General features: G+C 43.0%; 1 protein-coding gene across 5 annotated transcripts; it reads right to left on the reverse strand.

Annotated features, from left to right (window-relative positions):
* Positions 1-66,589: 66,589 nt before the first annotated feature.
* Positions 66,590-112,758, reverse strand: LOC140716759 (transmembrane protein 107-like). Of its 5 annotated transcripts, none has more exons than XM_073029592.1 (6): positions 112,702-112,758; positions 111,749-111,866; positions 94,068-94,135; positions 81,746-81,846; positions 76,515-76,611; positions 66,590-69,243 (listed from the first exon to the last, which is right to left on the reverse strand). In XM_073029592.1, exons 2-6 carry the CDS (start codon positions 111,833-111,835, stop codon positions 69,153-69,155), a joined length of 444 nt encoding a protein of 147 aa, XP_072885693.1. In that variant the 5' UTR covers positions 111,836-111,866; positions 112,702-112,758; the 3' UTR covers positions 66,590-69,152. The 5 variants fall into 5 exon arrangements, with proteins under 5 accessions (XP_072885693.1, XP_072885692.1, XP_072885691.1 ...); XM_073029591.1 differs by having other exon boundaries at positions 112,681-112,748; XM_073029590.1 differs by having other exon boundaries at positions 112,579-112,711.
* Between the last annotated feature and the right edge of the window lie 1,377 nt (positions 112,759-114,135).

A 114,135-nucleotide genomic window follows, 5' to 3' on the forward strand; every position in this document is an offset into this window, starting at 1 on the left:
TCAGGAGGAAGATTTTGGAAAGATGCAAAAATAACTGGGTTATTGCCATGAGTGACTTCAACTTCCCCTAATATTCATTGGCACCTCCTTAGTGCTAAAGGTTTAGAGGGATTGGAATTTGTTGGGTGTATTCAGGAAAGATTACTGACACAATATGTGTACAGGCTGATTACAGAAGAGGCCATACCACATCTGGTATTGGAAAATAAGCTGATCGGGTGTCAGATTGTAATAAGAGATGTAGTCAGTCAGTCAATGCACAATGGAAATGTGGAGGTTGTGTATGGAACACCTGAATGGGGTTCCGGATAGGATTGAGGCAGGGAAAGGGTGGTAGGGTGAAGGAACCATGGTTGATACATCTAGTAAAGAGGAAGAAAGAAGCTTATTTAAGGTTTAGGAAGCTAGGAGCAGACAGGGCTCTAGAGAGTTAAAAGGTAGCCAGGAAGGAGTTTAAGAATGGACACAAGTGGTATAATGCCAGGATTTTCTGGATGGTCTTTTGTTCTACCACAGCCTCCAGTGTGCCCAGTTTGACTCCTATAACAGAGCCAGCCTTTCTAATCAGTTTATTGAGCCTGTTGGCATCACCCATGTTGATGCCATTGCCCCAGCACACCACCCCATTCTGGTAACAACAGACTGGTAGAACTTCTTGCCATTAACCTCCAATTCTACCTCCAAATTCAACCTCCAAAATGAATTACTTCACACCTTTCCAGGTTAAACTTACTAACCCAACCTTCTACTTCCTCAACCTATTAACTTATAAAAATCACAAAGAGCAGGAGTTCCGGAACAGACCCCTGAAGGGCTCTACTACGGGTATTTAAAACTGCCTGTGCATCACCAGTGCCAGCCTATCCACCATCAAGGGCATTATTTTCAGAAAAATGCTGGAAAAAGCCCAGCAATATTCTGAAGAATCCCACCTGCTTATGGACTGTCTGTCCCACTCTGATCAGTGAAGAGACAATGCAGCATCCAAGCCAGGACCATTGGACTCAAAAACAGTACTTCTCCCAAGCTCATCAGGCTGATCAACACTTCCACCTATTAACCAACCCCACCACCACCAGCACCTGGGATGACTGACCTCCAACCAGTAGAACATCTACCCTTGAAGCCCATTGACTTCAGTTTCATTGGATGTCTTGATGTCAAGAATTATCACACTCTGCAATTCAGCTCTTTTATCTGTGTTTGAGCCAAGGCTTTAATAAGGCCTAATGGTGTGGTGCAGGCTGATCGGGACTGGGACTGTGATATGACTGGAGGCTGTACTTCTTTGATGACGTGTGTTAGTGATAGCGATCCAGGGGGTACACTTGTCTGCCCACTTCACTTCATTTTGCATTCACCCAACTTTGCAGGAAATTATAGGACATTTACTAGTTTATATTCGGCTTCTCTTTAAATTTTTCAATTCATCTTACAGTTTTGATTTGGGGAGAAATGTTGCAGTGTTTTGTGGCTCCTTGTGTTGCTGTTCTCCACGCTCCCAATTATCACACCAGTCTTTAGCTGATTGACAGCAGAATGTTGATTTTCTGTAATTCAGCCTTGACTTTACTCACTGTGCGGTTGTCAATGACCCTGTTGTGATGACACAGATCAAATGGGATAGAGACAACTGGCTTCACCATCCGCTGTCCTGCAGTACCGTGGGGCCCTGGGATTGCTGGGATTATGTTGTATCGATTAATGGTTCCTGCAAACACAAACAAAAATCCAAACCATTACTGAACAGCAGTGATTATTAGTCCAGAAAAATAACAATATGGTGGTATCTCCATGTGGACTCCTCTCTCCCTGACCATCTCCACCTCTCCTCCTAGGACACATGCCGTAAACCTTTTTCTATCAAGTTTTTGTTCATTTGCCCTCAATTATTCCTCAGCAACAATGGTTTTCTGATAATATTTGTATTTGTGTTTGGAGTCATGGAGCGACAACATAGAAATTGGACTTTCAGCTAAACCATGCCCTCTCACCTGAAATCTCGGCGCCCCCCCCCCCTCGATTTAGACTCCACTGTGCTAGGAAAAGGATTGTGTACATCTGCCATATCCATGCCACTCATAATTTTATAAGGCTCCTTATCAGCCTCCTTCACTCCAAGGAAAACAGTCTGAGGCTTTCAAGAGGGATGACCCCGTACAATGCAAGAAAGCTAAGTATGATCTCTATAAAGCACTCAGAGATTCCAAATGAGAATATGAGAGCAAGTTAAAGGCTCAATTCAGTCAGGCTAATGCCAAGTGGTTGTGGCAGGGACTGAAAACCATCAAAGGCTGTAAGCCAAAAATAACAATGACACGCCTCTACACAATGCACTCAACATCTTCTACACCCATTTAGATCAGGCAAACTTCCACCAAGGGGCATCCGACTTCCCTCACGGACTCTGTCCCTTACACATCAGTGATTGAAATAAAACCTGCTTTCGCGAGGATAGACTCTCAGAAAGCAGCAGGCCCAGATGGAGTAAATGGACAGGTTCTGAAATCCTGCCCAATCAACTCGCAATTGTCTTCACTGACATCTTTGACTTCTCACTTCGACAGGCTACTATCCATATCTCTTTCAAGGAAACTTCCATCATTTCCAGTACAAGAATAGTAAAGTATCCTGACCAGTAGCTTCTACATTGACCATAATGTAGTGCTTTGAGGGATTGGTAATGGCCTGCATCAGCGCCTGCTTCCCAGACCATCGAGACCCTATAAAATAAAGGCAGGAAAGATAGGTCTGCTCTAACTCAAACTACAAGTTTAGAGATGATGCCACTGTCGTGGGCCATACCTTAAATAACGACAAGTCAGAATAGAGAAAGAAGCTGAGTAATATGGCGGTATGACAGCAAATGTTCCCTCAATGTTAGCAAAACAAAAGAGCTTCAGGAAGAGGGGTGAGGGTGTTGTGCATACTGCTGTTGACATCACCAATACCCTGTCCTGGTCCAACAACATTGATGGACCAACACTTGACCAGGGGCCAACACACCTACTTCCTTAGGATGCTAAAGAAATCCAGTGTTACCCATTGACCCTCACCAATTGTTTTATAGATACACCTCAGAAAGAGTCCTAGACCCAGAGGCATCACTGGGTGGTGTGGCAACTGCTCTCCCTGTGACTGTAAGAAACTGCAGAGAGTTGTGGGCACAACTCAGGTCACAGAAAGCAGCCTCCCCTCCATGAATGCTGTCTACACCTTGCTGCCTCAGTGAAGTAGCCAGCATAATCAAAGACCCAACCACCCGAGACGTGCTCTCTTCTTCCCCCTCACACTGGGCAAAAGATACAAAACCCTGAAAACATGTACCACCAGGATCGAGAACAGCTTCTATCCTGCTGTTATAAGAGTCTTGAACTGTCCTTAGTATAATAAGATGGACTCTTGAACTTACAATCTATCTTGTTATACAGTGTGCACATCATCGTCTGCCTGCACCACACTCTCTCTGTAACTGCAAAGCTTTATTCTTCATTCTGTTGTTTTTCCCTCGTACTACCTCGATGTACTGACGTGTGGAAAGATCTGTATGGATGGCATGCAAAACAATATTTTACACTGTACATGTGACAATAATGAACCACTTTATCAGTCTAGGTTCACAGAGGACACCATCTCACTTGCATTACATTCAGCTCCAGATCACCTTGACAATAAGATGCCAGGATATTATTTATTGGTGCCGATCAGTTTAAGATGGCACAACAGAACGTGTTCGACAGCTTCTGGTAGTCAAAAAGATAAGAAATCCAACTAAAAACATCACTAAAAATACCTTTCCTCTGGTAAAATTGTGTTAAATTATCACCGCAAACAGTGAAGGGACAAGGATGGCGAGGCGAGTTCAGGGGCTGTGCTGAGATGGTGTGCTGCAGAATCGTTGTAGATGGAGTTTCTGATGCCCGTATAGCTGGCCTGAGTGCATCAAAAGGAGAAGTCAGAGGAGATTCGGTGCCCATACAATTGGCTTGGGTATGAGGTTGAATCGCTCTGGATGCTGAGCTGATCGGAAGAGCTTGACAGTGGCTTCAGGCTGAGCAATGGTATCTGGGCCATGAGCGAGTCACAAGGCGACGTGGTCTAGGCCCGGTACCTGGGTCCTAGTGCGAGGTACAATACGCTGTTTAGACAAGATAAACAATGGACCAGATCTGTGGCAAGAGTCGATTTCACTCACTCTCCGGAACCTTTTGCTGTTCCGTCATTGGGGCAATTTAAATGCCAGCCCAGATAGACTGAAAAGACAGGGTGGCAGGATCCAAGGTGAGAGCCATTCTCCACGATGGTCACTCCTCTCTTTAAGCAAGCAAATCTCAAGGTTGTATAATTTTATACATTCTTTGATAATAAATGAATCCTGATCACAACTCAACCTTCAACACTATAATACCAAATAAGTTCATCGCTAAGCTCTTGAATTTTGGACGTCTCCTCCATCTGCTTCGTGACTTCCTGATCAGTAGGCCTCAGTCAGCTCAAATTGGTCACAATGTTTCATCCACCCTGATCCTTGTGTGCCTGCTCCCCTGCTCTCCTCCCTGTATGCTCATGACCATTTGCCATGTGCAGCACCAACTCGATGACACCACTGTTATAGGCTGGATCAGCAACAACAGGAAAGAGATTGAGAACCTTGTGTCCTGGTGTCAGACAATGACCTGGGTAACCATGTCACCAGCAACTTCTCCTAGTCCCTCCATACCGACGAGTGATCAAGAAAGCACATCACTGTGCGTTCTTTCTTAGCTATCTAAGCAGATTCAGCTTTTCCATGAGGATTCTCTCTAATGTCTATTTCTGTGCAATAGAAAGTACCCTGGTGGGTTACCTCTCAGTCTGGTATGGAAACTGTTCTGCTCTGAACCATTGGAATGTGCAGAGAGTGGTGAACACTGCCCAGCTATTGAAGGCTTGACATTTACTTCCATCCGGCCTGTTTTTCCAGTGCATTCCAGACAAGGATGTCTGCTTCCCTGGCCATTCCCTTTTCTCTCTTCTACCTTCCGGCAGGGGTGTATGGGTTGGTTTGGTCCTGACTAAATATCAGGAAATGCCAAAAGTGAATATATAGCTTCTCCTACCCAAGACAACTCTGCCTTCACATAGGACTTAGGTCCGGGTGCGCCCTGTCTCGCTAAAGAAGCTCTGTCTATGGTGAGTGTTTGGTACCAAAAAAATAACCAGACTAATGGTGGTGGTGTCACCTAAAATCACCGAAGTCTCCGGCAGCAGGGAGATGGATTCCAAGCTTTGGTGGAGGATTGTCTTTGTACAACAACAGCAAAGGTTGGGCGACGTCTAGTGCACGATCCCCAATTGGGACACCAGTAGAGGTCAAATGCTCCAGTTAGATGAGCACTGCAGCAACAGAAGGCAACGGCAAATGACTGTTGAAATTTCTGCCTAGTCAATCGTGGAAAGAAACAAAAGAAGGAAAGCAGACAACAGCGTGAATGAGGTTGATTCTAATCAACAGAACAACACCTCGTTCGGTAGGGGTAGTCGTGTGCTGCAGGTGACACCAGACCGTCATCCAGGGACTGTAAGCAATAGGGAAAGGCTCAGGGTTGCAACATGGAACATCCGTACACTTTACCAGAAAGGGAAGTTGGACAACACATTAAATGAAATGAAAAGGTTGGAAGCTGATATCTTAGGCCTGTCGGAAATTAGATGGACCAACAGTGGCAAATTCACTAAGAATAGTTCTCTGATATTGTATTCTGGAGATCAACAGCATATGTATGCAGTTGGAATTATTTTAAACAAATAAGTACCAAAATGTCTTATAGGATATTGAGCAATATCTGACCTGCTGCTTTTAGTTAAATTAAGGGGTAACCCTTTTAACATTATCATAATCCATGCCTATGCACCAACAAATGTTGCAGATGAAGAGGATATCAGCAAGTTTTATGAAGATCTCGACAGTGCTTATGAGCAATGTAAATCTCAGGATATAAAACTAGTCATGGGAAAGTTTAACTCCAAAGCTGGACAGGAAAGGGTTGATAACACTACAGGACCTTTTGGATTAGGGGAGAAAAATGAAAATGGAGAAAGGTTTACTGATTGGTGTGTCAGAAACAACCAAGTGATCACCAATACTTGGTATAAAAACCATCCACGTTGATTGTGTACTTGGATTAGCCCTGTAGATAGAACAAGGAAGCAAATAGATTTCATTGTCATCAATGAATGCTTTAGAAATAATATCACAAATTCTAAAGCCTACCCAGGAGCGGACTGTGGTTCAGATCACCATTGAGTAATAGCTACCATCAAAACTAAATTAAAGAAACTGAAATGTGTAAAAAAGAGAAAGTATATGTTGGGAGAATTTAAAAATGATAGCATACTTAAGCAACAATTCAAAACAGCTGTGGAAGAACACCTCAACAAAAACAAAACAACACCTATTTGGGACAGATTTAAATATGCTATACAGCAATCAGCAGGGGAGATAATCCCAGTACAAGAAATCCAACACACCAACAAGGGGTGGATAACCCAAGAAATTCTAGATCTGATGGAACAAAGAAGGTTAGTGAAGAATAATGAACTGCAATACAGAGAGCTAGACAGACAGACCAGACAATTGTGCAATATTGCAAAGGAAGAATGGCTGAATCAAAAATGCCATGAAGTAGAACGCCATATTAACAACAGTAAAGAAATGCACAAGAAAATTAAGGAAATTACTGGAATTAAGAAAACCTCCTCTACAGGATGCATAAGATCAGCAGATGGATCCAGATGAAGTATGTGAGAGATATAGAACAGCTTTTTGAAGATAATAGAGGGGAACCCCCTGTGGTGAACTACATATACCTGTCTGGACATGCCCCCCCCCCCCCCGCTGACTGCTCCTGTGGCTCCTCCCACGGACCCCGGTATAAAGGCGATTGGAGGCACAGACCCTTCCTCAGTCTCCAGGATGTTGTGTGGTGCTCGCTTGCTGCTTGTGCTTTCTTCCAGCCAATAAAAGCCTCCCTTAACCCATGCCTCTGAGAGTTATTGATGGTGCATCAATCCCAGATATTAAACATCCCAATTCTGGCCCACCTATTACCGAAGAAGAAATAACTAACGTAATGAAAAGCATGAAACATAGTAAAGCCACTGGACCTTATGAAATTTCAGTGGAAATGATACAAGCCCTAGAAGATCTGGGCATAGGTATTCTTTTTGAACTGTTTAATGGCATTTATGAGACTGGTGTATTGCCTGACAATCTCTTGAAATCAGTGTTTATAACGCTGCCAAAAATTCCTGGAACTATTGACTACGAAAATTATAGAACTATCAGTCTTATGAGTCACATAATAAAGATTTTGTTGAAAATTGTTCTGAGTCAAATTAAAAACAAATTAAGGCCAGAAACTTCTAAACTGCAATATGGGTTTATTGAGGATAGAGGAACTAGGAACACAATTTTCATACTAAGAATGCTTTCAGAAAGGGCAATTGAATATCAAGATAATGTCTTTTTATGTTTTATTGATTTCACTAAAGCATTCGACAAAGTGCATCATGAAAAATTATTTCAAATTCTTGCTAAACTAAACATTGATGGAAGGGACCAACAACTGCTTCAAAATTTATATTGGAATCAAGCAGCGGCAGTAAAAATTTATGATAATATAAGCAGTTGGACTAAAATTCAAAGAGGAGTTAGAAGGGGATGTGTTGTGTCACCAGTATTATTTAATATCTAAAGTGAAATGATTCTCAGAGAAATAGAAGACCTGGATGGGATAAAAATTGGACGTGTTAACATCAACAATATAAGATATGTAGACGATAGCACCCTAATAGCAAGTGCTGCAGAAGACCTCCAAATCCTCCTAGACAAAGTAGTACAAACAAGTGCAGATTTTGGTCTGACCATCAACTGTAAAAAAACCAAATGTATGGTAATATCAAAACAGCAGGATACTTCCAACTGCCAAATGTATATCGATAACCAAGAGATTGAACAAAAGACCAGCTTTAATTACCTTGGTAGCTTTATATCACAAGATTCTAAAAGTAAAGTAGAAATAAGAAGTATTGCCATTGCCAAAACCAGCTTCCAAAGAATGAAACCCATTTTTACTAACAGACACATTTCTATGACAACAAGGCTTAGGCTACTAAAATGTTACATCTGGTCAATCTTGCTGTGTGCTTCCAAAACATGGACTATAACACCAGAACTGCAAAGAAACTTAGAAGCAACGGAAATGTGGTTTCTTAGAAGAATACTGAAAATATCATATAGAGATAGGGTAACTAATGAGACAGTACTCCAACATGCCCATACAAAAAGATCTTTAATGAGAACATTAAATAAGAGGAAACTTAATTTCCTGGGCCATGTCATCAGAAGGGGAGAAACAGAATGCCTTACATTACAAGGCCGTATGCCTGGAAACGTGGAAGAGGAAAGCAAAGAAGAAAATATATGGACACTGTGAAAGAACTAAAAGATCTAAATGTGTGGGATATCATCGATGCTGCAAGGGATCATTTAATGTGGAGAGCCATGATCGCACAAGCGTGTAACGCGCAAGGCACATGAAGAGGAGAAGACGAAGATACAGGTGTCTGGAGTACCAGACTCAAAAGCACTTCGGGGCTCAGACTTCAGGCTTTAAAACCAATGATATCCCTTTGATATAAATCACATCCGTTTCCGTGGTGCTTCCACATTCTCGGGCTCTTAACTTCAACTCTCTTGGTTATTCTGTTATTGTCACTTAAGCACTTCTTTTTCCACTACTTCACATTACATTGCCATCGTTCCACCATTTTGTTGCTTTGTGCTTGTCACTGTATTTATTGTTTACTCTGTAAGCTTCACAGGAGCAATCTATTTCTTTACAGGCTGATATACATGACAAACTACTCTGAAACTGGACATGGGATGAGTGTAGGATTAGTGGAAATGGGTGCTTGATGGATGGCACAGACTTGATGGGCCAAAAGGCCTATTTCCATGCTATGAGGCTCCATGATTCTATTAAGTTTCCTATTACCATTGCTATGCCTGAGCCATAGTGCCATTGACCTGGCTATCACTGTTGTGCCCTGATAGGACATGCCCCCCACAAAAGTATCCAAAGGGATAGGATTGCTGCTAAAGGGAATGGCACTGTTAAGGAGCTGCAAATGGAGTTGGAAGCAGTCCAGGTCATCCAACTCACATCTACTGTGATGAAGTGCCTTGAGAGGCTGGTCACGACCAGAATCAACTGCTGCCTAAGCAGGGACCTGGATCCACTGCAATTTGCCAATTGCCACAATAGGTCTGGAGCAGATGAAATCTCACTGGCTCTCCACTCAGCCTGGAGCAGCTGGACAATAGCAATATCTATTTGCTGTTTATTGACTACAGCTCAGTGTTCAACACAATCATACTCTCAGCTCTAATCAACAAGCTCCAAAACCTGGGCCTCTGTACCTTCCTCTTCAGGAGACCACAGTCAGTGTGGATCAGCAATAACATCTCCACCTCACTGACAATTAACACCGGAGCACCTCAGGGGTGTGTGCTTTACCCACTGCTCTACTCTCTCTACACCCATGACTGTGTGGCTAGACACAGCTCAAATCACATATATAAATATGCCGATGACACGAGAATTTCAAATGGGGACGAGGAAGCTTACAGGAATGAGATAGACCAAATAATTGATTGTGGACTTCAGGAAAGGGAAGTCGAGAAAACACACACCTGTCCTCATCAAAGGATCAACGGTGGAAAGGGTGAACAATTTCAAGTTCCTGAGTGTCAACATCTCTGAATATCTATCTTGGGCCCAGCATATTGATGTAATTACTAAAAAGGCATGACAGTGGCTATATTTCATTAGGGGTTTGAGGAGATTTGGTACGTCACCAAAGACCCGAGCAAATTTCTACAGAGGCACAGTGCAGAGAACTGGTTACATCTCCATGTGCTATGCAGGAATCACTGCACCAGATTGGAAAAAGCTGCAGAAAGTTACAAACACAGCCAGCTTCTGTTGACATTTCTGTAGCGCTGGGTTTTTATGGGAGGGGTTGCTTGCTCCATGTCCAACACTCCTGCTTTCGCAGTCAGGCTTGGGACCGTCCATGGTGGAATTACATGTTTTGTTGCTATCTTTTTACAATACTTATTTAATTCTATTTTATATATATTATATATTTCTTATTGTTGTTTTTATTATGTATTACAATGTACTGCTGCCACAAAACAACACATTTCATGACATATGCCAGTGATATTAAACCTGATTCTGATTCAAGATGCTGAGGCTATTGAAGACAAAAATTTCAGTGAGGGAGTCACAACTGAGGTGCAGACTGCAGGTAAAAGTTGATGACTAGGACTTCCGGTAAGATGGCGATTGTTTAGCTGCTCCGAACTTTTGTTCCGTTACTGTCGCTATCTTTGCACTAACTGTCTCCATTTTTTAAACCTTAGTTAGGAATTTTTTCGGTATCTCTTACTTGCCTGTGAACATATCTAACTTACAATGTCTAGCAAGAGTTCTAAATCCGGGAGAAAGGAAGCTATCGCTCCCTCAGACGAGACCCTGGTTGCGCTCGGAAAGCTCTGAGACGAAATTTTAAAGGAATTTAAAACCGCTTTCAAACAGTTGGAAGACAAACTGGATCGGATCAACGATAAAGTGGACAAGCATGCCGAACACCTATCTCGCATCGATTCGACTTCTGAAGATTTAGAAAGTCGTGTTCGATATTTGGAGACTCTCTGTTACAGCTTAGAGGAAAAATCTAACAAACTTCTTTCCAAAATGGTGGATCTCGAAAATCACAGCAGACGCTGCAATCTCAGAATTCTTGGATTGCCAGAGGTGACTGAACAGGGATCAACCGTGAAGTTTTTCGCCAAGCTTCTCTGTGAGATATTCGGGAAAGATTTGCTTCCGAACCCGCCCGAGCTCGAACGGGCACACAGAGTCTACGTTCCCCCCGGAATTCTGGGCTCCCGTCCGCGACCAGTAATCCTGTGTTTCCATCAATACCAGGTAAAACACAGTCTGATTGTAGAGGCACGTCGCAGGGGGTCTTTTCCTTTCCAGGATACAACCATTCGCTTTGTGGAAGATTTTGCATCCCAGACCTTAAAGATGCGCGCTGAGTTTAAAGGCGCAATGAAAGTGCTTTTTGATCGTGGTTTTAAACCCTCTCTTCGCAATCCTGCCGATCTACGAATCAAGCTTAATACCGGAAAATACAAGTGGTTCAAATCAGTGAAGGAAGCTGAAGCATTTGTGGCAAGTCTTCCGGCTATCCAGTCATCTTCGGAACCTGATCGGACCTCCTAAAATGGTGGATAAGTACTCCTCGTAGTAAAATTACTTTTTCTGGACTCAGACTTCACTTGAATCACTCAGACATTATTCATTGAAACTCTAAGGGCTGTTGACAATCTCTCCCGGGATTTGGTGTGTATGTAATCTATTTTTATTCTTGTATAACTTTATCTACAGAGTTCTACAACTGACTCTAACTTGTTTTGGAGGTTAGAAGTCTTTAGTGAAGGCCTCCCTGTTTGTTGGTTCACAGTTTAATTGCTGATTTATTTTTCCTTTTTAAAATATTTATTTATTTTATCTTTTTTTCTTTTCTTCACCCCTTTTTTTCTAATCTCTGAATTTTTTTCTCTCCTCTCTGTAAATGGTTGATAAATACTCATCTTGAATTTATAATTTTCCCCTTCCTCTCCCTTTTTTTTCCCTTTCTCTTACTTTATTCTTCTACAATTTTTTGCGGGTAGGTTAGTTTTGGTTTTCTTCCAATTTTCTCTGTATTAAGTTTTATATTTCTGCAGAAGGTGTTCTAATCTGTAGTTATGTTTTCTAGTGCATAAACTAGTTACTATTTGCTATAGTATTTATATGGAACTGTTGTTAATGACACAGATCTGGAAGTTGTATTTGGGTTAATTTTTTTGGTAGAGCTAGCTACTTGTTTTGGTAGCCGTCTAGTTTTGGGTTGTGTGGATGGGGTGGATTTTCCAGTTCCAACATCACTCACTGTATTTATTGTTTCTCTTTATTGCTCAGGACATGTTTATATTTTGACCTTACGAATCTATGTTTACATCTCTGCTCCCAGACTGCTACTGTACTGCTTGACTTTTTATATGCCTGCTGCCTTTTATGCATTAGTAATTGATAATGGCTAGTGCACTTAAATTCATGAGCTGGAATGTAAAGGGATTGAATCACCCTGTTAAAAGGAGGAAGGTATTCTCACATATCAAACAACTCAAAGCTGACATTGCTTTCCTTCAAGAAACTCATATTCATTGTTTTGATAACTCCTGGCTTCTGTCAAAGTGGGCGGGTCAGCATTTTCATTCATCCTTTGCTGCTAAAGCTAGGGGAGTCTCCATTCTTATTAACTCAAATATTCCTTTTGAACTCCATAATAAAATATCTGATACAAATGGCCGTTTTATTATTGTTTCTGGTAAACTATATAACACTAAAGTTGCACTAGCAAACCTGTATGCCCCCAACTTTGATGATGTTAACTTTTTTGAACGGTTTTTTTCCTCACTACCAGACTTAAACTCATACTCTCTTATACTGGGTGGTGACTTCAACTGTTGGTTGGATCCTAAACTGGATCGATCGTCCTCTGTTACCAGATCACCTACTAAATCTGCTTTAGCTATCCAATCGTTTCTCTCTAATTTTAGTATCTCTGATATATGGCGTTTCCTCCATCCTACGGAGAGAGATTATTCTTTTTTCTCACATGTTCACCATACCTTCACTAGAATTGACTATTTCTTACTCGATAACCAACTTATCCCATTTGCCCACTCTTGTGACTATCAGAGTATACTGATTTCTGACCATGCCCCAATTACCCTCTCTCTGAACTTTCCTGGTCTCCCTCAGAGGAATAAACACTGGCGGTTTGATTCAACTTTATTATCGGATGATGATTTTGTAAAATTTATTAAGGATCAGATAACCTTTTATGTTAACACTAATACATCACCTGAAGTGCCATCCCAGATTGTCTGGGATACCATGAAAGCATATCTGAGGAGGTCAAATAATCTCTTACACAGCAAATCTCAACAGAAGATCCCGTGCAGATCGATCAGACCTCATTAACCAGATTAAAGATTTGGATCAAATATATGCCCAAACTAAGAACCCTGAATCATACAAGAAGCGCGTTGAACTCCAAACTAAATTTAACCTTCTGTCCACTCAACCTGTCGAACGCCAACTTCTCGAAAGCAAGAGTCGCTTTTACATTCATGGGGATAAGTTTGGTAAATTCCTAGCCAATCAGCTGAGGCGTTCCAAAGCCAAACAACATATTACAAAGATCCGGAAGGAGAACGGAGACTTTACATCGGATCATTTAGAAATTAATGACGCATTTTAAATTTTTTATTCTCGGCTTTATTCCTCCGAATCTCTGAATGACAATATCTCTGTTGATCAATTTTTACAGAATCTGAATATCCCCTCACTTTCATCTGATTTCAAAGCCAAACTCAATGTGCCTATATCATCAGAAGAAATATCTTTTGCAATTTCTGCACTGTCCTCAGGGAAATCTCCTGGACCTGATGGGTTCCCTGTAGAATTTTATAAATCATTCTCTTCACTTCTTTCTCCTCAGTTACTTTCAGTATTATCTGACTCGTTTAATTACGGCAAATTGCCACCCTCTTTCAATGAGGCATCTATTATTCTTCTTTTTAAAAAGGGCAAAGACCCAACAGAGTGTTCCTCGTACAGGCCGATCTCTCTGCTCAATGTTGATGTAAAGATCTTAGCTAAAATGTTGGCTCATAGATTAGAAACCGTTATTCCCTCCATTATCTCTGATGACCAAACAGGCTTTATTAAAAACCATCTCCCTTTTTTTAACATTCGGCGTCTATTTAATATTTTATACTCAGCTCCAACTGGGACTCCTGAATGTGTTATTTCCCTCGATGCGGAGAAAGCATTTGATCGTATAGAGTGGAACTACCTTTTTGCAGTCTTAGAAAAATTTGACCTCGGCCAAAGTTTCATCTCTTGGATCCAATTGCTGTACCTGTGTCCTACTGCTTCTGTTTTAACTAATTTTCAGAAATCCCAAGTATTTAATCTCAAACGTGGCACCCGTCAGGGATGCCCCTTAAGTCCCCTTCTCTTTGATTTGGCTATAGAACCTCTGGCGATAGCATTTCGAAACTGTCCTGAATTGACCGGGATTTGGAGAGGGGGTGTTGAGCATAAAGTTTCTCTCTATGCTGATGACTTATTACTCTTTCTCTCAAATCCGTCTACATCCTTACCTCTAATGTTTTCACTTCTTGACCAGTTTAGCCAGATCTCTGGCTATAAACTTAATTTACATAAGAGTGAACTTTTCCCAATTAATAAAGAAGCACAAGAACTAATATTTCGTGATCTCCCTTTTAAAGTAGTCCATAATCAATTTACTTATCTTGGAATTACAGTCACAAGGAAGTTTAAAGATCTCTTTCGTGAAAACTTTGTCAATCTTTCATATGCTATAAAACAGAGTCTGGTACAATGGTCACCTCTATCTATGTCTTTGGTAGGTCGTATTAATATTGTTAAAATGTATGTTCTCCCCAGATTTTTATACTTATTTCAATCTATTCCAATTTTTATTCCTAAATCTTTTTTTGATTCCTTAGACTCTATTATTTTGTCATATCTGTGGCAGAATAAGCACTCTAGAATTAATAAAATCCACCTCCAAAAATCTAAAAAAGAGGGTGGCATGGCTTTACCTAACTTTCGCTTATATTACTGGGCAGCTAATGTACGTTGTGCTGCCTTCTGGTCTTTCTTCCACGGCCAACCCGAGTGCCCTAACTGGGTGGCAATGGAGTTGAGCTCCACTAAAGAATTATCTATATCTGCACTTCTTGGCTCTGCACTCCCTAGTAGTCTGCCCAGATCAATAGCTAATCCTCTTGTTAGACACACTTTGCGTATATGGGCTCAGTTCAGGAAATGCTATGGTTTCCAGGGGTTTTCCGTTTCTAGCCCTGTCGCACATAATCACCTTTTTTTACCTACTACGTACGATTCAGCATTCCATGTTTGATACAGGAAGGGCATTAGACATTTTGAAGATCTCTTCATTGATAATCGCTTCGCTTCTTTTCAGCAGCTCTCTGTTAAGTTCAACCTGCCTAATGCTCACTTTTTCAGATATCTCCAAATCCGACACTTTATTGCTCCTTTAATTCCTAACTTTCCTGAAATGCCTGCGAAAAATGCTATGGACCTATTTCTTTCCATTAATCCACTAGGTAAAGTTTTAATATCAATTATCCGAGATAAACTAGCAGTCTTATGACGGGCCCCTGTGGATAAAATCAAATTGGCCTGGGAGCAGGATTTAAATATCTCCTTATCCGAGGAGAGCTGGGACTCAGTTCTCAAATCGGTTAACTCAACCTCTCTTTGTGCTCGCCATTGCCTTTTACAGTTTAAGATTGTTCATAGAGCCCATATGTCTAAATCTAAACTATCTCGATTCTACCCTGGCATTAGTCCGCTCTGTGATAAATGTAAGAGGGGCGTGGCCTCTCTCATCCATATGTACTGGCTCTGTCCTAGCTTGGAGAAATTCTGGAAAGATGTCTTCACCACATTATCAGGTATTCTGAATCAGCACCTAGAACCAAACCCCTTAATTGCTCTGTTCAGTTTTTGGGGCGAGACAGATTTATGTCTGGGTCCGACCAAATGCCGAATACTACCCTTTGCCTCTCTCCTGGCTAGACGCTTGATCCTCCTTAGATGGAGAGATGTTGCCCCGCCCACTCATGCGCAATGGTTTAACGACATTATGGCCTGCTTGGACCTCAAAAAAATTCATTATTCAGTTCTTAATTCGGATCTAAAGTTCCATAAGGTCTGGGGACCTTTTATCGAGTACTTTCATAACCTTCCTCTTGACTAGGGTTTTTTTTTTCTTTTTCTTTCTTCTTTTCGGTCCCTGGCTTTCAGCTCCCTTTTTTTTCTGGTAGTAGGCATTATTATCCTCTGTTGCTAAGTGTATTCACAGTCTGGGAGTTTGACTGTCCTGACCTATACTCTTTATATTGTGTGGTGGTCGGTCTGGAGTTGTTGTTTTTTTTCTTGTGTTGTGGGGCTTGAGGAGGACACTAAGCTTACTTGTCTTTAATTTAGGTGCTTTTTTGTTAAATTCTCTTCCTTTGTAGCATATTGTTATTGTATGCTTAATTTTGCACTGTATCAATGCTCCTCATTGGGATTTGGGGTTTTTAATTTGTAAAATGTTTTGAAAAACTAATAAAAAAAATTTTTTTTTAAAGTTGGTGACTATCAGGAACGGTAGAAAGGGTGGCTAGCTAGTCTCCTAAAAGACAGGTATACTGTTTTGGATACTGTTGGGGGCTGTTCATTCAGGAGTAAGCACCAAAGTACTCAGGTCTGTGACACCTGGACCAATTTTGAGGCTCAGTTGGCATCAAGGCGGACAGGATTATAGTGATAGGGGACTCTATAGTTGTGGGGGGGGGGGGGTGATGGCAAAAAGCAAGTTCCATGGCCACAGGAGAGACTCCAAGTTGGTGTCAGGGTCAAGGACATCTCTGAGTGGCTGCAGAACACCTCCAAGGTCGAGGGTAAGCAGCCAGAGGTCGTGGTGAACATTGGCACAAATAACATACTGTAGAAAGAGAAAGGTTTCAGATTCTGCAGCGTGAATATAGGGAGTATGAGAAGAGATTAAGTGGCAGGATTTCAAGGTTAGTGATCTCTAGATTATTCCCAGTGCCATGAGCTAGTGAAAGCAAAAATAGGACGATATGGCAGATGAATGTATGGCTGAAGAGTTGGTGCATGGGCAGAGATTTGGTTTTATGGACCATTAGGATGTCTCGAAACATTCAAAAGCTTCTACAGATATACTATGGAGAGCATTCTGACTGGCTACATCACCGTCTGCTATGGGAGAGAGGCTACTGCACAGGATTGAAATAAGTTGTAAAGTTAGTCAGCTCCATCATTGGCACTAGCCTCCATAGTATTCAAGACATCTTCATGGAGCAGTGCTTCAGAAAGCCGGCTTCCATCATTAACGACCCCCACAACCCAGTACATGTCCTCTTCTCATTGCTACCAACAGGAAGGAGGTACAGAAACCTGAAGGCACTCACTCAGTGATTCAGCTTCTTTCCCTCTGCTATTTGATTTCTGAATGGACATTGAACCCATGAGCACTACCTCACCACTTTTTTTTATTTCTGTTTTTGCACTACTTATCTTAATTTAACTATTTAATATACATTTATATATACTTATTGTAATTCAGTTTTTACTATGTATTGCATTGTACTACTGCCACAAAGTTATCAAGTTTCATGACATATGCCAGTAATATTAAACTTGATTCTGATTCTTGGACAGAGATGACCTGTGCAAGAGGGATGGGTTACACCTGAGAGCAGATTTGCTACTGCTACTAGGGAGGTTTGAAACTTGATTTGCAGGGGATGGCATCCAGAGAAGCAATGAGGCTGGATGTTGAGACAGAATTTAGTGACAGTAATGACAAGACAGGCAACAGACATGGCAGGGAGTGAGGGAAGACCGGGCCAGTTTTAAATTAGTTATGGAAAGAGGCAGAACTGGTCTCTTGCTCTTCAAAACTCGACGAGCAGATCGCGTTTCGGTATCTCCAGGAGCGGCTTAGAAGATGTGCACCTTCAGGGTGCGGCCTTCTGCAGCCCTATGAATGACCCAATTACTTGCCAATGTCACCGACTGAAGCACTGTGAGAGATTGAAACATTGAGACAACAGGCACAGCTGTCATTTCCACCCCCCCACCCCCCCCGACGGTGAGAGAGAGTCTGCTGTTTCTGGTTGGGGGAACTTAAAATAAGTGATGCTGCAGACTGTAACATTGAACAGTTTGCTGTTGGCCTCTTCTCTCACTTTTGCAGAAGCCATATCTCTCTCATTCCCTCATTAGCGAGAGAGAGGCCATGTTGAGATGTCAAGGTTTTTCGAGGAACAGTAGTTTTTGATGGACTATGGATCACAGCCTTTGGGGCCTTGCTATTGCTTGCGTGGTGGGTGCTGCGGGGGCCAATGTTTTTTGCTGGAACGAGTGGGGGGTGGATGGAGGGTTGATGCTTTGCTGCTGCTTCTGTGTGGGAGGGGCAAGTGGGGCTTTGGGGTTCTAACATTTTCTGTCATTCATTCTTTGAGGTTTTTTCTCTCTGTTTTGTGGATGTCTGTGAAGAGTAAGGATTTCAGGTTGACATCTGAACCTTGAGGACAAATTCACCTTCAGATCCAAACATCGTTGAGGCATTAAGTTCAAGATTCTACAAGTTACATTGCAGCTTTATAAAACTCTAGTTAGGCCACATTTGGAGTATAACATTCAGTTTTGGTTGCCCCATTACAGGAAGGATGCAGAGGCTCTGGGGAGGGTGCAGAAGACATTCACTGAGATGCTGCCTGGGTTGGAGAGCATGAGCTATAAGGAGAGGCTGGATAAACTTAGGCTGTTTCCTTCTGGATAAAGGGACCTGATACAAGTTTAAAAGGTGATGAGAGGCATAGAAAGAGTAGACAGCTGGTATTTTTTCCTGGGTTTGCAATGTCTAGTACTAAGTGGGGACAAGTTCAAAGGAGATATGCAGGTCACGTTTATTACACAGAGAATGATGGGGGATTGGAGTGCACTGCCTCTAGAGGTGGTGGAGGCAGATACAATAGAGACATCTGGGGGCTCTTAGATAGGTACAGGAGCGTGCAGAGAATGGAGAAATGTAGATGTATGGACATTGTGCTTGGCAGAAAAGGTTAGTTTGGTTGTGCATTTAATGATTTGCTTGGCACATTGTGGGCTGATAGGCTTGTTCTATGTTCTATGACAGAACCTGACTAAAGTAGACTAGCAGGTGGTCTTCAATGGGTAAGTGAGTGTCATAGAGTCACACCACATGGAAACAGGCCCTTTGACCCAATGTGTCCATGCCGACATTGTTACCCAGCAAGCTAGTCCCATCTGCCTGAATTTGACCCATAGCCCTATAAACACCTTTTATCCCTGTATAGTACTTATCTGGAATAGCTTTGAAACTTTAATAATGTGCCTGCCAAAACCACTGTTTCTGGCAGCTCATTCAAAATATGCACAACCCTTTGCATGAAGAAGGAGCTGCCCCTGATGCCCCTTCTCTTGCCTTTGGTCATAAGTCAATGGCCTCGTTTTTAGCAACACCTCCCTGGGAAGAAAAAGACGACGTGCTTTCACGCAGTCTATGCCCCTCATGATCTATCAGGTCACCCCTCAATCTCCAATGTTCTAAGGAATAAAAGTCCTAGTCTATGCATCCACTCCTTGTAACTCTGGTCCTCAAGTCCAGGAAACATCCTAGTAAATCTTTTCATCACTTTTTCTAGTTTAGCAACATCTTTCCTAATGTCTAATACTCGAGGGCAGGTATTTAATGTGATAGGAGATATGCAGGGCAAGCTTTTTGTACAGAGAGTGAGGGATGCCCTGAATGTGCTGCTAGGATGGTGGTGGAGGCAGATATGATAGAGGAGCTTAACAGCCTCTCAAGCACTTGAGCATGCAGGGAATGTAATGTCATGTACAGATAGAAGGGATTAGGTGATAGAAAGAGACACCTGCATGGTATGTCGTCTCCCAGGTGCTAGAGTTAAGGGACATCTCAGACTGGGTCCACAACATTCTGAAAGAGGAGGGTGAACAGCTGGAAGTCGTGGTACATATTTGTACCAACAACATAGGTAGGTAAAGAGAGGAGATCCTGAAGAGAGAATATAGGGAATTAGGTATAAAGCTGAAAAGCAGGACCTCCAGGATAATAATTTCTTGATTGCTGCCTGTTCCACATGCCAATGAGGGCAAGAAAAGGATGGTTTAGCAGATGAATGTGTGGCTGAAGAATTGGCACAGCGGGCAGATGGCTGGATCATTGGGGTCTCTTCTGGGGAAGATATGACCTGTACAAAAAGTGCAGGTTACACCTGAACCCAAGGGGACCAATATAATTGTGGGCAGGTTTGCTATAAACTGTTGGGCAGGGGTTTAAACTAACTTGGCAGGTGGGTGGGAAGCAGAATGACAGGGCTGAGGATGGGACAGTCAGTATACAAGTTTCCTGCAGTGTGTAGTGAGACAGCGAGGAAGGACAGGCAGATGATTGGGAAATTTTCAGTCAATAGGATGAGTTAAAGTGAAAAAGGGGACCAAAATCAAAAAGGGTGATGAATACAGGACTGATGCTGTCGTAATTGAATGCCCACAATATAGGGAATAAGGTAGATGATCTTGTAGCGTAGTTAGAGATTGGCAGTATGACTGAGGGGATCACTGAGTCGTGGCTGAAGGAAGATTATAGTTGGGAGTTTAACACCCAAGGATACACATTAGATCAAAAGGACAGGAAGGTAGGCAGAGGGGATGAGGTGGTTCTGTTGGTAAAAAATGAAATAAAAAGTGAAATAAAATGACCTAGGATCAGAAGATGTAGAATCCTTGTACATAGAGTTCAGAAACTACAAGAGTAAATTAACCCTGATGGGAGTAACTGCATATACAGACCTCCAGTAGTACACAGGATGTGGGCTGCAAGTTACAATGGGAGATAGGAAAGGCATGTGTAAAGGCAATGTTGCGATAGTCATGGGGGATTTCAACAGGGAGGCAGATTGGAAAAATCAGGTTGGTGGTGGATCCCAATAGAGGAAATATGTAGAATGTCTACAAGATGGGTATTTTAGAGCAGCTTGTGGTGAGTCCTCTAGGGGAAAGGCAATTCTGGTTTGTGTGTTGTGTAATGAACCATATTTGATAGGAAGCTTAAGGTAAAGGAACCCTCAGGAGACAGTCATCATATGATATAATTCACCTTGTAGTTTGAGAAGGAAAAGATAAAATCAAATGTATCAGTATTACAGTGTAGTAAAGGGGTTTACAGAGGCACAAGAGAGGAGCTGGACAAAGTAGATTGGAAAGGGACATTAGTGGGGATGATAGCAGAGTAGTAATGGCTGGTATTTATGGGGGAAGTTCAGAAGGCACAGGAACAATACAATCCAAAGACGAAAAAGTACTCTAAAGTGAGGATGAGGCAAGTGTGGCTGACAAGGGAAGTCAAAAAAAGCATAAAAGCAAAATAAAGGGGATATATTATAGCAAAAATTAGTGGGAAGGCAGGGGATTGGGAAGCTTTTAAAAGCCAACAGAAGGCAACTAAAAAGGCAATAAAGAGAGAAAAAAATGAAATATGAAGGTAAGCTAGCCAATAAAATGAAAGAGGATACCAACTTTTTTTTCAGATATCTAAAGGGTAAAAGAGAGATGAGAGTAGATATTGGACCACTGGAAACTGATGCTGGAGAGGTAGTAATGGAGACAAAGAAATGGCAGACAAACTTAACAAGTATTTTGCATATGAATCTTCACTGTGGAAGACATTAGCAGCATGCCAGAAATGCAAAAATGTCAGGGAGCAGTTGCTTTTACGAGGGAGAAGGTGCTTGGGAAGCTAAAATGCATGAAGGTAGATAAGTCACCTGCACCAGATGGACGACACCCCAGGATTCTGAAAGAGGAGGCTGAAGAGATTCTGGAGGCATTAGTAATGATCTTTCAGGAATCACTAGACTCTGGAATGGTTCTAGAGGACTGGAAAATTGGAAATATTACTCCACTCTTTAAGAAGGGAGGAAGGCAGAAGAAAGGAAATTAAAGGCTGACTTCAGTGGTTGGAAAGAAGCTGGAGTCTATTATTAAGGATGATGTTTCAGGGTATTTGGAGGCACATAATAAAATAGTCAGCATAGTTTTCTAAAGGGGAAACCTTGCCTGACAAATCTGTTGGAATTCTTTGAAGAAATGACAGGCAGTATGGACAAAGGAAAGCCAGTGGATGTTGCTTATTTGGATTTTCAGAAGGCCTTTGTCAAGGCGCCACACATGAGGGTGCTTCACAAGGTAAGAGCCCATAGTATTACAGGAAAGATACAAGTATGGATAGAAGATTGGCTGACTGGCAAGAATAAAGAGGGCCTATTCTGGTTGGCTGCCAGAGACTAGTGGTGTTCTGCCAAGGTCGTTATCAGAACCACTTCTTTTCTTGTTATATGCCAATGATTTGGATGAAGGAATTGATGGCTTTGTGGCCGGGTTTTCAGACAATATGAAGATAGGTGGAGGTGCAATTAGTGTTGAGGAAGCAGGGTGTCTGCTGAAGGACAAAATGGGAGAATGGGGAAAGAAGAATCAGATGGAATATAGTTAGGGAAGTATATAGTCATGCACTTTGGTAGAAGGAATAAGGCATAAACTATTTACTAAATGGGGAAAAATTCAAAAATCAAAGGGATTTGGCAGTCCTCGTGCAGGAATCCCTAAAGGTTAATTTACCGGTTGAGTTGGTTGTAAGGAAGGCAAATGCAATATTAGCATTCATATTGAGAGGACCAGAATACAAAAACAATAATGTAATGCTGAGGCTTTATTGGGAATTGGTCTGCACTTGAAGTATTGTGAGCAGTTTTTGGCTACTTACCAAAGAAAAGATGTACTGGCATTAGAGATAGTCCAGAGGAGGTTTGCGGGAATGAAAGGGTTAATATATGAGGAGCGTTTGATGGCTCTGGGCCTGTACTCACTGGAGCTTAGAAGAATGAGGGAGAATCTCGTTGAAACCTCTCGAAAATCAAAAGGCCTGGATTGAGTAGACCTGGAGAGGTTGTTTCCTATAATGGATGAGTCTAGGACTAGAGGGCACAGCCTCAGGATCCACCTAGGACAGAGACGAGGGAAAATTTCATTAGCCATAGGGTGGTGAATCTGTGGAATTCACTGGCACAGATGGCTGCGCAGGCCAAGTCACTGGGCGTATTTAAGGCAGAGGTTGATAGGTTCTTGATTAATTAAGGCATCAAAAGCTACGTGGAAAAGGGCGGAGAATGGGATTGAGACGGATAATAAATCAGCCATGATGGAACAGCAGAGCAGACTCGATGGGCCAAGTGGCCTAATTCTGCTCCAATGTCTTGTGGCCTTATGATCTAGGTGTTATTAGCTTAATTAGTTTGGTACAATATTATGGGCCTGTTCCTGTGCTGTTTCTGTGCTCTGTATTCACAGCATTTATGTGAAGGCCAAGCCATTAAATATAATCAGGAACTATTTATTTTATTTTATTGAGAGGTACAGCACAGGAACAGGCCCTTCTGGCCCAAAGAGCCCGTGTGGCCCAATTACACCCATGTGACCAATTAATCTGTACGTCTTTGGAACATGGGAAGAAACCGGACAAGGTTATGGGGAGATTGTAAAAACTTGCTTCAGACAGTGGCGGTAATTGAACCCAGCCTGCTGGTGCTGTAATAATGTTACGCTAACCACTCCACTACCGTTTCACCCTAAGTATGTCGAGATACTTCCAAATGTTGAAGGTATTTCCTATGAAGGAGGTTGGGGCTGGTGGGAATGAGGTACAAGTGCTGACATACCCAATGCACACAGACTCATAAACAGTTTTCTCTCTCCCTCATTTCCCCCCTCCTCCTCTCCCCTTCTCTTTCACTCTCCCTTGCTCGTGCGCGCGTGCTCACTCTGACTACACACAGCACTCTTGTGGAACAGACTGCTCGCCCTCACAACACTCACACAACCACAAACATGGACAATGCACTCGCTCACCTGTACACTGCTCACATTCACACGATTACCTCACGGACACATCGCACATGCTCACACACGTTATTCACACTCATACATTGCTTAGTGATCTTACACACAGAGCTGAAGAGTATGTTGCCCCTTCTGTATTTTATACAACAGTTGATGTACATACACTGCATACTAACAGAGAAATACACAAAACACTCAAGCACATGCATAAACAGATAAAAAGGTGCATAATTTCATTCACAGAAAACGGACGGAAACACAAGTACTCAGCAGGGTGTACATGTAAACGCACCATCGAGCAAGCAAGCAGACAGTATATCTGACACCATATTGATTGTAAATCACTCAAATAAAGGACCATGTTAAAGCAAGTAAAAAGCAACTAAACTAGAAAATAGACACAAATCTACTGACTCAAGCAGTTGATAAACAAATATATTAACCGTCACCAGAAATGACAAATTATTGGAAACATGGCACCAGATCAGTAAATACGAAAATAGATACTTATAGACCAATGGATCACTCCACTTGGGGATGGTACTCTTAAACAAACACAATGACCTTGTGGTTCCAGCTACAGCTTTCTTGACTCCAAATTTCTTAAGTCAATGATCTTGTGATGATATGGAAGTATATTTCCTTGACAAATTGTACTGTTTTGTTAAAGTATTGATTTCCTGACCTTGAAGACTGATGACAACTTGCTCATGAAATCATAAAATCTTGAAAGCACAGAAGGAGGGGACTCACTTTCAAAGACTAGTCCCCTGCTCATGTCCATGGTTTCTATTTTCCAAGACTTTTTCCAGTTTAAGGCTGGTACTGAGCCTGCCTCCTCTCTATTTACTGCCATTCTACTCCTCACCAAAGCACAGTGGCCTGAGACTGATTATCACTGAAGTCAATTTGGAACTTGCACACTTGGATCACTAAAACATTTCCAATAAACAGGCTGACAGTAAATTTTTTTTTCCTATTTTAAACTAATAGAAGAAAAGCTCTGTCTGTCTTCTGAATACCATAGGAAGGGCATCAAGCAATGAGTATAGTGAAACAACGGCATTGCAGAGTGTAAACTTACCCATCAACATGCTGAAAAAGCTGGGCTCTGAGTGAGCTGGGCACCAGGGCAGAGTGTGAATGGATCAGGATACAGTAATATCAAGCAGGTGGTATTCAGCTGCATCTAAACTACTTCATAAATGCTGATAGGCCACACCCTCGGGCGGCAGCAATTGGCTAAAGTACTTGAAAGAACAAAACAAAAGCAGGACTGACAGCAGATCAGCGAAGTCCTGCAGCGACCAACAGCTTTTTCAGTTACTGAACCCTTCCACATTCTCACACACATATTTCAATCGATTCTCTGATCATTTATGGCACAAGTGTCCCAACAAGCTCTGAAAGTGAGGCCACCCAGACTGCTCCTCACTGGTGCACGATATCACCCGTATTGTGCAGTGTTGAACAATGTCAGCAAATACAAAACAACCAAATAACCAGATGAGGTGATCCCCATCACAATTTAAAAATTATTTAAAGGAAACACCAAAAACAAATTTCAAATTGGTGTTTTGTTGAAGATAGAGAATGACTAGTTAACCCTCTCTCCTATCTGATTTATCCTCTCTTGTTACATGGTTTTTCATAAGATACAGGAGCAGAATTAGGCCATTTGGCCCATTGGGTCTGATTCACAATTTCATCATGGCTGATCTATTTCCTTCTCAGCCCCAACCTCCTGCCTTCTCCCCGTATCCCTTATGCCCTGACCAATCAAGGATCTATCAACCTCTGCGTTAAATATATCCAACAACAGCCCCCACAGCCACCTGTGGCAACAAACTCCACAGGTTCACCGCTCCTTCGCTAAAGAAATTCCTCCGCATCTCTGTTCTAAAAGGACACCCCTCTATTCTGAGACAGTGTCCTCTGGTCTTAGACTCCCCACCATAGGAAACATCCTCTCCACATCACCTCTATCAAGGCCTTTCAACATTCAATAAATTTCAGTGAGGTCACCCTTCATTCTTCTAAATTTCATCAAGTATAGGCCCAGAGCCATCAAACATTCTTCATGTGACAAGACATTCAATCTTGGAATCATTTTCACGAACCTCCTTTGAACCCTCTCCAATGTCAGCACATCCTTTCTAAGATAAGGGAAGACACAGGGCCCAAAACTGCTCACAATACTCAAAGTGAGGCCTCACCAGTGCTTTATAAAGACTCAACATTACATCCTTGCTTTTATATTCTAGTCCTCTTGAAATGAATGGATTTGCCTTCCTCATCACAGGCTCATTCTGCAAATTAACCTTTAGGGAATCCTGCACAAGGACTCACAAGTCCCTTTGCACCTCAGATTTTTTAATTTTCTCCCCACTTAGAAAATAGTCTACCATTTTACTTCTTCTACCAAAGTGCATGACAATATACTTCCCAACACTGTATTCCATCTGCCACTTCTTTGCCCATTCTCCTAATCTTTCTAAGTCCTACTTCCTCAAAACTACCCACCTCTCCATCTCTCTGTGTATTGTCTGCAAACTTTGCAACAAAGCCATCAATTCTGTCATCCAAATATAATGTAAAAAGAATCAGTCCCAACACAGACCCCTGTGGAACACCACTAGTCACCGGCAGCCAACCAGAAAAGGCTCCCTTTACTCCCACTCTTTGCCTCCTGCCAATCACCAATGCTCTATCCATGGGCTCTTAATTTGTTAAGCAGCCTCATGTGTGGCACCTTGTCAAAGGTCTTCTGAAAATCCAACTACACAACATCCACCGATTCTCCTTTGTGTATCCTGCTTGTTATTTCTTCAAAGAATCCCAACAGATTAATCAGGCAAGATTTTCCCTAAAGGAAATCATGCTGACCACGGCCTATTTTATTATGCGCCTCCAAGTACCCTGAGACTTCATCCTTAGCAACTGACTCGAACATCTGCCCAACCACTGAGGTCAGACTAACTGGCATTTTTTTCTGCCTTTTTTCCTTCTTGAAGAGTGGAATTTTGTAAAATTTGCAATTTTCCAATCCTCCAGAACCATACCAGAATCAATTGAATCTTGAAAGATCATTACTAATGCCTCCACAATCTCTTCAGCCACCTCTTTCAGAACACTGGGGTGTACACAATCTGGTCCAGGTAACTAATCTAACTTCTGACCTTACAGTTTCCCAATAACCTTCTCCCTAATAATGGGAACTTCATACATTTCTGTCTTCTCCTTACCTACTTTATCCTCTTTCTTGGAGATCGAATGTAAAGGGACAATACACTATTAATAGCAGGACCCTTAACAGACTTGATGTCTAGTGGAATCTTGGGGTCCAAGCCTATAACCCCCTGAAAGTGGCTGCACAGCATGATTGGATGGTAAAGAAGGTACATAGCATGGTCAAGGCAGTGAGCTCAAGATTCAGGGAGTTAAGTTACACTTCATAAAACTCTAGTTAGGCTGCATTTGGAGTACTGAATTAAGTTCTGGTCATCCCATTACAGGAAGGATGTGGAGGCTTTGGAGAGGGTGCAGAAAAGGTTTACCAGGTTGTTGCCTAGATTCGAGGGCATTTGCCATAAGGGGAGGTTGGACAAACTTGGGTTTTTTTTTCTGGAGGTGTCAGAGGCTGAGGGGAGACCTGACAGAAGCACATAAGATTATGAGACATAGATAGAGCAGACAGTCGCTATCTTTTTCCCAAGGTTGAGATGCCCAATACTGTACTAGAAAGCATGCATTTAAGGTGAGAAGGAGCAAGTTCAAAAGTGAGTTATTTTTTACACAGAGTGTGGTGAGTGTCTAGAATACGATGCCAGGGCAGTGGAGGAGGTAAACACAATAGAGCTGTTTAAAAGGCTTGAGGACAGGCAAAGGAATGTTCCAAGAATGCTGGGATAATGGACATTGTGTCAGCAGAAGTGATTCATTAGTTAGGTATTTAATTACTAGCTTTGGTATTTGTATTGGTCTATTATTGACAGATAGACAGACATACTTTATTGATCCCGAGGGAAATTGGGTTTCGTTACAATTGCACCAACCAAGAATAGTGTAGAAATATAGCAATATAAAACCATAAATAATTAAATAATAATAAGTTAATCATGGTAAGTGGAAATAAAGTCCAGGACCAGCCTATTGGCTCAGGGTATCTGACACTCCAAAGGAGGAGTTGTAAAGTTTGATGGCCACAGGCAGGAATGACTTCCTGTGATGCTCAGTGTTGCATCTCGGTGGAATGAGTCTCTGGCTGAACGTACTCCTGTGCCTAACCAGTACACTATGGAGTGGATGGGAGTCATTGTCCAAGATGGCATGTAAACTTGGACAACATCCTCCTTTCAGACACCACCGTCAGAGAGTCACATGTATGGAGATAGTGAAAAGCTTGCCTTGCATACAGTTCATACACATCAATTCATTACACAATGCAGGAAAAAGTGCAACAGCTACAGAGAAAGTGCAGTGCAGGCAAATAATAAGGTGCAATGCCATAATGAGGTAAATTGGGAGGTCAAGAGTCCATCTAGAAAAATATATAATAGTGAAGTAGTGCTGTCCTTGAGACTGGCGGTACATGCTTCCAGGCTTTAGTAACTTCTGCCCAATGGGAGAGGGGAGAAAAGAGAATATCATGGTGGGTGGAGTGTTTGATTATACAGGCTGCTTTATTGAGGCAGTGAAAAGTATAGACAGCTCTGCTCTTCTTTCTGGTCAACAGACCTGACCAGTTTCCCTCCGCCACTACCTTCCTCTGTCAGGTGGAACTGGTTCTCACACCCAACAATTTCTCTTTCGGCTCCTCCCACTTTCTCCAAACTCAAGATGTGGCCGTGGGCACCTGCCTGGGCTCCAGCGATGCCTGGCTTTTCATCGACTATGTGGAACAGTCCATTTTCCAAGCCTGCACTGGTAACACTCACCACCTCTTTCCACGCTACATCAGTGATTGCTGCATGGTGTTGTTTCCTACACCCATGCTGAGCTTGTCAACCTTGCCTCCAGTCCACCCTGCTCTCAAATTTACTTGGTCCATTTCTGACACCTCTGTCTCTTTTCTCGATCTCTCTGTCTCCATCTCTGGATACAAACTGTCTGGTGATATCTTTTATAAACCTAGTGACTCGCTCAGCTATCGTAACTATACCTCTTCCCACCCTGTCCCTTTTCTCAAATGCTCTGTCTCTGCTGCAGCTGTTCTTAGGATAAGGTTTTCCATTCCAGACCATCCGAGGTGCCCTCTTTTCTTCAAAGAATGGGGTTTCTGTTCCACCACCATCAGTGCTGCTGTGGAAGATGTGGCAAAGCTACAAGGGTTAATTAATTTCCAGACAAGGATAGATTATAGATATAGTGCAGACAGCCCAAGCAAGAAAGGTCTATGAAGACCATAGCTTCCCTTTTTACAGCTGTGATCCAAATCAGAGCCACTTTGGCGTATGGAGACGAGATAGGAATACGATGCAAGGATTCAAGGAATACAAACCAACTAAGGGACAATTGTTTTACTGACTTCAAAGTATCGTCAGTTGTCAGCTTGTAGTTTCTATTGACTTTCAACACCTGTATGGTGAATGGTGATAAATCTTGCAAGTAAGGAATTCAAACACACACAGTTTACCAAGTGGTGAATGTCCATAACTTCGAGCCAATTCTGTATTAAAATGCATTTCTTTGTTCTGACTTCAGAAGAGTGTGGTGACCGGGGCCGGGCTGTTCTTCTTGTGTACAAGTAAATAAAGAGTGATTGAGGAATGAGTGTGAGTTAATCAGAGTCCAGTTAATCAGCGACGACACTGCCCTCACCCGCATCTCATTCATTTCCCGCACATCCTCCTACTACAATATTAGCGATAGGGATCACCTTTTGCTGTATCTCCAAGTAAATATAAATAAAAGAAAACTCTACTGGTCGCACACCACTCTGCTTTGCCCATGTGCCTACTCCTCTATCTCCCATGAAACGTGGGAGGCCTGAAGATTTCCTTTAGCAGAGAGATGAAAGGGATGACCACGGACATGGTGGGTGCTCTGTTATCACCTTGCAAACTTACACAGGTTCTGGAATGTTTCCTGTAGAATGGAGAGTAGCAGATGTGATCCCACTCCTTCAGGCAGGCAGAGGAGAAAGGTACCAACCTATTACCTGATCGCTGGTATTTGGGAGACACAAGAAAATGGAGATGCTGAATTCCGGTGCAGACAAATCCTGTGAGAGAAACTCAGTGGGTTGATGGGAGGAAAGAGGCTGTTTATATTTTAGGTTGAAACCCTGCATGAGGACTGAGGGCAAAGCGGCAGATAGCCAGCACAGAGAGGGGAAGGGGAGTGGGGAGAAGGGATGATTGGTGGACTGAGGATGACAGGCAGGTGGTGTCAGGGAGAAGGGGGGGTGCAGTTGGAAGACTGTAGCAGATGGGTCAGAAATGGAGGCTGACAGAGAGAGGGAAAAGATAAAACTGGGGATGGAGTGAGGTAGGGAGGGGAGCGGAGGGTGAAGACGAGAGCTGATGGAGGAAGATAAACAGGAACACAAAGCACTACCAGAGCTGGATTGAGTTGAATAAAGGAAGTGAGAATGGGAACCATTAGAGAAAGGAGAGGAAATTTGGAACCAGAAGTGGGGGGGGGGGGGGGTGCGCAGGGTGAGGATGGGACCTGTGTGTGAAGTGGGTGGATGGAGCTATGAATGGAAGGGGGATAAAGATGGGTAAAGGAGGGCTTGGGGGAGGGTGGGAAAGGGGGTAAATGGGATAACCATATGATCTGAAGGTGGGGGTCAGGAAGAGAGGCTGCAAAAGGAAAGGGGAGATTATCTGTTCTTAGAACAACTAAAGTCTGGCCACAAAGGCCAACCCGAGCTCCTAGTTGTTGACCATTTGAACTCCCCTCCCCATTCCCACACCAACCTGTCCATCCTCGCCCTATTCTACTGCCAGGATGAGGCTCAACTTAGAGTGCAGGGGCAATACTTCATATCCCACCTAGGTTGTCTACCACCCAATGGCATGAATGTTGAGTTTCCCAACATTATGTAACCTCCCCCACCTTTTCATTTATTCCCCTCTTCCCCCACCCTCTTCCCCTCTTATCTTCAGGACCTCCCATTTTGTCTCCCTTCCCACCACTTTCATCCAACATTGTCCCCTTCCTCCTCGTCCAGTCCACCCATTTCACACACAGATCCAACGGCCCACTCCGCCGCCCCGACAATCTCGTTCAGCTGTTGTTCACCTTTGCTTTTCCTCTAATGGTTCCCAGCCTCACCTCCTTTACTTAACTCAATCCAGCTTGTGTTGCCGTTTATCTCCCTCCAGCAGCCATCTCTCATCTTCACCTCCCCTCCCCCCACCTCACTCCACCTATTTATTTCCCCCCTTTCCTTTGTTCTATCTCCCTTCTTCTATCATCTACCAGGCATTGTCTTCCAACATCTTTTCATCTCCCCTACCTGGCAGTACCAATCCTCTCGTACCCCTCCTCAGATCACCAGTCACCTCAGGCTCCTGTCACAACACTCCCCTTCCCCTCTCTATATTAGCTATCTCCTCTCTCCACTCTCAGTCCTCATATGGGATTTTGACCCAAAATATTAATAATTCAGAATCAGAATCAACATATGTCCTGAAATTTAAGCAGCAGCAGTATTTTGCAATAGCTGGCTGGTGGTGCAGTGGCATCCACACCAGACTTCAAGGAGAGTGGACCAGGGTTCGAACCCAGTCGGCTCCTTTGCACACTTTCCATCTGTGCTGGGTTGAGCATTGAACTAGCAACTCGGCCTCATTAAAAACAGAAAAATGCTGAAGAAGTGGCAAGATTGCTACCCGACGTGCCACAAGACACAAAGAGGGAAAACAACAAGTTCTTTGCAATACATAATAATAAAAATTGCAAATTACAGTAGGAAGTATATATATATGTATGTGTGTGTATTAAATTAAATAAGTTGTGCAAAAAGAGAGAAATAAAAAGTGAGATCGTATTCATGGGTTCAAAGTCCATTCAGAGGGGAATTGGTGAGTGTGTACCTTGAGGCTCCTGTACCTCCTCCCTATGGTAGCAATGAGAAGGGGCATGCACTAGGTAATGGGGGTCCTTAATAGTGGATTTTTGAGGCATTGCTCCTTGAAGATGTCCTGGATGCTGGGGAGGCTAGTGCCCATGATGGAGCTGACTGAGTTCACAATTTTCTGCAGCTTATTTCAATCCTCTGCAGTTCACACCCTCCCCCCCCCCCACCCCATACCAGACAGTGATGCAGCTTGTTAGAATGTTCTCCACAATTCATTTGTAGAAATTTGCAAATGTCTTTGGTGACAAGCTGGCAGGTGATAGATGAGGGGGAAGGTGGGTGGGTGGGGAAGAGGAGGATGAAGACGAGAGACAGCTACTGGAAGGAGAGAAGCTGCAATCTGGTTAAGTAAAAGAGGTGCGAATAGGAACCATAAGAGAAGGGAGATGGGGGTTGGGCATGTGTGAGGTGGAGGAGGAAGGGGACGAAGATGGATGAAGAGAATGGAAAGAGGTATAAAATGGGAGGTCAGGAGGATGAGAAGGAGAGGGGGAAGAGTAGAATAGGGTGGGGGGAAGGGAATAAATGAAGAGGGAGCTACATAATATTGGAAAACTCAATATTTATGTCATTGGGTGGTAGACTACCCAGGTGGAATAAGTGGCATCGCTGACCCTTCTCTCCCCTTTCAATATTTCTCTTAGACTGGCTATCTCCTGTTATCCTTTTAACTTCAATTTCAACCATACACTAGTATACTGGCAAACAAGACACTGCTCCCGCAGAACCAAAATGCACACAACGCAGTACACATAACTGACGCACATAACATAATATTACCATAAGTATATTGACATACTGTGTATATTACTGTGTAATAATACAACACAAGTTAAAAAGTAAACAGTATAACACTACTGGCGCTTCATGCATAATGAGACCCTCGATGGTGGCAGGGAGTTCATTAGTCTTATGGCATGGGGGATGCAGGTGTTTCCCATCCTAACAGTAAACCTGCTAGCTCTCACAGTTACCTTGACTATACCTGTTCCCACCCAGTCGCTTGAAAAAATGCTATTCCCTTTTCTCAGTTCCTCTCTCTCTGCCATATCTGTTCCCAGCTTGCCCACAAGAAAATCTCAGGGTTGTATACAGTGACATATATGTACTTTGATAATAAATTTACTCTGAACTTTGAACTTCCTATTCCAGAATATCAGAGATGTCCTCCTTCTTCAAAGAATAGGGTTTCCCTTCCACCACCGATGCTCCCCTCACCCACATCTCCTCTATTTCCCACACAAATGCCTTCATCCCCTCTTTCTGCCGCCATAACAGGGATAGGGTTCCCCTTGTCCTCACCTACTATGCCACGAGCCTCCATGTATAGCAAATCTTTCTTCATAACTTCTGCCATCAAGAATGGGATCATACCACTAAGCATATCTTTGCCCTCACCCGGATCCCCATTCTCAGATTTCTGCAGGGATCACTCTCTACCTGACTCCCTTGTCCAGTCATGCCTCCCCACTGATCTCCCACCTGGCACTTATCCCTGAAAGTGGGATGTCCTACACTCGTCACCCTGGGTGATGGGGGTCCTTAATGATGGATGCCGGCTTTTTGAGGCATGGCCTTTTGAATTTGTCCTCGATGCCGGTAAGGCTAGTGCCATGATGGATCTAACTGAGTCTGCAACTTCCTGCAGCTTTTTCCGATTCTGTGCGGTGGTCTCCACATACCAGATAGCGATGCAACCAGTTAGAATATTCTCGATGGTACATCTGTGTAAATTTGCAAAAGTCTTAGATGACATACCAAGTCTCCTCAAAATCTTAATGAAATATAGCTATTGTCATACGTTCTTTGTAATTGTATCAATATGTTGAGCCAAAGATAGATCTTCTGATATGTTGACATCCAGGAATTTGAAACTGCTCACCCTTTTCATTGCTGATCCTTCAATGAGGACTGGTGGGTGCTCCCTCAAATTACCCTTCCTGAAGTTCACAATTACTCTCTTGGTCTTACTATTGGTGAGTGCAAGGTTGTTGCAAAACCACTCAACCAGCTGATCTATGTCATTCCTGTACACCATTTCATCAGCATCTGAGATTCTGCCAACAATAAACACAAGTGTTTCTACAGGTGCTGGAAATTCAGAGCAACAGATACAAAATGCTGGACAAACTCAGCAGGTCAGGCAGCATCTATGGAAATGAATAAACAGTCAACATTTTGGGATGAGACCCTTCTTCAGGACTGGAATGGAAGATAGGAAGACGCCAAAGTAAAAAGGAGAGGGGTGGGGAAAGAGGCTAGTTGGAAGGTGATAGATGAAGCCAGGTGGGTGGGAAAGGTAAAGGGCTGGAGAGGAAGGTATCTGATAGGAGAGGTGAGTGGATCATGGGAGACAGGGAAAAATAAGGAGCACCAGGGGGAGGTGGTAGGCAGGTGACAAGAGGAATTAAAAGACCAAAGTGAGGAAGAGAAGAAGACTGAAGGGGGAGCGAGAAAAAAATTACCAGAAGGAGTAATCAATGTTGAGGTTGAAGACTATCTAAATGGAATATGAGGTGTTTGTTTGTTTATTTATTTATTGAGATACAGAAAAGGCCCTTCCAGCACTTTGAGTCACGCTGCCGAGCAATCCCCCAATTTAATCCTAGCATGATCATGGAACAACTTATAATGGCCAATTAACCTAGCAACTTGTATGTCTTTGGACTGTGGGAGGAAACCAGAGTACCTGGAGGAAACTTACACGGTCACGGAGAGAACGTACAAACTCCTTACGGGCAGCAGCTGGAATTGAACCCGGGTTGCCTGCACTGCAAAGCATTGTACTAACCACTTTGCTACCGTGCCGCTACCATGTTGCTCATCTACCCTGAGACTGGCTTAATCGTGGCAACGGAAGAGGCCATGGACCAGAATGTCGGAATGGGAATGGGGATAGAAATTAAAATGGTTGGCCATGATGAAATTTCACTTTTGGTAGATGGAGTGGAGGTGCTTGATAAAACGGACCCCAATTTACATCAGGTCTCACCAAAATAGAGGAGCCCCATATACAATTGATGACCTCAAGTCAAGTCACTTTTTTTTATTGTCATTTCGACCATAACTTGCTGGTACAGTACACAGTAAAAACGAGACAATGTTTTTTCAGGACCATGGTGCTACATGAAACAGAACAAAAACTACACTGAACTACATAAAACAACACAAGAAACTACACTAGACTACTAGTCCTCAACAGGTATCCACCAACAATAGTTCTGTAATCAGCAAATTTATAGATGGCATTTGGGTTGGGCCTAGCCACACAGTTGTGGGTTTAGAGAGCGTAGAAAAGTGGGCTAAGCTCACATCTTTGAGGTGCACCAGTGTTGATTGTCAGCGAGGAAGAGATGTTATTTCCAATCTGCACTGATTGTGGTCACCTGATGAGGAGGTACAGAGGCCCAAATTTTTGAGCTTGTTACTAGAACTGAGGGTATGATTCTGTTGAACAGTGAGCTGGAATCAATAAATATCAACCAGACATAGGTATTGCTATTGTCCAGGTCATCCAAGGCCAAGTGAAGAACCAGTGAGATTGCATCCACTGTAGACCTATTGTGATGATATGCAGATTACAGCAGGTCCAGGTCCTTGCTTAGGCAAGAGCTGATTCTGGCCATGACCAACCTCTCAAAGCAGTTTTTTATTGAACTGGGCAATTGGGCAGTAGTCGTTGAGGCAGCTCACCCTGCTCTTCTTGGGCTCTGGTATGAATGTGCCCTTCTGAAGCAGTTGGGAATCTCCAACTGCAGCACTGAGAGATTGATGATGACCTTGAACACTCCCACCGGTTGGTTGACACAGGTGCCCTATGAGGTACACCATCAGGGCCTGATGCCTTGTGAGGGTTCACCCTCTTGAAAGATGTTCTGGCATCAGCCTCTGAGACAGATCACAGGATCACCAGATGCAGCAGGGATTTGCACAGGTATGGTTTTATTCTCCCATTCAAAGCATGCATGAAAGGCATTGTGCTCATCCGGGAGTGAAGCATCACAGCCATTCACGATGCTAGATTTTGGCTTGTAGGAAGTAATGATATGCGTCTAATTCTGTCTCCAACTTAAATCAGAATTGTTTCATTGCTTTTAAAATAGTCTTCCATAGATAGCCTTCCTAGACTTCTTGTATAGTTCTGGATCACTGATCTTGACTACCACAGAACAAGCCATCAGCAGACTATGAATCTCCTGGTTCAACCACAGTTTTTGGCTTAGGTATGGCTTGTTTTCAAAGGTACACACTCATCCACACAGGTCTTGATGAAGTTGGTGACAACTGTGGCGTATTCATTCGTATTCAAAGATAAATTCCTGAATATTGTCCAGTCCACCAACTCAAAGCAGTCCTGTCAGTGCTCCGTGATCTCCCTCGACCATACCTTCTCTAGACTCTGTTTGTACGCTGGAAGTAGAAGTACAACCAAGTGATCGGATTTTCCAAAGTGCGGGTGTGGGATGGCATGGTAAGCATTTTTGATGGTGTTGTAACAGTTGTCAAGTGTGTTGGCTCCTCGGGTTCCACAGGTACCATATGTTAGTGATAGTTGTTCAGAGACTTCCTCAAAATGGCCTGGGTTGAAATCTCCCTCAAGGATAGGGAAGGCATCTAGGTGCACTGTTTTGTGACCACTGATTAAGTTGGCCAGAGGTGAAATGTACACCACTGCTACCAGGATGATGGATGGTGGGGTGGGGGGGCATGTGATGCTTTTGTGTGTGGGAGAGAGGAGAGCGTTTGTGGGGTTCTGATGTTTTCCTGTCTTTCATTCTTGGGGTTTTTCCTCTGTTTCGTGGATGTCTGCAAAGAGTAAGAATTTCAGGTTGTATACTGTATACATTCTGATATATTAAATTGGACCATTGAGAGAAACTCCCTCAGCAGATAACATGGATGCTAGATTGTTCAGGTCAAATGAGCAGGACTGAGACAGAACCGTCATGTCTGTGCACCATGATGAGCTAATCATAAAGCATGCTCCACCTCCTTTACCTTTAACAGACTCAGTTGTCCTGTTTTGCAGAGAATGATGAAGCTATCAGGCATTGCACCTGAAATGCTGGGGGTGAGCCATGTTTCCGTGAGGCAATGTACACAGCAGTCCCTGATGCTCTTCCAGTATCTTGCTCTAAAGTCTTCAATCTTATTTTGCAAAGACGGTATGTTCACCAGCAAGATAGTTGAGAGTAGTTTATATGACCTCTGCATTTCAATTGTACCTGTGGACCAGTTCATTTTCCACAATTCCATTTTTTTAAAGGGAAACTGCACTTGTGAACTAAGTCTGCAGTCTGGGATCCACTGTCTTTGAGGGTTGATAGATTTTTTTAAAAGTCTTATAACAATGTTGCTTACTGAAATACCCATGGCTGTGACTGTGAATTTCAGCTGCAGTAGTCCTAAATGGGAATATTTAATGACTCCCTTCAGAGCTGCATGCAAAGAGTCGCCATTTCTCAGCGTCATCTTGTATCACTCATGTTGACGGGGTGGGGAGAGGCATTTTACAGGGTCTGAGCAGCCTGGGATTTCACATGCAGGCATCACTGAAAATGGCAGGAACTCTAAGAGAATGGATGTGGAGTCTTAGGATTAATATGTGGGGATATCGGGTACAAAAACAGAGAAGCTGAGCCTTCATTAAGCCCTGGTTTGGCCAAGAATAAAATTTCTTGATGGCATGCAGAGGAGAAAGATCCCAGCAATGAGGGATTTTAGCTGTAAGATTAGGCTGAGAATCTGGAGTTATAAGACCATAAGATACAAGAGCAGAATCAAGCCATTTGGCCCATCAAGTCTGCTCTGCCATTTCATCATGGCTGATCCATTTCCCTCTGAACCCCATTCTCCTGCCTTCTCCCCTTATCATTTTATGCCCTGACCAATCAAGAATCTATCAACCTCTGCCTTAAATATTCCCAGTGACTTGACCTCCACAGCTGCCTGTTGCAATGAAATCCACAGATTCACCACTCTCTGGCTAAAGAAATTCCTCCTCATCTCTGTTCTAAATGGACGGGACTTTATGCTGAGGCTGTGTCCTCTGTTTGTTGACTCCCCCACCATAGAAAACATCCTCTTCAGATCCACTCTATTTGAGGCCTTCCAACATTCGACAGTTATCAATGAGATCCCCTCTCATTCTTCTGAATTCCAGTGAGTAGGGGCCCAGAGCCAACTAACACTCCTCATATAACAAGGCTTTCAATCCCGGGATCGTTTTAGTGAACCTCTTTTGAACCCTCTCCAATATCAACACATCCTTTCTTAGGTAAGGGGCCCAAATCTGCTGACAATACTCCAAGTGAGGCCTCACCAGTGCTTTATAAAGCCTCAATGTTACATCCTTGCTTTTATATTCTAGTTCTCTTGAAATGAATGCTAACATTGCATTTGCCTTCCTCACCACTGAGTCAACCTGCAAGTTATGCTCCTAATGGCAAAGTGCTTTAAGGGAAAATTTGATCGAGTTGTCAGTGGTTCTGACAGAAGATAGACAAAGAAATGCAACTTCTGTCAGTTTACATTACAAGGACCTAGTGCAGGTTTGAGGCTACAGGTTAGAGGTACCGGGTGTGTGAAGCAGAACTGCTTACACAGTAAGTGGTGCTGATCTGGAACTGTCTGTGGACAAAAGTGCTGGAAGTGGAAACAATCAAACCTTTCTAAAGGAAGTTGGATGAGTCTACGAAGGAAAGAGGCTATGGGCCACAATTAGGTAGAAAGGCATTGCCTTCCAGGAAGTGTGACTCACATTGGGTATAAATGGCTTCTCCCGGAAGGTGCTGACAACACATTGGAGAGTTTCCACAAAAGCAGCTTCTGCTCAGTGCAAAGCTGAGCAATTTAGGAAGAAGGGAATTTCTAATATTAGTCATCTCATTCCAAAATGTACAGCTGCTGTTATAGTTTCTTCAACTTGTAGTTCCATTTTCACCCTGCATCAGTGGTAAACAAAGTTATTTTCCAGTGGCGGTGCTTGGTAAATGGCCAGCTTGATCTGTTTATTTGTTAAATACCATTACCTGAATAAGAAATTGAGATAGCAAGTGACCTTAGATGAGTGCACCCATGGAAACAGGGCATTCAGCCCACCTGGTCCATGCCGACTGTATCGCCCAGCAAACTAATCCCATCTGCCATGCTAAGAAGAGAACTTAACATAGAATATAGAACATAGAACAGTACAGTACAGTACAGGCCTATTGGCCCACGATGTTTAACCTACTCTAAGATCAATATAATCCTTTCCTCTCACATAGCCCTCCATTTTTCTATCATCCATATGCTTATCTAAGAGTTTCATAAATGCCCACAATGTATCTGCCTCTGCCATCACCCTGGCAGGATGTTCCACACATCTACCACTCTCTGTGTAAAGAATTTACCTCTGGAAAACTTAATTCTGCTCCTATGTCTTGTGGTCTTATAGTCTTGTGTTACATCCCCCTTATACTTTCTTCTAATCACCTTAAAATATTGCCCCTTGGTATTAGCCATTTTCGTCCTGGAAAAGAATCTCTGGCTGTCCATTTGATCTATGCTGCTTATCATCTTATACATCTCTATCAAGTCACCTCTCATCTTTCTTCACTCAAAAGACCTAACATGCCCAGCATATCCTCATAAGGTGTGTTCTCTAGTCCAGGCAGTGTCATGGTCAATCTCCCAGAACTAAACACAATATTCCAAATGTGGTCAAACCAGGATTTTATAGAGCTGCAACTTTACCTCATGGCTATTGAACTCAATCCCCTGACACATCATACATCTCCTTATCAACCCTATTAACTTGAGCAGCAACTTTGAGTGATCTATGAACATAGCCCCTGAAGATCCTTATGTTCCTCCACACTGCCAAGAATCCTGCCATTATATTCTGCCTTCATATTTGATCTTCCAAAATGAATTGCTTCATACTTTTCCAAGTTGAACTCCATCTGCCACTTCTCAGCCCTGCATTCTGTCAATGTCCCATTGTAAACTACAACCTCCTAAACTATCCACAACATCACTAACATTCATGTCATCTGAAAACTTTTCCCTCCCTCATCCAAGTCGTTTATAAAGGTTGCTAAGAGCAAAGGTCACAGAACACATCCCTGTGGAACACCACTGGTTACTGACCTCCAGGCAGAATATGCTCCATTTACAACTATCCTCCGACTTCTATGAGTATGCCAACTCTGTATCCACACAGCTAAGTTTCCCTGGATCCCACGCCTCCTGACTTTCTGAATGAACCTACCATGGGGAACCTTATCAAACACATTACTAAAATCCAATTACAGCACATCCGCTCTCTGTCTTCATCCATATGTTCTGTCACACCCTCAAAGAATTCAGTCAGGCTCATGAGGCACAACCGGACCCTCACAAAGCTATGCTGGCTATCCTTAATCAAACTTCTCCAAATGCTCATAATTCTTTTCTTTAAGAATCTTATCTAATAATTTGTCCACCACCGAGGAAACTACACTGGTCTATAATTCCCAGGGATTTTCCTACTCCAATTCTTGGACAAAGGAATAACATTTGCCACCCTCCAATCATCTGTTACTACACCTTTGGCCAGATAGGTTGATTTCTATGGTGTACTGATAAAAGCTGGTGAGGGTCAATAGTCACATGGTAAATTTCTTTAGCCTCCTGATGAAGTAAAGGTATTGGTAAGCTTTCTTTGCTGTGATGGCTGCATAATTGGACTAGGACAAGCTATTGTTGATGTCCAAGCCTAGACAATGGTTCCACCTCTAGGACCACTGCTTTTTGTTACTTTACATTCTGAACATGGATGTGCTGATGAAATATGAAAATTTGCAGCTGATGCCAAAATTAAGACTGTGCTTGTTCTTCAGAATGGACAGACACATGGCAGAACAACGGTGAAATGATACATCTGGCAGGTCAAATGAAGAGAGACAATATAGTAAATAGTACTGTAGGGACTGATGTGTGTGTATGTGTGTGTAGTGGGATCTCTCAAGGGATTTTGGTATCTGACCTTCAGACCTATTTGTTTTGCACCTGTTGTATCGAATTGCACATTGAATTATACCAGCTATTATTAATTCAGCAGAGGCAGTGTTGTGTTCAATGGTTTATGTGCTAATTGGCTATCCAGCCCTATTGTAAACTCAGCGAGCATGGTTTTAATGGATGTAATGATGATGGGAAGAAACTTAAACCCACTCATTTCAGCAGCTGCACACCTACTTTCACAAGTAGATTTCAATTCCATCTACCATAAAGTCAAATACTCCCCCACAGGTACTCACAGACAGATCACTTCCTACAACTCACAGCTTTGCCTGCAGGATGGGGCAACAAAGGTTTACAATGCCCCAAAACATCCTTAAGACAAAGAAGTCATTCAAAGTTCAAAGTAAATTTATTATCGAAGTACAGATATGTATACTGCCTGGAGATTGATTTTCCTTCAGGTATTTACAGTAAAATAAAGAAATCCAATAGAATTTATGAAATACTGTACATAAACAAAGACTGACAAACAACCAATTTGCAGAAGAAGACAAAGTGATACTGAGAATGAGTGGCATAGAGTCCTTGAAAGTGAGTCGGAAGGAATTTAATAAAGACAAAGGTGAGGTGCTGCACTTTGGGAGGATAAACCGGGTTAGGAATAACATGGTGAGCGGTAGGACACAGAGGAGTGCAGTATTGCTGGGTCTGGGCAGAATAGTTTGGCATGGATGAGATGAACTGAAGAGCCTGCTTCTGTGCTGTAGTGTTCTATAACACTACATATCAGTTCTATACAGGCTCTATAACACTGGTTAGACACATTTACAATACTGGTTGCCGTTCCTGTCACCACATTAAAAATGTGATTGTGCTGAACTGAGTGCTGAAGAGGTTCATCAGGACAGTCCCTGGATTAGAGGGATTTTGTTACGCGGAGAGACTGGACTCTTTTTCACAGGAGTCTGTAAGGTTATTTCAAAGAAATATGTAAAATTATAAGAAACAGAGATAGAGGAGATAGTCCAAATCCTTATTCCATGGTATCCATATATAAAACCAGGAGGGCATTGGTTTAATGTGAAAGGGAGGACATTTAAGACCGTAAGATCTAGGAGCAAAATTTGACCATTTGGCACATTGAGTCTGCTCTGCCATTTCATCATGACTGATCCATTTTCCCTCTTAGCCTCAATCTCCTGCCTTCTTCTTATATCCCTTCATGCTCTAACTAATCATGAACTTATCAACCTCTGCCTTAAATATACCCAATGACTTGGCCTCCACAGCCACCTCTGGCAATGAATTTCACAGATTCACCATTCTCTGGCTAAAGAAATTCCTCCTCATTTCCATTCTAAAAGGATATCCCTCTATTCTGAGGCTGTGTCCTCTGGTCTTAGACTCTCTCACCAGAGGAAACATCCTCTGCATGGCCACTCTATCAAGGCGTTTCAACATTCGATAGCTTTCAATGAGATTACCCCTCCTTCTTCTGAGTTCCAGTGAGAAGAAGCCCAGAGCCATCAAATGCTCCTCATATGACAAACCTTTCAATCTCAGAATTATTTTCATAAACATTTAAAGGCTATTGGAGGACAACCTTTTTTTACACACTTGATATCTGGAACTCACTGTCAGAAGAGCTGATGGAATCTGTTGCAACCACTACATGGAAAGAACATTTTGGCAGACACTTAAATAGGAAAAACAAAGGAGATTCTGTGGATGTGAAAGAGAATGCCAGATGGGAGTCTTTTTTATATTTAACTCTTGAGAGAATAGGGGGTATGTCTACAGGGCCAGTGTTCTGTTTTGGGTGTCTGATGTGGGATTTCCAGAATACCAGCCTCCCCGATTACCACATCTGCACCAGGTGCATCAAGATACAGCTCCTTAGAGACTGTGTTAAGGAACTGGAGCTTGAAAAAGATGCATGGATGGTAGTTTGCCTCCCAGATGCCAGGGTCCGTGATGTTTCTGAACACATCCACAATATCCAGAAAAGGGAGGGTCGGCAGCCAGAAATTGTGGTACATGTTGGTACCAACGACATAGGTAGAAAAAAGGAGGAGGTCCTGAAAACAGAATACAGGGAGTTAGGAAGGAAGCTGAGAAGCAGGACCTCAAGGGTAGTAATCTCAGGATTGCTGCCTGTGCCACACGACAGTGAGGATAAGAATAGAATGAGGTGGCAAATAAATGCATGGCTGAAGAATTGGAGTAGGGGACAGGAATTCAGATTTCTGGTAATTGGGGCCTCCTCTGGGGCAGGTGGGAACTGTCAAAAGGGACAGAATACACAAATCCGAGGGGGACCTATATTCTTAAGGGCAGGTTTACTAGAGCTGTTGGGAATGGTTTAAACTAATATAACGGGGATGGGAACCAGTATGATAGAGCTGAGGATGAGCCAGCAGGCTTAAAAGCAGATGATGGATGTAACATGAATGTATGGAAGGACTAGCCAATGATTGGGTACATACCACAGAGGCAAAATTCAAAAGGGTGAATAAGGTGGCTGAACTTGTGGGACAATTAGAGATTGGTCGGTATGTTGTGGGCATCGCTGAGTCATGGTTGAAGGAAAGCCATAGTTGGAGTTTAACATCAAAGCCATAGTTGGAGTTTACTTTGTATTGAAAGGAAGGCATAGGCGGTGGTGTGGCTCTATTGGTAAGAGATGGAATTACATCTTGAGAAGAGGTAACACAAGTTCACAGAATGTTGACTCTTTGTGGGTGGGGTTACAGAAACTGCAAGGGTAAAAAAACTATTATAAGAATCATATATAGGCCTCCAAATAGTAGTCAAGATGTGGGAGTGAGATCACAAAGGAAGCTGGAAAAGACATGTAATAAGGGTAATGTCATAATTGCAATAGGGGACTTCAAATTACAGGGGGTTTGGGAAAATCAGGTTGGTGTTGGATCGCAAGAGAGGGAGTTTGTTGAATGCCTATGAGGTGGCTTTTTAGAGCCACTTGTGCTTGAGCCTAGTCAGGAAAAGGCTCTTATCAGAGTCCTCAATACCCAAAGCCTGGACTGACACCTTGCCCTACTGTCCTGTTTATTATTTATTGTAATGCCTGCACTGTTTTTGTGCATTTTATGCAGTCCAGTGTAGGTCTGTAGTCTAGTGTAGCTTTCTCTGTGTTTTTTTTTATTACGTAGTTCAGTCTAGCTTTTTGTACTGTGTCATGTAACACCATGGTCCTGAAAAACGTTGTCTCATTTTTACTATGCACTGTACCAGCAGTTATGGTCGAAATGACAATAAAAGTTGACTAGACTTGACTTGACTTAAATTGGGTGTTGTGTAATAACCTAGATCTTATTAGGGACCTTAACGTAAAGGAACCCTTAGGAGGCAGTGATCATAATATGATTGAATTCATACTGCAATGATAGGGAGAATCATAACTCACATGTATCAGTATTGCAATGGAATAAAGGGAACTACAAGGGCATGAAGGAGGAGCTTGCCCAGGTGGATTGGAGGAGGATACTGGTGGGGATGATGGCACAGCAGAAATGGCTGAAGTTTCTGGGAACAGTTCACAAGGTGCAGGATAGATATGTCCCACAGAAGAAGTTCCCAAATGGCAGGGGTAGGTAACCATGGCTGACAAGTTAATGATTGCATAAAAGCAAAGGAAAGGGTATATAAGGTAGCAAAAGTGAGTGGGAAGGTGATTGGGAAGCTGTTAAAATCCAACAAAACACAACTTAAAAAGCTATAAAAAGGGAGAAGATGAAATATGAGGGAATCTAGCCAATAATATAAAGCAGGATACTAAAAGTTTTTTCAGTTATATGAAGAGTAAAAAGGAGGTGAGAATTAATATTGGATCACTGGAAAAATAATGCTGGTGAGATAGTAAGGAGGGGGATAAAGAAATGGCAGATGAACTTATTCTCCAATGATGTCCTGGAAACTACGGAGGCTAGTGTCCTTGATGCAGGTGACTAATTTTACAACTCTCTGCAGCGTACTTCGATCCTGTGCAGTAACACCTCTCCCCCCATACCAGACGGTGATGCAGCCAGCTAGAATGCTGTTTATGGTATGAAGAAATTTGCGAGTGTTTTTGATGACATACCAAATGTCCTCAAACTCCTAATGAAACATAGCCACTGTCGTGCCTTCTTTATAGCTGCATCAATGTCGGGTCCAGGTTAAGACTTCAGAGATCTCGACACCCAGGAACTTGAAATAGTTCACTCGTTCCACTTCTGATCCCCCTATGAGGACTGGCGTGTGTTCCCTCATCTTAACCACAATCAGTTCTTCGGTCTTACTGATGTTGAGTGCAAGGTTGTTGCTGCAACACCACTCAACTAACTGGTGTATTTCATTCCTGTATGCTCTCTTGTCACCATCTTAGATTCCGAAAACAATGGTTGTATCGTCAGCAAGTTTATAGATGGTATTTGAGCTATGCCTAGCCACACAGTCATGGGTATAGAGAGAGTAGAGCAGTGGGCTAAGCACACACCCCTGAGGTGCACCAGTGGTGATTGTCAGTGAGGTGGAGATGTTATTACCAATCCACACAGATTGTGGTCTTCTGGTTAAGAAGTTGAGGATTCAGTTGCAGAGGGAGGTACAGAGGCCCAGATTCTGGAGCTTTTCCATCAGAATGTAGAAATGATGGTATTAAACACTGAGCTGTAGTCAATAAACAGCATCCTGACATAGATCTTTATATTGCCCAAGTGATCCAAGGCCATGTGGAGAGCCAATGAGATCGCGTCTGCCATGGATCTATTGTGGCAATAGGCAAACTGCAGTGGGTCCAGGTTCTTGCTGAAGCAAGAGTTGATTCTAGCCATAACCAACCTCTCAAAGCACTTCTTCACCACAGATGTGAGTGCTACTGGATGATAGTCATTAAAGCAGCTCACCTTGCTCTTCCTGGGCACTTTTGTTGCCTTTTAAAGCAGGTAGGAATTTCCAGCTGTAGCAATGAGAGATTGAAAATGTCTTTGAAAACCCCCGCCAGCTGGTTGGCACAGGTTTTCAGAGCCCTACCAGGTATTCCATCGGGGCCTCATCTTGCGAAGGATCACCCTCTTGAAAGACAGCCTGACATCGGCCTCTAATATATCACTAGCATCAGTGTCTCTTTGGTGACTTCAATCACAGTCTCAACAGTACCAATGGCATAGGTAGGAAAAGTGATGAGATCCTAAAGAGAGAATATAGGCAGTTAGCTCAGAAGCTGAAAAGCAGGACTTCAAAGGTAGTACTCTCTGGATTGCTGCCTCTTCCACATGCCAATGAGGGTGAGAATAGGATAAATTAGTGTGGCTGAGGAACTGGTGCAGGAGCAGGGGTTCAGATTTGTGGAACTTTTGGATTTTTTCTGGGGAAGGAATGACTTGTACAAAAAAAAGACAGCTAACCTGTACATGAGGGGGACCAATATCCCTGTGGACAGATTTGCTAGAGCTGTTGGGGTGTGTTTAAATTAGTTTGATAGGGGATGCGAACCAGAGTGATGGGTTAGAGAAACGGACAGTTGATGTATAGACATGCCACATGTAGAGGGACTGTGAGAAAGGATAGGAAGTTGACAGGGCAAAATTACAGTTAGTTGGATGTGTTGAGGTGTGCCTATTTTAATGCAAAAGTATCAGGAACAACAGTGATGAACAGAGCATGGATTCAGTACATGGAACTGTGACATTGGGGCCATTACAGAGACCTGGCTATCACAAGGGCAGGAATGGCTACTGGATGTTCTGGGGTTTCGATGTTTCAAAAGGAACAGGAAGGGAGGTAAAAAAGGAAGGGAGTGGCATTGCCAATCAGGGATAGTATCACAGCTGCAGAAAGCGAGAACCTCCTGGAGGAATCGTTCACTGAGTCAGTGTGGGTGGAAGTCAGAAACAGGAAGGGATCAATCACTCTATTGGGAATAATATATAGATCCATCAATAGCAACAGAGACACAGAGGAACAGATCGGGAGGCAGATTTTGGAAAGGTGCAAATAAAACAGGGTTGTCAGGGGTGATTTTCAACTTCCCAAATATTCATTGGCACCTACTTAGTGGAAAAGGTTTAGGTGGAGCGGAATTTGTAAGAATTCCTGATACAATATGTAGACAGGCAGGCTAGAAAAGTGGCCACTCTGGATTTGGTCCTCACAATAACCCGGTCAGGTGTCAGATCTCTTGGTGGGTGAGCATTTGAAAAACAGTGCCACAACTCCCTGATCCTTACCATAGCCTTGGAGAAGGATAGGAGCAGATGGAATGGGGAAGTGGTTCATTGCAGGAGGAGGAAATTATGATGACATTAGGCAAGAACTTGGCAGCGTAAATTGGGAATAGATGCACTCAGGGAAATGCACGACAGAAATGTGGAGACTATTTAGGGTGTATTTGCACAGAGTTCTAGATAGGTTTGTCCCATTGAGGCAGGGAAAGGATGGTAGGGTGAAGGAACCATGATTGACAAGAAATATGGAACATCTAGTCATGAAGAAGAAAGAAGCTTACTTAAGGTTCTGGAAGCAAGGATCAGACAGGGCTGTACAGAGCTACACGGTATCATGAAGGAGCTTAAGAATGGACTGAGGTGAGATAGAAGGGATCACCAGAATGCCTTAGCGAGTAGCATTAAGAAAAGCATAAATGGATTCTTCATGTATGTGAAGAACAGGAGGACCATTCAGGAAAAGAAGGGGAAGCATGTGCCTGAAGTCAGAGGAGGTAGGTGAGGTTCTTAATGAATATTGTGCCTCAGTATTCACCAATGAGAGGGACCTTCATGTTTGTGAGAACAACTTAAATCATCAGAGACCTCTACCATCCAGACCATGCTCCCTTCTCACTACTACAATTAGGTAGGAGATACAGGAGCATTAGGTCCCACACCACCAGCTTCAGGAAAAGTCATTACCCTACAATCATCATGAACCAGCATGGATATCTTCACTCATCACAATTCTGAACTAATTCCACATCCTACAGGTGGGCTCTGTCGTGGGCAAAGTACTGGAGAGTTTAACATCGGTAGCTGAGCGAAGGGCGCTGAGTAGGCTACGGTCAATTATGGAAAACCCTGAACATCCTCTACATAGCACCATCCAGAGACAGGGAAGCAGTTTCAGCGACAGGTTACTGTCGATGCAATGCTCCTCAGACAGGATGAAGAGGTCAATACTCCCCAATGCCATTAGGCTTTACAATTCAACTGCCAGGACTTAAGAACTTTTTTTAAAGCTATTATTAATGCTTTTTGAGTTAGTGATTTAGATGCATATCATATTATTACTGAGTTAAGTATTGTATGTAATGAGTTTTTGCTACAACAAGTGTATGGGACATTGGAAAAAATGTTGAATTTCCCCATGGGGATGAATAAAGTATCTATCTATCTATCTATCTATCTACAGATTCACTTTCAATGACTCATGTTCTCAATATTATATATATTATTTTGTCCAATTTGTCTTCTTTTGCACATTGTTTGTCGTTATTTATGTATAGTTTTTCATAAATTGTGTTGTCCTTGGGGCATTGTTTTTACAAGAAGTGAGGGAAGAGATTGCTGTGCCTTTGGGAGTTGGACAACCTAGCATTTCTGGCACTGAGTCTGACTCTGTGACTCAGCAGGGAAGGTGGGGAGTGGAGAGGAGCAGTAATGATAGGCGATTCATTGGTTAGGGGAATGGACGGGAGGTTCTGTGGAAGTGAACGAGATTCCTGAATGGTATGTCGCCTTCCAAGTGCTAGGGTCAGGGACCCCTCAGATCAAGTCCATAGCATTCTTATGTGGGAGGGTGAGTAGCCAGAGGTTGTGGTTCATGTCAATACCAATGACATAGGCAAAAAGGGTTACAAGGTCCTGCAAAGTGAGTCAGGGAGTTGGGGGCTAAGTTAAAGGACAGGTCCTCCAGGGTTGTGATCTCCTGAATGCTATCCTTGCTATCTGCTAGTGAGACCAGAAATAGGAAGATAATACCATTTTACACATGGCTAAGGAGATGGTGCATGAGGGAGGGCTTCAGATTTTTGGATCATTGGGCACTTTTTCAGGGAAGGTTGGACCTGTACAGACGGGATGGTTTACACCTGAACTGGGGAGTGGGGAGAGGGGGGGGCTAATATCCTTGTAGGAAGGTTTGCTAGTGCTGCAGGGGTGGTGGTTGGGGGGGGGGGGGGGTTAAATTAGAGTTGCAGGGGGATGGGAACCAGAACAGCAGAGCAAATAGTAGAGTGGGTGTGGGAGAAGTTGTTGTTAAGCCTACATACAAAGTCAGGAATCAAAGGGTTGAGCATAGTGTGAATAATGTTCTGAGTTGTTCATATTTCAATGCAAGACTATTGTAGGAAAGGCGGATGTGCTTAGGACATAGATAAACATGTGGAATTATGACATTGTGGTCATTAGTGAGACTTGGTTGCAGGAGGGGCAGGACTGGCAGCTCAGTGTTCCAAAGCTTCATTGTTTTAGACATGATAGAGTGGGAAGGATTAAAGGGGAAGATGTGACATTAATAGTCAGGGAAAATGTCACGGCAATGCTGAGACAGGACAGACTGAAGAGCTCATCAGTGAGGCTATATGGGTGAAACTCAGGAATAAGAAAGGTGTGGACACATTAATGTGCCACAATAAAAGGCAAGGATAATAAGATTAGGGAATCTTGGTTTTCCAGGGATATTGAGGCACTGGTTAAGAAGAAGGAGGTGCATGGCAGGTATGGGTAGGTAGGAACTAATGAAGCACTTGAGCAGTATAAGAAATGCAAACGACCATTAAAGAAGGTACCATGAGAGCTAAAAGAAGGCATGAGGTGGCTCTAGCAGGCCAGGTGAAGAAGAATCCCAAAGGATTCTACAGATATGTTAAGAGAGAAAGGATTGCAAGGGACAAACTTGGTCCTCTGGAAGATCAGAATGTTAATTCCATACGTGGAGCTGAAAGAGATGGGGAAGTTCTTAAATGGAATATTTTGTATCTGTATTTACTCAGGAGACAGACATATAGTCTATAAAACTGAGACAAAATAGCTGTGAGGTTATTAGCCATATACGGATTACAGAAGAGGAGGTTCTTGCTGTTTTGAGGCAAGTTAGGGTAGCTAAATCCCCAAGGCCTGACAAGGTGTCCCCTCAGACCTTGTAGCAGGCTAGTTCAGAAATTGCAGGGGACCTGACAGAGATATATAAAACATCCTTGGCCGTTGTTAAGCAATTTTGCAGATGGCACCGAGATTGAGGGCATAAGGGATAGCAAGGAAGGCTATCAATGCTTGCGTGGAATCTGGAGCAGCTAGAAAAATGTGCCGAAAATGGCAGATGGAATTTAATGCAGATAATTGTGAGGTGTTGCACTTTGGGAGGACAACACTGGATAGAACTTACAGAGTTATGGACAAAGGGGCCTGTTCCTGTGTTTTAATGCTTGATGGCTCAATGGCTATATGGGAGGGAAGGGCTAAATTAATCTTAGGTTAAAAGGTTGCAATACTCTATAATCTTTGCTCGATATAAAATAAAGATACAGAACTACTCTGGGAAAATCTGAATGATATGGATGGGAAAATAGTCAGGTGGGGGATAAAGGGCCTGTTTCTGTGATGTACTGTTCTGTGACTATGAAATATTCCAGCTGCTGCCCAGCCAAAGTTTAAACAACCTGCACCATGATCTCCATGACATGTCTTAGCTAAAGAAAATAAGCACCTCAGGTATCTTCCTCACAACTGTATCTACTTCTGCTGCCACCTTTTGGAATGTATGGAATTATACATTAAGTCTCTCTGTTCTCCCATTCTCACAGGGCCCTACCATTCATAATGCATGCCCTGCCTTCATTAGTCCTTGCAAAGTATATCATGTAACACACTTAATCAGGATTAAGTTCCATCTCCATTTTCCACTCAGTTTACAATTTAGATTTTGCTATTTCAAATTCCCAGGTGAACAGTGCTGTTCTGTAGTTTTAAGACTATTCTATCAACAACACCTCTGATTTTTGAGTCATTGAAAACTTATTGCATTTATCACACCTCATATATTCACACCCAAGTCATTAATACACTGTATATAAGAAGTAAAAAGGTCCCAGCACTGATATCTGGTCACAGCTTCTGATCACTAAAACAACTCTCCACCCTCTCTCCTATTGCCGAGCCAATTTAAGATCCAATTTGCCAAACTGTCTTGAATCCCAGGTCCTCTCACCTTTTGGAAAGACCTTATCAAAGGTCTCACTGACGTCTCTGTAGCTACCAAACTCACTACCCTCATCACTATATTGCTACTTCTTCAAAACACCCAAGCAAATTAGACAGACAGGATCACCGTCTGACAAAGCAAGCTGCTGGTGGAGACGCTGTCTCAGCTCAAGTGCAAGTTGCACCCTGAGCTCAGAATATTCTACGTTACTGTGTCTGCTTCCTCTGGGTGTTTCAGTTTCCACCCCTGGCCCAATGCTGCCTGACTCGACAGGTTAATTGGCCACTATACATTGTCCCTGATGTGGAATGAGTGATAGAATCTAGGGGGCACAAGAGATACTGTAGATGCTGGAGACATTGAGCAACACACACACAAAATGCAGTTGACATCTTGGGTTGAGATCCTTAAGAATAACAGTTGTCAAGACTATCAGGACAATAGGAAGGCTATTAGTGTAGCCAGCTGCTTGCCAGCCATGGTGAATTCATGAGCTGAAGAACATCTTTTCACGTAGAATGATTTTCCAAAAGCTTCCCTACAAGTGTGAGGTGTTGCACTTTGGATGGTCGAATCAAAGAGAAATATATACAGTAAATGGCAGGACTCTCTACCAACGTACAGAGGGATCTTGAGGTACAAGTTCATAGCTCTCTGACTGTGGAGCCACAAGCAGACAGGGTGGTAGAGAAGGTGTATGGCATGCTGGCCTTCTTTGGGTGGGGTGTTGAGCATAAAAGTCTGGAAGTCATGTTGCATCTGTATAAAATGCTGATATGCCACATTTGGAGTATTGTGTTTAATTCTGGTTATCCCATTACAGGAAAGGTGTAGAGGCTTTGGAGAGGTTGCAAAACAGATTCACCAGAGTAGACTAGAGTTTTAGTTACAAGACGAGGTTAGACAATCTTGGGTTGTTTTCTCTGGGGGCTGAAGGGCAACCCGATAAAAGTTTATCAAATAAAGAGAGACATAGATACAACAGTCAGAGTATTTTTCCCTAGGGTGGCAATGTCAATGTCAAACACTAGAGGGCATAGGAGAGAGAGAAATTTTAAAGAAGGCTTATAAGACAAGTTTTTTTTACAGATGGGGGTTCACCCATGTTGATGATGATGGGAAGGAGGAGCAGTTGTGCATCCTGACTATCTGAGGTCTGTTGGTTAGGAAGTCCAACACCCTATTGCCAGTAGTGTATTTAGACCGAGGAGTAGGAGTTTGTTCCCCAAGGAGTTTGTGGGACAATAGTGTTGAACGCCAAACTGAAACCCAGAAAACGCATTCTGACATAAGTGTCCTTGTTTTCTACATGTGTCAGGCCAGGTGTTATGGATTCTGTTGTAGAGCAGTTCTATCGATAAGCATATTGGTGAGTGTCCAGTGTGGCAGGAATGGAGTTTTTGATGTGTGTCATTTCCTGTTGTTCAAAGCACTTCATGATAATTGATGTCAGTGGCACTGGGTTTAAGTTGTTTGGTCCAAAAGTGTAGAGCTCTTTGGTACAGGGATGATGGTGGCTGATTTGAAGCACATGCGGACAGTAGCCTGGAAGTGTGAAGTCTTTAAGATGTCCATGAAGACATGAGGTGAGCTGGTGTGCACACTCCCCGAGTACTGGGCCTGAGATGTTGCTTGGCCAGGCTGCCTTACGGGGGTTGACTCTCTGCAGAGTCCTTTTCACATCTGCTGCTGTTACAGACAGTGGCTGCTCACCTGGGAGAGGGGGTTGCTTTCATAGCCACCATTACATTGCATGCGTCCAAGTGTGTATAAAAGTTTTTAAACCATCAGGGAGGGAGGCATCACTGGTACAGTTGATGCTCTTTTTCCTTACGTAGTCAGTAATGTCCTAGATGCCCAGCCACATACAGCAGGGATCATCATCCGACAGATGTTACTGGATTTTTTATGCGTAGGCGGTCTTTGGCCTCTTGATACCTCAGATGAGGTTTCTCCTGGCTGCTCTGAGAGCTGTTCTATCACCAGAGCTGAAGGCAGCATCCCAGGCTTTTAGTTGGGAGTGCACCTCTGTGTTCTGCTGGGGCTTCTGGCTCGGCCATGAGATGAAAGTTCTTGAGGTACCAATGTCGTCTACACACTTGTGTTGAATTTGTATAAGACAGTGGTGAGGCCTAATTTGGAGTACTGTGTGCAGTTTTGATCACCTACTGACAGGAAAGATGTAAATAAGGTTGAAAGAGTACAAAGAAAATTTACAAAGATATTGCTGGGTCTGGAGGATCTGAGTTACATGGAAAGATTGAACAGGTTAGATCTTTATTTCTGAGAAAGTAGAAGATTGAGAGGAGATTTGATAGAGGTATACAAAATTATGAGGAGTATAGATAGGGTAAATGCAAGCAGGCATTTACACTGAGGTTGGGTGGGACTACAACTGGAGGTCATGGGTTAAGGGTGAAAGGTGAAAAGCTTAAGGGGAACATGAGGGGAAACCTCTTCACTCAGAGGGTTGTGACAGTGCGGAATGAGCTGCCAGTTGAAGTGGTGCATGGCAGCTTGATTTCAACATTTCAGAGAAGTTTGGATAGGTACATGGATGGCAGAGGTACAAAAAACTATGGTCTGGGTGCAAGTCGATGGGAGTAGGCAATTTAAATGGTTCAACATGGACTAGATGGGCTGAAGGGCCTGTTTCTGCGCTGTACTTATCTATGACATCTTACAGATGAAGCATATTTTTCAAGGCCTGTGCCTTCTCTGTTTGTGGTGACATCCTTGAATATCTTCCAGTTAATCTGTTTAAAACAGTCCTGAAGCAGAGGTTGCATCATTAGGCCATACAGCGATAGTCCTTTTGGGTGATCAGAGAGGCCAAGAAGAGAGCATGGGGTAACTTTGTAAGTACCATGTCTGTTTGCATAAACATAATCCTAGTGGCCATGTGACATGTTGGTGGAATTTGGGTAAAATGTCCTGCAGGTTAACATGATTGAAGTCTCCTGCAATTATGAAGACCATCCAGACTTTGTTTTATAGAGAGCTGATTATACTGTAAAGCTCTCCCAGTGTGTCTTTGGCATTTAAACTTGGGGGGGGGGGTGTAGATAGCAGTTATGAACAAAACAGTAAACTCTCTGCACTGGTAATGTGATCAGAATTTAATTACAAGATATTCAATTGCCACAAAACAGTGACTGCTATCTACAGTTATAATGGTCATTAATGGAGAATGTGTGGAGCAGGTTAAGACCTACAAGTATCTGGGAGTACAGTTGGACGAGAAGCTAGACTGGACTGCCAACACAGATGCCTTGTGCAGGAAGGCACAGAGTCGACTGTACTTCCTTAGAAGGTTGGCGTCATTCAATGTCTGCAGTGAGATGCTGAAGATGTTCTATAGGTCAGTTGTTGAGAGCGCCCTCTTCTTTGTGGTGGCGTGTTGGGGAGGAAGCATTAAGAAGAAGGACGCCTCACGTCTTAATAAGCTGATAAGGAAGGCGGGCTCTGTCGTGGGCAAAGTACTGGAGAGTTTAACATCGGTAGCTGAGCGAAGGGCGCTGAGTAGGCTACGGTCAATTATGGAAAACCCTGAACATCCTCTACATAGCACCATCCAGAGACAGAGAAGCAGTTTCAGCGACAGGTTACTGTCGATGCAATGCTCCTCAGACAGGATGAAGAGGTCAATACTCCCCAATGCCATTAGGCTTTACAATTCAACTGCCAGGACTTAAGAACTTTTTTTAAAGCTATTATTAATGCTTTTTGAGTTAGTGATTTAGATGCATATCATATTATTACTGAGTTAAGTATTGTATGTAATGAGTTTTTGCTACAACAAGTGTATGGGACATTGGAAAAATGTTGAATTTCCCCATGGGGATGAATAAAGTATCTATCTATCTATCTATCTATCTATCTACAGATGAGTTTGCACACCAACCTTTGTTAATGTGCACACAGAGTCCACCTCCTTTGGATTTCTCCAGCAAAGGTTCCTACCATGTAGAACAGTCATCCCGTTGAGTTAAAACACCAAGTCGGGCATGTTGTTTAGCCACATTTTTGTGAAAATCAGAATGTAGTAGTTTCTCATTTTATTATCAGTCTCAGTAAGTCCATTTTATTATCTGGCAAGCAGATGTTGGTCAGGAAAAGTGATGGTACCACCCAACTAGTCAAGCTAGCTCTCAGCCTAGCTAGTACCCCAACTCTCTTGATGTGTTTCTGCTTCCTCTCACACTGCTCGTGTCTGTTGCTTCCTTCGCTGAGTCATTGTCGCTGGGCCTGGTGTCCATAGAATCACTAGTCTGCCGAGCATTGCTATTAACTCTGCTGCCAGTGGATTAAAAGTAATTGTGTCTGAGACCAGTGGTATTCACAGAGCTTTGGTTGACTGAAATCCCTAACAAGAAGCTTTGAAACACTACCTAAGAATTTAAAACTATTACTATTACTGGGCGTCAGAGAAGCCGCTGCATCCCTGCACGCAATAATTTGGTACAAAAAAGTACCCAGCGATGGGCACTAACAGGGTGGGAGAAAGGCCACTTCTGTGCTGAATGACTCTCTAATAACACAGGGTAATGGAAGGATGGACAATACCCAGAAAGGATCAGGGCATCAAAGTACACCTCCAATTAGAGTCAATTAGCAAAAATATTAAAGACAAAATTGAAAGCTCTTCATATGAATGCACAAAATTGGATAGGTATATGGACAGGAAAGGAATGGAGGGTTATGGGCTGAGTGCGGGTCAGTGGGACTAGGTGAGAGTAAGCGTTCGGCACGGACTAGAAGGGCCGAGATGGCCTGTTTCCGTGCTGTAATTGTTATATGGTTAAAACAATGTGACAATATGCACCATATTTTATTTATTCTCATTATGTTGCCATTGCTGCTGTGACTGACAGACATTGCCCATCACAGAGAGCAGTGTGAAGCCATCTTCTTGAACTACTGCAGCCCTTCGGTGAAGATGCTCCCACTGTGGTGCTGCAGAGAGAGTTCCTAGATTCAGACCCAGCAACAACAAATGACTGGCAATTTACTTCCAAGTTGGGATTGTGGGCATATTGGTGGAGATCCCGCAGGTCATATGTTTGGTAGAGCACGTAATGTCTTGTGTATTGTGGATCTCCATCTGTAGATTGATGGGAAGCAATATCACGTTTGGCTGGGGTACTACAGCGACTGGGGACTGACTGTGTAGTAGGTCATCTATAGATTTACAGTGAGGCTGTAACCAGTGTCTGTTATGTAACATCGAACAGTCCAGTTACTAGATGTGCAGCATGTGGACGTAATGTGGAGAGTGCACTGTCTGGGTGTACTGTGGGGGTCTTCAGTTTCCAGGTGTACTGGTACTGGAATTGGTTCATTATTGTCACATGTACCAAGATCCAGTGAAAAGTTTGTCTTGCACATTGTTCATATGGATCAGATCATTACACGGTGCAGAGGTGGAAGAAAAACAGTAACAATTCAGAATACAATTTAGCAGGTACAGAGAAAGTGCAATGCAGGCATACAATAAATTTTAAGATTATAACAAGGTAGATTGTCAGGCCAAGAGTCAATCTTATACTAGGAAACCACTTAATGGTCTTATAACAGCTGGGTAAAAGCAGTCCAGTGACTGCACTGTAATAAATTGCTGTTTGTCACCCATATCAATGATCTGGATGATAATGTGGTTAACTGGATCAGCAAATCTGTGGCTGACACTGAGATTAGGGGTATAGTGGACAGTGAGGAAGGCTATCACGGCTTGCAGAGGGATCTGCATCAGATGGAAAAATGGCAGATGGAATTTAATGCAGACAAGTGCCAGGTGTTGCACTTCAGTCAGACCAACCTGGATAGGTCTTACACAGTGAACGGTAGGGCACTGAGGGCTCTGGGAACACAGGTACATAATTCATTGAAATTGGTGTCACAGGTAGATAGAATGCCGAGCGACTGAACATCCTTGACCAGCCTCCCATGTGGGATCTTGTCAAATGCTTTACTTAAGTCCACATAGCTTTGCCTTCATCCACATTCCTGGTAACTTCCTAGAAAACCTCTATAAGATTGGTTGGACAGCAGTTGTTTCAGAGCACTTCTACCTAAACCGGGAGCGAGGTTGGATTGATCTAAGCACCAGGCTGATTTGGAAAGGGTGAGTACAGGGAGGCCCATACTTGGACAATTTAAATGCCAGACCAGATGGACTGAAAAGGCAGGGTGCCAGAACCGGAGACTAAGTTTGGGGCCGGTTCTGCTCCACAATGTTTTACTGTGCTCTCTGCAGCACTGAGACTGAGGCTGTGTCGTACTCTGGGCTCAGGGTCTGCAAGCTTCATGGTGATTTGTGGTAGACTGAGGTTATGGGCCTACTCCAGCTGCTCTCAGCTTTGGGTTTATGGACTCAATTTAATTCTGAATGCTGATCTTTGCTTTATTGTTTGCATGATGTGATTTGATTTGATTTCTCTCTCTGTATGCATTGGGTGTTGGTCTTTTATTTTAAATTGGGTTCTTTCGGGTTTCTTGGTTTGTGGCTGCCTGTAAACTGACAAATCATGTATAATTTATACATACTTTAATCATAAATGTTCTTTGAACTTTTACCTGTGCCTTTCAATGAAACAGAGATGAACTGCTTCTTTAATTGGTCCAAGCCCTTTGCCCTGGAGATGTTGGTACAAAGGTGATGGGACTCAGAAACATAAACCCCCTTCCTCCCCTTATCAGTACAATCAGAATGTCATTGGGGGGGGGGGGAGATGGGGATAAAAATTTGGAAACAACAAGCTTTTTAGAAGTTGCTATATACTGTACTTCCGTAAGACAATGCTAACCCCAGAGTAAAAGGACTGAGTGTTGTCCCCAGGGAAGGTAACACTGGCCTATGGAACTGGTGACCACAGGAACTGATTAACATGGCATCAGCACTGGAAATTTAGCCAATGAAACAGCATACATTTTTGATCAAACCCAACAAGCAGTATCTAAATTGTTGGCAAAGTTGTTGGTGGTCTGTATAGTAGGATTGTAAACCTGAATAGATGGGGACTTTGTTTTATCCAAGAAAGGAGAGGCATATGTATCCTGACTGGACAAGAATACTGCATTTACATACCAGATGAATCCTAACTCATTTTTTGGATCATATCCAAGAGGCCACCAAAAAGATTAAGAAAATGGAAGATCAGTTTCACAATTATAACACTCCAGGAAGAGGATGGTGGGCGACTATCCTACATTAAGGTATAACCATTGCTATAACAATAACTGTTATTCTTTTGCGATTTATATGTGGTATATTAGGACTAAGAAGAGGATATTGAAAATGGGTACCTGTCGATCCAGACTAGCAAAAGGGGATTTTGCTTATCTAAAGTTCTGAGACTTTATCATTATATGAATGTTCGAAATCATTTTGATTACTGTACTCATACCTTAACAATTATGTTTTGAAGATAATGGTGTTGTCATGAAATGACAAAAAGGAGGGAATGTGGAAATATATCTGTAACTCAAAGTTGATATGAACTTATAATTTTTGTAAAATGTAATGTGACAAAATGGAACCTGAGATACCAGAGTGCTTTGCTGGCTTGGATAGAGGCTTAAAGGAAGATGTGTGTTTTGACAGGGGATGCATGTCCAGGGAGCAATGTTGTGATAAGAGAGAAAAACAAGACAACTTCTAAAGACAAATCAAAGAATAGATGTCAGAAACTAGAGTCAGATGCAGATAATGGAGGACTGTTATGATATGGAACAGCCTACTATTTTCTGTGAAACATATGAAAGTGGTTTATTTGAGCTATAAGATTGAAGTTATTCTCCAATGATAGAGAGCTTCCCTTACAAATGAATAAAATGCGCCTATAACTTGGTCCGCTCTGAATTTGTTGTAGTTTGTTTCTATCTAATAGAAGACCTAGCTGAACAGTACACAGCAGTAACTCCCCACTCTGGCCTCTTACCTCTTCTCCTCACCTACCTATCATCTCACCCTAGTGCATCTTTCTTTTCTTTCTTCTATTATTGACTCTCCTCTCTTATCAGATTCCTTATGCTCCACACCTTTACCTCTCCCACCCATCCAGCTTGTCCTCCTTCCCCTCCCCCACCTTTTTATTATGGTGTCTTCCCACTTCCTTTCCAACCCTGATGAATAGCTTTGGCCATAAATGTCAACTGTTCATTCATTTCTGTAGATGCTGCTTGACCCGCTGATTTCCTCCAGCATTTTGTGTGTTGCTCTGAATTTCCAGCATCTGCAGAATCTCTTGTCTATATAAATAAATCATGGACAGGTACATGGATAGGAAAAGATTAAAATGTTCAAAGTAAATGTATTATCAAAGTACAAACATTTGTATGTATATATCACCATATACTACTTTAAGATGTTTCCTTGCAGGCATTCACAGTAGAACAAAAAATACAGTAATAGAAAAACTACACATATTCAGACAACCAATGTGCAAAAGACCAACTAAGCAACTACACAAAATAAATAATAGCGAGAACATGATTTGTAGAGTCCTTGAAAGTTTTGTAATCAGTTTAGTGTTGAGGTGAGTGAAGTTATTCACTCTAGTTCAAGAGCCTGATGTTCGAAGGGTAATTACTGTTCCTGAACCTGGTGGCGTGGAACCCAAGGCTCCTATGCCCACTTCCTGATGCTAGTAGTGAGAAGAGAGCACGGCCTGAATGGTGGGAGTTCTTGATGATGGATGCTGCTTTCCTGTGGGTGTGCTTCTTGTTGATGTGTTTGTAAGAGTAATGGAAAGCTATGATCCCAGTGCAGGTCGATGAGAGTAAGCAGTTTAAATGGTTCTGGCATGGACTAGATGGGCCAAATGGTCTGTTTTGTGCTGTACTTTTCTATGACTCTAATGGTGGGGAGGGCTTTTCCTGTAATGATTGGGCTGCATCCACTGTTTTTTGGAAGGCTTTTCTATTCTTGGGCATTGGTGTTTCCATACACGGTTGTGATGCAACCAACCTGGATGCTCTACAGAGTTAGAGGGATAGGAGCCAAATATTGGCAGATGAGATTAGCTTAGGTGGGTACCTTGGTCGGCATGGCCAAGTTGGACCAAAGTGCCTGTTTCCGTGCTGTATGACTCTTTGACAAACCAACTGTTCCAATCATTATACTCTGCTACTGACATAAGTCTTTAGGTTGAGAGAACAGACATGCTCAATATTCCAAGAATGCTCTCATCAGGGCCCTCTACCACAGAACAAGGCATTTCTTCTACTCATATGCTGTAACTAAAACGATCTGCATGCTGTTTGATTTTTGAACTGCTTCTTTAACTTATATTAACTTTTATTAATATGGGTATGAGGTTATCCAGGTCACTTTGAAAACATTTTCCAGTTTCTCACTATTTAATGCACCGTCTTCCAACCAATTTAAGTAAACCTAAGTGACATGAGACAACTACGTTCCATCAGTGAATGGTTACATGTGGTTTGAAAATTGCACTATATTTTGGTACTTCATTTAAATCTTACTTGTATAGTGATTTTTCTTATGTTTGACTTTCTTTTTAGTAGCTGCAGATGCTGGAAATCTAAAATAAAAACAGAAAATGCTGGAAATACTCAGCAAGACTGGGCTGGTCTGTATTCCTCTTCCTACAAATGTGCCTAACCTGCTAAATCCTACCAGCAATGAATGTTTTTAATTTGTTTGCTTCCACCTGAAGCCTAGCTTGGATACTTTACCCCAGAAACCATTTTAATACATTTATTCTACATCCTTTCTGCCTTGGTGTTCAGACTGGGAAACCAACAGTCTATATTCAGTCACAACAATAAATTGCATTTATATAGCACCTAGAATGTAGACAATGGTACAAATGCAGTTGCCACAGCATCATCAAACAATATTTGACACCAAGCCATACAATGGAATATTAGCAAAGATAAGGGAGGCTTTGGGGCTATATTATCATTGGATCAGACATTGAACCAAGAGGACTAGAATATAAACATAAGGATGTAATGCTGAGGCTTTATAAAGCATTGGTGAGGCCTCACTTATGGAGCATTGTGAACAGTTTTGGGCCTCTTATCTAAGAAAGAATGTGCTGACATTGGGCAAGTTCAAAGGAGGTTCATGAAAATGATTCTGAAATTGAAAGGATTATCATATGAGGAATGTTTGATGGCTCCGGGCCTGTACTTACTGCTACTTAAAAGAATGAGGAGTGATCTCATTGAAAACTATCAAACGTTGAAAGGCAAACACGAGGAAATCTACAGATGCTGGAAATTCAAGCAACACACACAAAATGCTGGTGGAACGCAACAGGCCAGGCAGCATTGATAAGAAGAAGTACAGTTGATGTTTCAGGCCGAGACCCTTCGTCAGGACTCAAAAATGTTGAAAGGCTTAGACAGAGTGGATGTGGAGAAAATGTTTCCTGTAGTGAGGGAGTCTAGGACCAGAGGGCACAACCTCAGAGTGGAGGGACATCCATTTAGAACAGGGATGAGGAGGAAATTCTTTAGCCAGAGGGTGGGGAATTTGTGGAAGTCATTGCTACGGGCAGTTGTGGAGAACACATCATTAAGTGTATTTAAGGTGGAGGGTGATAGATTCTTAGTAAGTCAAGGCGTGAAAGGTTACAGGAAGAAAGCAGGAAAATGGGGCTGAGAGGATCAGCCATGATCAAATGTTGGAGCAGATTCAATGGGCCAAATAGCTCAATTCTACTCCTACATCTTATGGTCTTATGGTTTATACTTGGTTAACTGATGCCTTGAGATTAAGCATTACTTTCATCTCAGCTCTGGGACTCAACTCTTTGTTCCATGCGTGGAAAATGATGAAATTAGATCTGCAGGTATGTGTCCTTGAGAAACTCAACCACGTGAGCAAATTATAAGAGATCATTGTGATTGCTGGTGCTCCACTTTGATGACACTAGTGCTTCTTCAAGGTTGTGCCTAAAGCTCCACTTTTAGTTGCTTCCCCTATGGCTTTCCATCCTTTATTAGATTAGAGGCAGGCTTGCTGCAGATAATTGCACAATGCTCATTCAGCAACTCCTCAGCAAATACAAGTTCAGCAAGTACAATTATGTTTTAAAAAATTTGGACAGTTACATAGGAGACATTTAAAGAGAAATGGGCTAAATGGGATTAGCTGAGACAGGCACATTGGTTAGTACGGATGATTTGAGCTAAAGGGCCTGCTTCTGTGCTATATAACATGATGACACTATGAAACGAAGTGGCCATTGTCTGCTTGCACCAAGACCCAAACAACATTTACATGTGCTAATTAGAAAGATATGTTTGTGTACAAGTGCGAGGTACTGGCAAGCTCCAAGTTTATAAAGATCTAACTACCTAACTTTCATTAAAAACATCTCAAGTGGAAATGGTAAATCCAGCTGTTACAAGAGCAGGTTGGAGATTGGGGATCCCATAGTAAAAGGGAGCCCACAATCTCAGTCAACTACAAGCAACAATATTCCCCACTTGACTACAACTCCAGTATTCACTTGACATGACTCCAGGCCAAGAAGCAGACTACGCCAACAGTAATGGTTGAACCTGTGGCCTTTACCACAATGAAGGGCAAGGGCGTCATGTTTCCATCTAAGTCACACACCATCCTGACTTGGAAATCAATGTGGAAACTGGATTCAGATTTAGTGCCTGAAGGAAAACCAAATTATCTGCAGTGAAGAGAATGTGCAGCATCCAGGTTAGTTGGTTAACTTTTCCAAGTGCCAACATAAATATGCTTTATGGTTTCTTTCTCTGTGTGTTTATGTTTAAACAATATGCCAGCATTCAACACTAAAAATATTAGGTTTATTTGAAACAACAAAAAGCACTCTGGTTCAATTTCTTTAAAATCAAATTCCAAAGAAACAGTCTGGTTATTCTCAAATAAGCAATTGCTTCTCTGTCATGGAAGAGTAAAATCTCTAGTTGTACAGTACATGTGTGCCTGTGCTACACAGTTCTAAGTACAACTAAAAGGCAGGGCAGTCTGCTTGCTACTCCAATGCTGTCTACCCTGTCATTTTCAATTACACTCACCCATGCACTCCCTGATCTTGTTTTCCTTCATCAAAGCAGCCAATATAATCAGGTATGCTGCATGCTTTTTGTTTCAGCTACTAGTCCTGGGAGTGAAGTTTACAGTCACAAATCTCCATGTGAAGAACTTTCTCCTGTCTGCACTATTGCACCTTCATTCCAATCTTCTCAAAAGTAAGAAAAATGCAGCCACTGATGGGATTGTACTACAATGGACTTCCCAAAAGCCACTGGCACATTGAGGAACAGACAGATTAGGGAAAGGTGTAAAAGCCAACAGGGTTGTTGTCGTGGGTGACTTCAACTTCCCTAACGTAGACTGGGACCTCCTAATACAAGAGGTTTAGATAAGGCAGAATAAGTTAGATGCATCTAGGAGGGTTTCTTAAATCAGTATGTACATATTCCAAAGAGAAAAAGAGTCACACTGGACCTGTGCTGGGTGATAAGCCTGGTCAGGTAACTAAACTTTCAGTGACAGCACATTGAGGAAACAGTAATCACAAGTTTTTAGCTATAGGTAAGTATGGACCTTGTGGGAGAGTATTAAATTGGACTAGGGGGAGTTAATTAGGAGCAGCTGTTTTTAGGCAAGTCATCGAGTTCTACCCATATAGACTCACTTCCCGAGTGCAGCTGTGATATTGCCCCTGATTAATATTGCAACTCCCCACAATCTTTTACTTCCCTATTTTTTTCTAAAACATCAAAGCTCTGAAACATTAAGCATCTAGTCTTGTTCCTCTCTCATCCCTCGGGGGTGGTGGTTACATCTTAGAGGAGGAACCAGGCTGTGGATCTTCCTCTTAGCAGGAAATCATGTCGAGAACACCTCTCTTTGCCTTCCTTATTGTTTTGCTCCCAGTCAGGGTCATTATCGATGAACTGGTCCATTTGTGTGATCGTGGTGATGCTAGTGTTGGTGTGGTTTCTTGCTGGTGTTTCCTCTTCTCCATCCGTGTCCTCAGATTCACCAGGATGCATTGCACTGCCAATTCTTGAAGCTCTTTGTTATTAAGGCTCTCTCCATGAGAGCGCTGCAATTCTTCAATATCGTCATCATTAACATCCTCTAATCCCACTTCATTCGCAAGTTCAGTGATGTTTTGGATGACTGATTCTGCCTGAAATCCTAGGACATCATTGTATGCTTCATTGAAGGGTGTCAGCCCGAAACATCGACAGTGCTTCTCCTTATAGATGCTGCCCAGCCTGCTGTGTTCCACCAGCATTTTGTGTGTGTTGTTTGAATTTCCAACATCTGCAGATTTCCTTGTGTTTGCTCTTTAAAATTCAATGTCACTTCTTGATCCATTGGTTGGAGTAATTAATTGGTGTTGGGTGGAAGGCAAACCACTTCCAAAGGAATGCAGATCCGAAGCATGTCGAGATTCTCAGGGTGGCATGTGGCATTATCAAGCACCAAGAATGCTTTAGGTTCAAGGTCATACTTCTCACAATACCACTTCACTGCTGGACAAAAATGGGAAACAAACCAATTTTGGAAAACTTTAATCATCACCCAGGCTTTCTTGTTTGATTTCCAAATCACTGGTGGACTTGACTTTAAAATGCCTTTCATTGCTCATAGTGTTTCAGAGTGATCCACAATCATAGCCTTTAACTTAAAGTCACCTTTAGCATTGCCTCCTAGCAAGGGTGTTAATCATTCCGTTGAGCCTTGAACCCAGATGAGTGCTTCTCTACTCAGGAGATGAAAGTACAAGAAGGCATTCTAGTTCAAAATAGGCAACACGAGTGAATCTTCAGATGCTGGAAATAAATAAAAACACAAAATGCTGGCAGAACTCAGCAGGCCAGACAGCATCTATGGGAGGAGGTAGTGACGACGTTTCGGGCTGAAACCCTTCATCAGGAGTGAAGTAACATGGGATGGTCGAGGGGGGATAAGAAGTGGGGGGAGGGATAAAGTAGAGAGCTAGGAAGTGATAGGGGGGAAAAAAGAGAGAGAAAGAGAACCAGACTAAAATAATAGATAGGGATGGGGGTAGGCAGGGGTATCAACGGAGGTCTGTGAGTTGGATGTTCATGCCAGCAGGTAGGAGGCTACCTAGGTGGGAGATAAGGTATTGCTCCATCGACCTGCGTGTGGCCTCATTTTGACATTTTTACACTGGTATCTGTCCTCCTCTTTTCTTACGTTATATTGACGACTGCATCGGTGCTGCTTCCTGCACACATGCTGAGCTCGTCGACTTCATTAACTTCGCCTCCAACTTTCACCCCGCCCTCAAATTCACCTGGTCTATTTCCGACACCTCCCTCCCCTTTCTAGATCTTTCTGTTTCTATCTCTGGAGACAGCCTATCCACCAACATCTAGTACAAACCTACTAACTCCCACAGCTACCTAGACTATTCCTCCTCCCAACCTGCCTCCTGCAAAAATGCTATCCCTTTCTCTCAATTCCTTCGCCTCCGCCGCATCTGCTCTCAGGATGAGGCCTTTCATTCTAGGACAAAGGAGATGTTTTCCTTTTTTAAAGAAAGGGACTTCCCTTTGTCCACTATCAACTCTGCCCTTCATCACGTCTCCCGTATTTCACGCACCTCTGCCCGCACCCCATCCCCCCGCCAGCCCACCAGGGTTAGAGTCCCCTGGTCCTCACCTATCACCCTACCAGCCTACAGATCCAACGTATAATCCTCCGTAACTTCTGCCACCTCCTACGTGATCCCACCACCAGCCACATCTTCCCCTCCCCCCCACTCTCGGCTTTCCGCAGGGTTCGCTCCCTATGCGACTCCCTTGTCCATTCATCCCCCCCCATCCCTCCCCACCGACCTCCCTCCGGGCACTCATCCCTGCAAACGGAAGAAGTGCTACACCTGCCCCCACACTTCTTCCCTCACCACCATCCCAGGCCCCAGACAGTCCTTTCAGGTGAGGCACCACTTCACCTGCAAGTCAACTGGGGTGATATACTGTATCCGGTGCTCCCGATGTGGCCATTTATACATTGGGGAGACCCGCCGCAGACTGGGAGACCGTTTCGTCGAACACCGGCGCTCAGTCCTCCAGCAGTGGCGGGATCTCCCTGTGGCCACACACTTCAATTCCACAGACCACTCCCACTCCAGCATGTCTGTCCATGGCCTTCTCTACCGTCAAAATGAGGCCACACGCAGGTCGATGGAGCAATACCTTATCTCCCGCCTAGGTAGCCTCTTACCTGCCGGCATGAACATTCAACTCACAGACCTCCGTTGATACCCCTGCCTACCCCCATCCCTATCTATTATTTTAGTCTAGTTCTCTTTCTCTTTTTCCCCCCTCACTATAATCTCCCCCCAGCCCTACCTTTCTTTCTCTTTTATTTCCCATAATTCTCCACCTTCCCCCCAGCCCATTTCCCTCCAGCCTATCACTTCCTAGCTCTCTACTTTATCCCTCCCCCCACTTCTTATCCCCCCTCGACCATCCCATGTTACTTCACTCCTGATGAAGGGTTTCGGCCCGAAACGTCGTCACTACCTCCTCCCATAGATGCTGTCTGGCCTGCTGAGTTCTGCCAGCATTTTGTGTTTTTATCTAGTTCAAAATAGGCCCATTTCATGCACATTGAAGACGTCGGGAGGATAATCATCATTTTTGATTAAAGCTTTCAGAGCTGCAGGAAAATCCTGGGCTGCTTGCTGTTTGCACTAGCCACTTCACCACAGATACATATACTATGGAAGTTACTACGCTGTTTAAATCTATCAAACCAACCTCTGCTGGCTGTGAATGTTACTGACGTATCTTCTTCTTCAAGAATATGATTGAAGAGGCTTCTTGCCTTTTCCCAATATTATCAGCTGGAATAGGGGCATGTTTCATTGTGTTTGGTCATCCACCCATATACTTAGTCTATTTTCCATTTCTTTTTCAAGCAAATAGCTCCTTGAATGAGTCACCTTCATTGATGATAACTTTGAGGTCATTGTTGCAGCCTTCATCTTCTCTGCATTTTTTATAATTGTTCTGTTCATCAATGTAACCAATTTCAAAGAGGTGCCAACATCAACCTGACGCTCACCAGCTTCTAAATGCCGTATCACTTACAGTTTCACATCCATGCTTTTCCTAGACATCTTAGATGTACTACCCTCACTGGAAGTTGCAGGCAGTTTTCCGGACATTATGGATGAAAACAAATGGAATAAATTAGCGAGGGAGCAAGAACATTTACATGCACGGGGAAGGCAAAGCATAATATGTAATTGGCTATGAGTGGCTCAGAGCATAAACGCTCTCATTGGCTGATTGAATGTTTACTGTAATGGCAGCTGCTCGAGAACCTTTAAGTGTTGTTTAGAATGAATTTTTGCTGTTTTTAAAAATTTCAACAAAGAATTAAACCACCGCATTGTAACGAATAAGTGCTTTGTGGGATCTAAGTTTATTAGATGTCACTGCAATCAACCTGGAAGCAGTGAGATCAAGAGAAGTGGGATCATAGAAACATAGAAAAATACAGGCCCTTCGGCCCACAAAGTTGTGCCACACACGTCCCTACCTTAGAAATTACTAGGCTTACCTATAGCCCTCTATTTTACTAAGCTCCATGTACCTATCTAAAAACCTCTTAAAAGACCCTATCATATCTGCCTCCTCCACCATTGCCGGCAGCTCATTCCACGCACTCACCACTCTCTGAGTAAAAAAACTTACCCCTGACATCTCCTCTGTACCTTCTCCCCAGCACCTTAAACCTGTGTCCTCTTGTGGAAACCATTTCAGCCCTAGGAAAAAGCCTCTGACTATCCACACGATCAATGCCTCTCATCATCTTATACCCCTCTATCAGGTCACCTCTCATCCTCCTTCTCTCCAAGGAGAAAAGGCCAAGTTCACTCAACCTATTCTCATAAGGCATGCTCCCCAATCCAGGCAATATCCTTGTAAATCTCCTCTGCACCTTTTCTATAGTTTCCACATCCTTCCTGTAGTGAGGTGACCAGAACTGAGCACAGTACTCCAAGTGGGGTCTGACCAGGGTCCTATATAGCTGCAACATTATCTCTCGACTCTTAAACTCAGTCCCACAATTGATGAAGGCCAATACACCGTATTCAGCCTTAACCACACAATCAACCTGCGCAGCACCTTTAAGTGTCCTATGGACATGGACCCCAAGATCCCTCTGATCCTCCACACTGCCAAAAGTCTTACCATTAATACTATATTCTCCCTCATATTTGACCTACCAAAATGAACCACCTCACACTTATCTGGGTTGAACTCTATCTGTCACTTCTTAGCCCAGTTCTGCATCCTATCAATGTCTCACTGTAACCTCTGATAGCCCTCCACCTCCAACCTTTGTGTCATCAGCAAACTTACTAACCCATCACTCCACTTCCTCATCCAGGTTATTTATAAAAATCACGAAAAGAGGTCCCAGAACAGATCCCTGAGGCACACCACTGGACACCAACCTCCATGCAGAATATGACCCATCTACAACCACTTTTTGCCTTCTGTGGGCAAGCCAGTTCTGGACCCACAAAGCAATGTCCCCTTGGATTCCATGCTTCCTTACTTGCTCAATAAACCTTGCATGGGGTACCTTATCAAATGCCTTGCTGAAATCCATATACACTACATCTACTACTCTACTTGTTATGTAAAATGCCAGACCTGCAATCAGTGATCTTGTTAGACTCTGTCTGGGTTGCCTCATTTAACTGGCTTGGACCAGTCAGAACGTAAAGACACAAATACACAAGGCTGGGGTGGGCAGAGCCATGGAACAATGTCGGCTGTAGCCCTGTACAATGACCAGTAAGAAGGTGACCCAGGTAGGTCAGGTGACCTTGAGCCAATGGGATGGAGATCCAATGGTTCAATTGATGAGAAACAGTATAAAACTCAGGAGGTCCAAATACACAGGGGTGATAACTCTCCAGCGGCCAGAGACCAACCATCGCGGATAAGGAGGACCCCACGGACACATGGAGATCGGGACCACGAGGAACGCCTGGCCAGTGTAGACTCCTTTCCTGAGTAATATCCTTTCTCTTCATTGACTCTTCATGGAGTGTCAGGGGTTCTAGTAGGGTGCACACAGGCAGACAGAGTATTAACCCATGTGTGTTTTAGTTGAAATAATAAGTTACTTGTTGGTAAATACAGATTCTCTGTGCCTCACTGATCATTATTACAAGAGGTGAGATTCTTGTAACAGTTCTGTAATGGGGAAAAAGACAGGAAAATTTCACATACAAGCTGTACATTCTGGAAAAGTAAAAAAGAGTAACACATACTTTATCATGGAGACATTGATGCACACAGTCTATAATAGAGGACGACATGTTTTGTCTCGGAGACTATAAGGTCCATAATAGAGTAAGAGAAATCCATGTAACATAATTTGGTCAAATGTTGAAGTTCTATAAATGTTGTTAATACCCATTGTCAAATGCACACTGCATTTTAAGTGATCTTCTACTGCCATTCCAGGGCCAAACTCCAGTTTGTTTAGGGAGGATGTACAGGGTGATCAAAATGGTTTCTTCTTCAGCCCAAATACTGCAATCATGAGGACAATTTCAATACATGCTGGGAACACACTGAAAAATAAGCAGACAGACCATGTAATATCAGAATAAGAAGCTTCCACAGCTGAAAATGGACATGGGTAAAAAGTTAGCAGAATAAATGGTACAATAATAACACCATGGGTTACGTGACAGTTGCTGGAAGAATCCCCTATAAAGTGCGCCTAGTTGGAAGTTATTACAAGGTGCACAGTAAGTGTTTGGTTTCTACTATATTCACTGATATCAATTTTGGAATTATAGAGAAGTACAGAATTAAACAGATGTATGGGTCTACAGATCCTGGGATATGGAGCAAAAAACTAGTTGCTGGAAGTACTCAGTGGTTCAGGCAGCATCTGTGGAGACAAGGGGATGGTCAATGATTTAGGTCAAGATCCTGCATCAGGACTGAGAGTATAGAGAGAAGACAGTATAGTGGGAGGCAATGGCTGCCAAGCAATTGTAGATACCAGATAGGAGAGTACACCTCTTCTGTGGAAGGGGTAGTGTGATTAGTCAAGAAGAAAAAGGAAATGTATGTAAGGTTTAGGAAGCTACGATCAAACAGAATCCTTGAGGGTTATACAGAAGTTAAAAGAGAATATGGAGAGCCAGGAGGGGCCATGGAAAGTTCTTGACAACTAGGACAAAGGAGAATTACAAGGCATTCTATTACAAGGCATCAGGAACAAGAGAAAAACTAGAGAGAGGGTAGGACCATTTCAAGGATAATGGAGAGAACATGTGGAAGGTGTAGGTGATGTCCTAAACGCATCAACATTAACCAGGGAGATGAATGTGGAGCATAATGAGATCAGTGTGGAGTGTAAGGTAAAGATAGTGTTGGGCCTCTTAAAGAAAATTAAGGTGAACAAGTCCCCAGGGCCTGGTGGGATATATCCAGGAAATTGAAAGAGATGAGATTGCTGAGATCTTGATCAAGATCTTTGTGTCCTCTCTTGCCACTGGTGAGATCCCAGAAGACTGGTGAATAGTCAATGGTACTCCACCATTCAAAAGCAGAAATGGGAAGAATCATGAAAACTAGAGACAGATGAGTCTCACGTCAATGGTAGGGAAGTTGTAGGGATAGAATTTATTGACATTTGGAAAAGCACAGCCTAATTTGGGACAGTCAGCACGGCTTTATATGGGGCAGATCGAGAGTCCTTTGAGGAGGTGGCAAAGGTGATTGAGGAAAGTAGAGCTTTGAAGTTGTAGTAAGGTGTTACACAAGGTCATTCATGGAGACTCATTCAGCTGATTAAGGTGCACGGGATCCAAAGCAACCTGGCCATTTGGATTGAGAATTGGCTTGCCCATTGAAGACAAAAGGTAGTGGCCAACAGTCTTGCACTAGTTGAAGGAAGAATCCATAATGGAACCTCTGTTTGTGATATATGGCATATGAATAAGCTGGATGACAATGCAAACTGGTGGGTTAGCAAGTGTCACAAAGGTGACACTGTGGATAGCATTGTAGGTTGCCAAATGATACAGCACGATACAGATCAGTTGCAGATATGGGCAGACAAATAGCAGATGGAGTTTAATCAGGCCATGTGTGAGATGTTGAAATTTAGGAGATCAAATATAAAGCCAATGGCAGAATCCCTAACAGGATCAATGTAAAGAGGGATCTTGATGTCCAAATCTATACTTGACTGAAAGCGGCTGTACATGGCTGATAAAGACATATGACATGTTTGCCTTTATTGGTCGAGTCACGGAGTTCAAGAGTCAGGACATTAAAGTACAGCATTATATAACTCTGGTTAAGCCACATCAATTCTAGTCGCCCCATTATAGGAAGGATGAGAACGCTGTGGAGAGGATGCAGAAGAGGTTCACTAGGATGCTTCCAGGATTAGAGAGAATGTACTGTGAGGAGAGGTTGGACAAATTTGGGTTGATTTCTCTGAAGCAGTTGAGGCTAAGGGGAAACCTAATACAAGTCTATAAGATTATGTGAGGCAAAGATAGAGTGGAGAACTGGTATCTTTTTCTCAGAGGTAAAATCTATAAATCAGAAGGCATATGTTTAAGTGAGATGAGGCAAGTTCCAAGGAGATGCCTGGCGTAAGTTTTTCCCCCACACAGACAGTGATGGGTGCCTGGAATGCACTGCCATGCATGGTGGTAGAGGCAAAAACAATAATGGGTTTTAGGAAACTCAGGCATGTGAATGTGCAGAGAATGGAAAGATATGAACATTGTGTAGGCAAAAAAAATAGTTCAGTCAAGCATTTAATTATTAGTTTAATTAGTTTGGCAGAATATTGTGGGCAGAAGAATCTGTTGCTGTGCTGTATGATATGCTGATGGATGGAACTGGATAAGGGAGGGGTGATTCATGATGACAACACAGAGAGTAGAATCTGAGAAGTGTTTTAAAGAGAACCAGATTTGGAGAGGAGGGTGGGGTTGTTGAACAGATTGAAACAGTGAGAGGGGTTGGGTTTTCAAACAAGGACCTGGGTAGATCAGGAGACAAGAGGAGGAGTGCAGGTTACTTGAAACTGGAGAATTCAATGTTGAACAGAATTCCTTTAACCCTGAAACAACTCCATTCAATCTTATCTGCACTCTTTCTTGAACCTTCACACCAGTTCTAATAGGTGTTGTCATAACCCATATTTTATTCAGATACAAAGGTCCAACTCATCCCTGATGACCAAGGTGCCTCCCCAAACAAGTCCAATCTGCCTGCATTTGGCCCACATCCTTCTCAACCTCCTATCCATAAACCTATCCAGACATTTTTTAAACAATGCATTTACACCCACCTCTAAAACATTCATTTTCCTTTCAGAATTCTGTCCCATAGAGTCCACTACTTAAATAATCCATTTTCACAATCCTGAATGTGAGAAGACATAACTCACTCAGGCTCACCAACTGAGTACTTAAGGCATCAAATCATGGCAGTTTGGCATTTTGAACAGTAGCCAATCAGCAGTCAGGATTGATTAACAAAAATAGATAAAAAATAAGGTATGGGGAAGCTGAGCGACCTTTGTTGGAGTGGACATTGGTTATTTGAGGCTTTAGCTGTTCAAGGTTTCAGCAAGGACAGGCTTGAGTGAGAGAAGGTGAAGGGATGCCAGGCAGGATAGCTGAATGTTCCTCTTGCAGGATGTGGGAAGGCAGGGAGACCTCCAAGGTCCTTGATGATTTCAAATGCAAGAAGTGCATCCAGCTATAGCTTCAAACACTCCACGTTAAGGAGTTGGAGCTGGAACTGGATGGAGTCCGGATCATTCAGGAGGCTCGGGGGTGATAGACAGTACATACAGAGAGGTAGTTACACACAAGGTGCAGGACACAGGAGACGGGGTGACAGCCAGGAAGGAGAAATCTGTAGAGTACTCCTGAGGCCATCCCCCTCAACAAAAGATACACCACTTTGGATACTGTTGGGGAGGGGTGACCTAGCAGAGGAAAGTCACAGCAGTCAGGTCTCTAGCTCTGTGACTCAGAAGGGAAGGGGACAAAATAGGTGAACTATGGTGATAAGGGATTTATTAATTAGGGGAACAGAAAGGAGGTTCCTGGCTGGTACATTGCCTCCTGGGTGTCAGGGTCCGAGACATCTCAGATCATGTCCTCAGCATACTTAAATGGGAGGGTGAGCAGCCAGAGGTTGGGGTCCATGTAGGTTCCAAAGACACAGGTAGGATGAGTGACGAGGTCCTGCGAAGTGAGCTCAGGGAATTAGGTACTAAGTTAAAGGACAGGACCTCCAGGGTTGTGATCTCCAGATTGGTACCCATGCCACATGCTAGTGAGGCCAGAGAAAGGAAGACCATACAGTTTAACACATGGCTAGGGGGTTGGTATAGAAGGGAGGCCATCAGATTTTTGGATCATTGGATTCTCTTCCAGGGAAGGTAAAACTTGTTTGCACCTGAACTGGAAGGGGACCAATATCCTAGCGAGAAGGTTTGCTAATGCTGCACAGGTGGGGTTTAAAGTAGAGTTACAGGGAATGGGAACCAGAGTGCCAGGAAAGATAGTGGAGGTCATGGAGACAGATGATGTTGAGAACACAAAGTCAGGGATCATAAGTTTGAGCATGGTACGACTAATGTTCTGAGCTGCATATATTTCAATGCAAGACGGACTGGCAGACAAGCTCAGGGTATGGATCAACACATGGAATTATGATATTGTAGCTATTGGTGAGACATGATTACAGGAGTGGCAGGACTGGCAGCTCAATATTCTGTGGTTCTGTTGTTTTGGATATGACAAAGTGGGAAGGATTAAAGGGGGAGGGGTGACATTTTCCCTGATTAATTTGGGAAAATGTCATGGCGCAGTTCAGTCAAAACAGACTGGAGAACTTGCCTAGTGAGGAGTTATGGGTGAAACTGAGTAAAAGAAAAGGTATAGACACGTTAGTGGGACTATATTATAGATTACCCAACAGTCCATGGGATTTCGAGGAACAAATTCGTAGAGAGATTGCAGACTGTTGCAAAAATGATAAGGTTGTTATAGTAGGTGACTATAACATTCCACATATTAACTGGGATTCCATACTGTAAAAGGACGAGATAGGACAGTTTGCTAAGTGTGTTCAGGAAAGTTTCCTAATAAGTAGGTAGAAGTCCCACCCAGAGAGTGTGCGATACTTGATCTCCTATTAAGGCATGAGGGAGGGCAGATGACAGAAGTTCATGCAGGGGAAAATTTTGCATCTACTGATCATAATACCATTAATTTCAAAGTAAATATAGAAAAAGATAGGTCTGGTCCACAGGCTGGAATTCGAAATTGCAGAAAGGCCAATTTTGATGTCATCAGGATGGATTGAGACTGGCTATTCTCTGGCAAAGGTGTACTTTGTAAGTGGGAGGCCTTCAAAAGTGAAATTTTTAGAGTACAGAGCTTGTATGTGCTTGTCATAATAAAATGTAAAGGTAACAGGTTTAAGACACCTTGGTTTTCAAGAGATAATGAGGCCCCGAATTACTGATTTATTTATTGAGATACAGAGTGGAGTAGGTCCTTCTGGCACTTCGAGTCATGTCGCCCAACAACCTACGAATTTAATGCTAGCCTAATTACAGGACAATTAACAATGATCAACCTATTAAACTACCAACCGGTACATCTTTGGACTGTGGGAGGAAACCAGAACACCCGGAGGAAACCCATGCAGTCATGGAGAGGCAACGTCAGGAACTGATCCCAGGTCACCTGTACTGTAAAGCGTTGTGCTAACCACTACACTACCGTGCTACCCAAAAAAAAAGGTGCTACATGAAGGTATGAGATTGCCCTAGCAGACAAGGTGAAGGAGAATCCCAAGGGATTCTACAGATATGTTAAGAGCAAAAGGACTGCAAGTGACAATATTGGTCCTCTGGAAGATCAGAATGATAACTTATGCATGGAACCAAAAAGGATAGGGGAGATCTTAAATCCATTTTTTTGCATCTGTATTTACTCATGAAATAGACACGGAGTCTATAGAAGTGAGACAAAGCAGCAGTGAGGTTATGGACCCTGTAGGAGGGAAGTGCAAGGGCCCGAGTAAGAGATATTTAAATAACCCTTAGCGACAGTTTGAAGAACCGGAGGATTGGAGGATGACTAATGTTGCTCTGCTGTTTAAGAAAGGCTCTAAGAATACACCAGGAAATTATAGGCTGGTAAGCCTGACATAAGTTGTAGGAAAGTTATTGGAAGGTATTCTAAGATGAGTATTTGATAGACAGGGCCTGACTAGGTAGAGTCAGCATGGTTTTTCGAGGATGTTACCAGGAAAGTTGAAGGCAAGGCAGTAGATGTTCAGGACTTCAGCAAGGTCTTTGACAATATCCCACATGGGAGGTTGGTCAAGAAGTTTCAATTGCTTGGCATTCCAGATGAGGTAGTAAATTCGATTAAACATTGGCTTTGTGGGAGAAGCCAGAGAGTGGGCAGTAGATAGTTGCCTCGCTGACTGGAGGTCTGTGATTAGTGGGTCCATTGTTGTTTGTCATCTATATCAACGATCTATAAACTGGATCAGCAAATTTACAGATGACACCAAGACTGGGGCTGTAGTGGACAGTGAAGAAGGCTGTCACGACTTGCAGAGGGATCTATCTCAGTTGGAAAAAGTGGGCTGAAAAATGGCAGATGGAATTTAATACAGACAAGTGCGAGGTGTTGCACTTCACTAGGATCAGCCAGGGTAAATCTTACACAGTACCGAGGGGTGCAGTAGAACAAAATGATCTGGGAATACAGGCCCATAATTCATTGAAAGTGGCATCACAGGTAGATAGGCTCGTAAAGAAAGCTTTTGGCACATTAGCCTTCATAAATCAAAGTACTGCATACAGGAGATGGGATGTTATGTTGAAGTTATACAAGACATTGGTGAGGCCTAATTTGGATTACTGCGTGCAATTTTAGTCACCTGCCTACAGGAAAGATGTAAACAAGGTTGAAAGAGTACAGAGAAAATTTACAAAGATATTGCTGGGTCTGGAGGATCTGAATTATAAGGAAAGATCGAATAGGTTAGGACTTTATTCCTTGGAACGTAGAAGATTTGGGGGAGATTTGATTACAAAATTATGAGGGGTATAGATAGGGCAAGCAGGCAAGCAAGCAGGTTGGGTGAGACTACACTGGTTAAGGGTCAAAGATGAAATGTTTAAGGGGAATACGAGGAGAAACTTCTTCAGAGGGTTGAGAGAGTGTGGAACAAACTGCCAGTGCAAGTGGTGCTTGTGAGCTTGATTTCAATGTTTAAGGGAAGTTTGGATAGGTACATGGATGGGAGGGGTATGGTGAGCTATGTTCCAAGTGCAGGTCAATGGGACTAGGCAGTTTAAATGGTTCAGCACAGACTAGACAGCCTGAAGGGCCTGTTTCTGTGCTGTACCTTTCTAAACTATTTCTGAAGGGCAGAAATACCTGCAGAATCCAAAGATGTACCAGTAGGTCCAGCACTCCCATCTCTCAAAGACAAAGAACGACAGACAAATGGAACCACTGCAATGAGCTGTAACAGCTGCAGCACAAGTCAAGGAAGAATTGCAACACAGAACCAGTGAGACAGTTAGCAAAGACTTACATGCATGCATGCGCACATGCTTGAACACACTAGTATTCACATACGCACACTCCTTGTTAATGGTTAGCATCTTCCCTGTATTTAATGATGCATGATCTTAGTAAATCATCCCTTTGCATCTTAACTGTTTTAACAATCTGTTTTTCCACTGTTGCAGTCAAGTTTTTTCTACTTAGGTTGGGTGAGACTAAACTAGAGGTCATTGGTTAAGGGTAACATGAGGGGAAACTTCTTCACTCAGAGGGGGGAAAAGAGTGTGGAACGAGCTGCCAATTCAAGTGGTGCTTGCGAGCTCAATTTCAATGTTTAAGAGAAGTTTGGATAGGTTCATGGATGGGAGGGTTATGGTCCAGCTGCAGGTCGATGGGACTAAGCAGTTTAAATGGTTTGGCACAGACTTGACATGTCAAAGGACCCATTTCTGTGTTGTAGTTTTCTATGACTCTATGACCTACCTGCAGAAACTGAATATCCACCAGTAAGTATTGCATGGCCATTGTTCAAATAAGAAGAAGAGAAGAGCAGCTGAGGCACTACCATGGGCTCCAATAGCTGAGGTAACATTTATAGGAAAGTGGCCAAAAAAAAAATTCAGTTCTTCTGAGATACTATAGGAACAGACACAAAATCCAAGCACATATGCGGATGTAGAATGACTAAGATGCAACGCACACGTACAGCACAGGAGGCAGCCATTCTACTTGTTATCAATGCACTGGCACTTTAGTACAAATATTCAATTAAACCAATTCCTCAGTCTCTCCCATCATCCCATTTTTTTGTTTCTCTTTCAAATATTCTCCCAATTTTCTGCTCAAAAAGTGCTTTAAAAATTACACTTTTTTTCTGATTCCTGATGAAGATGATGTGTCCTGATGAAGGGTCTTGGCCTGAAATATTATCTCCTTATTCCCCTCCATAGATGCTGCCTGACCTGCTGAGTTCCTCAGAACCAGGTTTATTATCACTGGCATGTGACGTGAAATTTGTTAACTTAGCACTTTGTGTCTGTTACTCTGAATATACTTTCTTTCTGGGAAGCAGTTCTACCTCAAGACATAATCCCACTTCCCTTGTAAAATCCGGTCTCCAAAGGTCCTAGATATGCATACATTGATAGATATTTAAATCTGCCAGTCAGGTGACCATCTCTCCCTATGGTGGTCCCCAGCCCCTCTCATCATCCCAACTCCCACCCAATAACTGCTGCTAGAAAAGCATCCTTGTAGCACGTTATCTGTACCTTAAACATCAACCTTTCATCAGTTGGAGAAAACTTGATAATCATAAAGAATAACAACAATCATTTCCCAAAAATTAAGAAATTACAAATGCTGGGGAATTGATCCATTTGAACAGTTTACCAAAAATGCAAGCAAAGCAATGCTGGGCAGAGTAGTGGCCTCCTGTACTGTACTGCATAATGAGTCTAGCAAGTCTCCAACACCACAGGAAACTCAGCTGTACAAGGGGAGAGGAGCAGAGGTCCAAGGGTGAGTGATGGGAGACTCAATAGTGAGGGAATGACAGATTTTGTGGCTGCAAAGTTGAATCCAGGACAATGTGTTGCCTTCCTGGTGCTAGGATGATGATGTCACAGACAGTTGCAAAGCATTCTAACAGAGGAAGGTCACATTGGTACTAATCACAAAGGTAAAAAGGAGGATTGGGTCCTGCATTATGAATTTTGGGAGCTAGGTTGCAGATTAACTAGCAGCACCTCCGTGGCCACAATCTGTGGATTACTTCCAATTACAACAGGGTCCTCCTGTTCCTGAAAATCATTCATACTCAGTTCGCAAGTTGGAAATGTGGATGACAAAAACGTGGGCAACGTGTGGTTAAACCAGAGCATTTAATTCAACCACTCACATATTACATAGAACACAGAACAGTACAGCACAAAAGCAGGCCCTTCAGCCCACCATGTTGTGCTGAACTAATTAAACTAGCAATTAAATACTTACAAAACTAATTGGTTGTGCCTGCAAATGTCCATATCCCTCCATTCTCCAAATATTCAAGTGCCTACCCAAGAGCCTTTTAAACACCTCTATTGTACATGCCTTCACTATCTTGCCATGCAGCACATTCCAGACATCCACCACTCTCTATGTAAAAAAACTTGCCCTGCACATCTCTGAACTCACCCCTCACTTGAAAATCATGCCTCCTGACATTAGAAGCTTTCACTCTGAGACAGCCATTGCCGTGAATCAATTTCCCCACACAGCAGAATATACCTACAGTCCTGTAGCAGCTGCCAAATCCAAGTCACTGCTCTCCCAAACCTTCTTTTGTACTTAATGTCAGGCATCCTTAGCTTGGAGGGGAACAACACGAGGATAGCTCAGTTGAATGTGTTGTTGAAAGGAGAGTGTGACAGGTGTCTTTCGACTTTTGGATAATGGGACAGTTTTATATACCTTTTTCAGGCATTATCTGTTTTTATTCCTAAATCTTTTTTTGATTCTCTTGATTCTATTATATCTTCTTATATATGGAAAAACAAACATTCTCGACTAAATAAAGTTCATCTTCAAAAATCTAAGAAGAATGGAGGTTTAACTTTACCAAATTTTAGTTTTTATTATTGGGCAGTCAATATATGAAATCTTATGTTTTGGACATATATTAACCGTGAGAACAGTACGATACGGGTTTCTTTAGAAGCTAACTCTGTTAATTAATTTTCTATTATCTCTCTTCTCGGATCCTCACTACTTTTATCTTTTAGTAAACTAACTGAAAACTTGGTAGTTAAACATACTTGAGGATCTGGGTACAATTTAAGAAATTCTTTGGTCTATTGAGATTTTCTTTGTCTAGTCCCATTTGTTTTAACTATTTTTTTAAACCGATGACCAATTCAGTTTTCAAAGAATGGGATAGATTAGGTATTAAATGCTTCCAGGATTTGTTGAAGGAAATCTTCTTTCGTTTGAGCAAATGTCAGCTAAATATAGTTTACCCAAAAGTCATTTTTTTCATTATTTACAAATTAGAGACTTTCTGTGTTCTCAAGTTCCAATAAGGACTTATTAGATATAATTTTTAAATTTGAAACCTTTTTAAAATGATTCAATATCCAATATTTATGGTATATTGCTAGGAATGAGAAACGTTCCTATAGACAAAATTAAAAGTCTTTGGGAACAAGATCTACAGACTTCAATTTCTGAGGAAACTTGGAATGAAATTTTTAAATTGGTTAACACTTCATCGTCATGTGCCTGTCATTCCCTTTTACAATTTAAAGTGGTTCATAGGGCTCACATGTCTAAAGACAAGCTATCTCGTTTTTATTTGGATATATCTCCTTTCTGTGATAGATGTAATAATGGAGAAGCTTCATGAATTCACATGTTTTGGACATGTGAAGACATGTCCGAGCCTTGAAAGATACTGAAAGGAAGTATTCCAAACTTCCTCGGCACTTTTCAAGGTAAATTTCAAGCCTAACCCTTTGACTACATTGTTCGGTATTATTGGAGGAAAAGACTTTATTTTGGAGACACCTGATTTGCATATTTTGGCTTTTACTTCTCTTATAGCTAGGGGGCATTCTTGCTTAAATGGAAGGATGCTGTTCCACCTACTCATGCTCAATGGTTAAGGGATGTTATGTCATGCTTAAATTTAGAGAAGATGCAATGCTCAGTTTTTGAATCTAGCCACAACTTTTATACATTGTGGGGACCATTTTTGAGTATTTTCAAAACCTCTGATTTGTTGTAAAAGTACAGATGGTGGCCAATAATATGTTTTATTATATGATAAGGGTTTTTTCCCCTTTTTTCTTGCTTTTCCTAACAGCTCTGACTTTGGTAATGGATTTAGATTTTTTTCTGTATAACAAAAATTATATTTCAATATTACGATTTAATTTAATTTTATGAATACAGGGTTTTGTGATTGTAACTGTATTTTTAATACAATGTATTTGGTACTATTTTATTTTTTTCTTTTGACATAATATATACCTTCTTGTACTCTGTATTGGCTGGTGTTGTTGGAAAGTCCAGACTAATTTGGCAAGGGAATGGAACATAGTAGCTTAGCTGTTAGGGGACAGCTAAACTCAATATAAAAGGAAAACTAAGTCAATCCCATAATTAGAGCAGACATGGGTGCAATAAGCCTTGGGGGCAAAATGCATGACTAAACTAAAATGGTTTGATGAGTCAAATGGATGAATTTAGATTGTTTATTAGCACATGTGAATATGATATTGCCCTGATCACAGAGAAACAGTTAAAAGGGTAGAACTGGCAAGTCAGTATGCTTGGGTAGAGAATCTTCCATACATTAGGTGTGGGAAAGGGATGGCAAGAAGGAGTTAGCATTTCAATAAATAGGATTCATTACTACAGTAAAGAGGGATGCTGGCTATTCAAGAAGGCCCCTCAACTAAGGCCATGTTCCTAAGACCATGGTACAGGTGCAGGTTAATAGAACTTGGCAAAATAACAGTCTAGCATGGACTGGATGTGCCAATAGGCTTGTTTCTGTGCTGTAGTGTCTATGGCAGAATTTAATCATATTCTACAGCCAGCAAACACTAGCAAGTGATAAGATAGCCCATGGTTACAGACAAACGAATGCCAAAGAAAACAACAACCTGCTCCTTCATCCAACCAGATTCTGGCTAAGCCAATCTTCAGCCTTCAGCCAGCTTTCCTGCTCAATTCCTAAAGCTACCATTAGCCTATAGTCCAAAAAACTATCTCATCCTTGAAACGAATCTCATGCCTCTGCATTCAGATCATGCTGGGTGAGAGAATTCCAAGGATTAATGACTGTTAAGGCACATGATTTTTAATTATTTAAGCCTTACAGTGACGCACTCATTATCCTGAGACCATTTGTCTAGCTCAAGGCTGCCCCATCTGGAGGAACAGGTTCACAACATCTACCCCATCAATTTTCTGACTCCTGTGGGTAGTTAAACACCTTTGAATATAGTTATGTTTTACTCAGTCTTTTCTCCTAAAACATTTGGCAACAATTTGGTTCTTAACAGCAAAATATTTCATCAATACTGCATGCTGTATTATTGTCCGAAGGATACAAATGAGGCTCTGGGTGCTGTTGAACATGGAGACGCCAGAGAAGAAGCCTAGCAGCTCGATTAGAAACATTCCCAAAGTCACCGACAATGCAATTATTAATCTGGAAGTAAACAAAGGAGAATGGTCAACAGACATTCAAAAGAAACTATTGGTTTCTGGTGTGCAGATGCACAGGAAAGACTGGAACCAAACAAATAATGTGGAAACACTAGAAAACAAGAGCAAGGCAGCACTGCTGTGGAAGTCACAGTAAGGCAAGATAGCCTGGGGCATTTGTAGTCAAGGGAGAACTTTGAAGTTGTCTGCCAGAGACACCTCTGCTTACTAGAGATGAGATAGTGTGCACTCAAGGCAAACAAGCGAGGCCTCTATAGTGAGTCTTTTCCAGAAAGGTCTTCTTAAAACATACCTTCCCTTTATACAATGGGGGGCGGAAACAGACAAGACAACAGAAGGATGTGGAGCATACCCAACAACTAATGCTCTATTGGCTTTATTAACTTCAAAATATCGACTGTCTGCTTGAAGTTTCGATTGACTTTTAACACCTCCATTGTGAACGGTGTTTGATCTTGTGAACAAAGAATTCAAATATATGCAACTTACAATAATCAACATCAGGAACTGATAAGCCAATTCTGTGTAAAAAAAATAGCATTTTTCTGTTCAGACTTAAGAATGGTATGGGTGACAGGGACCACACTGTTCTTTTGCACAAGTAAAATAAAAGTAATGCTTTGAGTCATAAGAGTGTGCTTGTTCTGGGCCCAGTTTTTTAGTTATTTCATTATCGGCGATGACAATTACTTGGAGATTCCGCCAAGGTAGCTAACCCTTCACTTTGTTGTATGGTAGTAAAGAATTTAGCCCCAGCCACCGATTGGTCCCAAATTCTAGACTGCTCACATTTGAGCAAGGGACGGAGTCTGCTGCTGGAATCCAATTTCCTCCTGTGCACAGTAGTCAAGGCACACCACCTTAGTTGCTGACATAGGAAAGCTGCAGCACTGAAAAAGTATGTGGTTACCGTAGTCCGGGTTGGAGCCCACACGAAGCACAGGACGATTTGGTGAGCATGTTTTAAAAACAGGAGGAATTCTGTGTGTATGAGGGTATGCGCACACGTGTGTGTCTCTGTGCATGCCTTTGTGCGCAAGTGGCTAATAATGACTGAAATTGGAACTCTGATATTGAAGACTGTTCCAGATCCCCTTAAGGGGACTCTGCATGGTATACGTTTGTAAATTATGGACCAGAAAGCATCAACTGGGAAGTGCGTGGAATGGACTTTGAGTTCAAAAGGGACTCCTTCTAACAGTAGGTTTAATATAGACCGCTTGGAATACTTGGGAGGTGTTACTAGAGAAAGGACAAGGTGGGAAGAATGTAGGGTGGTCTGCATTTGTTCAATGGAAAGGCAATACACAGAAACAGTTAGATGAAACCGGTTAAAAAAAGAGAGAATGAATAAAAGCTAGAGACAGAAAAGATACAAAAAGAATAGGCAAAGATAATTGTGTCTGCTTTAAAGGGGGAAAACAAACAACTTAAATAAACAGTACCAGAATCTGAAGACAAATTAGATGAGCATAAACCTATGTATCCCAAATTACTATTACCACAGAGCCCACACAAGGTGCTGCTTCCCGATTATCTGGGACCGTTGGCACCAGCAGCACCAGCCAATGTCTGACATTTTGACTACCACTTTGAAATATAGAGAACAACAATGGGATACAGGAGGTGGTACTGGTTCACTATATAAAGGTCCAGTGGCAGAATGTACTAGATCTCATGACTCTAGTGTGGGCCTGTGTTCTATGTGGGCATTTCCAGAACGAGGCGGACCCCTGATTAAGTTTAAACCTTGATCTAGCTCTGAATTATGGGCTATAGTAGAGTCGACTCCAGATCCTAAGGAGGATATAGAAAGATTTATTCATAAGATGGAAAACCTCAGCAAATGGCATACTCCAAATGTTGATAATATACAGTACTGTGCAATTGTCTTAAGCACACATCCAGTACATGTAGCAAGGGTAGCAAATGTAGACCTTTCCAATTACCAAATAACATTTAATACTACTGAGCTAATACAATGCTAAATACTCTTATTTTTGTTTCCAAACCACCTTCCTATTTTAAACAATATACAGTACTGTGCAAAAATCTTAGGCTTCTGAGCTATATATATGTGCCTCAGACTTTTGCACAGTACTGTATATACAGTAGTGGATGCCTGTTTGGGGGTGTTTAAGTGGAAACAAGCTAGAGAGCATATTGAATGGGCAAGACAGGCCCAAGATGTTGATCTGAATGCACAGAGCGCTAATTTACTGGAAGCATTGAGGAAATATTTCCCTCGCATTGTAGATTGGCATAAGATACACAGCTTCATGCAGAGAACAGACAAAAATGTTGATGAATGCATGGAACGTGTATGTGATGGATTTCAAAAATATTCTGGATTACCCTCAGAAACCAAGGCAAACAGCATAACTGGACCTGCCTCCTACAGGGATATACTGAGAGATCCAACAGTCTTTTCTCGAACACTCCAGGACTTGGCAGATGTAGTTTTCCCATCTGAATTCACAATGCTGCAATATGTAGATGGCCTGCTTTTATGTTCCACAGATTGCAAAGCCTCTAAACAGGACTCTATAAGCCTTTTGTGCGCCCTTGCTGACAAGGGCCACAAGGTGTCAAGAGAAAAATTGCAGCTTCATCAACCCAAATGCATTATTTGGGCCATATCCTGAGTGGGGCCTATCGCCAACTTTCTGACAAAAGGGTGAGGGCCATTGTCAGTGTGCCTAAACCAGTCCTCAAGAAGGATCTTGTCCTCTTTTTGGGTGTGACCAGGTATTGCCAAAAGTGGATTCTTAACTATGTTGAACTTAGTCGCTCACCACCCCCACCCCCCCTTCAGGGCCTCGCTTCATTGTCAGATGCAGAACAATTTAAGTGGTCAACTGAAACCAACAGGTCCTTTACAGCTCATGTCTGCACCAGCCCTTGGACTCCCAGATTATGGTTTGGGATCCCCAAAAAGATCTTGAGTGATAATGGCCCACACTTCACACGCAAGGTGATACAGGAACTAATGAAAGCCTTGGGTGTATCAGAAGAGCAAGAAGTCATCACAACTGCAGAGTACCATACCTTCCAGCCAGGAGAATGGGTACTGTTGAGAGACTACCAATAAAAGAACTGCCTGGAGCCTCACCAGGAGGGTCCATTCCAAGAATTACTGACCACATAAAATGCTTTGAAGGTCCAAGGAAACCAACGTGGATACATGCCTTGAACATTAAGCCAGCGGTGCCACCTGACCAGAGAACAGGTAGCCAGAAGAACGTTGATGATAAGGACTGATGGACTGAACTCTTGATCTTTGCTATTTGCCACCTTAAGTAACCAATATGTATTATATGTTTTGGGTGATCTGGAAATCTACTTTCTGCCTAAATGCAGAAATACAGTTTCCCATGACACTAATACTCTGAACACTTTTCTTCACCTTATTATGAACATGCATCATGTACTACCCGTAGGATGTGCTCTGGAGGGCTTGTACATTCGGAAGGTGGATTGCCAATGCAACCTATACCCGTGAATCAAAGTGAGTTTGATTGTGTTTTATTTTGAGAACAAAACTAAAACTCTAAAAGGAGCAGAGAAATGCAGTGCAACGTTGAAGGCTGGTGTCAACCTCCTTAGAATGGAGTACATAACCCCCTGCGCTGAAGCTGCTTCATTGGGATAGGGATGAAATGTGTTACTAAAACCAGCAAGGGATGGACGGGACTACACACACACCATCCCACTATACAGGGTCACCAAAGGAGCATTACATAAACTGAGCATTGCTGGATAATAGTATCCCTGTTCTGGGAGCCTACCAGACTCACTCACGAGAGCATCAATACGGCCTCAAGGCTAGAGAAACTGACTACTGAGACAGCCTTAGCGCTACATGACATGAGTCAGGCCATCAACGCCGAAATAGGGGCAATCCACACTGTGGCCCTTCAAAACTAGATTAGCATTGGACTTCTTGTTGGCCAAAAAGGGAGGCACTTGTGCTGTTATTAGCCAGGAGTGTTGCACATACATCTGAGAATATCACCAATTTAACTGTGCTCATGAGAGTAGAAGGTGATAAGGTTAGTGTGATTGAGAAAGAACTGCACAAGACTCCGTCTTCACCTTGGGGACTCTTTAATTGGCTTCACTCTTTACTCAGGGGCTGGGACAAGTCCATTATACAGTGAGCAATGGGAGCCATATTCTTGCTAGTATCATATTCCTTTTAGTCTCTTGGCTGAGATTACATTGTAGAATGTTAGCCCACAGAGCAGTTGCCTTCATCATGATACAACTGCCAATCGCCCCTGATGAGACTGTCACAGAGCCTTAGTGTCTCTGTGCTACTGAAATTAAGTAAGATTTATGTTGTCCTCTACAGGACAAAGAGGAGGGAGTTTGGAAGTCACAGGATAACCTGGGGCATTTGTAGTCAAGGAAGAACTTTGAAGTGAGACTGCTAGATAGCTTACTAGAGATGAGATAGTGTGTACTCAAGGCAAAAGAGTGAGGCCTCTGTAATGGGGCTTTTCCAGAAAGGTCTTCCTAAAACATACCTTCCCTTTATACAATGGAGGAGGGGGGATCTTGCAAGTAAAGAATTCAAACATGTACAAATTAACAAATGGTTAATATATGTAACTGATAAGCCAATTCTGTATAAAAATAGCAGTTTTCTGTTCAGGCTGCAGAACAGTGTGGGTGACAGGGCTGTTCTTGTGCACAAAATAAAAAGAATGTGCTTGTGCTTGTGCTTGTACCGTGCACATGGTATTGGGGGCAGAGTACTGACATGGATTAAAAATTGGCTGGCTGACAGGAAACAAAGAGTAGCGATAAACGGGTCCCTTTCGGAATGGCAGGTTATGACCAGTGGGGTATCGCAAGGTTCGGTGCTGGGACCGCAGCTGTTTACAATATACATTAATGATTCAGATGAAGGGATTAAAAGTAACATTAGCAAATTTGCCGATGACACAAAGCTGGGTGGCAGTGTGAAATGTCAGGAGGATGTTTTGAGAATGCAGGGTGACTTGGACAGGCCAGGTGAGTGGGCAAATGTATGGCAGATGCAGCTTGATGTGGATAAATGTGAGGTTATCCACTTTGGTGGCAAGAACAGGAAGGCAGATTACTATCTAAATGGAGTCAAGTTAGGAAAAGGGGAAGTACAAAGAGATCTAGGTGTTCTTGTACATTAGTCAATGAAAGCAAGCATGCAGGTACAGCAGGCAGTGAAGAAAGCTAATGGCATGCTAGCCTTTATAACAAGAGGAATTGAGTATAGGAGTAAAGAGGTCCTTCTGCAGCTGTACAGGGCCCTGGTGAGACCCCACCTGGAGTATTGTGTGCAGTTTTGGTCTCCAAATTTGAGGAAGGACATTCTTGCTATTGAGGGAGTGTAGCGTAAATTCACAAGGTTAATTCCAGGAGTGGCGGGACTGTCATATGTTGAAAGATTGGAACAACTGGTCTTGTATACACTGGAATTTAGAAGGATGAGAGGGGATCTGATTGAAACATATAAGATTATTAAGGGATTGGACACGCTGGAGGCAGGAAGCATGTTCCTGCTGATGGGTGAGTCCAGAACTAGAGGCCACAGTTTAAGAATAAGGGGGAGGCCATTTAGAACAGAGATGCGGAAAAACTTTTTCACCCAGAGAGTGGTGGATATGTGGAATGCTCTGCCCCAGAAGGCAGTGGAGGCCAAGTCTCTAGATGCTTTCAAGAGAGAGTTAGATAGAGCTCTTATAGACAGTGGGGTCAAGGGTTATGGGGAGAGGGCAGGAACGTGGTACTGATTGTGTATGATCAGCCATGATCACAGTGAATGGCGGTGCTGGCTAGAAGGGCCAAATGGCCTACTCCTGCACCTATTGTCTATTGTTCTGGGCCCAGTTATTTTAGGCATTTATTTTATTATTAGTGATGAGTTACCTTGACACTGCTATTTTGTTAAATGACAACTCCCATTAGTTTAATATTAATTTTCTATCCATGTCACCTAATAGTCAAAACCTCTGTGCCATAAAGTCCTTGGCAAGTAGAATTAAAGAGAATCCCAAGACATTCTGTACATACATCAAGAGCAAGAGGGTAACTATGTTATGACCACTCAAGGATACAGGAGAGAACATGTACTTGGAGATGAAGGATATGGGTGGGGACCTAAATGAGTACTTTACATCAGTACTTACCAAGGAGAAAAATGTGCATGATAGCTAGATAAGAGTGGAACTTCCTAATTTGCTAGGGCATTTTGAGATAAAGAAGGAGGCAGTGTTGGGACTCTTAAAGAACATCAATCAGAATCAGGTTTAATATCACCAGCACTTGTCATGACATTTGTTAACTTTGTGGCAGCAGCAGAATGCAAAATATAATAACGGGAAAAAAAACTAAAATATATATATATATATATATATATATATATATATATATATAAATAAATTTAAAAAGAGGGCATGTCCTGGGTCTTTAATAATGGACGCCACCTTTCTGAATATGTCCTGAATACTACAGACACTAGTGCCAAGATGGAGCTGACTAATTTTACAACTCTCTGCAACTTATTTTGACACTGTGCAGTAACCCTGCCCACCCCCCGCCTCCCAACACCAATACTAGACGGTGACACAGCCAGTCAGAATGCTCTCTACGGTACATCTGTAGAAATTTGCGAGTGTCTTTGGTGACATACCAAATCTCCTCAAACTCCTAATGAAATATAGGTGCTGTCGTGCCTTCATTGTAGCTGCATCAATATGTTGGGTCCAGGTTAGATCTTCAAAGACACTAAAACCCAGGAACTTGAAACTGCTCACTCATTCTGATCCCTTGTCTTTCTTTCTGAAGTCCAGAATCAGTTCCTTGGTCTTACTGACATTGAGTGCAAGGTTGTTACTGCGACACCCCTCATCATCTGAGATTCTGCCAACAATGGTTGTATCATCAGCCAATTGATAGACGGCATGTGAGCTGTGCCTAGTCACACAGTCACGGGTGTAGAGAGAGTAGGTAAGGTGGATAAGACCCCAGAGTCTGATGGGATATACCCCAGGAAATGAAGAGAGGTGAAAGACAAGATTACTGGGGAGTTGACCAATACAGGATTCTTAGGAATAGGATTTATGAGCTAGATTGAGTGCAAGAGTTGGTTAAAAGGTCAGCACAAAATTGTGGACCTAATGGCCTGTATTGTGCTGTAATGTTTTGTTCTGGCTTTTTCCAAAGCTGAAATGTCTAATACTAGAGGACATCCATTTAAGGATGGGTGGGGCAAGTTCAAAGACGTGTGAGGCAAATTTACTTATACACAGTGAGTGCTGGGTGCCTGGAATATCCAGCCTGGGGTGGTTATAGAGACAAACACAATAGAGGCAGTCAAGAGGTTCTTACAGAAACACTAATACACAGTTTTATAGTACTAGAGGTATTGGCAGTGTTCTAATTTGTTCTTTATTTCATTTAAATACAAACGTACATAAAATGTTATTCAGGTAAACAGTAGTTTGTCTTTCTTTAATACTTTTTTAAAAAACTATATCCATGAAACTTCAGCTAATTGAGACAACCACTTAATTGGGCCAAAATGTACTGGGCCCAATGTGTCCCAATTAATCAGTATCCACTATATCCCTAATGCATCTACCTCTACACCACCCCTGGCATATACCCACCACTATGCAAAAACAAAAACTATCCGACATCCACCCATACTTTCCTCCAAATACCTTAAAGTTATACACCCTCATATTTCCACATGGGGGAAAAATCTCTGGCTGTGCACTCTATCGATGCCTCTTTTTATTTTGTACACCTCTATCAAGTTATCTCTCATTCAGGTATTTCAGGAAGCCACCTTTTGCCAATTTCAGTTCAATACAATTATTGCTTTACTTCTGTTACAATTCATGATTAACAGAGCAGCGACTCTTGATGGAGCCAACAGATCACTCCTCCAATCATTTCTTCTCTTCACCGTTTCTTATTTCCACCCAGACTGCTTTCTCTTCCCAAGCCCTGTACCAAAATTATTTCTCATTTTTGTCCCAATCACAACTTCTACTGTCAGTGCTATTCCAATTCCTTTTCTATTTTACCCATCTTCCCAGGCAATTTACCCAAATATTCAGCTTCCCTATGGTGAGGGACTTGAGTTACAGGAAAAGGTTAAATGAGTTATGCCTTTATTTGCTGGAGCTTATGAAAGTTAGCAGAAAAGAGAATATGAAGAATCAAAGACTATTAGGATGTAACAAAAATGGACTTATTGAATTGTGAAGCAGACATGGAGACTTATTGCTTTCTCCTACTGCACCACATCTACTAATTTTAGGGAAAATGAATGGCAAAGATTATTAGGCTCATTAGGAACACAAGGACTGTTGATGCAATAATTGTTTTATCTTCCAAAATACTGAATGAATATCACTTGGTTTGGATAAATTCTGTTTGAGAACCTGTGCTATTAGCGGCAGCATCATTTTGCAGGCAGCAGCGGGAGCAGAGTGTAGGCTTAAGGGCGTTGGCTCAACGGGCTTAGGCAGAAGCAGGCGAGGCAAGGTAGGTTTAGGTTTCAGTTTTTCCTGTTATTTGAGGAAAGGGTTAGTATGAGTGTGAGGGCAGCTTGTTGTTCTCGGTGTCGGATGTGGGAGGTCCTGGAGCTGCAGCTCGATGACCTTCGTCTGGTCAGGGAGAGTGAGGAGTTGATAGAGGAGTTACAGGCAGATGGTCACACCAGGGCCACGGGAGGCAGACAGGTGGGTCACGGTTAGGAGGGGGAAGGGGAAGAGTCAGGTACTAGAGAGTACCCCAGTACTGTTGGGGGGACAGCCTACCTGGGGGAAGCAACAGTGGCTGTGCCTCCACCACAGAGTCCGGCCCTGTAGCTCAGAAGGTAGGGAAAGGAAGAGGAAGGCAGTAGTAATAGGGGACTCGATAGTTAGAGGGTCAGATAGGCGATTCTGTGGACTCAATCAGGAGACCCGGATGGTAGTTTGCCTCCCTGGTGCCAGGGTCTGGGATGTTTCTGACCACATCCAAGATATCCTGAAGTCGGAGGGTGAGGAGCCAGAGGTCGTGGTACACATAGGTACCAATGACATGGGTAGAAAAAGGGAAGAGGTCCTGAAAGGAGAATATAGGGAGTTAGGAAGGCAGTTGAGAAGGACCGCAAAGGTAGTAATCTCAGGATTACTACCTGTGCCACGCGACAGTGAGAGTAGGAATGGAATGAGGTGGAGGATAAATGCGTAGCTGAGGGATTGGAGCAGGGGGCAGAGATTCAAGTTTCTGGATCATTGGGACCTCTTTTGGGGCAGGTGTGACCTGTACAAAAAGAACGGGTAACACTTGAATCCTAAGGGGACCAATATCCTGGTGGGAAGGTTTAATAGAGCTGTTAGGGAGGGTTTAAACTAAACTATGAAAGGAAGCTAGCAAATAATATCAAAGAGGATACTAAAAGCTTTTTCAAGTATATAAAGAGTAAAAGACAGGTGAGAGTAGATATAGGACCGACAGAAAATGATGCTGGGGATATTGTAATGGGAGATACGGAGATGGCGAAGGAACTGAACGAGTATTTTGCATCAGTCTTCACTGAGGAAGACTGCAGCAATATACCAGACATTCAAGGGTGTCAGGGAAGAGAAATATGCGTAGTCACAATTACGACGGAGAAAGTACTCAGGAAGCTGAATAGTCTAAGGGTAGATAAATCTCCTGGACCAGATGGAATACACCCTCGTGTTCTGAAGGAAGTAGCAGTGGAGATTGAGGAGGCATTAGCAATGATCTTTCAAAAGTCGATAGATTCTGGCCTGGTTCCGGAGGACTGGAAGATTGCAAATGTCACTCCGCTATTTAAGAAGGGGGCAAGGAAGCAAAAAGGAAATTATAGACCTGTTAGCTTGACATCGGTGGTTGGGAAGTTGTTGGAGTCGATTGTCAAGGATGAAGTTACGGAGTACTTGGAGGCATATGACAAGATAGGCAGAACTCAGCATTGTTTCCTTAAAGGAAAATCCTGCCTGACAAACCTAGTGCAATTTTTTGAGGAAATTACAAGAAGTCTAGACAAGGGAGATGCAGTGGATGTTGTGTATTTGGATTTTCAGAAGGCCTTTGACAAGGTGCTGCACATGAGGCTGCTAAACAAGCTAAGAGCCCATGGAATTACGGGAAAGTTACAAACGTGGATAGAGCGTTGGTTGATTGGCAGGAAACAGAGAGTGGGAATAAATGGATCCCATTCTGGTTGGCTGCCGGATACCAGTGGTGTTCCACAAGGGTCTGTGTTGGGGCCGCTTCTTTTTACGTTGTATATCAACGATTTGGATTATGGAATAGATGGCTTTGTGGCTAAGTTTGCTGATGATACAAAGATAGGTGGAGGGGGGGCCGGTAGTGCTGAGGAAACAGAGTCTGCAGAGAGACTCGGATAGATTGGGGGAATGGACAAAGAAGTGGCAAATGAATTACAATGTCGGAAAGCGTACGGTCATGCACTTTGGTAGAAGAAATAAACGGCAGACTGTTATGTAAATGGGGAGAGAATTCAAAGTTCTGAGATGCAACGGGACTTGGGAGTCCTCGTGCAGGATACCCTTAAGGTTAACCTCCAGGTTGAGTCGGTGGTGAAGAAGGTGAATGCAATGTTGGCATTCATTTCTAGAGGAATAGAGTATAGGAGCAGGGATGTGATGTTGAGGCTCTATAAGGCACTGGTAAGACCTCACTTGGGATACTGTATGCAGTTTTGGGCTCCTTATTTAAGAAAGGATGTGCTGACATTGGAGAGGGTTCAGAGAAGATTCACTAGAATGATTCCGGGAATGAGAGGGTTAACATATGAGGAACGTTTGACCACTCTTGGACTGTACTCCTTGGAGTTTAGAAGAATGAGGGGGGACCTCATAGAAACATTTCAAATGTTGAAAGGTATGGACAGAGTGGATGTGGCAAAGTTGTTTCCCATGGTGGGGGAGTCTAGTACGAGAGGACATGACTTGAGGATTGCAGGGCACCCATTCAGAACAGAGATGCAAAGATGCAAAAAAGTTTTTTTAGCCAGAGGGTGGTGAATCTATGGAATTTGTTGCCATGGGCGGCAGTGGAGGAAAATGCATAGGGTGTATTTAAGGCAGAGATTGATAGGTATCTGAGTAGTCAGGGCATCAAAGGTTATGATGAGAAGGCAGGGGAATGGGACTAAAGGGGAGATTGGATCAGCTCATAATGAAATGGCACAGCAGACTCGATGGGCCGAATGGCTGGCTTTTGTTCCTTTGTCTTATAGTCTTATTACACAAACCCAATGATGTTTCATTGCAGCTGAGCTTGGAAAGGCAAAAAAAAAACTAAGGAAGTGTTATAGAGTCAGAGAGGTACAGCATGGAAAAAGGCCCTGCGACTCTATTGTCAGCAAAGTCTGTGCGCATCTAGAGTTCAAAGTCCCATGATTGGCATGTCCTGGGGTTGATACTGGATATTTAAGACCAAAGCTGATGACACTAGAAGTCGAGACCTGATGGTCGAAGCTCCTGGGTTGGTGTGTCCGGAAGTTGGAGTTACGATGTCCGCAAGTCCTGGCAATGGTCCACATACAACCTTTTTTTAAATACCATAGACCAATACCATTAAGAAAAGGGTTCATGGACCCCCGGTGGGAACCCCTGAACGAGGTTGGAGGTCCAATGTCTGCAAGTCTGAGAATCTGCGACCAAGGACTCTGGAGGTGGTCTGTCTGAGTGTGCAAGTAGAAGGCAGGGAGGCAATGGACTTATTTTGTTGTTTTATTTTGTTGCTGCTGTTTTGTTGTTGCTTGTGCTGTTTTGTTGAACAATATGCTGCAATGGGTGGCAAACACACTTATTTACTGCAGAGCAGAGGTTCCAAAACTGGGGTCCACAGACCTGAGAGGTAACATATGATCCAGGTAGGGGTTCATGGCATACAAAAGATTGGGAACCCTGTTGTAGAGGCACATTGTAACTGATAACTCAGTTCTGAATGGGATCAAAGTGCCCAGCATGTTATCAATCTAATTAATAATACTAATAATATATACTCCACCCCTTCCCCTCAACTCCATAAACTGGACATCTTCCAGATGAAGGGTCTCAACCTGAAACATTTCCCTCCACAGATGCTGCCTGACCTGTTGAGACCCTTCAGAAGTTTATTATTATAATAACAGATACTTTCCTTAGCACATGTACTTACTCTGTGTCACGCCTTTGATACTGCTGAAGGGTGTAACTTGAGGGAAGGCAAGCCAGCACATTATCTTCCTATTAACAAAAGAACAGGCATCCAAGAATATACGTTAGCAGGCAAATGAAGGGACAACTTAATAAAAAAAACAAATAAAGGGACAACATATGTAAACTATTGAGAAATATACCTGACATAATCATTATATATACCTGAAATATAATCACTATGTATTAGCTATTTACTATACTATGTAATCACTTCTAGGTACTGAATATTAATATGTATTATTTTACTAGACACATTTTGCTATGTGTTGTTTTCACTAGATACTTTGTACTCTCTTAGCTGCATACTTACAGAACACCTGTTTAGTTAGCAGCACTATTAGCTGAAATGTACCCCATGTATTGCACTCTGACTTTGTTTAGTACGAGATAACGGTAGCAGACAGGATGCTGCGAGCAGGAATGTAATGTGAGGGAGGTTGTCTGGAAAACATAATCTTGGCCACGAATAAGGCCCCAATGCGAATGGGTGACATATAATGGTGGCGCACCGTGGGCTAGGCAAAAGCGATTAATTAATTAATATATAGATGATATGCAACTAAAGAATGATTGGGTATGCTGATAAGACCGAAATGTAACTGAGATAAGAAATTACTATAAAGAATGCTGTACACCGGAGCTCGGTGGGCTTTCGGTGACGAGTTCATTGATTGCCTCAGCCTTTGTTTGCAAATAAAGGTTTAATTTTCTTGAAGAATTGTCTGTGTCTCCAGGTCATTTCAAGTAACCACGACAAAATTGGCGACCGCGGCAGGACCGGGAAGAGACCCGCGGAAAGGAAACGGCAGATTGGGGACGCTTCCCAGTCCTCTAGGGACCCCCATAAGGCTAACAGAATTAAGGGTGCACCCAAACAAAAGGTAAGCGCTTTTTGCGACAATTTGGACTAAGAACTCTGTTGGTTTTGGGGAGGTCTTGGAGTCTCAGAAGTGTGGAACCACTGCCGAAGGGTCTCTCCGGTCCAAAGAATCTGGCAGAATTGGGAGTTAACAGAGGAGGCTCAGAGGATTGATCAAGAACACTGCAGTGAGGGCAAGTACAAATAAGTTAATAAGAAGTTAAGTTAAGAAAAATTCCACGTGGTGTTGGGAAATCCCTGTGGATACCGCTTCGCACAGAGCGAAGGGCTGAACGGGCAGGGTAAGGAAAATAGAATAGAATTAGAGTAGAAAATCCTCGTGGATACCGCCTTAAGAGATAAGGGTCTGAACAGACGAGTTGCAAAGAGCAAGTTCTGTGGGTACCGCTCTGAATAGAGTTCTGCACGGGCAGAACAGAATAGACTAGGCATAGAATTAGAGTAAATAATATTATCCAGTAAACAAACTGTGAATCTCTGAAATACCTTAAAAAGAGAGAATAACATGACAGGTAAAGGAACGGCAGTAGAGATTCTGAGCAAAAAATTCCCATTAATTAAATATGAGATCACAAAAACTTCAGAAAAATGGGAAAAAAGAACCAAAAACCTGGTCACAAAGTGGCCAAGAGAAGGAACGTTTGATGTAAGTTTGTGCAAAGAAATGGAGGGACTAATTAAAAAATTACAAACCAAAAGATAAATCTAAGAAGAGGGCAAAAAAGAGAACGAGAAATGGAAGTGCTAAAACTCTTCAGAATGGAGGTAGAAAGGCTGAGGAGGACAGGTAGAATATTGATTATAAACGAGGAAGACACTAAGGTGCTGGAAAAACAGCCTGTTAGAGAGAGAGGAGGGTACGTTGAGAAGCTGGCTTCAGCTCCGTACCCGGATGCGAAAGAAACAGAAAAGCCCCTTCCCTATAATGAGGAAGGAACCCCTAAGCAGTGCCCCCTGCTGACGGGAACAGTAAACATGCAGGGAGAAGTCCAAGTTTGGGATAATGAGGAGGAAAAAAAACAATACGAGAAGGAAAAAGCGGCGATATAGAACGAGATAGAGGGAGAAAAGATAAGGATGGAGCAGGAAAGAAGGGAGATGGAAAGAGAAGTGGAAAGGCTACAGCAGCTGAGAGAGAAGAGGGATTATGAGGAGTATCAGTTATACTGTAGAGACAGACAGACTAGAAGAGAACAGGAATCATCTAGACAGCAAGAATGGAGTGAGTTGAGAGGAAGTTGGAGGAAGGTAGGAGACGAGAGTTTGGAGGAAATACGAGAGAGGACGGAGAGGCAGATATTGGAGATGGAAGAGGGGACTAGAGTGGAGAAGGAGCAAGGAAGAAGGTATATCCCAGGAAGGTATGAGTGGCAGCCAGTAGTACTAGGGCCAGCAATAGATAAAGAACCAAGTAAGGAAGGAAGCTTGATTACATGGAACAGGGAGAAGGAAATGCTGCCACTGCTGGTAAAGGGATCAGGACAAGTACAGTATATCCCTTAGGGATCCCAGGACCTGGAAGGGCTGAAAAATACTCTGCCTAGTCTGCACGAGGGGGCAGGAAAGTGGATTAGAGCCTTTGAGGAGGAAACAACGGGACGATTGTTGGCTATGGGAGATTTGAAGGCACTGCTGATAAGGTTGATGGGAACTTCCAAGCTGAAAGAACTGATGGAAATGGCTGGCCCACAGAATGTGGACAGCCCACAGACTGATGGGGCCAATTTTGATCCAGTGAGACAGAGGGTATGGCAGGCCCTCAGGAAGCTTTATCCACCCAGAGTAGACCCCAAAGCCTGAAAGGGGGAACTACTGGGAGACACTGAAAACCCAGCAGCCTATGTAGAAAACCAGTTGAAAAAGTGAAGACTGGAGACTGAGCAAGAGGTGGAAAATAGCTTGTTTCTGAACTCACTGTTCCGACAGAGCATTTTGGATGCAATGCTTCCGCAGGTCAAGTCTAAATTGGAGGAAGTGGTTGGGCTGTCATCACTGACCCCACGAGCATTCAGTGATCACGTAGTCCACGCGGTGGAGAAATATCGGAGAGACAAACGAAAGCTGGCTGAGCAGCAAGAAGAGGTGCAGCGAAAGCTATTGCAAATGCAGCTCAAAGAACTGAAAAAGAAGGACAAAGAAAAAAGCAAAAAGATGCTGCCAGCCATCACACCATTAGATGGAGGAACCGGTCATTCTGTCAGCCAAGGGCCAGAAAACCCCATGCCAATAATGAATGTCTTCGGAGGAACATTTCCACAGATACCCTATTGGGGACAGAGTAAAGTTAAGCAACAGACCAGACAGGACTGGAACTCCCAAGGAGGGGGACAGAGGAGTTATGGGCAGAGAGGGCTAGTGAGGAGACAAGGGGAAAAAGAGATAGAAAGATTGTGCTGGGGATGCAACCAGCCTGGACACATGAAGAGAGACTGCCCATTTAAACCATGGCCTGTCTCGTATCAGCAGGAGCCGATGGCAAGGGAGCCACAGTTTGGCCACATGCCGGCTCCTGGGGGTCCGAGCGGACCTGTACATCCCTATGCAAGGTATTGGGGGTGCCCCGAGAACTCGAGTGGGAAGGGACATTACCCAATGATAACGAGGGAGGCAGAGGAGGAACCTATGGTTCAGGTTATGTTAGAAGGGCAACTGACACCAATGATGATAGATACTGGAGCCACGTACACTTGCGTACAGCCACAGTATGACCTTCACCTTCCCATGTCAGGAAAGTTTATAAAGACGGTAGGGTTCTCGGGGAAAACACAGTTGACACAGTGCACGGCTCCAGTGCATTTGAAAATGGGAAATAAAGGAATTGTTTTACCAGTACTAGTATCTAAAGGAACTCCGATTAATTTGTTAGGCAGAGATGCCTTATTGAAACTGGAATTAAAATTAGAATGCACCAGAAATAGGCTGAGTGTGGAAAGAGCAGGGGCTCAATTAATAGTGCGAGAAGATAAGAGAGCCAATGTTTTTTGGATAGGGGACATAGAAGATCAGATCTGGGATACCTGGGAAAAGTGGAAACAGGGCGTGCAGGCCATATTACCTGAGGCTGTAGCGCCCAAATCTGAGTTACATTGTACTGTAATTTTCGATGAGGCTCAGAATAAGGAGGTAGAGAGGAGATGGAACATGAGGACAGATATTCGACAACAACTAAAAGGGGAAGCCATAGTAATTGGGAAGCAGGGGGCAGCCCTGCAAGTCAGGTGGAATACCTTCTTGAAAGAATGGTACAGGATACCGGAAGCTGTACCCCACATAACCCTGCTGGTAAATGAGGGATACCAGTCTAAAGACTTAGGACCCTTAGTAAAGCAGGTTATAACCATAACGGTTTGGAGAAAGGTTATGCCTGAGGTATGGATATCTGGAAACAACAACTACATTAAAATAGGGGTAAACATAGATGTGACAGGAACTATGAAGGAAGCTGAAGTAACTCCTCAGCCACACATGCCATTGTTGGGGCAGGCAAGGGGTCGGCAGAAAAATAAAATATTGGACAAGTTGCCATCTATTCTGTGGTCGCAACATGACATGGATGTGAGGAAAATAAAAACAGCCAGTCCGGTGGAGGTAAGGTTAAAGAAAGGAGCAGTTCCACCTAGGAGACCACAATATCCCTTAAGACCGGAAGCAGAGGAAGGTATAGCGCCGACAATACAGGGACTGTTAGAGGCAGGAGTGCTTAAGAGAGTAAACAGCCCCTGCAATACTCCGCTGTTGCCTGTCCCAAAAGCGGACAGGTCTAAATGGAGACTGGTGCATGACTTACGAGCAGTGAATGAGGTAGTGGAGGATGTGGCAGCAGTGGTCCCGAATCCACACACACTGCTGACTAATATCCCACCAGAAGCAAGCTACTTTTCAGTAATTGATTTGTGTTCGGCTTTCTTCAGCAATCCCCTAGCCGAACAGTGTCAGTATTTGTTTGCATTTACATACAGAGGCAACCAGTACACCTACACTAGAATGCCACAAGGATTTAAGCATTCACCACATGTTTTTAATAAAGTATTGAAGGAAGATTTGGATGGCATTTCGTTGGAAAGTACACTGATACAGTATGTGGATGATTTGTTGATTTGCTCTGAAAGTGAAGAGCAGTGTGAACGGGATACTGTGATACTTTTAGAGAAACTGGCGTATGGAGGACATAAAGTATCTAAGAAAAAGCTGCAATTTTGTAAGCAGCAGGTGGAATATTTAGGAAGGATGGTATCTAAAGGCGTAAAGGCAGTAGCGCCGAGTCAGATTGAGGCGATAACGAAAGCTTCAAAGCCCCAAACAGTAGGGCAGATGATGACGTTTTTGGGAATGACAGGATATAGCTCAGATTGGATAGGAGAATATGCTGAGATTGTGGCACCTTTGAGAAAGATAATGAAAGAAGCAGGACATACAAATTTGAAGAATGGCTTACAGTGGAATGGAGAGGCGGAGATAGCTTTCAATACTATTAAGCAAGAATTACAGTCAGCACCAGCATTAGCTTTGTCTGACTACGAGAAGGTTTTTCATTTGTATGTATCCAACCGACAGGAGGGTTATGTCACAGCGGTTCTAACACAAGAGACAGGCACAGGAAAAGCAAAGCAGCCGATAGCATACTACAGTACGAGACTAGATGAGGTGGCTCAGGGGTATCCACCCTGTTATCAGGGATTGGCGGCGCTGTACTATGCATATGAAAAGGCATCATCTGTAACCCTGGGCTATCCTGTGACTCTGTACACACACCACAAAGTAGCAGAATTGCTGGAAAGAGGGAAATTTGTGCTGACGCCAGCCAGGATAGCAGTGTATCAGATGCTATTGACATTTCCAGACATAACTATACAGAGATGCACTACCAGTAATATAGCCGATTTTGTCCCTTTGGACTATGAAGGAGAACCCCATGATTGTGTAGGGAAGACGATGGCATTTGCCAAAATTGAGAGCAGATTTACGGTCAGAACCACTAGAGGATGCAGATAAAAAGGTTCTGTTCGTAGATGGCTCTTGTTGTAGGGATTATGATGGAAATCACGCAGGGTTCTCAGTAGTGCAGCAAGATCAGTCGAGCTATAAGATTATTAGGATAGAGCCATGTCCCCAACCGTGTTCCGCCCAACTAGCAGAAATCAAAGCCCTGACAGCTGCGTGTGAAATGATGGAAGGTGAGAAAGTAGACATCTATACTGATTCGGCATATGCTCATGGAGTATGCCATTTGTTCGGGGCAGTGTGGAAGCAGAGAGGTTTTAAAAAAAAGTAGCGGAGATCCTATACAACATTGTCAGCAAATTCTAGCCTTAATAAAAGCACTTATGAAACCCCAAGCACTGGCTATAGTGAAATGCCAGGCACACAAGAAAGGGAATGGTATGATAACAAAAGGAAATCAAGCTGCAGACGAAGCAGTCAGGAAAGCATCTGGGTGTACATCAGTTATTATTGCACCCCAGGTAAGCCTAGAGCCGGAACCCATGATAGAGGACCTGGTTGAAATGCAAGGTAGGGCAACGTTGGTAGAACAGACAATGTGGAGGCGACGGGGGGCCAAGCAGAACTTAGAAGGCCTGTGGAGCACAGAGGATGGTTTGTGGGTAGCTCCTACTTCTTTGTTGACTATCCTAATCTCAGAAGCACATGGAGTGGACCATTGTTCAAGGGGGGAAGTAATAAGGAAAATAACAAAGGATGGTTTCTGGTCGCCTTACTTACAAGCTTCGGTAGACTATATTTTAGCACAATGCGAGGTTTGTGCACAGAATAATGTTCGAAGGGGGATTGCAACCCCAATAGGTCACATACCTGTGCCTGAAGGACCATTTCGACATCTGGTGATCAACTACGTAGATATGATAAAGACGGTAAGAGGGAAAAGATACATTCTGGTGGTAATTGACAGGTTCAGCAGATGGGTAGAGACAATACCCTCGAAGGATCAAGGGGCAGGAACAGTGGTAAAGTTCCTGACAAATGAAGTGACCCCAAGATTTGGAATACCTACGGAAATCAGCTCGGACAACGGTTCAGCCTTCATCCAAAAGGTGGTCAAATTGGTATTACAAGTACTGAGAATAAAACAAAGGTTCGGATGTGTGTACCACCCACAGTCACAGGGCATGGTGGAAAGAATCAATGGCACTCTGAAGGCCAAACTAAACAAAATTTGTGCAGACACTAAACTTAATTGGGTCGATGTTTTACCGTTAGCATTGATGAGTTACCGGATGCAAACTAATCGAGTGACATGCCTGACACCGCATGAGATGCTCACTGGGAAGCTATCATACCTGTGATAGGGGTAAGCAAAAATGTTGAATGGATAAACTATATATACTACAATCAACAGAGGTTCATCAACTACACCGATGATGCACTGGAGGCCTTAAGGCAACAGCTGGATGCAACTAGCAGGATGGCGTGGCAAAACAGACAGGTACTGGATTGGCTTTTGGCAGAAAAAGGGGGTGTGTGTGTGATGTTTGGAGATCAATGCTGCACTTTCATACCGAACAATACTAGCCCAGAAGGGTCTTTCACCAGAGCAATGAATAAATTAAAGGATCTGCAGAAGGAGGTCAAACAGAATGCAAGATTTGGGCATCGGTGGTTTGATTGGTAAGAAAGCAAACTAGGGGGATGGGGTGCGTGGCTGACTAAATTGGCAATGACTGCAGGCATAGTGCTGATAAGTTGTGCATTTATTCTGTGCTGTTTTCTTCCATGTCTCAAGACTTTGATAATGCGTGCGACAGCAAAACAATTCCCGATGTTACTGGAAATTGTTGAATCTGACCCCAGACAAGGAGAAAAACCGATGATGTACTGTTACAGTCTGCACGATGTATCAAGCGGACTGGAGGGTGTTAATGATGTGGACACTAGTCTGTAAAGGTGTCTGAGTCTTTTTTCCTGTCTCAGCTACGGAGGGACAGGTTTTTGGCTCAACAGCCTAGGATAACAGAGAGAGATCATTTTGAGCTCCGAGTATGGAAATTGTAGTTGACCCAAATTTGGGATTAAAATGCTGGACTTTATTTTGGCTTTGGTGCACGGCCTCTGAGTGTTCTCTTTCTGTGTGAGACCCTGTGGGTCTCAAAGGGGGGGATTATATTGAGAAATATACCTGACATAATCATTACATATACCTGAAATATAATCACTATGTATTAGCTATTTACTATACTATGTAATCACTTCTAGGTACTGAATATTAATATGTATTATTTTACTAGACACATTTTGCTATGTGTTGTTTTCACTAGATACTTTGTACTCTCTTAGCTGCATACTTACAGGACACCTGTTTAGTTAGCAGCACTATTAGCTGCGATGTATCCCATGTATTGCACTCAGACTTTGTTTAGTACGAGATAACGGTGGCGGACAGGATGCTGCGAGCAGGAATGTAATGTGAGGGAGGTTGTCTGGAAAACATAATCTTGGCCACGAATAAGGCCCCAATGTGAACGGGTGACATATAATGGTGGCGCACCGCGGGCTAGGCAAGAGCGATTAATTAATTTATATATAGATGATATGCAACTAAAAATTGATTGGGTATGCTGATGAAACCGAAATGTAACTGAGATAAGAAATTACTATAAAGAATGCTGTACACCGGAGCTCGGTGGGCTTTCGGTGACAAGTTCATTGATTGCCTCAGCCTTTGTTTGCAAATAAAGGTTTAATTTTCTTGAAGAATTGTCTGTGTCTCCAGGTCATTTCAAGTAACCACGACAAAACTCATAAAAGCAAAGTAGAATTTTACATGCAAGTTCAGGTTGAATCACCCTGTTTAAAAGCCATTTAAATAGGCAAGGCAAGGCTTAGAAGGATTTGGTCCTAGTGGGGACAAATGAGACAATGGTCAGCATGGACAATGTGATAATATGGAAAACTGTCCAATTAGGTCCTGCCCACGAAAAGTAGAGAGACTCAGTCCAGTCAATTATTTCCCAAATCACTCTCAATGAGCAGCAAAGGTATTAACGATGATCCCAAGTAGTGGGCAGAGTATAAAACACAAGCCCGCACCAGCAAACACAGTCAGAGTAAAGAAAAAAAAACACAATTAAAGGCAAACAAAAAGTAGTTGATTAAGTAAGTGCAAGAAAAATTTTTTTTTTGGGGGGGGGGGGGGGGGGGAGAATGCAGGGTCATCAATAAAAGCAATCCCGGGAATGAAAAGCTGAATACAGGAGAAGCCTTTGATCTCTGGGGCTATACACAGTGGAGATCGGAAGGATGAGGAGAAATTTTATTGAAACTTAGCAAAATCTAGAAGGTATGGAAAAAATGGACATGGAGAAGATGCTTCCATTAGAAGAGTTCAGGATCAGAGGGCACAGACTCAAAATAAAGGGAAATCCCTTTAAAACGGAGATGAGAAGCAATCTTTTTAGCCATAGAGTGTGAAATTCATTGCTGCAGAGCTGTCTAGACCAAGTCATTGAGTGTACTTAAGGCAGAGATTGATAGATTCTTGACTTGTAACGGAGTTAAGCCCAATGCCATTAGGCTTTACAATTCAACCGCCAGGACTTAAGAACTTTTTAAAAGCTATTATTAATGCTTTTTGAGATAGTGATTTAGATGCATATCATATTTTTTTACTGAGTTAAGTATTGTATGTAATTAGTTTTGCTACAACAAGTGTATGGGACATTGGAAAAAAAGTTGAATTTCCCCATGGGGATGAATAAAGTATCTATCTATCTATCTATCTACAGGGAGAAGGTGAGAGTTGAGAAGAAAAACAGCCATGAATGAATGAATGAATGAATGAAAGAATCGAGTAGGGGCAGTCGGCACATTTTATGCAACACAGTTCCCAAAGTGACATTGGATTGCACATAATTAGGCACTTGGCAAGGTCCAATAAAAAGTTAGGTTTAAGCACAGTGGCCATTGTGTGAGTGAGACAGTGTAAGAGTGGGCAGTTAAGGCCTTTAGTGAGGAAAGGTGTAGACCATAGGCAGATTTTTTTGATTATTTATTGTTTCTTATTGCAAATTTACAGCAGTGGGGATGCAGGCAGGATAGTGGAATGCTCCACTTGTGAGATGTGGGAAGGCAGGGAGACCTCCACTGTCCCTGACCACTACACCTGCAAGAAGTGCATCCAGCTGCTGCTTCTAACAGACCGTGTTAAGGAGCTGGAGCTAGAACTGGATAAGCTCTGGATCATTCACGAGGCTGAAGGGTATATACAGGAAGGAAGTTTCACCCAAGGTGCAGGACACACTTAACTTGGTGACTGTCAGGAGGCAGAAAGGGGATAGGCAGTCGTTGCAAAGTATCCCTGTGGCCATCCCCTCAACAACAGATATACCACTGGGGGTGGATGACCTTGCAGAGGAGAGCTAGTCTTTAGCTCAGAAGGGAGAAGAGGTGTGCTGTGGTGAAAAGTGCCTCCTTACTTAGGGGAACAGAAAGGAGGTTCTGTGGATGAGAACGAGATTCCTGCATCATATGTTGCCTCACAGGTGCCAGGGTCAGGAGCATCTCAGATCAAGTCCACAGAATTCTTAACTGGGAAGGTCAGCAGCCAGAGGTCATGGTTCAAATAAGTAACAATGACAGGAGTAGGAGGGGTCAAAGTGAGTTCAAGGAGTTAGGTGCCAAGGTAAAGGACAGGACATCCAGGCTTGTGACACCATAATGTCTACCTGTGCCATGTGGCTAAGGAGATGGGCTCTCTTTCATGGAAGGTGGGACCTGGACAGAAGGTACAGCTTGCACCTGAACTGGAGGGGGACAAATATCCTAGCAGGAAGGTTTGTTAATGAACTATGGACACAGTGGGGGGAGGATGGAAGGAGGTTTAAGCTCGAGTTGCAGGGGGACAAAAAGCAGAGTGCTAGAACAGATGGTGGAATGGTTGTGGAGAAAGATGTTGTTAAGCCTACCTACAATGTCAGGAATCAAAAGCATGCAAATGGTGGGAATAACCTTTTAAGCTGCATATATTTCAAAGCAAAGGCAGATGAGCTTAGGACATGGATCAGCACGAGGAATTATTATGTTGCAGCTACCAGTGAGACTTGGTTGCAAGAGGGGCAGGACTGGCAGCTCTATGCTACTGAGGAATAGATAGGTAGGACCACATTAATGGGATATTATAGACCATCGAACAGTCCACAGGATTGAGAGGAGCAAAGTTGTAGAGACCTTACAAACTTGCAAGAAACCCAAGGTTGTGATAGTAGGCGATTATATATCGACAGGGACTTCAATTAGTCAATTGGCCTAATTCTGCTCCTATAGCCTTAAAATGAAAATGAAGCAACAATCAAATCTGGTTCACTATGTTTGAATGAGCAGAGTTTATTGAATAATGCTGCTATTCACAAGCAGGGACAGGCATCAGGGAGTATCATATGATGATGCTGAAAGGTCTGGGCATTAAGTATTCTTGGATACAAAATGTCAAGGAAAGGAGAAGTAGCAGAACTAAGACGTGCTGGAGATAGAAGATGGAAGACACAGACAAAAACAAAAAAAAAATCCCAAAGAAAATCTGTTTGGCTAGAGGCAAGAAACTGGAGGATCTGAAGGCAATTGATAGGAATGTACGGAGAAAAGGTTACAGGGGAAATTAGTGGGGGAATGAGACTGCTGTGAGCTAGCATAGACTTGAGGGACTGAATAGCCTCCTTCTCTGCTCTAAGGAAATATGGAAAATCTGTCCTGGATAATTTTCTAAAAAAATCTATTACTGGTCAAATAAGAAAACAGGTTTTGCTTGATCAGATACTGGGGAATGAGGTAGGTCAAGTGCACCAAGTTTTAGAAGGTAAAACACTAAGGACACAATGATCACTAGTTTTAAGTCAGCTACAGAAGAGAAGGAGCCACACAAGTACAAATAATTAACCAGAGAAAAGCTAAAGGGTGAGAGTGGATCTGACCCAAGTCGATCGGAACCAAAAGCTGACAGGTTGCCCGCATTATAGGAAGGATGTGATGGTACACGGAGGGCCCCAAGAAAGATTTAAAATAATGGTTCCTGAAATGGGGGAACCAAGATATAAAAATACATTTAAAAATAAAGGCTGGGACTACTTACTTTGAAAAAGAAATTTGATGGAAATATGAAAAATAATGTGTGTCTACAGAGTGGATAATGGGAAGCTGATGCCTCTTTTGGAAGGGACAATAGAGGTCATGGGTTAAAACAAAGGGAACAGAACTAAGAGTGAAAGAAGGTAAGTCTTGCTTTTACATAGGATGTGATTGGAATCTGGAATGAAAGGAAATAAGTCACGGGGAGAAGGTACAAACTCTTTACAGAAAGCTGCGGAATTGAACCCCGTTCAGTTATTGCTGGTACTGTAAAGCACTGAGTTATCTGCTACACTATCATGCCACCTGGCTCTTTTATACACCTCTCTGAGATTACTCTCCGACTCCCCCAAAGGAGGAAAGACCTAGCCTATCCAATCTCTCCCTATAACTCAGTCCTTCAAGACCAGGCAACCGATAGAGCATGCCACAAACTCAGTATGCCCCAGTTATTGAAGTACATTTTAAGTATAGTCACGGCATTATCCACAAGATCCACAGCCATTATTTGCATAATGCTACTGGTCACATTCAGGATGACTTTGTGACATCCTGATGTTGTTCTGTGCCTTTTGTCTATCTCAGTGCATTCACTACCGAAATTTTCATCTATTGCTTTGTTCCATTAATTTACTCTCATCACATGCTCCATCTAGCTTCACAGCCTCCAGCATAATCTCCATAACAGAGCTTATGATGTAACACCTTACATCAAGTCTTGCTCTTGTCATCCCAGTCTGTGAGAAGTACCATGATATTAAATCTGAAATTCTTTGCCTAAAAACATAACATCATGGCCTCATCTCTTTCCACCTGTGCAACGTCCTCCAGCTTTACTACATCCCTTTCAGAATTCCTCCTTCACTAATGGAAATGTTTGGATCTTGCTCCATTTTGATCTGAATAAAATTTAGTAGGTTACTTTAGGATGGTCATCCACGATAACAGGGTCATAGTTATGCAAAATGAAAACAGGCTTTTCAGCCTAATTGGTCCATGCTGAGCAAGATTTCAAACTAACCCAATTCTATTTGACAGCATGTGGCCCATATCCCTCAAAACCTTATACCAAGATGAACCACGGTAAGCACGGGCTGCTTACAAAGCTTCTAAATATACCTCTTCTGAATTACTCTTACTGCAATCTGCAACCTGCAATTTCCCTTTGAACCATCTAAATGCGCTAGTGATTAAAAGATTCTCTGAAGGACCCGGTGGACCTAACTCTCAAGCATGTAGGTACAGCGACCTTTAGCAGCCGAAGGTCACCATGACTGAAAGAGAGGGGTGAGGGGAGAACTCCAAGCCAGACTGAAACTCCAAGCAATAAAGTTCCTCTACCCAACACCTTATTAGCAAATGTACAGTTGCCGGAGAACAAGACTGAGGACCTAAGAGCAAGATTGCTGTATTGGAGGGAAATGAGGAATTGCTGTGTTCTGTGTTTCATGGAGCTATGGCTCACTTTGGACATGCCGGATACGTTGTTAAGACCCAAAGGTTTTTCGAAACACAGGATGGAACAGACTGCTGATTCTGAGAAGGCAAAAGATAGGGGTCTGTGTTTCGTGATAATCGGATGTGGCGGTTTTGTCGCACTCTTATTCCCACAACCTGGAACAGCTAATGATTAGGTGCTGATCGTTTTTCTCACTAAGAGTTCTCCTGCATGACCCTGACTGCAGTATGCATACTGCCAAAAGCCAATGTCAATAAGGTACTCGAGATATTGAATGCTGCCATCACCAAACAAGAAATAGCCCACCCTAACACATTTCAAAGCATAACCAGGGACTTCAATCAGGCTTGTTTGAAGAAATCTCTGCCCAATTATCATCAGCATATCAGCTACAGCACAATCAACCACTGCTATACTTATGATAAGAAATACCTACAGTTCCACGCCCAGACCGCAATTCTGGAAATCTGATCACTTAACTGTCATTCTCCAACCTACATCTGATCACTTAGCTGTTATTCTCCTACCAGAGGCTAAACAGCAAACCTCCATAGATTAGGACAGCAAAGAGGTGGTTGCGGGAGGCCAGAGGAGCAGCAATAGGAATGGTTCAAGACAGTGGACTGGGCCGTGTTCAAGGACTCAGAGGATCTGAATAAATACAGTCATTGACAAGTGTATCCCCACAAAATCATTCAGAATCTTCCCCAACCAATATCCCTGAATGAAACATGAGATCCGTAATCTGCTGAGGGCCAGATCAGTATCATTCAGATCCAGCGACCAGGTACAAAATACAAGAGGTTCAGGTATGATCTCCAGAAAGCCCTCACGTGCGAAGTGCAGATCTGAATTACAGAAGGATGCTCAACAGCTGTGACAGGGCTGGCATGCTATTACCTTTTACAAAGTGAAACCAAATGACATAGACGACAACAGGGCTTCGCTCCCAGACAAGCTCAATGCCTTCCATGCTTACTTTGACCACCGAAACATGAAGGAACCTTCACAAACTCCCACAGCCCCCGATGATCTTGTGTACCCACGGAATGCATCCAGTCCAGATAGGGTACCTGGCTGAGTACTAAAGACCTATGCTAATCTGACAGGCTGGGCCTGTGCTTTAACCTCTCGGTTTGGCAGTCTGAAGTACCCACCTGCTTCAAGCAGGCTTCAATTACATTGATGCCCAAGAAGAATGTGGACACCTGCCTCAATGACCATCATCCAGTAGCACTTTCATCCTCTGTGATTAAGTGCTTTGTGAGGCTGATGATGAAACACATCAGCTCCTGCCTGAGAAGTGAGATGGATCTGCTCCAATTTGCACTCTGGCCCAACAGGTCCACAGCAAATCCCATTTCAATGGCTCTTCACTCATCCTGGATCATCTGGACAGTAAAGATGCATACATCAGGATGCTCTTTATCGACTGCAGCTTGGCTTTCAATACTATCATACCCTCAAAACTAATCAATAGGCTTCAAGACTTTGGCATCAAAACCTCCTTATATAATTGGATCCTTGATTTCCTCTGTTACGAATGTGCCGCAACTCTGAGGGGCCGAAGGGTACAAAGTCGCCCCCTCCTTTTTGAGAATCGCAAGATCGCTATTAATTCGGGTCTGGGACCCAGGAAATGAGAGAGAATCTACAAGGTTTGGAATGTGTCCTGGCCGCAGCGAAACAAAACCATTGATAACGGCTATTGTCTCTTGGAGACGGAATTGTGTATTGAGTACTGTACTATTCATTGAAGCCCCTCAGGGGACGACCAGACTGGGCTGGTTGAGGGATTGCATCATCCCAACCTGATTGACATCTGAGACCCCGTGAGTAAGGATAAAAGAGGGTCTGGGGAACAACCCCTTTAGACGCACCAGGAGAAACGCTGGAAATCCAGTGACAGCATTTTATAGCGAACGCCGGTGAGGGCTCGTGTGCGTCCTCCCTTGCCGGGGTGGCAGGCTCATCACGGAAGAACGGCTTAGCTAAAGAAGAGGTCACAAGTGAACGGCCACACCAACGAGACTCCGACGGATCGAAATCATAAAAGGAAAGCCGGCAAGTTTTTCTCCCAAAACTCTCTCTCTCCAACAATTGCAACACAGCAGTCCCCAAAGGCTGCAGCCTGCATGAACTGAGTGAACTTTATATTTCCATTGGACAATACATTATCCCCTAGACAACGATAGAGCTATTTCTTATTGATTATTATTATACCCGCACTTTTAGATTCAGTATTGACGACATATATTATCTGTATATTTGCATTGATATTATTTTTGTGTATTTTTACTAATAAATACTGTTAAAAATAGTACCATCAGACTTCAACGAACCTCTCTATCTTTGCTGGTAAGTGACCCAGTTACAGGGTTCGTAACACCTCACTTGCAGACACCAGTAAGTTTGGTTTGGCAGCAACAACTCCACAATTACCATCAGCACAGGTGCACCATAAGGTTGTGTGCTTAGCCCCCTGCTCTACTCGCTTTACACTTATGACTGTGAGGCTAAACACAACTCCAATGCCGTATTTAAGTTTGTTGACACCACCACTATCATTGGCTGAATCAAAGGTGGTGACAAATCAGCATATAGGAGAAAGACTGAAAATGTGGCTGAATAATGCCATTGAACAACTACTCAATGTCAACAAGACCAGGGAGCTCCATAGGAGGAAACCACAGGTTCATGAGTCAGACCTCACCAGGGGATCAGAGGTGGAGAGGGTCAGAAACTACATTTCTTGGTGTTATCATTTCAGAGGATCTGTCCTGGGTCATTACAAGTGTAATTATGAAGCAAGCACGGCAGCACCTCTACTTCCTTAGAAGTTTGCAAAGATTCGGCATGATACCTAAAACTGACAAACTTCTATAGATCACAAACAAGAGAAAGTCTGCAGATGCTGGAAATCCAAGCAACACAGAAAATGCTGGAGGAAGCAGCAGGCCAGGCAGCATCCATAAAATAAAGTACAGTCGATGTTTTGGGCTGAAACCCTCAGTTCTGCTGAAGGGTTTCGGCTTAAAATGTCAACTGCACTTTTTTTTCCCCTATTGATACTGCTTGGCCTGCTGAGTTCCTCCAACATTTTGCGCGTGTTACTTGGATTTCCAGCAACTGCAGATTTTCTTGTTTGCAATTGGAATCTTCTATAGATTTGTGGTGGAGAGTATATTGACTGGTTGCATCACAGCCTGGTATGAAAACACTGATGCACTTGAACTGAAAGTGAATGCAGCCCAATCCATCATGGGTAAAGCACTTCCAACCATTGAGCACATCTACAGGGAGAACTGTTGCAGGAAAGCAGCATCCATCATTAAGGGCCCCCACCACCCAGGCCATGCTCTTTTCTCACTGCTGCCATCAGGAAGGCAGTACAGGAGCCCAAGGACCCAGACCACCAAGTTCAGGAACAGTTATTTCCCCTCAACATCAGGCTCTTAAAACAGAGGGGATAACGTCACTTGCCCAATCACTGAACTGGACTCACTTTCAAGGTCTCTTCATCTCATGTTCTCAATGTTTATTGCTCATTTATTTATTTATTATTTTCTCTTTTGTATTTGCACAGTTTGTTGTCTTTTGTACATTGGTTGTTCGTCTGTCCTATTTGGTGTGGTCTTTCATTGATTATGGTTATTTCATTGATTATTGATATGGTTATTGGATTTATTGAGAATGTCCACAAGAAAATGAATCTCAGGATTGTATATGGTGACATACACATACATCGATAATAAATTTAATTTGAACTTTGAAACCTTTCTATTCATGTACTTACCCAAGGACCTTCCAAATAATTTAATGTACCTGTCTCAACCACTTCCATGAGCAGTTCATTCCATATAATCATCACCCTCTTGGTGGAATAATTTACCCCCAAGATTCCTATTAAATCTTTCCCCTCTCACCTTAAACTTATTCCCTCAAGTTCTTGAATTCCCAGCTCTGGAAAGGCTGTGCATTCATCCCATGCCCCTCACGATTTTATACACCTCTATAAGACCACCTTTCATTCCCCTATACTCCAGTGAAAATAGTCCTAATATGCTTAACTCCTCTCTATAACAGCTCTATACAAGTGCAGATTTCTGCTCTACCCTCTCTGTTTTGAGATGTGCCCCACCAAATATTGAGCTTTAGTGAAGGTTGAACCTGATCTGGGCCAAGAACTGTCCCTCATGTTTTTCCAGTATCTTTCCTCTGTACTTACCCTGGACCAGAAGATATTAACTACGATGACAAAATGAGCCACGAGGGTCAGAAATCGTGATGGTATAAGGCTGCTGGGCATCAACATCTCCAGTTCTTGCTCTGCACTCAAGATCTACCTGCAGAAATGAAGAGGAATCTTTGAAACACAAGACAAATATTCTCTCATGTCTACCCCAAGATGGAAACCAGCATTGCTCTACAGCTAACTTTAGAGAGAAATAAAATAAAAACATAAAATATTAATTATGTGCACTAATCCCTAGATTCCTGCAAACGCCTCAATTCCAGGGTTATCCCCCTCTCCTCCCCCAACTCGTTTGATCCTGGGAACAATTCTGTGCATTATCTCCGCTTCCTTTCTCTTGAGCCCAGGAACAGTTCCCTATTTGATCCAGAATTCCCTTTATCCTGGAAGATGCCCCCGCCTAATCCCCAATTCTGGGGTTGTGAGAAATCGGCCGTCTCAGCCGAGGAAAATGCCCGGAAAACTTATCCGGCTATCAATTAATTCCCTGCACCCCAGCGAAAGTCCTCCTCCACTCCCATCTGGCACCCTGAGCTCCCTCACCCTCCAACTGAAGCAGAGAGGGGCAAGAGCAGAGTGAATGGCAGGAGCGGTGGGTGGGTGGGGGCCAAGGAGAGAGACGTCCCTTCACCAACCCTGATATGGGCAACTCCACCCGCAGCAACACAATTCAGCCCCTTCCCCGCATCCAAACCCTCCTCCTCCCCTCTTCTGCCCCCGCTCGCTCCCATTCCATTCTGTCTTCGCAGAGGACGCGCGGTTACTCAGGTAACCAAGGGCGCGGGACTCCGGCCTATAATTACCGACTGGATCCGGGCACCTGGCCATGTCCCGCGGAAACAGACCTGCTCCCACCTTCTCCTCCAGCGACCGCCCGCCTCCCACTTGACCCTCAGATCCCTCACCCTCAACAGTACTTCACTTAACTCCCGATTCACGGTGGCGGCCCTGACCCGTGCGCCTGCGCATTAAGATCCTTCAAAGTGAGTGGATGACCTACTCTAACGCGTGGCCTTCTGGGTAATACAGCAGCCATTATATCGTGCTCGGCGCCGTCCGAGTGATGACGAATTCATAAACACAAGAGATTCTGCAGATCCAGAGCAAAATGCCTAAGAAAATCGGCAAACGAGGCAGAATCTAAGGAGGGGGAATAAACCGTTGATGTTCCAGGCGAGACTTTTCATCAGGTCTTCGTCCTGGAAGGTCAATTGTTTATTACTCTCCATAGATGCTGCCTGACTGACTTGAGTTCCTAAAACATTTTGTGCGATGTCCTCAATTCTCGGTGATGGAGCCATTCAGGGAGTGAGGCGCTCTTAGGTAAGAGGCGGTGCAAATTTAGGTTTACAACTGTAGAATTGGTGATGTTGTGACGTTTGGCGCGTCTCTGTTGCATGGGGAGTCTTGACTTGCTTTGTCAAACTTAGAGTATGGAGACAGGAGTCCCGGTCAGTCTGCTGCCGAACCACCCGATTTCCCAACATTCAATGGATTCTGCGAGTTTTAATGCAATCACAGACCAGTTCAGTAATGGGGCAAGATTTCAAAATAATTTGGGATAGAACTAGCATTCACGTGAACTTGTAGATTGATTTCAGAAATTCAAGTATGAGTTTATTGAAGGCATATTACAGAACAGTCACAAAAGATTCTGCAGATTTTGGAAATCTTAAGCAACACACAAAATGCTGGAGGAACTGAACAAGTCAGGCAGAATCTATGGAGAGGAATAAACAGTCCATGTTTCAGGCTGACACCCTTCATCAGATCTGGAAAGGAAGGAAGTAGAAGGTGGGGGAAGGGAAAGAGTAGAAGCTAGCAGGTGGTAGGTGAGATCAGGTGAAGGGGGTTAAGTGAAAACCTGGTCATTTATCTTCCCTTTTACTCTTCTCTTTCTCCATTCCCCGGTCTGGTTACCATTTCATCTCTTCTCCTCACCAGCCCATCTCCCCTATAGGGTTGCCCTCCACCTTCTCTTTCTTCTATGGCTCACTGTCCTCTCCCACCTATCCCCTCCCAGCTCCTCAATTCATTCACCCTCCCCACCAACCACCTTCACCCTCACGTCTCCCCTATCACCTGGCAACTTGTATTCATTCCCCTCCCCACCTTCCTATTCCGGCTTCTGTTCAATCCCCTCCCTTCTTTCCAGTCCTGATGACAAGTTAGCCTGAAATATTGACTGTTTATTCCCTTGGAGATGCAGTGAACTTTGAGGAGGCAGGAAACACTTCAGGCAAAGCAAGTTTATTTGTATAGTACTTTTCAAACACAAGTCAGTTCAAATTGTTTTATAAAAACAATACAAGAATCAGATACAAGAATCAAACATCAAACTTCAGACAATATAAACAGAA

The sequence above is a fragment of the Hemitrygon akajei genome, chromosome 26 (genome assembly GCF_048418815.1).
Source record: "Hemitrygon akajei chromosome 26, sHemAka1.3, whole genome shotgun sequence".
Lineage (NCBI taxonomy): Eukaryota > Metazoa > Chordata > Chondrichthyes > Myliobatiformes > Dasyatidae > Hemitrygon > Hemitrygon akajei.

Coding starts and splice junctions, on each gene's coding strand:
- LOC140716759 (XM_073029592.1), bottom strand. CDS start 111,835: ATGTTGATGCCCAGCAGCCTTATACCATCACGATTTCTGACCCTCGTG. Junction 94,136..111,748: donor TTAATATCTTCTGGTCCAGG/GTAAGTACAGAG, acceptor TTTTGTTAATAG/GAAGATAATGTGCTGGCTTG. Junction 69,244..76,514: donor TACATCTTTGGATTCTGCAG/GTATTTCTGCCC, acceptor TCCCCATTACAG/AACTGTTACAAGAATCTCAC.